The sequence below is a fragment of the Indicator indicator genome, chromosome 14 (genome assembly GCF_027791375.1).
Source record: "Indicator indicator isolate 239-I01 chromosome 14, UM_Iind_1.1, whole genome shotgun sequence".
Lineage (NCBI taxonomy): Eukaryota > Metazoa > Chordata > Aves > Piciformes > Indicatoridae > Indicator > Indicator indicator.
Window position 1 is genome coordinate 6,126,175 of NC_072023.1, and position 126,040 is coordinate 6,252,214.

The following is a 126,040-nucleotide window of genomic DNA, read 5'->3' on the forward strand; positions in this document are numbered from 1 at the left end:
TTGGAAACACCTTTGCAGCAAATTGCATGGCAGCATTCAGCAAGAGACAAAGATCAAACAAACAGCTTGGGAGTGGGCTAGTAACATCATACTTCATGATTCCTAAAAAGGGCTCTAATAATGAGGATAATGTAAGGGACTGCCATGACAGCAATCAGACAACTTCACGTTGCTATGCAACTTGAGTTGTGAACAGACTTTTCCAGTTGCTTCTTATTTGTCCATTGAATGCTCAGTGACAGTGTCTTGCAACCTTCCCCCCTCATCACTTTACCTAAAGCAGCAAGAATTCATGCACAAGTTTGGTGCCAAGTTGCCTTCTTCCAGCCAAAAGTCTGAGCAAACTGCGATGCAGACACCTACAACACTTTTTCCAATCTGAATGAGATTCCTGTTGTGACACACACACACATAAACACTTACGTGCATTCACACACATTTTTCCTTCCCACTGATTTGTTGCACATCTTCTCCTTTTACCTCCTTTCCTACCCTAAGGTCACCACGTTGTCAAAGAAGAGCAGTCTCTTTGGAAGCTTTTCCTCAGCGCTTGTCATGCCAGTTCACACTCTTTTCTAACTTTGTACATGAGTTTTGTTCAGACCTTGCTATCTTTCTCCCAAATGTTTTCTCAGACTTATACAAAGTGGGGATACATAGGGCTATTTGCTCCATCTTCTTTTATTCACCTGTCCTGATACTGTCTTGTCTTGTCTTGAAATTTTGCCCAGTTTTAAAACCCTCAAGCCTGCAGCCCTTTCCTTGGGACTCAATAGTCTGACAAAACTCAGTAGTGAAGGAAGCTGACTTCTCCCTGGCTGAAACTTGACTACTCCTAGCGCCACCCTCAAAAGCTCTGACTTGCATGCTGGTATCACCTGGGACATGGTTTAATGCCTATGTGGTGCTGAGTTGACTGTTGGATCTTAAAAGTCTTCTCCAACCAAAACAATTCTATGATTCTAACACCAAGGTGATGGCTATTCTGCGTCACCATTAACCATCCCCTGTCTTTGTTATCACTTTCCAGACAACCCTTGCAGTCCTCAACCAATTTGTTGCTTTTCTCAGAATTCCTTTGCTTTCCACAAGCTGTTTTGTGGTGTTGCTTGCGTGATGTTTAATAGCCGCAGCTCAGAGTTGGCTGCATTTCAGTGGTAGGAGGGGGAACACAGTGAACTGTGAACTGAAACTCCATATAATGTAGCTAGAGATGAGAACAAGTAGAGGAGAGCTTGCTATGTGTGCTATCTCCAGAAAAACATCTTTGCAAATGTGTCTCTGCACAGGCATTGAGGAGATAGGGATTACGTTATGCAGAGGGAAAGAGGAGCTGACTGACAGCAGAGATTTGCAGCCCATATTGATGTTGCCCAATTGTGCATCTATCTGCAGAACAGCCACACAGCTCTTGAAGTCACTGCACTGAAAATAAAAAAAAAATTTAAAAAAAGAAAAAGGAAGAAGAAGATAAGGAAAGCTAGATCAATAATTCCATTCACTCTTTTACCACAGCTCAGAGGGTGGAGAAGCAGAGTGTCATAACAGCTCACACTAGTGAGAAAATTTTAATAGAAAGCATCTTCAACCTAAAAATGCTGTTTTGATAAATTCAACTTTTTTTCACAAGATTGTAAATATAAACGAAAAAACCCTATGGAAAGGGAGGCTCAAGCAAAATTTTCAGTATTGGCAAGTTTGCCTAAGGGAAAAAAATACTAGATTTTCTTTCAGATTAGAATACTAATTTTGAAAGGAGCCTTGTATTTTCTTACTATATTCTACTGCTTGCATTGGGTTTACATTTCTCAGTTAATAATGAGAGACACAAATGTGTATAATATCCCACCATTAGCCTAGAATCAGGTTTCTAGAATATTAAAAGCAGTTGGTCCCTAACTAGCACCCAGCACATTTCTACCTCAGAGTGTAAAAATCTACATTGTTTCATTCAGCACAGACCAATACAGCTGACACCACTTTTGATAAAAAACTAATTATTTGGTAGAAAAATCACTTTTATTGAAAATAAAATATCACCTGAACTAAATTACATAACAGAATATTTAACTATGATATTCATGGTATGTTATGTTACCAGCAGGACTGCACCACATACCCTCATATGAGACTTGGTTTCACATAACCTAACTGCATTGCAGCCAACATGTGAAACAATCACAGAATTTAAGTCATTTTCAACACAAAATGTCAATTATTGATCTAAAAGTACCTAACGGAAATGTTTCTAATTTTCAGTTCCTAGGAACACACCAAAACCAGTGTTTTTACCACTAAGAGCAAGAAAAAGTTTTGAAATCATAAAGTTAGAGATTTCTTACAAAATGAAGAGGTTTCATCCTGCTCTCCCTCAATCTGCGATTCATGCTTTGCGCTAACTCCAAATCTCCCTGTTTGGAACAGTTTAAAGATTGGAGACCTTGTCAAAAGCGATCATCATGCATAAAGCATTCAATTCACCTGAGCTGGTTCAACCAGCATTTGTTGCTAGATAAATCAGCTCATTAGTACTCATTTTCATCTCAATTTTAATTTATATTCATTCATGGGGATCTCAGAATTACTCCCCTAAGTATATATAAATGAGGATAAAAGAAATCAGGATAAATTAAATCAATTTTGCAACCCAACCAAGTCCTCCTCACAAAATCCTGTTGCAGGGACCGGGAATGGAACAGACACTTCTCCATTCCTCTGCTCATCTCATTCCTCGCCTGGAGAGCTTGGACTTTTCTTTCTAGCATGTGAGAGCAGTAAGAAAACATTTTTTTTTAATCTCCTTTCTGAAAGCACAAATCTGCTCTTTCTGCATTCAGTAACTGCAGTGAAACCACAGCACAAAGCCTCCACCTAGTGTCTGCTGGCAAGCTCAGCACACCACCCCAGCTAAAAATGTGGGATGCCAGCGAGTGCCCTGAAGCTCGCAGATGAAGAGCAAAGGCTTCATTTATTTTCGAGATGGGAATATTTTACTTACAATACAAAAATTAGTCTCAGCTCATTGTGAACCACCCAATCCTTGTATGCTGCCACCTAGAATTCAAACACTAGATCCCGGTTTACGTGTGGAGAACAAGATTATCTCTCTTTTTTCCCCCATTATACAGACCATGCTAAAATCCAAGGCTTTAGGAGAATGCCACACAAAAGAGGAGAAGAGAAGCTTGTTGGATTAGGCAGACTGCACTCCCACACCCAAAGATATCTTCTTAACCTTTCTCCGTGGTGCTGCCTTCACTCCATGGTCAGCCCACAAGAAAACTGAAAGACTTTCTAACACTTCAATCTCTTTAAGTAAGAGACACTTAAAAATTAGTCCTGTCTTCTACAACAGATACATGATACACAAGTGCTTTCTCCCCATTTGTGTTTGATTCCCTCCTCCACCCTCATTTCACAGATGTGGTGGGACTTTAGGCAGAAAAAAGAATCAAGGACTCTACCATCAATTGTTTCTGCCTACCCTTTCCTCCATCCAAAGAAAAGATGGGGGGTTGCTGTTGGATTTCTATCTCTTCAAGGGCAGCTAAAGCAGTACAATCTCGGTACTTGGTCAAAGCAGCACCCTTTCTCTTCATCATTACACTTATATACTGGCCTGATATGAAACTGTTCTCTATCTTCTCTGGTAAGTCCAGGCTTTAAAAACCTTTACTGCAGGTGTTTCCATGAGCTTTCACAAAAGGCTGTTACCTTCCAGTTTTAAAAATGCCTCTCCTGATCTCTTTGTTTCAGCTACCTTGGAGCAAGACTCCTTGCATTCCCCTGTGCTTTGGTTTATGGAGATTGGAGGCCATGTCCTCTCTCCCAAACCTGTTATGTGTCATTAGGGCAAGTGGGTGCATATGTGCAGATCCATACACATAGCCATTCACAAGCAAACTGTTAAGAGAAGCTCAGAGCTTACAATGTGGCCCCAGAGCTTTTCAGAATATGGTGTCACACTTGGAAACTGGACATTAAAACTCTCCATGTCATGAAACTTGATCCAACTACACCAGCTACCAACTATCCCATTTCTCTTGCCTACAAAAGCCCATCTACCTTGATCTACCTTACCAGCTGCCTAATCTTCTGATATGTTCATAAAACTCAGGAAATGATCTATGGGGCTTAAAGCCCATTCTAGCTGAATCAGTCTGCGTGCAGCGTAAAGGTGAAAGGGAAAGAAGGAAGCACTGATGAAAGAAATGCTTGGAGCAGATGCACACCCCGTGGGAATGATGAAGGCATTGTGCAATACAGACATTTCAGCACCCTGCTTGCACAAGACCACCAGACTCCTCTGCGGGAGCTCCACCACGGTACTGGTAGCAGCTATAGGGTAAAGACAGAGAGTGTATTTTATTGCTGTCACTAGCCAGCATTACTTCCAATAGGGCTAAGCAGAACTGCAAGAAGAACTGCCTCCAAGCTATTCTATTTATATTCTCACCAGAACTACCATTGGTACAATCACCCTGCTGCTGAAATCCTGACCCTGTCAGCGACAGTGTTGCCACAGACCTGAGAAGATCGCTAGGATCGTTTCAGAATTTGGCATGTCTTCATACCAGCAAAAGCAGCATTGGCAGGGGGTGGAGTGTGCTATTTGCACAGGACCTGCGTCAGGATTGGCATTCAGTGAATAGCAAGACATATGAAAGCATTTTATCCCAATATAGAGAATAACGCATCTTCCTCTGCGTTGCTGGTGGTAACTTTGGCAGCCCAAGGAACAATGGTAATTGCTTGTTACTGTGGAAACAAGACCTCCAGAAATAACACTAATGAGCCAGCAGGGTCGTGGGAGAAACACAAGCATACAGTCTCCTGCAAACACACTCGATTTGGCTGCACACAAGAGATGGGGCTCTGGGGAGAAGATCAATTTATTTTAATGCAACAGGCACCCTGCACAACATCCGCTCATTCCTCATGCCAGTCTGAGAATGAAAACAATTTAAGTGACTTGAATAAAAGTTTAGATAACTTTGGAAATCACCTGCCTTAAATCTGGGGGGAGATGCTCCCTTTGGAAGGAGTCATTTTGTGGTTTTGTAATACATCTGATGGGAAGGTGTCTCCAAAAATCTTGGGGGGGGGTGGAAAACATTCTTACAAATTTCCCTACCCAGTTCTGCAGAGGCAAAGCATATGGGCAGGCTGGGAGATGTAGCTATAAGCACCTGAATGAGAAAGTCCTTTCCCTAATATCAGCCTATTGGTGATCCAGCACTCCACTCAAATCAAGAAAAAAGGAGGGAAGTGTAGAGCAGAAGAGCGGAAATGTGGTAGGAGACACCAGAAAGTTTACTGCAGCCTCAGCACACCATGTGTTTTTCCCATTTCATTCTGTGTTGCCCTTTACAGAGAGGAGAAGATGGTGTAAAGGAAGCAAGATGGTGGACGGCAACCTGTGAATGCAGCTATTTCATGCTCCACAGTCTTCTACCTTGTAATGTCCCCAAAACGCTGTTTTCTGCCCCCAGGTCCTACTGGCACAGCAGTGTGATGGGTGGCTTGCATATTTATAGTCAGCTCAGCCTCATGTGCTAGATGCCAAGAGGTGGACCTAGTGTTCTAACTGCTCTGAAGGAGACATCTCCTTGCTTGCCAGTGCCTCTGGGACCATTAAACGTTCTGACACACGCTGTAAGAGAAATGCTTTCCCCTTGAGAAGAGCAGGTACAAGCTGGCAGCAGAAAACAGTATATGTGCCATGTAATGTTATAGCCTTAATGCCACATCTGAGGTAGCTTTGCAGGAGCTCCACTGCTCACTGAATACTCCTTGCCTGCTCAGAAGGAGCCAAATTATGTTCATCAACTGCTCTCTTCAACAACAACAATCTATGTCAGCCAGGTGATGGGGCAAAGCACAAACTAAGAACTGTTGAGAGGGAATTAGTGGTGTCTGCAGGTCCCTCACTCAGGACTTTACCCCTATTAGGAAGCCAAATTCAGAGGTACTGCCAGTGTACTCAAATATATGCACTAACCAAGAGCTGATGGGGCCTTAGTGGAATATATAAACCAGATGCTTGATTGTTTTCTAAAAAAATCTACTTATGAGATTGTAGCACAGGTCAGCTCTCTGAGTAACTACTGATGCACAAGCTCTTTCTTCAGGATGAATCCAAGGTGGTTTTGCTCTTCTTCTTAAGGGTGAAGTACTTTAGATTGGCAGACAGCTACTAAGGAGCAAAGACAGGCACAGAAGCCAGAGCTGCACTTTAAAATCACACCCTTGACACGAAAGAATGGTTTTGATAGCCCTCCACCCTACAAGGGAAAAGAAAAGAAGGTGCAAATGTCAGTCATAGCGAGATGAAAGAAGTGGGTACACTCAGGTGACAGGAGTTTATTTACTGATCAGTTCTGTGGTGGGATAGGAGCTTCTCAAAAAGCAAACAAACAGGTAAGGTAGCCACTTCAGTTATTACTGCACTCCCTCCAATTGTTTTTATTTACTATTTATTTATTAGCTACACCAAGAAGCTTCAGAAAAAAAACAAGGCACTACTGCAAAGATTAAGAACATCTCTGACACCAATGCTTGCCACACTGTCTGCTGAATCAAAAATCTAAAGGACAAGAAGAAAGGCATGTAATGGTAACTAATAAATTAGTGGCAGAGTCAGTAGTTTGCTAACAGCAACTTCAGTCTACACAGCCTTTGTCCAGAGCTTTAATCATAAACTCCTGCTTTTTAGAATCATAGAATTGTTTTGGTTGAAAAAGACCTCCAAGATCATCAAGTCCAACTGTGAACCTAACACCACCCTGGCCATAAAGTCCCAAAGTGCCATGTCCACACATTCCTTGAACACCTCCAGGGACAGTGACTCCACCAACTCCCTGGGCAGCCTGTTCCAATGCCTGACCATTCCTTCAGAATGTTTTCCTAATATCCAAACCAATGCTCCCCTGACAGAGTTTCAGGCAATTTACCCTTGTTCTATCACTTGATACTAGGGAGAAGAGACCAACCCCCACCTCACTGCAACATCCTTTTAGGTGGTTGTAGAGAGCAATCAGGTCTCCCCTCAGCCTCCTCTTCTCCTGCAACCCAAAAGCCAGAAAGATAACATGGGCAAGCAGGGGGAAACAGTCTGACACGTAAAATGGGAAACAAAAGTCAGAAGTTAAACGATCAAGATGGTGACATGTCCTTCCAATAATAATGCATTGACACTATTGTGGGGCAGAAGGGTCTCCAAGGCTTTAATAAGTTTCTTTTCAGAAGTCCTAACGCACATTTGTGTCAGGATTTTTCCTTTCAAAAATACCAAAAAGACCCCAAACCAAACAAAGCAAAACCCCATCTTGTTTAAGGCCACGAGTCACTCTCAGACATACATCAAACAAAACAAATAGAACTCTGTGCATATTGAAGCCAGTAAATGAACAGCATCCTCTCCTATGCCGAGCTGTTGGGAACCTAGTTTAGGATTCTATGTTTCCACAGCAACAGTGGGTGATGCCACAGGCACCAGAGCAAAGCACAGTCCAGCAGCTCCCAGAGAGCCAAGCTGGCTTGGAGCTGCAGCCAAAGAAGGATGGACCCAGTTGAATAAGGGAGGAAATTGCCCCAGACACACCTCCTTTCAAAGAAAGAAAACAAGAGTTTAAATCTGTATGGTCTCCATCTGATCTGGTTGCCTGAGCAGCTGTCCAGCATGTAAGAACCTCACAGATGTTAAAGAGAGGAGAAATTAAACCCAATTTGGATAACAATTTCTAAGGTTGCAGCCACATAGTCGCTTAGAGCACCCTGCCCCTCCAAATCCAGAAGGTTACCATGGTGACAAATTTCAGCTGTAGGTAAGAAGAAAATGTTTCTGTATGAGAACCATTTTGAGGGAACATTAAACCCAAAGATTAAGCCCTGTCGCATCATTTATAATCGTTGTTGCCACATATTCACAACTAGATGAGCTTTCTTGTCTCAGGAATGGTTATTCACAAGGCAAATAAGCTACTTTTGTTTTAATTCACATGTTCTGCTAATGGAGTTCATCTCTGCACAGTAAAATAACGCTCTCAAAATTTACCAAAAAATAGAGGTATTCATATGCTTCCAAACTGCATCTAAGGGAGTCATCAATACTCTTGATTCTCAGAAGACAGATCTATTCCACTGCCTGAGTGTGAATTAGAAGAAAATTACCTTAAGTCATGTTTGGATCCAACTCATAGCACCTTAAGCACAGAGTCCCCAGTGCTGTACACATCAAGAAGTCACACAAGGGAGCCAAGCATGTTCAGATTGTAGACTCTCTCAGTAACTCAGGGGAAGGTTACAGCCCAGTGCTCACGCATCCACCAGGCCCAAATCATATATCAGCTTATGAAAGCCACCACACTAAACTCCCTCTGCTCCCATCCTGGAATCCCAGGTAACTGGCGTGTATCGAGCTGTCCCAGGCTGAGTAGCTCTGCTCCTGCTGGTTTAATTTCTCTCAGACTCAGCACAGCAGCAAGCTCTGTAAGATTACTGACCTTAACATCACTGAGGATATGGCTTCATGGCATTCAACACAATGCCTTTCTCTGCAAACATTTCCTTGCCTGCAGAGTCTCCCATAGGCACCAACATGCCTGTGGCTGTAAAACTGTTCCTCACAGCCAAAAGCACAACTAAGTCACACTCTGGCTTTAGCAGGGTCAAATTAGCAGCAAAACGACACTCATGCAGTGAAATAAAACCACACTTTAAGGAACATATCCCTTTTATGGGAATTCAAAAACAGAATAGATGCTGTGGGGTTGTCACTCCCCACTACTGAGCACAGGTCTGTGATGTGGCTGGCAACACATTCCCACCTCCTTCACCTCCAGCACAGGAATGAAGGCTTCTGCTCGTGAGCCCACACAGTGGTGTACTGCTTGACCATCCCCTGTCAGCACACACAGCTACATCATAAGCACTGCAGAGCACTGCAGGTATTCTCCTTTTGCCTCAAATCCTTTCAAGAGACCTACAATCTGAAATCTAAACAACCTGCTTTACTTAGTCTTCAAACTGCCTTTCAGTAGTCACTGAAATGTAGCAATTACAATCTTTTTATTGTGTAAGGATTTACAGTGAACTATGCCACAGTGAATTGTGCCAGGTTAATTGTGCACTGAGCTCCACAAATACACAACCAAAGTTCAGCCTTTGCCCTGATAAAAGAGGTGCTCTATGGATAATTTGTTATGTCCTCTAGCCATGGGAGCAGAAGAGGGAGCAATCACTAGCCAGTAAAGCCAGCAGCAGTTTTGAGTCTTTATCACATAGCAGCAAATGTATCCTTGTGGTTTGTGAAGAGGTGAAGATCCTTGCTGCTCATCTTTCCTCCTCAGACTGTCACAGGACTGTGAGTAATGTTTGTACTGGAGAGTCCAACTTAAGCAAAGGTCTGGTCAATTCAGATGGGAGCAGGACTGTGTAAGCAGTCATTTCATCCACTTCAGTAGGACCATGCCTAAAACTTGCTTCCAGGCATCTCCACTCCCTGCATCTTCAGCCAGGACCAGCACCAGCTGTGTTCAGCTCAGCCACCAGCTCTCCCATTGTCTGACCAGGTTCAAGCCCAGAAGTCTCTGCCCTGCAGAAATCTCTGCCCCAGTTCTAGATCTGATGGGTATTATCCTTGCAGTCCAAGGTGGCAATTCTCCGTGGGAAAATCATGTGGGAGGAGGAGGGACTTACTCTTGGGAATCTGACTTTTCCTGGTTCTGGCAGTTGTCTTCTTTCTGGACGAAAGAAAAAGCCAAAGTTCTTCCTGCTAATAGTTATTAAGTAACTTCTCTTTTTTTCCCCTAGTACCATTTCAGTATTTTGATCAGATTCCAGCTTGGTTTAATTACATACTTTCTATCTGAATTCCTGCCCAAGCTTCATTTAGAAAAATTATTCATTTCCCATCTTCAACATTATTATTACTGTGCTTATTTGCACGATGTGCTTAGCACTCATTGTACACATCTTCAGTGCTCTGATGGGCTCATCAGAGGGGTGTCAGGGGGGGTGGAACAGAAGAGCACTCCTCATCCACCACTCTGTAAAATCAGCCCTCCTCCCCACCACATACGGGCAATTTTGCAGTGCTGCAGAGAAGGCAACGCTCACAGTCACATCTGAGCCATCACAAAAATATTACCAATTCCTCCTGAATGCTGAGCAGTAATATTATTTAAAAGCAAAATCTTTATCTGAATGCAAATAATTAAGTCAATGAGGAAAATGATCAATTCAGACTATTACATTTTCTAGGACACATCTCTCCAACACTGAGGAATACAGGAAAAAGTTGGGTGTTAGTGGCAAAACACATGCCCTGGGAACACTTGCCATGTTTCCCTGCACGGATAAAAGATTTGAGTGCTCTTCATCTCACGTGATCATCTTGTGTGAACCTCATGCAGTGTGTGGTTTTCTGTCACACAGCAATGAAAGCATACTGAGAATTTCAATCTATGAAACTTAGTCATGTCCCAGTGATTTATTTTCTATCTAGCTGTTTTCACCAGTTTTTAGACTTCTCTTTGTCAATATCTATTCTCTAGACCTCTTGAGTTTCACCATGCAGGATCAGAGAACATTTCTGCCTTCTTCCCCCCTGAGCCAGGGACTTAGTTTGAAAACCCCTGGAAACTGGCAGAGAGACCAACACAGAGTCATAGAATTGTTTGAGTTGGAAAACACCTCCAAGATCATCAAGTCCAACTGTTGACCTAACACAACCATGGCCATTAAACTTTGTCCCAAAGTGCCATGTCTACAAGTTTTTTGAACACCACCAGGGGTGGTGACTCCACCAACTCCCATTGCAACCTATTCCAATGCCTGACCACTCTTTCAGTAAAGAAATTTTTCCTAATATCCAATCTAAGCTTCCTCTGGCACAATTTCAGGCCATTTCCTCTTGTCCTATCACTTGACAGTAGGGAGAAGAGATCAATCCCCACCTCACTACAACCTTCTTTCAGGCAGTTGTAGAGAGCAATGAGGTCTTCCCTCAGCCTCCTCTTTTCCAAACTAAACAATCCCAGTCCCCTCAGCCCTACCTCACAAGACTTGTTCTCAAGCCCATCTTGACAGCCATTTTGTGGGTTCACTGACAGAAAGGCAGTTGCAGGACAGCCACAACAGAAAAGTGCATAACCCCACACATACAGACACAGAACTGTGATCACTCCCAGCACATGAGGTCAAGGAAGCATTATTTTAAATTATAATGAGTATTAAATGGATGATCTAACACCAGCTGCATTATATACTTTGCTGGATAATAATGTTCCTAGGACAAGAAAGAGAGCCTTGCATAAATGTCAGGAATGGAGCAAACACCCAGACAGCGTATCTTAATACATGAACTGCACTCCAGCTCTTGGGGTCTGTCTGTGTTTTGATGTTGGTTAGGATTCAATTCCAAACACAAGGTATCTGAATCAAAGAAGCAGCTTCCAGACAGGGAGCCTTGTATGAGAGTTCCATCTGTATCTTATCAAGGATAGACAGTGATGGAGCAGAAGATGATAAATCACTATCCAGCTGGAAATCAAACTCCTTCCCAATGGTGAGATAAACCCCAAAATATTTTCAGTGGCTCAGCCTAAATCTGAAAGGCAAACAAAATTCAGAGAGGTGACACCTGATCCTCTGCTTCTCACACATTCTCCTTCCTGTGCCACAGGTTACTGAAATCTCTCTTGAGAAAGCAGAAAGCCCTTCAGAGGCAGGAACTTTCAGTGTCTATAATATCAAGCCACTTTACCAGTATCTTTTCAGCCTTGCCTTGGGTTAGATACACATTCATTCCAAAGAGAACTGGAAGTGATATAAGGCATTAGCATTCCTCACATGCATGCCACCCTCAATTTCCTCACTCCTATCAGTAGTATCCTCACTGCCAGAAGGACAGAAGGTGCAAGCGTTCCTCATCCACTGTCTTTCAGAGCCCATTATCTGAACTTAAACTGCTGGGGAAGGTGATCTGACATTTTACTGTAGCACTGCAAACAGGACATAACATGTCTATGTCAGCAGGACTTCACAGCTCAGACACAACGCTCTTATGTAGAAATTCCAGTTTGGGCTGGGAATGTTTCGACTATATGTCTTTTTTCTTACATTTGTTTTATTTAATTCAAGACCTTATTCAATCCTATTAATGTTGCATTTATCAAGTATTCCTTTTTTACTATTATTATTTTAGTCCCAAAGCTACATTTGTTTCTTATGCAAAAGGCATTTGTGCCCTAAAGCTGTGGTGACATGTGGCCAAAACCAAGGAGACTCCAAGTTGAGATGCAAAAAGGAATACTAGTAAGTTAGCACAGTCATCATCAAAATTTTCATCAAAACAAAGAAACCATATGGCTGAAACTATGTTCTTTGGATGGGACCAGGTATTTTTCTAAGGGGGAAAAGGATGAGGCACCCAGAAAAAAGTATAGCAGTAGAAACAGATGTTTCAAAAGTAAAAATGTGATTTGTGTGATTGCTAAAAACCTCAGTGCAGGGGGTACAAAATGCCTATGGAGGGGAAGGAAGCACAGGGACTAGAAGGGTCATTCAATCAAATCACGCAGAGGGAGGGGCAAGGTTTGGTGGTTAGCAAAGGAGGTGAGCAGGCACTTCTAGAAAAGGAAAGACAATTTCAAGACACAGAGCTGAAACGCAGTTGCTTTTTACAAAGAGAGTATCTAAGGGGTAATCGGAGCTGGATAAAATGTTGCTGCAGAAAGGTCACTATCAGCCCACACAGCTTGTTGCAAACACTCAAACAGTGCATGCCCTTCCTCAATATAAAAGCAGAAGAGAGACTGAAAGTCAACAATCCAGGTGAGAAAGGAAAAACTAGTTTGTTCGGTAAATTCTGGAGATACCATGCAAAGATCAGCTCAGGAACTCGATGGGAGCTTCAGGGAAGAGCCATCAGAAAACAAAAGCAAATCACAGAATCATAGAACACACTGCTTGGAAGGGACCTCTACAGGCCACATAATCCAATCCTCCTGAAGTAAGCAGGATCAGGTTGCTCAGAGTCCCATCAAGCCTGACCTTGAATGTCTCCAGGGATGGGGCCTCCACCACCACCCTGAGCAACGTGTTCCTGTGCTCCACTACCCCCACAGTAAAGAACTTTCTGAGTAAGAGCATGCAGGAGCTGCTTTTTGAAAGCAGTAGCAAGCAGAAAAGAAATAAAAAGCTATCAAGATTCCCTCTAGAGCTCCCCAGAAAGTTCATCCATTTTATTAAACCACAAGACCTCATCAGACTAAAGCAGCCTTGGCTCTACTTGATGTTTCACAACTGCACTGCACCACAGCCCTTTCTTCTTTTTTCTACTCTCCTTGCTCTCTTCCAAACAAACCATCCAAAGAAAAAGTGTTTCATTGCTAAAGAGCCCTTAATCAATACCATCACTATCCTCCCAAAGCCTGGTGATGGAGAAGCCATGAAGCCACTGGGCTCTGATGAGTAAGAAGTGTTAAAATACACAAGGGGCAGCAGCGTACAAGCACCCATCGGCGTAGGATCACAGAAAGACACAGGATGCTACTCTGCAGCAGTTCCCAGGACAACAGGACACAAAAGCCCACAACGTGTGTATTCAGCAAGGCAAGGTGGTAGAGATCTGTTGACCGGCTACTTTAATCTGTACAAATGCAAATGTTAGCCATAGCCTCAGACTAATTACCCTAATGCCCATACCAGTCTTTTAAAACTCTACCTTTTCTCCAAATGCAAGTGACTCAGCTGCCATTTCTCCAGCAAGCTTTAGCCTCTCAAAAGCTTTAAGAGGTCTTTATAAGCACACACCATCTCTCCTCCATTCCTGCTCCTCCCATTCCAAAACAGATGTGTGTAGCAGTGGGATTTCATCTGGGTTAAAAAGCAGAAAAGCAATTTCAAACAAAATGTGTCTTTAACACTTCTTAGATCTGATTGCCAAGCCTCTGGCAACCATTACAACTGTCTAGGGTTCTAATATTAGGCAATAAATTATTTAGCCAAGAGCACCCCAAGCAGAGAACCAAACAAAAATAGTAATAAAAAAACAAATGTGAAAATAAAAACAGTTGTTTTTACCCACCACCACAACGCCAGAGTAGCAAGCTAGAGACTGACATTACAGTGGAATTTTCTAAGGGGCCAGATGTGAAATTGTATTACAGATCCAAATATTTCTGAGTCATCAGTTCTGTTTCAGTTCAAATTACTATCCTATAACACATAACTTCTGAGCAATATTGGAAATCTCAAACTGGTTCTCATGAAAATGGTATCCTCATTGAAAATCTACCACCTCATACTATAAGGATGACAAGAAAACCAGCAAAAGCCCTAATCAGAGAAATACAGAATCGTAGAATCACAGAATGGTAGGGGTTGGAAGAGACCTCTTAAGGTCATTGAGCCCAAACCCCTTGCCAAAGCAGGATCGCCCAGAGCAGGCCACACAGGAATGGATACAGGCAGGTTTCAAAAGTCTCTGTAGGAGACTCCACAACCTCTCTCTGGGCAGCCTGTTTCAGTGTCTCACCGTACTCACTGGACATGCAGCTATGTGTTTAAGGAATTTATTTACATAAAAGCTGAGAGGCTTGGGGGACGGGGGCAGAAGGGGTGGGGGGAAAGCCATTTGTTAGCTCCAGGATTTGGATGAATGTTCTTGGGTTTGCTTTTAAGAAGCCGATGAATTTTTACGGGGGACAATACCAAAAAATAGCAGGAGATGGCAGCATTGGTAAAGCATCTCACCGCTTAGCCTCACTGCACTGTTCGTGGTTTCATTGGTGCTAAAGCCCCAGCCTCTGAAAATGTTCTGATTAAGCATTCCCTGAACTGCTGCCGGTTCGCAGATCTTGTTTATGTGCGATACAGACGTGGACTGGCAAAAAAGAAGTTTTAGAAAGAGGGAGTGATTACTCTTCTTACTGGAACACTGGCCAGCTCTCAAACCCTGAACTGCTAGGCATGTTACTGTTGCATCTATAATAAAGATTAGTAATTGTTTCCTTTTACAATAGGTCCCCAATGTTTCAATCACCATTATATCTACTTGTAGTGTTACTGCAAAGCATATATAAAAAGACAATCCCTGCCAAAGAAATATACAATATAGATTAGGAAACACAGAATGAAAACCACTAAATCACTGAAAATTAGAGCAGAAGGAATGCAGAGATAATAGAGAAAAATCATTCTATATATGAAAGTCCATCTCCATACATATGACTTGTAGCAGCAAGAAGAGAGACAATTTAAAAATAATAATAATAGTATTTTCTTTAAAACCCCACTCTAGCTATCTCTTCAGTGTGTCCAGCATTTAAAACCTACCCATTTAAATCCTGTTCACATCCTGGGAAATGATTACATAGTGCAAGGTAACATTTTTTATTTCAGGAGGACTTCAGCCCACTGTTAAACAGTTGGTTGGGCTGCACCTTGGAAGGTACAGTCTCAAAGATACACAATAATAGTCAAGCACTTCAAACACAAAAGAACTAGACTAGGAGAAAATCAAGCACATTATCACAATTTTCACCCCACTACATAAACATGTGTGTGTTTTTCAGGTGACTGAGGTCACCATGAGATCCACTGTCAAACATTCAAACCCATTTTGTCGTACATAATGTATTCATGAGCAGTGTTAGAAATTTAGTTCAAGAAATAGCTTCTGCTGCTGCTTCTGCTTTTGCTATGCTTTTCTGTGAAACAGGCTGGGTAATTGTACGTTGTATGACTTGCATTAAACTCCTTACCTCAGCCCAGGGCTTTTTGTGTTACTTTCTCTCCCAAACTTTGTGGAGAGAGCTTGCTTAGTAGAGCAGACTATGTTAAAACTAGACAGTCTATTTTGGCATCCCAATGTGCAGCTTGAAAGAACTGAGATAATGACAAGCAAGATAACAAGAGGATTTAATTAAGGCTTGCTAAAAGCATTTTGTATGCTGGGTTTTTTTCTGTAGTATGTTTGCCATTTTGATGCATTTGCTTTCTGGGGGTAGATGGAGCCAATGTGCTGGGGCCCAGCCCTGGTTACATTACATAAAACCTTATGAACTTAGTGTGCTCTTTCTGGTGGTGCTCTTTACCTCAGGGAAATAGCTTAAAGCTATGTGTTATTTAAAGCTATATGCTGGTTACTGGCATGTCATGATATGGTTACTCCATTAGCCAATTGGTTCAGATGCAATCTCACTCATTGATGGGCCAGGTCTTGTACAATGATGCAGGTCTTTCCCAAGAATACCACCTGGAGATCTGCCTCAAGGCTGGATAATTATAAGTGGCAGGGTATGTGGGAAAGTATGGGCAATACCTAGGTCAGTGGTCACCTCCCACATTTTGGAATTTTACCCCTGACCAAGTGTAAAATTCTGACAAGCTAGTAAAATATTTGGAAAAAAAAATCTGTTGTTACCTCAGAAGTTCCCCAGAGACACAAATCACTGTGACGTGTTGGGGATGGGCCCATGCCTATTAAACCCTTCTCATCACTTTTCAGAGTGCTCAGGGGAAAGAAAAGCTCTGTAGACCTACAGGCAGACCAGCAGGCACCATGGCTACTCAGATCCCAACAGCAGGCATGGCAGCTGCACCAGAGAATCAGCCTGTGCCAGAATCAGTCACCCCTGAACAGAAAAGGAAACATACAAGGAATGCAGGTCATCTGGCAAAGGATGAGGATGAATCAGGGTCATCATGGGAATAAGAGGAAGAGCCAGAGGTGGTCACTCAATCTTCATCCTTGGTCTGTTTTTTTTTAATCCATTAAATTCTCCTTATCTCAACCCACAGGGCTCTTGTTTTTTCTTTTGCTCCCAATACTCCTTCTTGTTTCACTGGGAGGTTTGTGCATGTGCTAGTTTTGTGTGAGCAACTGTGTATGAACTCAGCTGCCAGCTGAGTCAAAACCATAACAGTCTATTTTGGCGCCCAACGCGGGGCACAAAGGGTCAAGATAACAAGAAAATTCAACTAAAGCTTGGTAAGATAGTTTTGTATATGTTTTTTTTTTCCCTCTTAGCATGTTCACCACATTAGTGCATTTGCTTTCCTGGTTATGTTGCATAAATCCTTACGTACTCTACGTGGTCTGTGTGATGGTGTTTATCACCTCAGGGAAATGGATTAGAACAATCATGTTTCTGCACTGGATACTGCCAAATTATGATGTGATTATTCTACTAGTCCCTCGGTTAGCATGGCCTTTGTATGCAGTGTTCTCATCTGTTAGTAATCTCACCCAATCAATGGGCAGAATAGGCAAGAACACTTTTTCACCTTTCGAAAATTTTGAATATCCTTGGGACACCCAAACCAGCCTGCTTCTGTTGTTGTCTACTAAATGCGTCACAGGTGCTGTCCAGAGTAATACAAATCTTACCCAAGAATACCACCTGGAGATCTGCCTCAAGGCTGGATAATTATGAGTGGCAGGGTGTGTGGGAAAGTATGGGCAATACCAAGGTCAGTGGTCACCTCCCACATTTTGGAATTTTACCCCTGACCAAGTGCAAAATCCTGACAAACTAGTAAAATGTTTGGAAAAAAGTCTGTTGCCACCTCAGAAGTTCCCCAGAGACACAAATCACTACAATGTGCTGGGGATGGGCCCATGCCTATTAAACCCTTCTCATCACTGTTCAGAGTGCTCAGGGGAAAGAAAAGCTCTGAAGACCTACAGGCAGACCAGCAGGCACCATGGCTACTCAGATCCCAACAGCAGGCATGGCAGCTGCACCAGAGAATCAGCCTGTGCCAGAATCAGTCACCCCTGTACAGAAAAGGAAACATACAAGGAGTGCAGGTCATCTGGCAAAGGATGAGGATGAATCAGGGTCATCATGGGAACAAGAGGAAGAGCCAGAGGTGGTCACTCAATCTTGTGTTCACTGAAAAGGCAATGTCATCCCACAGTGACTCAGGTCATTGCTCCTTGTTTTGACCATGCAGTCAGTGTGTCATCTTTATTGGTCATAAGTAAGAAAGAAAATGATCAACATTTCCTGGTTTGGTAGTCAATCACACAACTGCAAAGAATCGGATTGGAAGGGACATCTGGAGATCACCTAGCCCAACTCCTCTGCCAAAGCAGGCTTATTTAGAGCAGGTTGCACTGCATTGCATCCAGGTGGGTTTCATCCAACATAAAAGAGATGAACACCAAAACTATGAAGTAGAAGACAATTGACTACTACTGCATTCAGCAAACATAAATCATTATGATGGTCAGATTATTTATGGCCTTGCACATAACATCAATAAAGTGCCCTTAAAGTGTTCCCTTGACTCTCACAGATGAAGATGCCAGGTGACCTTGTAAGCCTGGATGCAGACACTGTTGTACATCTTCACAACTTCCCCTGCTCACCAAGATGTTTGGAAAACTCAGCCTGTACTCTTGTGGCTACCAAAGCAATAAATCTGAGCAAGGGTCAGTAAGACAGTAATTGAGACAGATGACACTCCATCATGTAGCAGATAAGCCTTGCTGGATACTGGGGTACCACTACACAAAACTAAGCAATGACACTTAGTTCTGCTAACAAGAGCTCAATAATCCTACCTATCAAATATCCCATCAGCCTTGGGAACCTAGGGATGGCATATTGCACAGATCCATGCAAATACAACTCCTTAATACTCAGTGTTCACAGGTCCTTTCTTCTTGTCACTTTTTTCCTCCAACTATTTTGAAGTCTTCTAATGCTTTCCTTACTTCAGCACTTGTTTTTCTTGCCTCTTTCCTAAATCCTTACAAAGACATTTTCCTCAGCTTCTTTCTCTTTCCATTCTATGTACAAGCTTTGAAAACACACAACAGCAGCTGTTCTTTCTAGTTTATTTTTCGGGTCCAGTTCTGGGTTACTTAAGCCAGCTATTGCAGATGCCAATTACACTGGCTAAACCAGAACTGCATATGTAATGATTCTGTGTCTTGATTAACCCAGTATTAGACTCTAAGGTACTGCTGTCTCCCTAGGTGTCATTGCAGAACACCTATCTTATTTCTGTAACCAATTAACATGAAAGAATTGTCATGGTGCACAAAAAGTCAACACATAGCATGGATTTGTCTGACCTGCACAAAGCCCTTAATCTACTTCCTAAAAAAACATAAACTCTGATTTCACAGGAGCTTTACTGTGAATATAAAACAACATGCAGGCAAAACTATTATAATATTTAGCTCAAGCAAATGAAGTGATACCCAATATGTCAAGTTTAGGACAGGAAAGCAGAATAACTTTCCAAGATCTTACTTTTTCAAAAGAAAGATTCCCATTCTCTCTGGATTTAGAAATTGTTGCACTCTTTTCTGAAAGCAGAGTCAATCTGTACCATAGAAATGTACAGGACCAACATTACTACTCCTGTGTAAGTGTCTGTATGGGAGCATGCCAGGAAACATTCTTGTACTGCCAGCAACTAGCAAGTGTATTCAGCTCTCAGCAGGCATCCTTTGACAGAGATCTGCAGGCTTCATCACTTGCCAAGAGAAAATTTTTCATTCTCTTTATCCAGTTCCTTACCTCCTGCTCATTCACCTTCTCATCCCTCCTGCATCTCAAGTCCTTATACCCTCTCAAGTCTTAGCTCCCTTGAGGATTATTTTGCACTTTCTGATCAATTAATTCTGCTTCCAAGTTCCCCACACTTCTCTGTCCTCAAGCCCCCTGGATATATATAACTGAACACTTTCTTGAGAAAGCTTATCAGAAGAAAGTCAGTAAAATAGACTTCTATTTTTCAATACCCATTTCCACATTTTTTTACCCAGATTTTATGACAAAGTCAGATTTCTGAATAAAATTTTACATTTATTTCACCTGAAACATAAATGCTTTGCAGCGCTGTACCTGCATCTGTGTACATTTTCAGGTGAAATTACACTGACCACATTGAGGATTTTAAAGTATTTCAAGATGTTTGAGGATGACAGTATTGCTCTTAAGAATCTTAAAAGGGATGAGGGGCAATGGCTTCAAACTAGAGAAGAGTAGATTTAGATTGGATGTTAGGAACAAGTTCTTTACCAGGAGGGTAGTGAACACTGGAACACGCTGCCCAGGGAGGTGGTTGGGACCCCATCTCTGGAGATATTCAAGGTGAGGCTCGAGAGGGCTCTGGGCAACTTGATCTAGTTGAGGATGTCCCTGCTTACTGCAGAGGGGGTTGGACTAGATGACCTTTGGAGGTCCCCTCCAACCCAGACTATTCTAGGATTCTATGATGCCAAAAGATCCCATGCCAGTTTCTGGCTATCCTGTACACCTATGTTTCCAGAAGCATCATCAGGCTTTCTTGTAAGGATTCAAACAGCTGTTCTACTTCAAATCCTGTGCCAATTTCTGGAATCATGGCAGATGACAGCAAGTTCTCAAACCTAGGTGAAATAAATCAAAGGCAAATTCACATATCTGTATGAAACCAAATTTTGCTATGAATTCACACGTGAATTCTGAACTAGCAATCTAAGTACTGATTTCATGTCTATGCTTTTTTAGTGTACTAATGTCTTTCACAGTTTCTTCTTCATCTAATTATGCATTTTTTACACACATATTAATTAAGCCTTTGGCAAATACATGGAACAACTTGAGGCCAAAGTCGCAAAGGTACAGCCGACCACAAGAATCTCCTGTAGATTCTGCTGAAACAACTTTGATTTAATAACTGCAACCAGCTCCCTCAGTCAGCAGCCAAAGCTTCAGATATCATGGATCCCTAATAGATCCAGACACTTTTGAAGCTTACAGGCACAGTCTGTCTGGATTCACTCAGATCCTCTGAGGTCTGCCAAGAATTTTTACCCAACATCTGTAGTAATTATGGTATTTAACCAAACTGCAATAGTGTGGTTCTCAGGCAATTGGTCCTTTGCTGCTGTGCAGGTGCAAAAAGCAGGCTAATTAATTCTGTTGAAAATAATTTTTCTATCAAGTTATCAATACTTTGTCCAAACAGTAGCAGTACTTCCAATGCTAGCACATAATAACTTCTGTAATTCCTCTTTAGTTTAAACTGACTAGTGTAGAATAGTCCTGTTCACCTCCCTGCTTGGTTGCAGATACTTCTCCTGTTACTGCCGTTGTGCTGGCAATAATGTTTGTACTCCTTGCAGTGAGGAAAAATAGGCTAGAAAATAAAAATTAGCTCTGAACCAGAGTAGTTCCCTGAACCAACTCATCACACAGTCAGATGCATACAAGTGGCACCAGGGAAGTAGTGGGAAGAAGTGGCAGGAAACAGCAGGAAAAGGAAAATCAACCTGCTCCTTTCAACAGCAGCCCATACTTCTACCAGATTGCAATAGCAATGTAATGACAGCCTAAACCACGTCGAAAAAAGGAGAGAGGTCACTTTAACAAACTTGTGGTTTTCTTGTAAAAATCTGTAGTAGAACATTTGTTTGCTAAAGTGAAAGCATTCAATTATGACTAATTACGGAAAAACAAACAAACAACACATATTAAAAATTCTCCCAGTTATGTCAGAGTAGGAGAGCTAAGCGAGTTTAGCCAGACAAAAAGTTTAAAGGGTTATCACAAGAGAATCCAGGGCAATAAAATAATTATTTGACAAACAACTTTTCTAAAGATCTCTATCTAATTTAACAACACACTTGAGTCTTCTGAGAATTTCTATTCTGCACTCAAAGTAAAAGCTGGCATAATCTTCATAAAAAATACAGTTACTGAATGCTTATCTTGCTTGTTAAACTGAAACACAGGAATAAAATTGTTTGAATTTTTATTATGTTTCTTCTATGCCTCATATTCTGCAATTTTTTTTCAAAGCTTTTTTATGTTGACTCTATTTTGCTTTGCCTTCTAAATAATAATACAGATGATTACTTTCTTAGAACTCAGACTCTGGAGCTCCTTACTCACCTCTACAGTTCTGCCCTCTTCTGTCTTGAATGCATCGATACTAACAGCTGAAACGTTAAAATAAACAGAATTTCTTTTAAAATCAGGGCATATTTGAAGCTGAAGAACAAATTTATCTTTAAGACTAGAAGACTATTCTGAAACAAGCCTGTGTTTAGTTTCCATCTTTTCAAATTAAGAAAAAGTCCAGAGAGAGGTCTGTGGAATTCTGGACTTAAACTGTAGTTTCCATGGATAGTGTCTGAATTGGATTTCAAATCCAGAAAGGGAAGGGAATCAGACAGCAGCTAAAGCTTCTGACAGGAAGCTATAAGGATGCAGAAGAAACAGGCTATGTATTAGGTGGTAGATCAGGAGCACAACTGAAATTGAGTTACCAAAACTGGGATTGTTGGGTACCCCATGAATGGATACTGTTATCAGGCAATAATGGATACGGTTATCAGGGAATAATGGATACTGTCAGAACCAGAACATGAAGACCATGTATTATCTGAGTACCTCTCAGTCTGTTTCCAGGCTTTTCATTATACACAGTGATAAATTCTCTTTCCTTTTTTGTTTTATTTTGTTTTAACATCTAGTTTACTTATATGACTCATTAAAGAAAAAGGTAAAACTGACACCTAGTGCGTGTTATGCCAGTTCTAAGCCTTTGAAAGACAGAATTCAATTTACTGTCCCCAAACTGTCAAATTTCCTTAAACTGACTGACTCCAGCTCTTCTCCCTGTCACCACCTTTTCAGAATGCAGCCACCTCTTGGCTCCACTATTCCTGGCATCTTTCCAGCATGCCAAACTAGACTGAAAGTGAGCACTCCTGTTAGCAGATTTCCCCTGGCTCATTTTCAGAGACATGGCAAGACTTATGTTTTCATTTCAACCCTCACCTTCCTGATGAGGTGAATTTTTAAAGAGGTAAATATTGATTTAACCCTACAATACATTGAAACAAATATGTACACATACAACCTATTTTGCTCCACCACATACTCACTTTGAGTTCTTTGTGTATGGACAAAAGCCAAACAAAGACTTCCCTACCCAAAACCCCACAAAATCTGGAAAAAAATAATCACCATTGGCCAGGAGAGGGAGACAAACGAGAACAGCCAAAACTGAGACTCCTGGTGCTCATCCTCCATGAGGCATAATATACTCTAAGGAATTTTTTCAAATCCTGTTTCAAAGACAGTGGGTGGGACATGCCCATTACAAAGCAATCTGTATTCAGTTGCAATGTAAAATGGGGTTCTGACTGCCTAAATTCCTGGAGGGTTCTAATATTTTTTTTTCTGTCATTCCTGTAGTTAGAGACAAAACTCCAAATTCTCTCCCTGAAGTATTGTAGAGCCAGTTTGACCTGCCTTTTCCAAGGAAATCAGAGAAAGAGACCAAAGGAGCAAGGCAGGCAAGCAAAGGCAGAGAATTTCCCTTAACAGTGCAGCTTCCTATAGCCAGAGTTAGGTCTGTCAACATCTGAAAGTTAGATAGTGTGAAAATGAGAGGACACTTTTGATTCCAATGACAAATGTGAGAATGCAAGTACTTTCTCTTGGTGTGAGGACTGGAAGCAGTGGATGGGTGGGGGAAAGGGAAGCTGTGCTTTATATAAAGAGGCGAGTCCCTTTTAACAGAGACAGTTGTTTGCAGACAACTTTCTGTGAGATGAGCCTTTTTTTCTCCCTCATTCTGTTTGTTTCAAACACAAGTGCGACCTACATGTTCTGAAAAGCAGCATTCTTCTACTTCTGGAGCAGGAATCCTTGAAACATATATCTAAAATGCAGCATAACTGCAAACTGCCACAGCATAACAATTTCCACTAAATAAACTTTGTTCAGACTTTACTTGGCAATAGGTGCATGTGCATGCCTGTGCACGTTTGCACATGTACATCAATTTCCTTGAAGGTCATTGCTGATACTAGTTCAGGGGAAAGCAGAGAGTAGATGTCCTTCCTTCAGTAGACAGTGAAGACAGCATGGGAACAGCCTTTCTTAAAACACTCTGCAGCTGGTGAAGGGAGTGCACACACTGTAGACAGAGAACTGGAGGGGGAGAGGTCAACATGCTCGATGTTTTCCAGCAAACTGGGAAAAAAAGATCAACAGAAATCTCAGAAATTTCAACAAAACCAAATGTGAAATCCTGTAGCTGGAGTACATCTCCACATATCTGTACAGCTTAAGGGAACAACTAGAAAGCAGCTTTCTAAAAACTGGACCTGCACCTCCTGGTTGGCAAGTGAAACATGGCTCAGCAGTGTACTTTTGTAGAGCTCAAGGCCAGCTACTGAGCTGCATTAATCAGGAGCACAGCCAGCACGTTCAATAAGATTGCTATTTCCCTCTATTCAGCAAGTGCAAAACTGCACAACTACAAAGTACCATCTCCTCATTTGGGCTTTCCAGTACTAGTAAGATATTTGCAAACTAGAGCAAGTCCAGGGGAGGGCCACCAAGGTGAGTTTGAGCCTGAATAAGGTAGGATAAAAGATAGAAAATATGAGAAATTACAATACAATATTGTAGCAACCCTGGAACACCCTATATAATGAGAAAGTTCTTTAATTATGAAGAAAAAATGGTCTCATTCTCCTTGTCCCAGTGGTCTTGTCAGGCTTTATTACAATTACACTTAAGTGATGCCAGCTACCAAGGCCTCCTCAGCTTTCCTGTGTTGATAGCTTTGTGTCACAATGTTCTGGTAGATGTGTTTTTTTTGTTTTAGAGTATGGTTGCTGAAGGGGTTTTGGTAGCTTTTTTTACTTCTTTGCTACACCTCACTTGTGACCTGCTCTAGAACTCACTGCAGTATTTGTTGGCCAATTTGTGAGTCAGCTCCACTCACTTATTTAGCAGAACATTTCTCTTGAAGGACTGGAGTAGCATCTACCCTTTCAGTGAACTACATTCACTCAGCAAGATGTCTGACAAATGGCAGAGCCAGCACAGGTGAAAGGGGGAAATTCCTCCAAGCAACAGCTAGCTGGCAGGTCTACTCAGCTGAATCGTCAAACCAAAATCAGGGAATACAGTGGCAAAAGTATAACTTCACCATTGAGGTTGTGAAAAACCTCACTACCTCAATGCCTGCAGAAGCATGGAGGTCTGAAAATAAAGCTTTCACCAAAAGTGCAGCAAAATTGGCTAAAGCCCAGGCACACATACTGCTCCAGTCTGGCACAAACTCATGCCTGACAAAGCCACTCAGCCACCGAAAAGTCATGCCAGCCACTGGCTCAAAATGGCAGAGAGGCACCTCGTAGCACCCACAGGAGAAGGCATGCTGCCTGCCTTCTGCTCCAGATACTGCTGGAGGAAATTGTTCCACAGAGGGGAGTGAAACCTCCAGGCAATATGCTCTCCAAAATCGAGTCAGGTTGGTTTCCTTTAATCTGTAAGAACAGAAAATGAGTGGAAAAGGACAAAAAAAGAAGGAAAGGAAGAGGGGGAAAAAAAAAAAAAAACAAACCAAAAAACACCTTTTGTGGTCACAGAGTGACAAAGCTTGGGTGTGCTTACCTTCCTGGTGACTGTATGGGGCAGGAGAGGGTAACATCCAGGTTTGTCTCCTGTACTGACAGGTCAGGGGACTAGTCTGACTGTGACTTGGGGGAGGTAAGTGGATGCAGGGGAGGGGAACCCTTCTCTATCACGACAGTAGCAGGCGATGAAGCTGCACTACTCTACAGGGCTGTGACAAAAGAAGACAAAGCAGCTATAGTCTCATGTCTTCAGAGGAGCAGATGTGCACCAGGGGAGGAAGAAGCAAAGTCTGAGCATGGGGCAGGCAAAGGAGAGAGGCACTTCTGAGCTGTACACAGCTGTAGGGGGACAGGGGGCTGTGGGTGGCCCATGCACAGCCAGGTCCACTGCAGAGAGGTGGCTTTGACCAAAAAAAGCCGAACTCGTATTGTGCCCATTTCTACCCTGAGTGAAGGGGGGAAACCTTTTTTAAAAATTAAAAAATTGTTTTAAGTCTACAAAACACAATTTCCTTTATTGTGGAGAAGGAAGCGTAGATGGGCAGCCAGGGCAGGAAGACAACGTGCCGAATGAGACTCCAAGGCAGCAGCACTGCGGGGACGGTGTGGGCTCTGCAGAGCTCCTCTGCCCGCAGGGGCAGCGGGGGAGGGCACACACTCACAGCGTCACTAGCTCAAACCCCGGGACTTGGGAGAGGAAAAGCAAAGGAGGGGGAGGAAGAAGAGGAAGAGAGAGGAGGAGGGGCGAGAGTGGGAGGAGGTGCTGCTTTGCGGCCAGCAGATCCGGCGTGGGCCAGATTGAGCCGGTTTGGGCTGGTTGGGGCGCTGGAAGGAGAGAGCAGTCGCTGAGGACACAGCTTGCATCCGGGCAAGCGGTATTCTCCGGGCTGGATCAGGCAAAGCTCTCGGAGCGGAGTGCTGCGCTACGTCACCCCCTGCGGCCGCCGCCAGCTGGCCTGGCCTGGCCACGCGGCAGCTGGAGGCGCCTCAGGCGGAACTCCATTCCTGTCTTTAGATCCAGCCCCGCGCGGCCCCACACTGCCGGAGGGGCAGGTGGCCTCCGGTGTCGGGTTTCAACCGGAGCAGCTGGTTCGGCGGTTGGGGGAGGAGGGGAGAGCTGCCTGCTGCGGAGAGGGCCTCTGGCGGGCTCAGCTGGAGAGCGCTGCCTCGGCAACCCTCGCCGTTGTTGCCCAAAGGGCCAAACAGCTTCCGAGCTGTTTTCCCAAACCACCGGTGTGAGAAGGAGTTGTGCACAGCTTGCTCCTGAGAAGAAAACCAGCTGGGTCACCCGGGGGGGTTCAGCAAGCTGTTGTGAGAGTAGGGGTGGGGGGCAGCCAGGGGTGGGAGACCTTTAGCTTACTGGTCATGCATGGAGAGAGGAGCTTGGTTTTTGCCCAGTAACTCTTTAAGCACAGTTTTTAAAACCTATTTAGAATCTCCTTTAAAATGCCTGTCAAACCATACCTGTTTTCTGTGTCCTTTTTGCGCTGCATTTGCAAATACTGAAATACGGTGTGATGACCCATGGTAGCATGTGAAGTACAAAAAGGCGTCTGAACTCCTTTGTAGGTGAAGTGGCACTCTTCCCTTTAATACATTTGCTGCTTTTTCCTCCTGTAGCTGATACAATCTCGTTATTAAAAGTGTCCATCACTGGAGCAAAGAGCCAAAGGCTCTCCTGGCTTTCTTTGGGAAATTATTTCACACTTTAATACCTTACTTAGTAAAAAGTATTTTTTATCCTTCCTCAGCCTGAACTACCATTTAATTACATTCTAGATCAATTTTCAATGACCAGCTACAGCAGAGCAAGTTAATCAACCTTTAATAAATTATACTTTTCAGCTGCAGCCATTACTTGAGTGGATAACTGCAGTTGCAACAGATGAAATTTCTGATCTTCATGTTCTTCTTTTTTCCTGTCACACTGGGTTGGTAACAGCAGTGTAAACTCACCCATGGTGTTTCAGCCTAAGGGCTAACTCAGATCAACTCATCACATTAAACTCATGGTGCATCATACTGAAGAGCAAAGGAGCAGCCTTGTTCCCTCTCTTTATATTAGATCAGATCTCTCCATGTGTCTCTAATCTTCTCATAAGCGTATGGTCTGCTTCTACTTTCCGTCTTTCATCTCTGCCTTTTTCCAGATAACCCTGATAAATGGGAGATGCTACCAATACATTATCAAGACTTTTTTTACCTTTTTTTTTTTTTTTTGTCTCCCAGGAAGTAACCATTTGTCACTTTTACACCATTGGCACAGCTTTGGGAGAGGTAGGAATGGGGGTGCAGACAAGGTGCTCCCTTGCTTAGTTGTTTGATTCATTTAGAATCTGTAGATCCATACAGACAGGCTACTGATGAAAATGCTTGTGGCCACAGAGATTTTGTGTACAGCACTATTCATGCAGGTCTTATCAGAAGTGGAAATGCTCTGATAACTCCAAAGCATTCACAGGGAGTGACCTAGCCCAGGCAGAGCCTAAAGATGTAGGAAGAGACAGGAGTTTTATTCTTCAAAAGCCCAAAGGAGTAAGCATATGTCAGCAAAGACAAACCTTATGAGTACTAAAATCAGATGGAATCGCTGGGCCAGAGGTGTTTTAGCTCAGTATGCTTAGCAAAACTTACTATTTATATTTGTAACTGCAGTGCAGTCAGCTGTGGTGGTTTTGAGTGTGCCAGTTATGTTTCATTCTGCTGATGCTCTGTATTAAAGGATGGGGATGGGTCCCATCCTGTACTGTGGGATTCATAGTACAGTTTATTTTGCCAGCACTAGCTTCTCTTTTTTTTTTTTTTTTTAAGTTACCACAATAAAATACAGATCTGTGTCCCATCACAAGATGAAAAAGACCCCCAAAAATCCAACATTTCTGTGTCTTCACTTACTTGGATATTATGTCTTGAAGTCTTTCTACACCTCAGAAAATCAGACTTGTTTATGACACCAATGCAGAAACTGTAAGTTCTTGTTGCAGACAGGTTGTTGGGTTTTTTTTTTACAGTATGTGTTGCTTCAGTCAGAGTTGCTATGTTAGTTTTGTCATGTTTGAAGTGTATTACATTTTGTAAGAAAAAAAAAAGTATGTTTCTGAATTATAAACCAGCATTTGCCTCTCCTCTTACATTCCAAATGCTTCCTCCAGTGTGTCTATTTGTTATAACATTCTGGTCTAACCCTAAGAGTGCTTGTGTGGAATTACAAGTGAGTCAAACATTAAGTAGATTGTTTTAGTCATTTTCATATTTCAGATGTGTTGGTTAGCACATAGAACAGTAAGTTTATGCTCTTGTATTTTCAAGAAACTACAGTGTATCACCTACAGCTTGAATGAGTGGATGCTTGGCTCGGTAAAAACCTGGATGGTCAGTCCCAAAGGGTGATAGTGAATGGAGTTAAATCCCACTGGTGGCCAGGCACAAGTGGTGGGCTCAGTATTTGGGCCACTTCTCTTTATTACCGTTATCAATGATCTGGACAAGGGGGTTGAGCGCACCCTCATTATGTTTGCAGGTGACACCAAACTGGGAGGGAGCATTGATCTGCTGGAAGGTAGGAAGGCTCTACGGAAGGATCTCGACAGGCTGGATCAATGGGCCAGGGCCAGTTGTATGAGATTCTACAAGGCCACGTGCCAGGTCATGCACTTCCATTACAACAATCCCATGCAATGCTACAGGCTTGAGGAAGAGTGGCTGGAAAGCTGCCCAGGAGAGAAACGATTGACAGCTGACAATTGACAGCCAGCTGAATATAAGCCAGCAGTGTGCCTGGGTTGTCAAAAAGGCTACCAGCATCCTGGCCTGTATCAGAGTATCACAGTACATTAGAGGTTGGAAGTGACCTCAAGAGATTACTGAGGGTAGTCCAAACAGGAATGTATCCAAGTATAGTGTGACAAGTAGGACAAGGGAAGTGGCCTCTGGCAAAAGGCACCAGGGTAGGCTCAAGGTCGACCACTTGGGTTTTTCAGTCAAGGATACAGAGGCTCAGAATCCACACTCTCACTGAACAAGAGGTACTGGCAGTGTATGAAGGAGTTCAAGCTACTTTGGAAGTAATTTGGAAGTACTGAAGGAAGTACTGTTTAAAGGGAAGATTCCTTCCACACATCATGCAGCTGATGCTATGTGGAGTAAGTGGCTCACGTTGATTGGTCTGAGGGCTAAAACAGAGAACCTCAATTGCCTAAGAATTTTGTAAGGAATCATGGACTAGCCAGAAGGCAAAGATTTTGGAATGTCACCAGGGGAGAAGGTAATGCATGCTTCAGAGGCTCCACCATACAATAAATTAGCAGAAAATAAGAAGCAATATGCCTTGTTTACCAATCATAGAATCACAGAATGGTAGGGGTTGGAAGGGACCTCTGGAGATCATCTAGTCCAACCCCCCTGCTAAAGCAGGTTCACCTGGGTCAGGGTGTACAGGAATGCATACAGGTGGGATTTGAAAGTGTCTAGAGAAGGAAACTCCACAACCTATCTGGGCAGCCTGTTCCAAATGCTTCGTCACCATCAATGTAAAGAATTTTCTCCTTAAGTTCAAATGAAACCTCCTGTGTTCCTGTTTGTACCCATTGCCCCTTGTCCTATCACTGGCTACCACCGAAAAGAGCCCATCCCCATCCTCATGACCTCCACCCTTTAGATATTTATATGTTTGTAAGATCCCCTCTCAGTCTTCCTTTTTCCTAGCTAAAGAGCCCTAGGTCTCTCAGCCTATCATAAGAGAAATGCTCTAGTCCCCTACTCATCTTTGTGGCCTTCCTGGACTGTAGGAAAGCAGCATACATGGAAGGCTGATGTGTGGAGTCATACATGAGTCACAGAAGTGGCGGAGGCTGAAGGCAAATCAAGTCACTTGCAGGGGTAAAACCATCCATCTGGCTTTAGATATTGCTGAGCAAGAGAAATGTCCAGCACTTTATCTGTACACTGACTCATGGATGGTGGCAAACACCCTATAGGTGTGGTTAAAACAATGGAAGGAAGACAATTAGCAGCACAGAGGCAAACCCATCTGGGCTGCCCCTTTGTGGCAAGATACTGCTGCCCAATTAGACAAGCTAGTGGTAAAGGTATGTCATGTTGCTGCCCACATACACAAGAGTTAGGCCACTGAAGAACAGCAAAACAATCAGCAGTTTCTTCGGTTTTGTTATGCATACAAAATAAACCAAATCAATTGCTGCTGTAGGATTTAGGAAATGCTTTGTGTAAGTGTTGAGGATTTAAACAGGTAAGAGGATATATTTCTAGGATGAGTAATTGCTTGTCTGTGTTACTCTGTTTTCTTCATTTTCTATTGCAATATGTAGATAAAAAACTTAAAACTTTACTTGTTACAACTTCGCATTTGTTTGATTCTAGTTTAGCTTTCTCTAACAGCTGTGGTAGAAACATTTTTGCTTATTCACTTGCTTTAGGGAATTCTAATTACTTCTCATTGGAAAAGGCTGTGTAATATCCTTCAGGATAAAGGAGACCAGACATAGTCTGGCTTCAGGACAAGTTTACTGTTCCTCTAAAATTCTCCAAGTCTTTGAAGAGCAATCTCTATTGCTCTCCACTTTGGGTTCTCGACCACAGCAATAAAAACCTTGGCAAATAATAAAGAATAAAATACTTTCTTCTTCCCTCCTGGTAAGAGGGAAAAAACAAACCAAATCAAACAGATTAATTAATTTTGCTTAAAGCATTTCAAAATACTTTCCATCTAAGATTAAATGTAGGAAATTCTCAAGAGTAGAAAGCTTAAACATACAAATACTTCAAAAAGTCTTGTGTATAATGAACTATTATATAATAAACAGGTCTGAATTCACAGCTGTGATGCATTAGGAAGTGTCTACTCTAATGCAAGTAGTAATAACTAATGAATAATGGAGAATCTCAAGAAATTAGTTTAAATGAGGTAGCCCAGCACCCTGTCAAGTTGAGTCTTAAAACTGTCCAGTGCAGGGGAATCCACTACTTCCCTTGGGAGATTCTTTCAATGTCTAGCTCTTCTCACTGTGAAAGTTTTTCTTCTGGATTCCAACTGGAATCTCCCCAGGAGTAACTTGTAGCCATTCCTACTTGTCTTTCCCATGTGACTCCTTGGTATCCACCTGTAATGGTTTAGTGTAAGAGCTAAACTCCCTGCTCCTCCAACACAAAAGTGAGGGGAAAGGTAACACACAAAGCTCATGGTTGAGATAAAGAGGTAAGAGTTTAATATAACATGAGATATTATAATGACAATGCATAATTATCTAATTAATAACACAACAGATGATTACCTTAGCTTAGCCTATTTGCAGAAGAAACACAGTGAAATACAGGGGGGAGAAAGCCAGCATAAAATAGAAAACCAAAACCAGTGCTACCCAACTCCCACCCATTCTGCCACCATGCCTGCAGAAAAGAGTCAGCACCCAAGAACTCGGAACCCAGAAGCAGCAACCGGAACAGGAAGCCTCCTATGTTGCAATCTGAATTTCAAGCCCCATAATACTTTGCTGCAGTTAGCACTTTCATTTTTTGAAGCTGGCATGAGTGCAGCATGGTGTGAATAACAGCAGCAGGTTCTACTCAATCCATGACACCACCCTTTATGTGCTGGTATGTGGTAATAAGGTCTCCCCTAAGCCTTTGCTTCTCAAAGCTGAACAAACACGGTTCTCTCAGGCTTTCCTCATATGGCAGGGCTTCCAGTCCTCTGATTATTCTTGTAGCCCTTCTCTGGACACTTTCCAGCCTGTCCATATCTTTTTTCTACAGCAGGGTCCAAAACTGTGTGCAGCGCTCCAGCTGTGGTCTGACAAGTGCCAGGTGGGACAATGACTTCTTTATCTCTGCTTGTAATGCCCTTGCTGATGCAGCCCAGCATCCTGTTGGCTTTCTGTGCCACTGCAGCACACATTGATGCTGAGCTTCTTATCCATGAATACCCCCAGGTCCCTTTCCACAGGGCTGCTCTGCAGCCAGCTGGATCCCTGTCTGAGCTGCATTCCTGGGTTATGTATTCCCAGGTGAAAGACCCCACATTTCTCCCTGTTGAACTTCATAAGGTTCTTGCTAGCCCATTCTATCTTCTAAATGATATAAAGTTTTGCTTGGTATAGGGTAGCTTAGAGTTCAGATGCAGCACAAAATATTATATACCTTGGTACAGCAGTGCAAACTATGGTTTATAAACATCCATGTTTACAGCTCTTTGAACTATGAAATGACCAATTAATTGTGATTCACCTAGTTTCAGAAGTTATTGAGCTTTACCAAGAACCAGGATAAGCTTATTAATGTGATATTCCTGAAGGGATTTTTTAAAATTAAATTTATTGATTGTACAATAACATTCATCTGAGTTACCTCTTCTATAAATGCAGTTTTCTGACTTCTGTAGCTTACCCATGGGTGGTGGTGGGTGTTTTAATGAATGTGATCTGTAACACTCCTTTTCCTGAACTGGACTAAGAAACTTCAAACATTCATTTTCTATTAGCGTGGGAGAGTATCTCACTTCAATTAAGCAACTACTTCATCTCAACTGCCTGTTCCAGTGCTCTCCCACCCTCGACAGAAATGCCTCTAGCCACTCCGTGTGGCTTAAGCTCTTGCCATCTACTGTTTGAAATGAAACCACATTACTATCACAGCTACCAATGGTGGAATGGATTGAATGCATAGAACTTTATTTCCTGGTACCAGCAGACAGTTCAGCTGAATGTGTACCTTGTGCTTACAAGCTCCTGAAAAACGCTCCACCCTCATCAAACCAGTCTTGCCTAGATGCCTTCTGAAAGCAGCTGCTGCCCTCCCCCACAAGAGGTGACTGGCGCTAGGAGTGTGAACCTTTTTACCCTATCTTTTCCAGCCGGGATGACTAATCTTGACTGCATGACAATGCCATGGAAACGATTGTTAGGAAACCAGCAGAGCTGCTGGTGATGAGACCCGTATGTAGGGATCTTTAGGACACAACTTCTCCAGTGCTTTTACAAACAGCCAGCCCTTCAGCAAGTGATCAAAGCAGTCCTTACAAATACTGATTTCTCAGCATCAGGTCCTGACCCTCGAGATGTTTGTTCTTCCTGCTGCTTCACCCTTGCTAATGCAATTTATTCCTCATCAGTGGATCAGTACAAGGGTGTGTGAAGCTGCACTGTTAATTAGGTCACTGCAGAGGTGGTGAAAAAACTTATTTCCCTCCCCTATAAAGTTACATTTCAAAGAATTTCTGTGATGTGGTGTAAAGTATTTCTCCATAAAGAGTTAATCGGCACAGTGAAGAGGTGGCAGGCAGTGGGGGTTAGGAGCAAGCAGCTGACCTTTTCAGGCCTGCTAAGCTGACATCAGCCCCAAAGCCAACGTGTGGTGTGTTGGTGCAGCTGGTATCCTCCTGCCCCTGCAGTTAAGAGTTAATAATATCAGAACAGGGTACTTTTTCCTGCAGGTGTTTTTGAAAGATAACCTTCTGCACTGAATAGATGACTGACTGTGACAGTCTTTGTCCTCAGAAGAAGTGAGGTGTAGGTAGCAGCATATGAACTTTTATATCCACACCTTTGTTTCCCTGGTCATTCCTCTCTGAGCTCACAAGACCACTACTAATAGAAAAAGCAGTTTAGTTTCAGTGCCCTTGCTGTAGTAGGCCTTCTAGCAAAGACTGCCAACACAAGTGCTGAATAGTGCCCTGTGAAGTAGAGGGGTATGAGCACCATTTCCCCAGAAAATAAGCCATCAGCTCATTTTGTACAGGCTGCTGAGAGACACCAAGCAAATTAATTTTCAGTTTTTCAGAGTTTCAGACACTCCTAGCCTGAGAACAGTTGGGAAAATCTAAGCAACAGATTCTGTTGATTGATCCTTTTATTGATCCATTTTCTTTATTTTTTTAACACTTATGAAGTGCTTATCATGCATTTTTTTTCAGCAAGAGTACAAAAACTCCCTTCACTGATCCTCTTGCTGTTCATCTTTCATGTTCTATTTTTCCTTGCCAGCTAAGTCCCATTTCCTCCCTGTGCTGTTCTTTACTTTCTTTCCTCCCTTCCCCCACATCTTAATTACCATGTATTTCCTGCTGTTGTTTTTTCTTTCTGTTCCTGTCAAAAACTATAGTATAGAAAAACCCACCCCCACCCCTCAAAAAAACAAACAACAACAGCAAAAATCTATGAAATTTTGGCAAATTTGAGGAAAAATATATAATTTCATTTGCCAAGCCATAGTCCTTGGAAAGAAAATTATCTGAGGCACTTAGTGCCATGGTCTAGTTGATTGCTTAGGCCTGGGTGATTGGTTGGACTGGATGATCTTGGAGGTCTCTTCCAACCTGGTTGATTCTATGATTCTATGATCTGGCCTCTAAGACAAAAAAGCCCACTGTGACAGAAACAAAACTGAAAGCACAAGGAAAAGCTGGGCTCTAGCAAGATATTTATCTGGGCATTCTATAGCAAGGAAGGCATCACTCTGGTAGATTAGAGTGGTTTGATCTAGTATGCTGTCTCCTAAAATAATCACTGTTAATTCAGGGGAAAATACAAGATGCAGACTAACTCATGCAGAAAAGGTCTCTTTTAGCACTTCTCATCCTCCCAACAGAGCTTGCCTTCACTTGATTTCACCTTAACTAATGGTCATTTAACTTGAGGCACCCAATATTTGTAAAGGTTAATGTTAGCTAGCTTCACACAGCTGATCCCAGTTCTAAATGTGTATTCTTCAATGAAAGATTCTGTCTTCATTGATAAAAAGGGGTCGTACATGTTTGTATTCCTAAAAATTCTTACTGTGAAACTCTAGTGGAGACAAACACATGGACCATATCTACTTCACTACAGCTAGACAAGATCAACATGATTATGCTTGAATACGGTTTTTCTACTCAGGCTAGTTGTAGCATAATAAAAACTACAAGAATCTGACTTTTCTGGCATTTCCTAGCAAGATGGTTACTAAAAAAAGGAAAAAAAACCCTCTAATTCTCCCTTTAAAGACCAGAGGCTACTACTTGCTTTTCCCTGGAATCTGTTCAGGGCTTTTTCTCCTCTTTAAACATCATTCTTGAATGATGACTCATGGCAGGAAACAGAGCAGCCTTGTGCAAGAGCATATGTAGGTCAACAGGGCCTGTACAGAATGTCCTGCAAATTTGAATGCAATGAACTCCACACTGGGAGGCATTCGGCAGTGCTAAAAGTACTGGTGAAACACTGTGTCCTGGGAAGAAAAAAAGATTAAAAAAAAAAAAAGGGGGGGTGGTGCAAGGGGGTGTGTGGAAACTCCAGTAGCAAAGACTGGCATCTGCTAGGAAAGATTTGGATCCATCATCTTTAAGAAATTTTGTTTCTGTTTGCTAAGATGTCTAGAGGTGCAGAAACTGGACCGTGAAGTTTAGCTGATGTGCAAATTCTGATTCTGATTAAAAATAAATAAACATTAAAACTGAGTGGAGACCCAAATAACTTTTTCCATTGTCCAGCACTTCCTGTTGCCTTGTACACTGTCACCTTATGACAGATAATTATTTCTGAGTCACAGAGTTACAATCTGCATGTGTTGAGAGTTTCTGTCCAGACACTATTCAGAAGCATCTTCCAACAGTGTGAGCCATATGGAAAAGAACATGGAGCCTAATCATGAGGATAAAAAACAACTTAAAGATATCTTCAAATCCATAGAGCCCAAATAATATGATCTAGTTTGCCATTTTACTTCCAAAAAAGTTCCAACATGCAGTTCATGCCACTGTTACCTTGATGCTGCACTCCAGAGTGCAAGGCCTTGATGTTTTGAACTGAATCAATGTATAACTATGTAGTTTCTTTATTACATAAAGCCTTGAGAATGTTTTAACATTTATCAAGGGACTTAGTTAGAAAACTTTCCCAAGTAACTAAGCAGCTCAAAGACCTTCTGTGTGCTTCAAATATGTAAACCAATGTCAGATACGAAAAAATTAGGGTTGGTTGAGGAACATCCATATCTTTATCTAGAAAGATGGCTGAGTTGGATAAACATTTTAAGTGTCCTGAGGTGACTCAATGTCATGAAATGATAATGTGGGGAGGGGGATGCCTCCCCAAATGACCACCAGACGACTTGAAGAAGTGCAGAAGTGGTTTGCTAAGGCAGCAAAAAGAAACCCTGCATGCATCAAAATACACTTGCACAACCTTATCAATATGTAAGAGATATGAGGAGTAACTGCATCAGATTGGTGTTACTTTATGAAGCTCATGGATAAATAGCCATGGGAAGGAGGTCTTTGATGGTGTGTGCTGGGTGGAGCAAGCCCCCATGCACCTGGTGCCACAATAAAGAAATGCCTGCTTCTTAATATGACATTGATGCTAAGAGGTTTATTTGATAACGCTACAAGCCACACATGAGGAACTTAAGTAGAATTCTGAGGATTTTACAGATAATTGACATTGGTTTGATGTAAAGCCAGTCACTGCTTTGAAACAACACAGAAAAACTGACATCTATGCAACCAGTCTCAAAGATCTTTTCTCCAAGTACTACTCCTGTATATGATTCTACTATGTCAGTTATTGCAGCATTTTACAATCAAATTTTACTGTTTGCCAAATTGTCTTTCCATCAGTACAAGAGTAAGTAAACACAAATTAGGGAAGCTGTGTTTCTGACTGTGCATAAAATTGTAAGTTCACAAGTTCAAAATGTATAAATTACCCTGCTGGCAATCTCAAATAAACACAGAGCTGAGGATATACATAATGCCACTTAATTATAGTCATCTACACTTACCCTCCCAGCTCCTTAAGCACTCCTGGGGCCATTTAGGGAAAAAAAAAAAAAAAGACAAAGGTACCCTTTCTACTATGTATCCACCCTGCAATGCCAGAAAATCCATCTACCCTGGAACTGTGAATACTGGTTGTCAAAAATAATTTCTGATTAGAAGGAAATATGTTTTTAAGCAATCCTTACACTGCAAGGAACCAGAATCTTAGCTGCCCTTCCTTTTGCCAACAAAATATTGCTGGATAAATATTGGACCTTGAGTTTTTCCACAGTGAGAGAAGATGGAAGGCCATCCTCTAACTATGGAGGGCCCACCTTGCCAAGACAGGGAGTGTATGTTTGCATGGGTGAGTATGCACAGGTAGCACATGAGAAGTAGGAGACTGAACAGATAACAGAGAGATGGAGCTTCTTGGTTTCCCCAGAAAAATCAACAAGTTTGGTAGCTGTTGTGCTTCAGTATACCAGAGTAAAGGAGTTAAAGCTGGAAACACTGGGAAGAGATGAAATCTAACTTAACATCACTCTTCTGTCTCACAGAATCACAGAATATTAGGGGCTGGAAGGGACCTCAAAAGATCGTCTAGTTCAACCCCAGTCACAGGGAGACAAAGGTCCAGATGAAAATAATGATGCAGATTCTCATTTGACATGTCCAGTATATTCTCCTCACAGGAGTATTGAAAATGTGTCTTTGTTAGAAAATGCCAGTTACCAAATGCACACAATGTCCATGGGAAACATAAGTCATATCCAAAAGGTCATGAGACCATCTATTTAAACTACAGATTTTTACCTCTCTCATCTGAGGATATAGAACTGTTGGCTTTGGACCCGAGAGAAATCACACAGAGAGGGGTTTGAAGAGGGTCAAATGAACAATGCAGAGGCTGAAATGAACTCTCTACTGCACAGAAAAAGTTTCAGCTGGAGTCCTTGAAGAAAAGTATCCATCTCAGCTCTTCCAGCTTCACCCAGTTAGGCTTCTTGTTCATCAGCCCCATCAAGGACAGGCGTCATGTCAATGAATTCCTTTCAACTGTGTCTTTTTCTTACCCCAGCCTCATCCTCTGCAGGGTGCTTGTGCTCGACAGGGAACAGATTTTATTGCATTATGTGATGGAAAAGGGCTTAGTCTGTTGTTTATAGGCTAAATTATGAATTCTATGTAATTATTTCTTTGTAGAATCTATATAGCTTTGCAATAGATTTTAGCTGCTAAGCACTGTCTTCCCATGCTGTTGTTTAGCCACTGAATTTACATTAACAAAGTACTTCAGCTTAGGACATTTTGAAATCGTGGTGCAATGTTTACTTGTCATGCTCTGGTGTTGTGTGATCACAAGCTGTTTGGATGTAGCGTTGCCAGCTGAAGACCTGAGCATTCTAGGAAATTGTGTAGGCTTTGGTTTTGACAATTTCTTCCTCATCCTGATAGATAATCTCCATTGTTTAGTCTCTTGACTGTCTTCAGATACTGTTAACAGTTCACAGGAACAAATATGTTCCCCAGCATTCAGCTGCAGTGACACAAATTTCCGCCGTTCAGGTCTCTGCTGACAGCACAGAAAAAACGATTTTGGGAAAACAGAAGGCAGGAAGTTTGACCCCTGGATGTTCAAAAACTGATACAATTTTCTCCAGATTTCTGTGTATTTAGGAGAGGCTCATAGTAGCACCATTTCCATCAGAAAAATGAATAAAACAAATTTTATAATCTGTAAATCTGGTAGCCAGTGTTCCAGATCCTGGGGAGCAAACTGAAGAAATTATTTTTCTCCTTCTCCGGAGACCTTCAAAAGCCATATGGATGCATTCCTGTGCAACTTGATGTAGGTGTACCTGCATTAGCAGAGGCATTGGACTAGGTGATCTCCAGAGGTCCCTTCTAACCCCTGCCATTCTGTCATTCTATGACTCTATACATTGATGTACTTGGGAAAAACTGTACATCAGTGAACTCCCAATAAAATCTCTAAGAAGAATTTTACATAATAAAAATATTATTTATTCAATATAGCAATGATCATTTCAAGTGAATAGGGAACAATGACAAAATTTCCTTTAACCTGACAACAAGTTAAAAGCTTGTTAAATATTTTTATAGCTAGGAACAGGCTATAAAAGAGAATGCCCAGATATGGGCACTGGACTCCAAGCAAATATACATCAGCTAGAGGAAATCCAAAGATGAGCAGCAAAAATGTATAGGCAATCTAGAAAATTTAACTGAAGATTGGAATAACTGGACATGTTTAGTCTAGTGAAGAATGAGAGAAAAATGCAGTTACCATTCAAATATTGAAAAAGTTCTTGCAAAAAGGAACAGAAGAATTATTTCATGTCCACTGGAACAGGATGAGAAGTAACAGAGTGGAAAGAGAAGAAGGTAGTTTAATATTAAAAACGTTGTAACAGTTTTAGGGGAAAAAAAATGTTACTACATTAGGATAGATATGTACTGAATGAATTTCAGTTGAAAGACTGTGAAATACCTGTCTTCACTTGTCAGCTTTCTGGCCGTTTTGCTGAGACACAGATAGGAGCTCAGAAAATTTGTCCTTCATACCTCTCTTTCCTTGGAGCTTTATCAGGTACTCAGCAGATGACAGCCTCTGTCTATTAAGAATGCAGTATGCATGTGGAAATAAAGAAGAAAAAATGCACAAATCTTTATTGTCCAAATACTAGGCCAAGCACCAGCAAGGATGAAACTTGCTTTTCTTTATCACTTTTTGATGATTTTTATGCCCAGTTTGAAGTGCACTTGAAAAGGACTTTTTTTTTTTCCCCAGTGGCAGCTCAGTTCTACTGGACTTTCAAGCCTGTATAGAGTCTGGTATTCACTTGGACATCACCTGAGGAATCTGGAGCCATTATTACATGCTCAGACCTGCAGGCTGTCTGGGTAGAAGGTGTTATTTGAGATGTTTCAGATGGCCAAATAGCTTCATTCAAAAGCCACTTGTCTTTCTGTAAATATGCATTATGCTGTTTGCAAGGTCAAAATCTAGGGCTGAAATAGTAACAATACACTGTGGGCAACCTAATAAAGGTACCATTGGTCTTGTGAAGCATTCCCCAAAATATAATACACACACAGCACAAAGACATAAATATAGCTAAATAAAATAAAAATATTTGCAGTGAGCTCCTTATAATACATGTGAGGAGATCTGCTTTTGTCAGTTTGCATTCCAAAATGTGAAAGGTAACCAAAAAAAATTACTATAAGCAAATTTATGTTTTCCTGTTGGATGTTTTTTTCCTGTTTTTACACAGTCAAAGACAGCAAGATATATCTCTAGGAAATAAACCTCTTGAACATATAATTCTTCGGGGTCTTGGGTTTTTTTTTAGGTTTAGGGTTTTTTGTGGTGGTGGGGTGTTTGTCGTTGGTTTTTTTTTGGCTTTTTTGGGGGTTTGGGGTTTTTTTTGGGGGGTGGGTTTTGGTTTTGTTCTCTGGATTGGTTTTGTTTTGTTTTCATGGGAAAAAATAATTCTTGGAAAGCACCTCTTTGGAAGGAACAGACAAATTACATCTGTAATATGAAGAGGAGGGAGGAGGCTGCTGACTTCCCCCTCCTCTCCCCCTCCCCCCCTTTCCCAAATATGTCTAGAAAAAGTAACGTGGATTCAGGTACACATAGATAGTGTCGCTATATTTCTAGGTTATTAAAACTGGTCTTGCCCCCTAAGCGCTTACGCTTTTTGTTCTCTACAGTCCAGCAATCTCAAAATTAAAAAAACCTTGTCATCTGTTTGTCTTAAAGCTCAGAAGGTAAATGTAGGAGGCCACTAAGTAAAACTCTTTTGCATCTGTAAAAAGACTAGATTTCCCTGCCCCCCCCCCTCCTTTTTTTTAAAAACACTTTCTTTAAAGAGGACCTTAAAGTACTTAAAAAGAGGGGATTAATGTGACAATTCCACCTCAGGCATGGTTCTAGTTCAGAGTTAGAGTTTTCATGCATTAGATGGCATGCACTGTAATCACTGACCTGTGGAGGAAATGATTTGTGACATTTGTTTTAGCATTCTGCAGCTGTCTACACCTTTCCTACCAATAGCATTACATATCTATGTATGCCTTCATTGAACAGACCCACCCATGCAATAATCATTACCACATGAATGTGAAACATTTTCTGAAGGTCCACTTAGGAACATACAAGTCAGTTTATGGATTAATACATATCTGGTGGTATAATGGCCATAAATATTGCTAAGCTTTGCTTGGTTCATGTACTTCAAAGAATAATGTTTTCATAGGTATATTAGCCTGACTTTATAGCATGCTGGTATGGTGACCACAATAGTACACAGGCTTACAAGTTACTTGACTGACTAAGCTTGGGTAGTTACAAAGTGAGTCTTCTTGGGAAGTGACTGATGAGAGACTCCTTCCAAGTATTTAATACTGCCTTGCCATAGTGCTGTGCAGACATGCAGTGACTGATGAGAGACTCCTTCCAAGTATTTAATACTGCCTTGCCATAGTGCTGTGCAGACATGCAGTTGCAGAAGGGATTTGTAGCTCTCCACTTACAGATGCAATAATATAGGAGAGTATGCAGTGCGTGAGGTTGCATTAGTTTTCTTGCTTCTAAAGAGAGGAAGTTACAGGAATGTACTGTTAAAACGGAACTATTATAACCAGTGGGATTTCACAGCAGAGATAAGCTTGCAATGTCATGAATGTTAAATGCTTATCTTGACTTACTTAGCCACATATTTCTACTTTAATTACCAAATATGTAGAACTAGAATTGGCAGGGACATTAGCAAATAAGTCCTTTGCATCTTTATTCTGTTTTGAACTATAGTTTAGCCTTGCCATAGGACAAAAATAATTTTACACCTCATCATTCAGTGATGTAGTTTCCATACAGTCATCTTCCTCCCCACCATCACTCAGCTAAGGAGGAGAGTAAATATTTTTCCATAGGACTCTGCCAGAGTTTGGTGTTGGCAGACATAGCCACAGAAGTAATTTCAGTGAGCTCACCGATAATGGCACTGCACAGTACTCTTTGTTCTAATACTCTCCTGCCCCTGTCCGCAGACTGCTTCTGTATGGTGCTCACTTCCTTCTTTCATCAACAATGCACTTCCTGCCTGCAGTAGTTCTACAAGGTCTGTCATTGTGCAACTAACCCCTTCCCTTTTTCTGCCACATAAGGCAGAGAGACAATGCTACTGAAAGAAGAAAAATACTGCCCCAGGTTTCAGAAAGCAACTCTGCTGCATGAGAGTGATACACTCAATGAGTTCTTTCTGATCTCCGTCTCCACCAAGAACACCAGAACTGGGGAAGGGACACTCCATAATGGTCTTTCATGCACTCTTCGGCCGACTCTGTTACTTGCCCATAGGAACAACAAAGGGAGCATACAATGGATATGCAGGACCAGCAGCATAGGGGGAACCTTCCCCAGAGATGGCTGTAACCAGGCCCTGTGGCACCAGGCCAATGCCATCCCAGCACACCCAGCACCTTCCTGCAGATACTCTTTGTGTCTCTCCCGCCCCAGCCCGGCCTTCGACCCCGTTTGGCCAGTTTCGGGCCTGTTTTCACGGCAGGTTCCTGCTCCCTCCCCCATGACAGCTCCCTTCCCCTCCCGCCCTAACGGCGCCCTCCGAACTCTCTAGAGGTTCCTCGTGCCCGGCGCCTCGGTTGCCGGGCAACGCCGCTTACCTCACGGCGTTGCCACGGTGACCGCTCCCCACCCCCACCGGCGCCCGCCGGCCCCCATGGCGGCGCCTCCGCGGGAGGGAAGCCCCGGGGCCCCGCGCGGGTGCTTGGACGGCCCAGCACCTCCGGGGCTGGCTGTCAGCCGCTGAGGACCCACGCCTTCCTCCCCTCGGGCTGTTGGCTGGAGGCTTGGCCAAGCCCAGGTGACGGATCCCTGCTCAGCCTTAGACACTTTGAGGAAAACTTGCTGCTCCCCAGCTCTGGGGGAAAAGAAAAAAAAAAAAAAAGAAGAAAAAAGAAAAATAAAGAAAATTTTAAAAAATCTTGTTTGCTAAAGCAGAGACTGGGAATTCAGGCACACTGTGCAGTGACTCTTCATGAGCTTCACCATGGGCAGGGTTTGGCTAACCAGCAGGCACGGTTTGGTTTCCTTCCGCACACACCATGTGGTGGTGGAAGCAGTTTTTTCCAAAGGCGCCTGTGGGAGTTAAGAGAGTTTCTCTGCATGCATGCATATGTATGTGCATGGCCAGAGAGGAGCCATCGGGAAGATCCCTTCCGTGGGATCTTGAGTGGAGAACTGTCAAGGATTAGGACTGGGCCAGGCACTAAACAAATGACAGATGCTCTCTATTCATCCCTCTCCCTTCCAAATGGGAAAAGAAAATGAATAAAGGAGAGAGACTTATGCATTAGAAATCTCAAATTACTTTAATAAAAAAAATAATAAAATGAAACTTATACAAATAAATAGAAAGCCATTATCAAACCCATCCTCCCTGATAGCAATTATATCACCATCACCACTAATGCTGAGAAATCCCAAACTGGATAAAGGCAGATGGGAATTAGATTCAGGAGCTGGATTCTGGAACTGGATTTAGGAACAAATGGATCAGGATTGAAGACGGAATGGACAGAATCCTCCTTGAATGCCTGCCATTGAAGAAGAGGGCTTGATCCTCATCATCCCTCAGTTTTATATTCAATAAGACACATATAGAATACTTGTTGGACAGTTTAGGATCACCAGATCTGTCCCGTGTGTTCCTCCCCACAGATGCAGCCTTTTACTTTCTGCAGCACCAGAATGGCACACAAGAAAGACATTGAGGTGCTGGAGAGTGTCCAGAGAAGGGCAACAAAGCTCATGAAGGGCCTGGAGAAAAAGTTTTGGGATTGTTCAGACTGGAGAAGAGGAGGCTGAGGGGAGACCTCATTGCTTTCTACAACCTGAAAGGAGGTTGTATTGAGGTGGAGGTCAGTCCCTTCTCCCTAGTGTCAGGTGATAGAACAAAAGGAAATGGCCTGAAATTGTGCCGGGGAGATTTAGATTGGATATTGGGAAAAAATTTTTCACTGAAAGAGTGGTCAGACATGGGAACAGGCTGCCCACAGAGGTGGTGGAGTCACCGTCCCTGGAGGTGTTCAAAAGACACGCAGACATGGCACTTCGGGACATGGTTTAAAGGCCATTCTGGGGTTAGGTCAAGGTTGGACTTGATCTTAGAGTTTTTTCCAAGCCAAACAATTCTGATTCTATGATTTAGCGGTGATCTTGGTGTGCACAGGAGCAATTATAAGCAAGAGCCTTTCTGCATAGCAAGCCTTGGTGGTAACTATCAACATCAAGCATTATCACTTCTAGGAGCAGACACTGTCTGCAAAAATTTGCTGTTATCTTGGAAAGTGCAGTCACTTAGAAGAGACTGAGCCAAAAAATAAAATAACTGAAAAGAATTAGTTCTGTTCTACCACAAATCAGATCACAAAGAAAATCCTAAAAGCATTTGGTTTTCTGTTCTAGGGAACCACTCCTACCATTCCACTACTGAACTAGCAAGTAACTCAGTAAGTAAAATCATTGTGCTAATCCTCAGCAAGTAGCAGAATGGTATAGTGTCAAACCCAAACCTGTCCAGCAAATGGGACATTACTTTTGAGCAGTTGGGAAAAGGGCCTTTAAAATTAAAAAGAGCAAGGCCTTAGAGAAAAAAAACGGCAAATTAGAAGAAAATTGCTCATCCAAGCAAAGCTTGAAACATGACAAACCTTTCACCCCTTTGCAACAGTTAGGTGGTAGTTTACAGTTACAACAGTTAGCTGTAGCTTACAGGTTTGTCAGTTTGTAGCTATGTAGTTCCTCATTGGTTTTGCTGTTGACCTGGTGATCGAACATCTGAGTGAACTTCCTCTTTTCACAAGCAGTTAGGGAAGCCCTGAACAGTTTTACATCTCAGGGAGAAGTGAAAGTCAAGGACAGGCTGAGAAAGGATAAAGCAAAACAGATACTGGAGTCTGAAACAGCTGGAGCAGGTGAGACAGAAGCAGCACGTGCCCTGTGGGTACATCTCAGAAGTGAATGGGCTGGACATTAGCCCAAGTCCAGCACAAAAGGCAGAACTCCAGGAGAGACTGCAGAGAAATACACCTAAAAACCTCAGTAATTTGAAATCTGAGGGTTTCATGTCATTTATTCAGAGCTTTGTCCCTTGACAGTGAGAGCCTGACCAGTTTCCAATGCAATTCCAAAACACATTTTTGTGGGTCAGGTTTTGAGGGCAAGAATGGAAGAGCAATTGTAGAAAGGAGGCTATAAAGAAAGGAAATCTATGGATTTTCTGCATGATCTGTTTCTCTTCCTCCTGCTCCAATAGGGATATTTTTGCCACTGAAAGAACTTCCTTAAAAACTTGCCCCTCCCCATCCTAATGAAGAAACTGGGTATGATGAGATAATGTTTTGTTCTGATTTTTTTTTGTTTGCTTCCTTTTGAAGCAAATGAGGTAGGTTTGAAAAGGTAGGATTGTTAAAAATTAATACTTTGACTTACATGGTGAGCTACATCAAGAAAACACTAAAATGTCAACTTGTAAAGCTACAGTGGAATAACACAAAACAAGAACCAGTGGCAGCTTGTGTTAAAAGGAACTAATGTTTCAGCATTTTTGTCAAAACCCAAAGAATAAAGGAAAATACACAATAGGAGCTTTGGACTCTTTTTGGTTTGAGATAGGGAAGAGGAGAAGGTCTTATTTCAATTTTTGTTTATATTTCTCACTACCCAGATCTATTTTAATTGGCAATAAATTCAATTAATATTCCCCACAATGAGTCAGTTTGGCCCATTGCAGTAACTGTTAAGTGATTTCACTGTCTTATCTCAATTATCCTAAGCTTGTCCATCCTGTTTTTTCCACCTGTGCAGTCACATCTTGGAGTCCAGGACTAAGATTCTTAAGTACTTTCATAAACACTCACTAGTAATAATTCCAGTTTTATTGATGGAGAATTGAATGGAAGGAGAGTTGCTTGAAGCTGTGGCAGAGAATAAGGACATTAAGCGATAGTGTAAGTGGAATGGATGGAGAAGATAAATGCTTGGGAGCTCTACTTTCAATCTTACTATTTGTTGTAAACAACTGATCCCCTTCCTTTTAATTTTCACTTTTCTCATGTCATAGGCAAACATCCATCTGCTCTTCACAGTCTTCACAGCCACAGGGAATGACTGGTATAGAACAGATGCATCTCACACAAAACTGGGAATGGAGAAAGGATTTCAGGTCCCTGTATCACAGGGAGTGTCTCTGAGAGGGCCCTGCTACACTAGTAGAGGGATAAGGTTGTTTATATAAGTTAGCCTGTTAGCCACACTCTAAGAAGCTCTTCTTATCAGTGTACCATTCAGTCAAATCTTGAGGACCATGCCTCCTAGGCGAAAGGGGAAGAGGCGAGCTAAGCTTTTCCTTCCTGCGTTCCTCCCCCTCTCCCTGCCCCCCTTCACTCCCTCTCTCCCACCACTCCTTCCCTTCTTCCACTCCTTCCTCGCCCTTCCAAATTCCTTCTTCCTTCCTAATTTCTTCCTTCCTAATTTCTTCCTTCCTTCTGAATTCCTTCCAAATTCTTTCCTTCCTTACAAATTCCTTCCTTCCTAATTTCTTCCTTCCTTCTGAATTCCTTCCAAATTCTTTCCTTCCTTACAAATTCCTTCCTTACAAATCCCTTGCTTCCTCTCTCTCTCAATCCTTCCCTGTCTTCCCATCTTCCCTGCCTGCCTTGCTGCCTGACTTCTGTTCTGCCTTCACAGAATCTCCATGGTTGGAAAAGCCCTTTAAGATCATCAAGACCAACCATTATCTAACTCTACCAGGGCCACTACTACACCATATCCTTGAGCATCATATCTAGATAGCTTTTAAATGCATCCAGGGATGATTTCCTAGGCAGCCTGTTACAGTCTTGGATAACCTGTTTGGTATAGAGGTTTTTCTTCTAATGTCTAACTTAAACCTCCCCTGGTGTAACTTGAAGCCATTTTCTCTTGTCCTATCAGTTGTGACTTGTGAGAAGAGACTAACACCCATGTCTCTACAACCTCCTTTCAGGTAGTTACAGAGAGTGATAAGGTCTCCCCTCTGCCTTCTTTTCTTGAGACTAAACGAACCCAGCTCCCTCAGCTGCTCCTTTTAAGACTTATTCTCAAGACCCTTCACCATCTTTATTCCCCTTCTCTAGACCTGCTCCAGTACCCTGATGCTTCTCTTATAATGCAACACCAAAAACTGAACACAGCACTCAAGGCACAGCCTTACCATTGCTGACTACTGTGGGACAATCACCTCTCTAGTCCTGCTGGCACCACTATTCCTGATGCAGGCCAGGATGCCATTGGCCTTCTTGGCCACCTGGGCACACAGCTGGCTCACGTTCAGCCGCTGTAGTTCAACACCCACAAGCCCCTTTCTGCAGAGTAGCTTTCCAGCCACTCAGCCTCTAGGCTGTAGTGTTGCATGGTGGTGTTGTGGCCTAAGTGAAGGACTCAGCCCTTCCATCTTGCCTTTCTGCCTTCTTTCAAGAGTGTATGTGCGTGTATTATGATCTGCAGGGCTTCCACCCAAAAAAATATGAGTGCTCCTTTCTCACTTCCCCAAGTACACCAACATACAGAGAAATAGTCTAACATTCTTCTGCTAAGTCATAGAAATTAAATACATTATTAAGTCAGATGGTGGTAACTGGCAAGATAGGTGCAGACTTCACCATTTGCTGGTGACTTTAGTGAGGATCAGGGAATATCATGTGTGTTGGTTAATTACCTGCCCCACTACTGGAAGAACTCTTGGATATTTTCTAAGCTATCTATACATAAGGTATTGATCATGTTCTACCACATAATAAAAAGAACCTGTAGGAGGATTTAATGAGAAAGTAGTCAGAATGTGACAAAAAATACCAGATAATAACTTCAATTAGGAAAAGGCTTTAATTCAAAACAAATAGCAAAAATAACGGGTAACTTAATAACCGATACAGTGAGGTTTAAGTTGCCCTTCATTTTTGCTTTAAGTCACTGCAGAGAAAATTCAGCCAGAGCAGGAAATACAAGACCAACAATGATAAACAAATAAGCCCAAAGAAGCACATTCTTACATTCCATCCCTTTTCTTACAGCCAAATTTTTATGTACAAAGACGCCATCAAGTTAATACGAGGCAAATCATCCAGAGTTTAAGACCAAAAACACCCAAAAAACCCAACCAACCAAACCCAAAGACATTTGAAAATACAACTGAGGAGATCATAAGATATCCATAAGTTCCAATTACCATGTAATTAACATCTTCTTGAAAAAGTTCACTGTGGCTAAGCCCAAGTCTTTTACCTTTCTAAGTTGTTAGTAAACCACTCAGCATCTGATTCTTCACTGGCCACTTCCTGCAGATAAACATCAGCTACTGAGAAATTTCTGACCACTATTACCACTTAGATTCATTAATCCATGCAGCTTCCACTTTCTAGAAAGACCTGCAGCAGGTATCACATTGAAAAGAGCTCAAGGTTGGAGCTGAGAAAAAGAAACTGAGAAAAGAAATTGAGTCACTCTTAAGATAAGCCTCTTTTAATAGTATGTTATTTTTTTTGTTAAGGTATTTCCATTTCTAAACATTCCAAAAGGTCAAAGCTAAGTGGGTAATATGACTACACAAAAATCAGCCCACACATTTCAGATGCTCTGCATTGTTCATTTACTGAAGACATGACACATTCATTACATTCCAGAGTGACGTTCAGGTAATTTCTTCCAACAGGTCAAAACATACTCCCAAGGAGAAAACATATGAAACATTCTTTACATTTCTTCATCAGTTTCTCAAATTTCATCAGTTCTCAAAATACTTGAATAAGTATTGCAGAAAACTTAATGAGACGTGTTCATAAAACTTTGTGTAATGTGGAGGTCAAGAACATTGCATCTAGTAAACATTGTGTGAGTTAAAAGCAAACACTAAGGTCTGAAACTCTACTGTGACAACAATGTTACCACAGTATTACTTTGCATTTTTAGGGCAGAAGAAGAATCTTCAAAACCAAGCTTCTCTGGAGTAAAGGAAAGACAAGGAAGGAAGTTACTTCAGGAAAGAAGTTACATAGTCAACAGTCTTGATGAAAATCAGCTTCTTTCATGGCTGTCACATGAATACTTACAGTGATTGAAAGTAAACTGGGAGAAAAATTGCTAAAACCAAAAGAGCTCTTAGAACTTTCATCTTCTCCAGTATATCAGATGCTATTTTTACAACTGGGTTTCACAACTATCTCATATCAAAGAATAAATGGGACAGTGGAGGACAAGTTCTTCTTTTTGGCTGATTCCTGATTGGTACTTAGAATTTACTTAAATTTTAGACCTGTTGTCAATTAGGTTACACTGTGTTAAAAATGTCTGAAAGACTCTTTAGCTGGATGTTAAGCTAAGGATTCACAGTGCAGATGTTTGTATCTGAAAATACTGATAGTTTAGTGTAGTGGAAACGAGGTTTCATCACTGCTTCACTGAGCTCTGCACTATTGAACTATATCAGTCTTTATGGTACAAAATAAAATTTCCTTCTAAAACTAGAAATTAAGTTACATCTAGTTTGTTCTGGCAGAGGTGGAAGGCAACAAAGAGAGAGGACAGCTCAGAGGGGAAAATGACTGGTAACCTAAACATGTCTGCTCAGTAAATGAATGAGTTAGTTATCATAGGATCATAGAACCATCTAATCATAGAATAGCTTAGGTTGGAAGGGACCTTAGGGATAATCTACTTCAATCTCTCTGCTATGGGCAGGGACACCTCTTAACTAGACTCAACCACTCAAGGCCTCTTCCAACCAGGCCTTGGAAGACCGTCGAGGAGGAGGCATCCACAACCTCCCTGAGCAGCCTATTCCAGAGTCTCACCACCCTTGTATTGAAAAAATTCTTCCCTAAATGCAGTCTAAAGCTACTTCCCCTCAGTTTAAAACCATTCCTCCTTGTCCTATTGCTAGACACCCTTATGGAAAGTCCCTCTCCAGCCTTCCTGAAAGTCATCACAGAGTAAGTTTGATCACAGAACACCTAAATAGCAGAATATTTACTTCATGACTAGTTTCAAAACCCATTAAAATCAGAAAGGAATAAAGTAGATTTAGGAATTTTCCCCAAATCCTCTTCTTTCCCTTAAAGTTAATATTAGCATATTTTATGGCTGTCACATCACAGGAAGGTATTTAATCTACAATGAAAAGTAACGTAAGTGAAAATTACTTAAGTAGCTTTAATTCATTGTAGTAAAATTTCCTCAGGTATTATGGCTACATTTACCATGTTTGTGCTCTTTCTACATTGTAAAGTTTATCTTTTTTCAAATGTTTAGAAAATGTCTTAACATATTTTCATAGATTTCTTTCATCTGGTTGTGCTTTAAGTTGTTCTGTATAAGAAAAGAAAGAAAGAAAGAAAGAAAGAAAGAAAGAAAGAAAGAAAGAAAGAAAGAAAGAAAGAAAGAAAGAAAGAAAGAAAGAAAGAAAGAAAGAAAGAAAGAAAGAAAGAAAGAAAGAAAGAAAGAAAGAAAGAAAGAAAGAAAGAAAGAAAGAAAGAAAGAAAGAAAGAAAGAAGAAAGAAAGAAAGAAAGAAAGAAAGAAGAAAGAAATGAAAGAAAGAAAGAAAGAAAGAAAGAAGAAAGAAAGAAAGAAAGGAAAGAAAGAAAGAAGAAAGAAAGAAAGAAGAAAGAAAGGAAAGAAAGAAAGAAAGAAGAAGAAAGAAAGAAAGAAAGAAAGAAAGAAAGAAAGAAAGAAAGAAAGAAAGAAAGAAAGAAAGAAAGAAAGAAGTGCCTCTATATGAAAAAGGAATTTTAAAAATCTCAATTTTTGTTCACCAGAAGGTATCATGCAATTCCTTTTTGAATTACATTTTTAAGCCTTCTTGGTGAAATTCTTGCAGTCTCAAATGAGTCATTAAATCTCAGATTATGTTGTCAGGGATATTTTGGGTTTTTTTCTTGCCACAAATATTTCTGTCAGTGAAGTTAGTTTTTGGCATTATAGTGTTTCTTTTGCTCTATGTAGGAACTTGTTTATAATCAGAAAAGTTGTAATCATCCCATCCTGTTAGACTATTACTATGAAACAAACAGTGATCATTTTAATAAATTACAAAGAAAAATTAATATAAATCTTACTGGCTCAGAAGTGTCATCCATTTACCAAGGAAACCTCTCAAAAATACATGTTTTCCAACAAAGTTTTAAAAATGAAAAATGTTCCAAGGAAATGACTTTCCCCCACCTATTGCTAACCATTTCCTATGATCATATTTTGTTTTCATTAAAAGTCAGTAGCTGTCTGTATATAAAAAGTACATTTTCATACTCAGAACTATGCCTCTTTTGTGCATCCTTTTTTTTTTCTTCTTCTTTTATAATTCCCATTTGTGAACCTGCAATGTCTCCATCAGCAAATATTAAATCACATGGAGAGAGTTAGTATTTGGGAAACATTCAAGCTGTTAAGTCTCATTTTTCTAACAATTTGATAACATACAGAAAGAAGGATCATCATGAGCTTATTAGTGATATGTCATAGGGTAGGAACTTTACTATGACAGTACCTGGGAATAAGAAAATTAAGTGTTACATGCATACTTCAAGCCTCAAGTTCAATGGAGAATTGTGCAGCCCTTTGCTTTTTGCACCCCCAACATGGCACAAAAGATTTAGCAGTGACCTTGGTCTGCACAAGAGCAAGTATAAGCAAGAGCCTTTCTGCATAGCAATCCTTGGTAGTAACTGTAAACATTGAGAGTTATCACTTCTAGAAGCAGACACGGTCTAAAAATATGCCATTAACTTCAAAGGGTGCAGTTACTTAAAAGAGACATAGCTGAAAAGTGAAATCACTGAACAGAATGAGTTCTGTTCTAACTCAAACCAGGACACCGGATGACTTTTGATAATTAAATAAATCAAGGTAATAGCAGCAAATTCATACCTAAATGCAGAGTTGATGAACTCTGCATTTTTCAGGCTCATCCTCACCTTTGGCTACGGTACAAAAGGTGCCAAGTTCTGGCTCAGATTGAAGCAGGTCCTGTGATTGTCTCCCCCTCCCACTTGCATCTCTGAGGCGGAAATGGACAGTGTGTGGGAAATGGCCACTTGCAGATTTAACCTGCAGCTCACCCAGGATCAGCTGTGTGCCTTACATCCGCTTCAAGCACATCACAGAATCACAGGATTGTAGGGGTTGGAAGGGACCTCTGAAGATCATCTAGTCCAACCCCCCAGTAGTGCAGTCTGATTTCATAGGAATCTTGAAACCCAAAGCTGCTTATTAAAAAGACCCCAAACCTGTTTTGGCCAGGTGCAGCCTGTCATAGGAAAAAAACTTGAAAGTACTCTGCATATAACCCAGAATCTGAGCAAGAGAAGCAGTATGGGAGCCACAGTGAGTGATGCAGGACCCTGATAGCATAAATTATTTTTGGAGATGCCTAGCGGACCTTGGAAGGTTTTTGAAGATGTCAGGTTTCAGACACACAGCTCACAGCTACTGTGGCAGGAAGCTGATGGAGGGAGAGGACAAAGAACATGGGAAGGAAGGAAGGGCGGGAAGGGATGGAAAGCAGGAAGAGAGGGAAAGGAGGGAAGGGCAAGGAGGGAAGGCGAGAAAGCAGGAAGGCGGGAAGGGAGGTGAGGGCAGAAAGAGCCGGGTGCCCCTGGCTGCCCCCAGCCCTGACCCCGCCACAGTGCCCCCTGGTGGTAATGACAGCAGACCGGCCCCGGCGCGTCTGCGCGAATTACCTTCCGGCACCGCCACCGAAGGGGCGGAGCTCTTGGCTAATTTAAATAACCTGGCGGCTCATTTGCATGCCGCCAAGATGGCCGGCCCTGGGATTGGTCGGCTCCGAAGCAGTCCCCCACTGCCGGCCCCCGTGCCCACGGAGAGGGCGGAGTCAGCCGAGAGAGGGGAGGGGATATGGAGCTTATTTGCATAACGGCCCGGCGCGTGCTACCGGGGGGGAGGTGGCGTTAGCTCCTGAAGCTATTTTCAATCTACAGCGGCAGCAGCGGAAAGGAGGTAACGGCGCCATCCGCCGCTGAGCGAGGAACTCCCACGGGACACAAGGGCACAGGTACGGACACGTCCGTTTCGGGGCGCGAGCGGCTGGGCAGCGGCAGGAGTCTCGGCTGCCCCGCGCGGCGGCGGCGGCAGTGCGCATGCTCCGGGATGCAGCTTTGCAGGCGCGGCGCTGCGCGCACCCATATTCGCTCGCAGAACGCAACGCAGCGCAGCGCGGCGTCTGCTGCATGGGAGCACGTGACCGAGCTCCAGTGCAGGCGGCGGCGCCGCGCATGCGCGTTGCTGTTTTCGCGCAGAGGTGGCAGCAGGTGGGGAGCAGGGTGCGGGGAGGTGATTTCCCCTGTACCCCACGTGTGAAGACGTCCCTGCAGCAGCAGAAGCGGGTCACAGGTAGGTCTGTCATGTGGCAGGGCACAGCTGGGGCATTCTGCTAGGTCCTGAAGGCGCAGATTGCTCGGCAATACCAGGCAGCTGTCTGACTGCGTTCTGTCTTACGCGTGGGTGAGTTGGAGGCGCCTCCCACACGACACTGGGCGGGTGTTTGGGTGGGACAGTTTCACGTCTGGTTGACCGGTGCCTCAAAAGCAGTTCCTTACTTTTGTCCAAATTGGGGATGGCGTGAGCTGGGTGGTGCCACATGCAACCTGTGGATATCCATCCTCACTAGCGCAGCGGGTGCAGATGTTGAGTGTTGTGGCGGATGGGGTGTTGAAACGAGAAAACGTCTTGTTACTGTGCTCAGTGGCGCACTGATGAGCTTCAGATTAAAGTTTCTGAAGCACAGGAGCGCGGTAATTGACTAGAAATGAGGGAATTTCAGTGGACACCCCCACACCCCCAAACAACAAAGGCCTAGTTGTGCCTTATTTGTGTGATGTCATCAGTAAACAAGGCCAGAGTGGCTAGCCCAGTTTGTAGTGGGGGCCCACATCCAACGAAGTGGCACAAGTTAACAGTGTAAGTAGTATATTCATCTACAGGTGCGTATTTGAACGAATAATTTTCTTTGAAGTTAACCATTTAAAATATTGGAACTCTATTCATGGTTAAATGTTTCACCTTTTGAATCTGATGTGACGTTAATAGGGCCTGTTAGAGGTGTAGCATTGTCCTCAAGCAGTTTTTCCTTATATATCCTCCCTAGATTCCTTAATCTGTGACAGACATCCAGTGGAAATGCTTGCATTAGAATATTTGGTTGCTTAATTGTGTTGCCCAGGGAGGTTGTGGACACCTCCTCCCTGCAGATGTTCAAGGCCAGGCTGGATGAGGACTTCAGCAACCTGGTCTAGAGGAAGGTGCATGGCCAAGGAGCTGGAACGAGATAATCTTTAAGATCCCTTTCAACCTAAACTATTCTATAAATTTGTGAATTAATTACAGCAATCTTGAAATAAATCCGTGTATTGTAATGTCAGTGTGACCCTTAATACAGATAGACACGCTGGATGGGATTGTTGATTAAAAATATTCTGTTATGAGGGTGAACAGCCAAGTGTTCTAGGCAACAGTCAACGCACTCAAAACTGCAGCTTTCATGCAACCATAGAAAAATAACACTTGAGCATCTAGATGGCTTATTTAACACGCTTATTGGTGGAAGTAAAAGTATGTTAATAAGTACATTTGGTCAGTATCCCAGATAATACTAGCAAATACAGTAATGGATACAATTACTGGAATTTGCATTTGTAAGATCAGAATAGTCAAAAATCAAGCTCTGTGGCTCTCTTTTGCAAGTTAAAATATGTTTTGGGTCATTGTAAGTTAGACCAGTTTGATCTAGTTACAGTTATTACGGTTACTTTATATTTAGATTTTTAAAAATAAAAATGTGGAAAAAATGTTCTGCTTAAATCTGAAATTAAATTAAACATGAACTTTGTAAACAACCAGGAGATAATCAATATAAGAAATAATTGTATTTTTTTGATTACTTACTGGTTTGTGCAGTCACATGCCTTTATACCTTCCTGTAGATTACCTCAAATGCTAGAAATTCTTTAGAGGGAAAAAAAATAAACACAACACCACTGCTATTTGATACATGCACTTGGGTAGGTAAATTTTTCAGATCTGTGAAATGGGGCTAATGGTAGTTGTCAGGCTCATCATAAAATGAATTCAGTAGTGATTGCCTGGGGACTTGTGCAATTCATAAATCATGGCAACTATACTTACTATTTATTTGACAAGTTGGGCAGTTATTACTTTGTATGCTCCAGAGGTATCAAGTCAAATTCCTATGCAGATATAATCCCCAAAGGAATTGTTGGGATAATTTTGGATAGCAATACATTTGTTTGATAAATACCAAATAATTAAAATCCAGAAAAACTGGTTTTGTCACCATTTAGAAATAACTGCTTATTGTGTGTTCTTTTTCAAAGAATCTCAAGAGATCTTTGTGTTCTTATCATGATGCTCTTGGTTCAATAGACTTAGTACATTGCTTGGAGTAAAAAGATTTTTGTCAGCTGCAACCTCCGTTACTAAGTGTAGCGGTGCTGAATTGATGTTTCCTGTGATAATGTGGAACACTGCTGTATTTTGCTGCATGAATTAACAAGACTACTGAATGATGTGTAGGCTTGAAGCTGATCATAACAGAATTGATTCATAGAAGGATGCTATAATAGTAGGTGTCAATTAAAAGTAATTTTTGTGCTCTTCTTGAGGGACCTCTTAATTCTCATTAGTTGTCCATTACGAAGTTTGTTTTCAAGATGTTAATCCCAGTAGATGTATGGGCACGCCATACCTGGCTGCATTTGTGGATACCTCCTGCTTTAGCTTGTATTATTATGCTCATTTCATATATTCAGATCAGTATTAACTACAGTGTGTTACAAGTTTTCCTGTAAAGCCTTCTCCAGTAATGCTTCAATGTGGGCCAAAATGACAGGAAATGTGGTATAATACAGACACATGCTTCCCTCCCAGCATGGAAGGTGATCTTGCTAGTCAAGAGACTGAATCACCTATTAATGAAAATAATTTTATTTTAAGTACTGATTTTACTGATTCTGTGGAAATAGAAACAGTCTGTGTGTTAAACAATTTTCTAAATCTTATTTTTTAAATGCCTGGTTCCTAAGTATTAACTAAATCTTAATTTCAATTGGTTTTGACTGTGATTTTTGGGAAAAGGCATTTTTTCAGTTACAGACATTATTTCCACAGTGAAAAGTAATTAACTAAGCCAGATCCTCTTTTTTGTTGTTGTTTTGAAAGGAAAATACATTTCTTCTATCTAGATGTTTTTTAATGGCATAATCAATTGCACTTACCTGGGCTTATTAGAAATTAAACCAAGAATCTCAAGGTTATTCATAAAATGTAGATAGTAAGGCTAAAAGATATTTACTTGTATATTGCTCTTACTTAAGTAGTTTGCAAATTGCATAGATTTTTTTCCCATTTGCTTTCTGCCTGATGTTTTTATATATTGTGCTCTAGTTATGTATTGGTATTTTGCATTTATTGTGGAAATTACTGCAGTGCCACAGATGCACATCACAGTTTTCATAAAGGACATTAGAAAATAAGTTTCAAGTTTATAACGTTATTATGATAGGTGAATATGGAGGGTTGGTTGGTTTGATATTTTTTTTTCTCCCCAATACATTTAAATGTAATATTTCTATAAATGTAGTGAAATCTCAGATTGTTAATATTTTTCAGTTAAACCTGTCACCAGACTCTTTACTTCTCTTTAGTATGTGACATTACTTTGGGTGATTTACCTACACACACAAAACAATTAGGAATTCATAAACTGGCCATCACAAATGATGCTCTCATGATGTGTACTTTTAATTCTGGCATTTTGGTTATATTCATTGCACTGTATGCTATACACTAGGAAAAAATGTTCTCCTGTAACCATGTTATCACTATACTGTAAAAAACTGTTCATCAAGGAGAAATGCCTTATCCAAATACAGGGTGGAGAGTCAGGTAGGGATGTTACATGGAGCAACAAACTCAGGGATTTTTTGGTTTGTTCAGTTGGTTGGGCTTTTTTTTTTTTTTTTTTTTTGGACAGCTTATTGAGAAGCAGAGAGAAATTAGATTGTTTTCTACAGTGATTTCTATGCAGTTGCTCTTTTTAAGATGGATTCTTTTTAAGTTACAGAATGTCTTAATCTCTGAAGAAGGTTTAGATGTGAATTGAGTAATGTTTTGTATTTAAAATTTGTATAGGATATTAAAGACTGCTGGCTGATCCCAAAGAAGCTAACTGTATCTGGCTTTCAGATTTTCAGTCAGGAGGATCTGGAGCATAGTTTTTGTCAGCCTTTGTGTTCCAGTTATCTTTATAAAAGCAAAAATTTGCATTATATTGGGGGATCTTAATTTTCATTTGCCTGAAGAGATTTTGTATGTGACTCATAGCAGCTTTGGCTGTCTTGCCTTTTTTGTTTGTATGTGGGGATTTTTTGTTGTTGTCGGGGGGGGGGGGGTAATTGGTTTTTTTGTTGTTTTGCTGTGTTATTTTGGTTTGGGGGGGGGAAGGGGTTGAGTTTTGGGGGGTTGGGGGTTTTTTGGTTGCTTTTTTCCCCTCTCTGGAAGTACATCTGATCATCTAAGTTCTTTGTTACTCTACAGATCAGGCTATAAAAGTGACTGATCAAATTTAGGGACCTTGAAAGATATCTAGTCTGACCCCCCTGCCAGAGCAGGATCACCTATGCCAGTCATAAGTGAGAATTAAGATGTTGAAGTCAGCCTGTTGGTGGTTTATTGAGACTTCTGTTCAGATTACATAAAGTAATAGTCTCCCTTACTTTCATGAATTTCATCAGTATAAGAACTGTTTTGTCCTCTTAATGTTAACTGACATACAAAAAAAGTGAGAAAATTGGGTGAGACGAGGTTTGTACACAAAGAAACATGGATAATAGGTGGCAGACTAATTTCTAAGCGTGTAATTTGAGCAAGAGAAATTATTTATGCTTTAGCTGCTTTTTTAGCGCCCTTGTAATGTGAAGTGACATTAAAATCCTGTCTGAAAGTCCAGAATTTTCTGCCTCTCCCTGATTGTTCAGGGTAGGAGCCCTAGTATAAAGCCTAATAGGATACTGATACTTGATGGGTGTTGGGGATGATAATACTTACGGCAACACTTAGCGAAATAGCAAGTCACCATTCTCTTGAGCTTCTGGTTTGATGTTCATGAGAACATTGGGCAATGGAAGCTCTGTTTTAAAATTTGCCATGACTAGAATAATAGAACTTGATGAGATGATACTGCATTGTGTTGGCATGTCATCAAAAGAAGGCAGAGTTAAGATTGTTTGAAGTTTTTAATATGTATTTAAAAATCTAAACATAACAGATTAAATGTAAATTCCATTCAGAAGTATTTTTTAGATGCTTGATTTTCTTATTTTTGATTTCTAGAGAACCTGAATAGATGCCACCCTAAGTAGCCATAAGTTTCATGCTAACATAGAATTTCTGCATTATGTAGGTTCTCTTTAATATTTCCTAGGCTAAAGCATTCTCAGATTAATTATTCCACTCCAAATTTAAATATCAGGTTTTATTTAAATTGAGGTGGTTAATATTTTTAATATATTAATGCACCTGTGTATGTTAGCCAAATTATACTGAAGTGAACTCTTGAGTAAATGCATAGCTGCTTAAAATTCAGCTGGACTTGCAACTAGGTGTCTGTAGTAACATACCAGTATCACTGCATGTTCATGAAGTTTTCTGATGAGGTAGAAGGATTGATTGCAGCAACTGGAGTATGACATGCATTGTTTTCTCTGGCTCAGTGAAAACATTCTCTGATCTTTTTTTGCCAAGTAATTACGCCTATTCAGACCTGTTTAAGCCATTGAGTTTCCATATACTGAGCTCCAAGACTGAATGTTAGAGAATGGAGCGTTGTGCAAGTGCAGCTCTTGGGTTCTAGATTAGAAACTCCTTGGGTTTTTGTTGAACTTCTAGAACTGGATGTCAAAGTTATCCTTTTGATGCCAACATTTTGTGTGTGCTACACAGACTTTTAGTTAAAACATTGTTCCTATGGTCTTAGTTAAGAAAAGCTTCAGTGCGATGGATAATTTAAAATAAATTGTAATGAAGTTGTTTTCCCATCTTCACAAATTTGTTTTTGAGAGACCTGTCTTTTGAGCATTTGAACTTCAAGCATATTTTCCATTAGTACTCTGAATCTGTTATAGTATTATCAAAGATCATAATCAGTGTAGCTCTTTATGTGTAGGTGGTGTGTGCTTTCTCTCATGTGGCAAGTCATGTTATTCCTTTTGTCCTTATACTAGCCAGATGGTGTATTTCAGCATTTTAAAACTTTGAAATACTAACTGTGGTGCTGATGAGTGCATCAGACAGCTACTGCTGGCATGATTAATCAGTCCTGAAATAACCAGCTACAGCTGGCAACAGACATGCACAGTTATGTAACTTCAGATATTTTCATTAAGAAGTAGATGGAGGTTGTGTTCTGTGTTTTGGGGGAGCTTACAGTGTTGGCCTGAATTTCGATTACAAAAACTTTTTGAGAGAAAGTCTAGGACTAATTCAATGTTGATTTCCTTTAGGATAGCCTCATGTACTCTTGCAGTTACTTTGTTTTAAAATAGCCATATTTAGATTTTATAAAAGAGGTGCACATGATGAAGTAAGGCAGCTATAGAGGAGCTCCTTCTAGAACTGATCCTCTGTTGCCTGCTCAAGAGCACGTGAGTGGCGTTAATGAACAGACAGTAGAGAGGAACCTTTATTAGATTTAGTTTTGCTTGCGTTAAAATCGTCTATTTGTTTCACAACGCCTCTGTCCTATCAATAGGTTCCTAAACCAGTTCTTTAAGAACAAACTACTCTTTTCTTTGAAAAACTTAATATACTGCGTCGTTCATAAAGAATTAGATACTTGAGTTTGCGGGCATTGAAGTTCTTGAGTGTTCTTAGGGCTTTTTGTGAACTTTGTTATTTGTAAAGTGAATTTCCTTTTCCCCTCCTCAAGTAAAACTGTTTAACTCTTTTACTGAGCAACTAATATTACAAAATATTTCAAAGTAGGTGGTGGTGTAAAAGGTATAGATCGGTTTCTTAAAAGTTGTTTTTTTTTTTTGGTTTTTTTTAAAGACCAAAATGAGGCTGCTCTCAAAAAGTATTCCTTAATGTCTGTCAGTTCTATGCATAATCTGGCTCTGTATCCGTGGCTGCTAATATGTGACATGGATTGTGAACTGCCTTGGAGTCAGGAGGGATCTGAAGTGTTTGATACAAATCCTGGATCACAGACCTACAAGGGCTGCCTCTCAGTCGGTTTTGGTTTAATTTAGTCTTCTCTTTACCATTGATGCTCTGAATATTTGCAACGTTGCAGCTGTGCATTAACCATTTCCTGCCTGTAAAAGAAACCTTTCTCCTGCCTCCCCCTCCCCCGGCCTGTGCTGTTTGTTGTAGTGTGGCAGAGAGGGAGGTGCTTTGCTGTATAAATGTTTTATCCGCTGCTGAGTTGTCACTGAGTAGCTGTTCTTGAGTGCACACTGCAGCCATCTTAACCACGTTTCCAGTGCAGCTGAGGCAGTGCAGTTTCAAAATGGCTGCCGAAGTGCCCTTCATTGCAGCAGTTTAGCTTGACTGTATGCAAATGAGCAGAGCTGTTGGCACCACATGTTCCAGATCTGAGAGGTAAGCACCAGCTCTGCTTTGCTGAGAAACAATTTCAGATTTTGTTTATATACAAAATGAAGTAATTGTAAGTTGTATAAAATACCTTAAAACATTTTCCTTCTTTTTCTGAAAAGGAGTTGGTGTGTTGCTTGGGGTTTGTTTCTTTTAATGGGTGTGGGTTTGATTTGGTGTCTTTTTTTTTGTGGTTTTTTTTGTTGTGTTTTTGGGGTTTTTTTGGTGGGTTTTTTGTTGTGGTTTTTTTTTTTTTCTTTTTTTTTTTTTTTCCCTTCCCCTCACTGAATTAATTAATAAAACTCAGAGAGTAGATGAGGTGGGGCAGGAGAGGTCAAAGGTCATACCCATATGTCCTCCTAATCAAATTATTTCATTTTGGTTTACTTCCTTACTGTGCTGGAGGAGCTCTCACTATATGCTGCTCTTTCTCAAAAGCTTGCCTTATACTTTAACTAATTTACAAACTTCTACATTTTTGTAACCAAGTGGTTAGATTTTGCATTTTATTATTGTATTTCCAGCATGAACCGTTTTCCATTGGTAGATAAGAACTACAAATCTTGTGTAAATAACATTAAAATAATTAGGTAAGCATCTGAGGTAGCAGTTTGCTACTCAAGAGTAAGACTGCTATAAATTCTGAAGAACTACTGCAAATTGTAACATGAAAGTTCCATGGTAAATTAGTCATTTATTTTGTGTAAGTGGATTTACACAGCCTAGTCTTTTTCTGTGTGTTTTACTTGGTGGTCGCCTAGCTATCTGTCATGCTCAACACTTGTTGAAAGGTAGTTGGTAGGTGTTAATGTCTAAGGGTGTGAAGGTGTGAGAAAAGCAGTGCTCAGCTTTTTTCCATTGGGGGAAGGACAGAAAAGGAGGAGAAAAAGTATTTTTTTTCCTCACAACTCACTCGTTTTTTTGGTTTGTGTCTGTCTTGAAGCTAAGGTCTTCATGGGATCTTAAGCTGGATATGAGTTAATTTGAGAGTAGTTAAATAGGAAGTTAAAGTTCTCCAGAAACATATCAGGAGCAGTAGGAGAGCTGGATAACTCAACAGGATGTAGTTCATAGTATTTTCCTGTCAGAAGTTGAATTTCATGCCAAGGATGTGAAAGTCGGCATTAACCACCTAAAAGTTCCTCAGTCCTTTTCCATATTAATTTGGTGCTTTTAACATACTATGTAACACAGCACTTGATTAAATTATTTTTTTAACTAGATTTCCATAAATTATCTTCTACAGTTAATGAAAATACTCCATTTATGAAGGAACTAAGTATTCTTGTCAGTGTACATCAAGTTCTCAGGAGACATGGTTTCTCCACGCATACCTAAGTGTGCAATTTGAATGAATGAAAAAAAACCCAACCAACCAACCAAAAAAAAATGCCAGTAGATCACAGGATTTTCAGCTCTGGTTGACTGCTGCATTCAGCTAACTGTAAATTTGTAAGTAAGTGGACATAGGACTTTTCTATTTAGGATAAAAGATTAGTGACAGGAATAACGCAAGTATGTGGTTGCAGGTGATGATGAAATGTTAGCAGCTAGGTAGTTGTATCATTTTGTTTAGTGAATTTAATGTGGATTTTATTTCATAGTGGGTTTTCTTGATTGCGTAAGGTATTTAAGAGCCTGAGAACATTTGGGCACTTCAAAATGTCTGAAAACTCAGACAACAAATTCTACTTAAATGCATTTATCTTGATAAAATGCGAAGCTTTGTCCTATGATCACCTCATCTAATGAATGCAGATTATGAATGTTGTAAGATTTCATACTTCGCATCCTCCAAACAATCTTTCTGATTTTCTGCAAGACCCCGGGTTTATAAATGATGACTGAGGTTTGGAGGGGAGGGTGCAGTTAGTCAGTTAGGGTTGTTAATTCCAGATGTTAATAACTCACATTGTTCAAAGCCAGCAGAAACAATTCACTCTTTACAATGAGGTCGCTGTACTCGCCAACTCTGTAATCATTGAAGAGAATAAGTTTTGTGTAAAACATACTTTACCCTACATATCCTGTGGTGGTTTTGTTGTTGTCTTTTTGGCTTGGGTTGTTTGGGTTTTTTTAAAGAGCATATGAAAATGTCATAAACCAGCAAACATACAAAGTACTATTGATTCTGTGGGTTTGGGTTTTTTTGCTAACCCCCTTCTTTAATGGGATCATGAAAAGAAAAATTAGGGTACTTTTTGACATTCACCATTAAGGAGTGGTTCTTCACATGTACTGTGTTAAAATATTGTATCAGTTCATCATTCATACAGTCCTTTTTGTGCCCTTTATTGCTTATGTTTTTTCCTGAGAGCAAAGCAAGATTATTCCCATTTTACAGAAGAGGCCCAGAGCGATTGCCAGAGTTCAGAGGAGAGCTTGTGTCTCAGTGTTTTTTTTTGTTTTGGTTTACTTTGCTCTTTATAAGGTTGTTTCGAAAACAGTATCATTCATGGAAGTGCTGTACAAAATGACTGGTCCAGCAGGCAGCTGTAGCATTTCATTGTATGAGCTGGGTGGGTGGTGTGCTTTAAGGTTTGGTTGGTTTTTTGGTTGGTTGGTTTTCTTTTTTCTTTCTTGAAGTGGATGTTGGAATACATAAAGTACAGTAGATTTTAAAACCCATGTGGCATATGGAAAAAATACCTGTTTCCAGAAGTCCAAGTACACTCTAATGCATGCTGTACAAGTAGTACTAGCAGCTGACAGGATGATCTCTTCTCTGTTCCTTCCTATCATGTAATTATTTGTTCTTTAGTAGGAAAAAAGAAAATTAAACACAAGATTGATCTTCATGGGAACAAGGCACTTCACTGGATGTCTCAAAAAAACCCAAACTATTATTAAATACATAAATCAGATGTCCCTGATTTGAATTAGAAATAGTTGTGTATAATGAATTAACAACTTCAACTGAATTGATTGTTATACATTTTTAATGTGACATGCATTGTCAGACTCTGTTCAATGTTCTTGTGTCTGCATTTTCTCCGCTTCTGAAACCTGCTGCATTCTAGAACAATTAGCTTTGTACTGCTGTTAGGTAAATTGGAATGATAGGCTTTCAGAAATAAACTGCTAACAGGATGGCAGTCTCAAATACATGACTTTCACAGAGAAATACCCAACAATAGCTTATTCTGAAGAAGTAAATAGATTCACTTTTTAATGGTTTTTGTTTGGGGCTTTTGAGAGGGGGGGTTGGGTTTTTTGGTTTTTTTTTTTTTTTGGGGTGGTGGTGGGGTTTTGCTTTTTGGATTTTTTGCTTGTTTTGGGTTTGGGGTTTTTTTGCAAATGGTGTTATTTGATTATAAGAAAATTATTCTACTTCATTTGTGCTCCAACTATTTGGGTAGCTTTTCATTACTAAATCATACTTGCTTGGAACCATTCTAACATGGCTTAATTATTTTTTGCAATCCTCTTAAAATTCAGAATGGTCTGAATTTGCACAGCTGCATCTATTTTGGGTAGATATTAGGGGAGCAAACAATTTCAGGCAGGATTCAAATCAAAATGGAATGGATTGCTGAATTAATGCAACATTGTTCAATGCATGCAAATTACTTTCAAACAGCTGACTTGCTTGATTCTTTAGGTACTAGAAATAAATGGTTACAAATGGTTGCCAAGCACTTCAGAACTGTTTTGAATTTTTAAAATACTTAATCATATTACAAATATTATTAAACAGTTAAATTGGACCTTTATTTTTGGCCGTAAACTTTGTTATGTTTTTCTCAAGAATGTAATGCTTTGAAAAGAATTATGAGTAAGGTAAATACTAATTTGTTTTTTTCTGCATCATCTTGATTTGCAGGTTAAGATATGTCAGCTTTGCAGCATTTGTTTAGTAAATGACAAAATTCTTCATGTAAATTTAAGTCAGCAAAATGTGCTTTTAATAAAGTTGCTAGGGAGCCAAACTAAGTCTTTTCTCTTTCTAAAATAAAGGGAGTGCAATATTAGATTCTGTACTGCCTGGAAGCTACCCATTTAAGATACTTTTGTCACTACTTTTTCTTCAGTAGAAGAGCAGATACAACTAGTGTTGCCCCTCCCCCCACCCCCTTTCTCTTTCCTGCCCTCCCTGCTCCTGCTGTTGGTACAAGCTGCTGCTGTAAAATACCTTGATAAAAACCACACTGACTAAGATAATGGATTGATGGACAGTTTTGTTTCATAAATGAACGTGATTTTTCTGTGCCTTTCAAAGACCAGTGTGAGAAAAAACTGGGAACTACCAAACTTCTGATTTACTCTTACATGAATAATTTGGTCTATTTGATGCTTTGAAGAAGAGAAGTCTGAGGGGAAGTGGTTTTCTGGATTCTGTGTATGTTGACAGCCTTTCATTTTCTTTTGCTCTGTGATGGCTGGTTGGTTGTTTTTAGATTAAGCTACTAGTGACAGATTTCATCATAGTATGTTGTTGGGGTTATCTTTTTTTCAGATAAAGTTTGTCAATTAAATGCTTTCTGTACCTTTCTGTTCTGAGTAATCAACTGACATAAATTTGGGGATGTTGTTTTTACTATGTATGAACTGAAACCATATAGATAACAGTAATTATTTGGAATGCAGCTGACCTTGTTACTTTTGATTGCTCTTTAATGTTGCTTCTGATGAGAGTCTAGAAAACGGTGTGCATGTTGAAGAGTCCTGTTAACTGGTTTTGAGATGACAAAGGTGTAAAAGCTCTCAAATGTTTCCACTGGCTGCATGCTAAACATGGGAAAGGCAGGCAGATATTTTGGGGTTTTCAGTAGTTGCAGTCACCGGAGAATATGATTGAGTATGCTATTGTTTATTTTCCGAAGTTAGACTGTGGCATTTAAAAAAGGGCAAACCAACCAACTAAAAAACCTCACAAAACCGACACCCACACCCCTGCCCCCCTACGAACAAAAAAGCCTACACCAACCCCACCCTCTACACGCCTCCTCAGTCCCCCTCGCCTCTCCCCCTCAAAAAAAACCCGCAAAACAACAAAAAAGTTAACCCAACCAAACAAAAAACCCCCACAAACCCAAACAAACATAAGCAACACCCGAATATCCCCTTTTGGAAGCAGCATAAGTGTTCCCCGTGACAGTTCTCAAGGGGGGTTGGCCAGCTCTGTACCTGCCAGGCAGGCGGTGCTGCTGGTCGGGGGCTCACCAAGCCCACCAGCTCAGCTCGCCACCAGCTCAGAGGCAGCCCTCCTGGTGCCTGTGTAACTGCGCTGGGGCGTTTCTAACTGCTGAACCTATTATCCTCCTCACCGTACAAACGTTTGGCGTTTGAAAACAAACGTTATGACAGCTAGCGGTGCGAGACGCAAAAAGCTGCAGAGAGGAGGGTTTAGCCGAGGGAGCGGGGGTGACTGTGCCGGAACGTTCTAGAAGCGGGGTGGTGCCGCCCCCAGACGGCAGATGGAGAGCTCGCCCTACGGGCTGCCGGGAAGCTCTGGCTAGGACTACCCTGAGCGGGCTGGAGCCCGGAATGGGAAATGCTCCAAGTAAAGACTCTTATTTTGCAGTATCTGTTTTACTGTGGTGTTTTTACTGTTTTACTATTATTCTGGTATTTGTGCAAAGGCTGTAAACCAGGGACTGGGGAGGGCGTGGGGGGAAGAGGTGGGGGAGGACAACTGGAGGACTGGGCTGTATGTGGGGGGGAAAAAAAAGGTGGGTTTTTTTTCATGTTGTTTTGTTGGGGGTTTTGTTGTTTTGGTTTGCTTGGTTTTAATTTGCTTTTCTTAAAGCAGCATTGGTGCCCTTTATTTTTAAGATCAAAGGCTGTTCATCTGATAAGATTAATTCTGCATATGACAGCAGCATCACTGAAAGTTGTATTCTGCTTAGTGCTTAAATATGCTAACATATACAGATCTGTCTGAAAGTAAGATAAAAAAATACATGACAGAAGAACAACATCAGATCATTTGTATTGCTGATGGATGTCAATCATCGTGACGGTCATTCTGCAAAAATAATTATTTTTCCCTTACACATCACTGGATACAATAGCTGAGCATGAATTGTTACAACCAATTAAGTATTATGCATTAGTAAATACTTTCAAACGCAAAATAGATGTCTTTTTAATACTACAGATAAGCAATTTGTGTTGTGCTCAGACAACCTAGAACTGACCATACATTTACAGTGGAAAAGGACACAGAGTAATTTGACTATCTATAACCTTGACACTGGTAGCATTCTAAAGAGGAACAATGCAAGGAACTAGAAGAGGTCCATGGTGATAAGCAGGCTCTTCACATCTTGGGAGGCTCTGCCTTTCTCCCCTGTTGGAATGACAAGCTTCACTGTCTTTATCACGTTCCTTTTCAACTAAATGGTGCCAGTTTGCAATTACAGCAGAGTGTGCCTAAATGTGTAGCTACCTAGACGTTGATGTGGGCTTTATTTGATGTTATTTACGGTTTCACAAATTCATGTTTGTGTTAGCGTAATAGTGTATTCATTTGCATCGAGTTAAAAGAGTTTCTTAGAAGGCAGAAAAGGAGTGGAAAATGGGTATTGGCGAATGATTCATCATTTACATGCAAACTGTTAACAATCTGCAAAGCCTAGCCTCCTCCCCCCCCTCCTGTTACAGTGACTTAGAATAAACGTTTGCAAAATCTAATTATTAATGTAACTGGACTCTGACTGGAAAGAAAATTTAGCAAATAAACTATTTGAAGTCAGAGCAAGGCCAAAACTTCTGCCTCTGCTTGTCACTGTACCTTATAGGTATTTGAAAAGGTAAAAAACACAGCTCTGGATGGGGGATTTTTATTCTTCCTCTGCCTAATTAAGAAATACTAAATGTGAAGTGGAAACAGGAAGTTTAATGGTGAGGCATGTTACCTGTCCACATTAGGTTAAAAATGGATTTGCCCTCCTTGGAGCTGATACTTATTGGTAAGCTGTGAAATACTGGAAATACAAGTTTAAAAGCTAGTTGCTAAACTGTCCGTTTTAAGAAAAGGTGGTTGCTGAGCAAGGAATGTAACACTGAAAAATGTGTATTTGAATTACTACAGAGCGCCCACCAGAATTACTGTGAGCAGTGCAGGGTGTAGCATCCTACACAGAACAGGCTTCAAGGTGGAATTTCTTTCACAGAGACTATTGCCAGTTTTCATTTGTGCAAACAGCAAAAGCAGTACTTCTGCTGTGGCTCTGGATTATTAGTAAGCAAATAACTATAGACTCTATTCTAGAACCCGTAGTCTCGTGGGGGCAAGGGGAGGCTGTGCTCAGCAATATCTTGCTGCAATTTAGTCTTGAAATGAGGCCCCTTTATGTAAATTTTACTGGCGCCAGCTAGCTGTAACTGCAGTCTGGCTCTGTGTCAGCAGCAGCTAACATGTGTCATGGACTTCTCCTGTGCATGGATTGCAGGAGCACTCTGATTTCTGAACAGAAAAAGCTGCACTGATTAATGTCAAAAGATATACAAAGGAACATAGGTGTAATTAGGTGGCTAGCAAGTGAAAATACTGAGGAAATTTCAGCTTTCTTCTTTTTTTTTTTTAGTGTGCTCCCTTACGCTGTGCTGTAATAAATTTGTGCTTGTTGGTACTACTGTGTGGTATGTGGGAGGTACTTAACTGCACATAGTTGCTGCAGTGCTAGTAGTTGGCAGCTCAGAAGGCAGTACAGAGTCTGACTGGAGGCACTTGTAGTTGCAACGTTGCCTTGGAGGCTGTGGCATGCTCAGTGAGCTGCAGTAGCACTCCTGACACGTTCAGCCACTTGTGTGGAGAAGTGGGAGTTCCAGCAGGCTTTAACAAGCAGATATAGGGTACTAGCCGAGAGGTACAACAGCATAGCTCAAGCTGGCTAGAAAATAGTATTCATGGTGCTATGTAAACAAAGCAAGATCTTAGTATCAAGATGGCTGACCTGGAAGTCTACTTGTAGCTCCTGATATTTATGCAAATAAGCTACATGTCAGTGGCTTACTCAGAGGAGGAAGCTCATTTTGCACGTGCCAGGTAAGAGAAGCAACTCATTTTCTGCGTTAATGTTTAAGAGGCCTTTGAAGTTGCCCATCCCCCCTGCTTTGGCATAATGCCAGGAGTGATATTTAAATATGAGGCATTTTCTGGGAAGCCCAGAAGTCATTTGTTCTTGGTGTAATTATTTTTGGGTTGCTGTTGTTACAGGGAAGTTTAATTAACAGTAATTACAAAATATTTACGTAAGTAAAACTGGAGACTTCAAAAATATTAGAAATTTGAGTATGTAGTTTTTGCTGCTAGTGTTACTGGTTTTGTTTGGTTCAAACCTCTGCTGTTTTGCTACTGTGTTATTTTTTTTTCTCTACAGTGACACGAATTGATGTGCATGGAGGCTAAACAATACTGTGAGCTTACCCCTGAAAAGGGTGCAGAATTAAGAAAGTTGTTTTGTTTTGTTTTATTATTTCATAGCATTATGAAGAAACTTTATAATCCTGGCTGTAGTTTGAATTATCTTCTTTTTGAGATGACAAAGTATTGGACACTGAACTGTTGTTCATGTACCTTTTAGTATAAATGCACATTCTCAAGTGCATTTTTGTAAATTTGAAAAAGGTTTATTTCTAGATAAGTAAACAGATAAGAATATGAATTTATTTGATCAACCCCCTCAGAAGACAATAAACTTGCCTTAAAGCAGCAAACGTTAACAAAATAATAGTATTGCTAATTACATAATGTATTGTGGTTATGCATGTAGTGCATGAAATGATTCATGGGGCAGATGCGCTAGTTCTGCACAAGTGGGTTTGTTTTGCTTCTGTTTCACAAGGAAAAAATGTTGTGGGATACTGGAAAAGGGAGATAACAAAAGAAAGTTACTCATTCTGGCAAGTCTCTGAGCTAGAGAAAAGAGATTATTGTAGATGCGTGAACAGGCCAAGGAAAACATGGTCACTTAAAGGCAGACAGCCACTCAAGATGGGGATGTGGTACTGGCAGTAGATGGGCCTGGTCAATGTGAAAGAAGAATGAGATTAATCAAAGAGAATAAAACTTAAAAAGTAGAAGGGCAGAAGAGGCAAGTAGATTATTTGAGCTTAATGGTAGTGACAGGGACTAATAGTATTGGTGCCATTCTCAAATGGGCTGTGAATTAAGGCCAGCTGAGACGATGTAAACTAGAACTGGTTGATATTGAGGAAGAGGAAATTCAATAGTGATAGAGACAGGTATACCTAGGTATTGACATGGCGAAGTAAAACGCTGCCTAATAACAGCCTGGGCCAAATGAGTCCTTTTTTTGTACGTATGTCATGATAACATTTTATATAGGACACAGTTTTGTTTGTCATTTAGCAGTCTGGTTATAATCATGTCCAGAGTAAAAACAAGTACAAAAATGGTGTGTGTATGGCGGTGTGCATGTGAGAAAGTATATAAGTAGGTACGTGGTGGATTACCACAAATAAATTATCATAGAAATCACAGTTAACAAATACAAAGGTTGTCCATAAAGGGAAAAATTAAATGGAAATTAGTCTTGCTTTCACTGTAATGTGAAGGAAGCAATTCAGGACCCCTCTCCTTTTTTTCTAAAGTATAAGTGCAACGACAGCAGAGGAGAAATGGCATTGAGTGGGGCATTGAAAATGTAGAAAACTGATAAAAAGAAACAAAGTGTTTCTCAGAGAAAACTTTGAGTAGTAAAGCACTGGATAACAGGTGAGATTGTTAAAAATTGAGAAATAATTCTAACAAATGTAGATGACAAGGATAACATGATTCATAGAGAAAAGATAGAAGATTACAGTAAATATTTGGGGTGGTTTTTTAGATAGAAGTAAGATTACATTATAATATCTGGCAGGTAAATTAAGTATTTAACATCTAGAAGTTGCAAGGAAAGTACCAAAGAGTCCATAATAGGCATTTCTTAACAAAGGCTATAATAGCAGGTATTTGTAATCTGTGCTCAGGAGTTCTTAAGTAATTGGCTGACAATATTTTTTTTAAGAGGTGTCCCTCCCAACATCTTAAAATAGAAGAGAAATTCCTGAAGATCTTAAAAACTCATTTGTAAAGGTCAAGCAATTATTTAACCTTGCATCAGTCCTGGTGACAAATAGTGGAGGAGGGACAACTGAGTGATACAGTAAACCTGAAAAATATTATTAGAATTAATGCTAAGGTGATTTCATAGAAATAAACGTCTATTTAAAAAAAGACATAAATCTTAATATCATTTGCTTTAGAACAACGTTCCTTGGTGTAAATGCCTGATGCATATAATGCAATTACGCCTCGATACAATCTTTGGATTAAAAACCAAACAACTCCCCCTCACCCCTCCTCCAATCTTGTAAAAACAAAAAAAATTGATTTTAAAGCTTTTAAAAACTTTCGAAGGAGAGAGGGGTAGGAAGCATAGGCCAAGTAAAGTTACTTTACGATGGGCATTGCAAAGCAGTTACTTTTGTTAACTTAGGCTAGAAAGATGGAGTCTTACAATGTCATCTGGATCATTTGCTTAGTGAAACCAAATCAGTCTACTACTGCACAGCAAAATCTGAAGTTGTACTTCAAGAAACCATCCATTGTAGAACATACCTGCTTAACACGAAGCCCTACTCTGGAATTAAATAAGGACTGTAGAATGAAAAAAGCGAGCTGAAGTCCCAAGTCAAAAGTTAATGTACAGGGGCTTAAATTCTGTTGAATACAAAGAAAGACTAAGGAACTTGTAGATTTGTCTCTATTAATCTACCTTGGTCATATGATGATATGAACTCTGCATCAGTACAGGTTACAGTCCTGTTGTCCATAGGAGTTTGGGTTTTTTACAGTGTTGAAGAACTAAAAAATGTCCTGGGGAAAAGCACAAAAACAACACTACAAAATTGTAAAATCATTTAGAAGTTTGCTTGTATGCAAAATCTGATCAGTTTTTAACCTCTAAACACAATTTGGTTTGGGTTGTTTTAATTTGGTTGGTGGGGTTTTGGGTTGGTTGGGGTTTGTTTGTTTGTTTTAAGATTAAGTAGCTAGTTGGAAGAACAGTAGTCTAGATGAGTAGTTGTTTATCATCCAATGGCCCCTCCCCAGCCAAGAAGGGGAATGGGAAAAATGAAGGTTGAAATGAAAACAGATTTAACAAAACTAACACCAATGCTGGTTGGATTCCACCCAGTCAAGATACTACAGTCACATGCAATTGGAAAGCAGTCCTCGTGAAGAGCCCAAGCAAGAGGCTGCCCTCTTCTCAGCAAACTTCCCTCATTCTACTGAACCTGACGTTTATAGTATGGGATACACCTGTGAGCCAGCTCAGGCCAGCTGCCCTGACTGACTTGAAACTCCTACTGGCTTATGATTCTGTCCCAGCAAAACCAAGACACCTGCTGACTAGCTTTTTTTCCATGCATATTGTCCTGCCAGCAAACAAGCATACCTTGTCCTGAATCTCCAGTTGTTGCACAAAGAAGCTGTTGCTACATCATTCTCTACATCATCTAGATGTCTGGTTTTGTTCTCTCCTTTTTTGGTTTCAGTACTTCTCTGCTTTTGCAGACTGATGCATGCCTGCTAGTGAAGTTCTGCTCTTGGCATATGAAAACTCTGCAATCTCCATGCCTTTGGCCTTCATTATACCTGGATCTAGTGTAAATCTTTACATAGCCCCTTGCTGACAGATGCTGAGAATGTATTTGGGGTATATGTGCTGTCTGCTTCGTCTTAACCTTCACTGCTTGGATAACCTGAAAGATTATGAAGTTTGCAGTATGATGGATCTTTGTGAGAAATTAAAGCCCTTCCTATGGAACCTTGGAGAGGTGTTGCCTGAGCAGGATGGTTATGCAAGAATCTGAGCACTTTGACTTAATATTTGGTGAGACTCCTTTTATGCCTAGCCTGGTTATTGACTACCTTTCTGAGAACTGAAACATTTAGAAGGAAAAGAAAGACCAATGAAGAAAACAGTTGCTTCCAGAAGACCTTTTGGTGCCAAATGTTCTGTTATTTTGATGATTCAGTTCTTAGTAGGAGAAGGGTGCTTCTGTGTAGCATTCTGACCATTCCACTACCTGTATGACTTCAAGACAATGAAATGAATCACACCTGTATAGTCTCTTGATGCCCATCTTAAGACATGTTTCAGATGTTCTGCAGGTATATATTCAAGAATATCTCCTAGGGTGGTCAGACTGTGGACATGTATCGCTCTCAAGCAAGCAGTGTGGAGAGGATTATGAGATGCTGCTTCAGACACAAAGAAACTGCTCTTCTTTTCCCCAGCCTGCCTTGTCCCGTTTCATAAATGTCAGTGGCACCTTCCTCAACCAGAACTGGAGAGACAAGGTTACCAAGACACATAAGTATCTATTTCAAGCCTTAAAACAGATTCCTTATCTTAAGGTAGTCCTGATACATATATGGAGTTCTTCTCTGTTATTGTGTGGGTGCACACATTTTCTGGACAATGCAAGAGGCCTGCTTCTGCTATTCCCAGACAAGGCAGGAGAGCAGATATTTTTATGGTAAACACATTGTTTAAGTTCCTTGCTTTATCACAGGGTAGCACAAGCACCATGCTTCTTTTTCAAAGATAGATCAGTTTGCTGTATTCTTGTACTTGCAGTACTTCTGCCATGTTCTCTTAGCTTAGATGCTGGGAAACTTTAGGCAATAGAATGGACAGAAAAATAACAAGGACATTCCAAGGTGAAATTTTGGCATGCTGCTGTGATAGATCTCATCCCATATAATTTCTCTTGTTTTTCTCAAATGACTTTGTAAGCCAAAGAAAGCTGAGCTAGTCACCTTGTTTAAAACATGTAACTCTTGTGTTACTTGTCTACTATGGAAGAGCAGTTCTCTACATGGTGTTGAATTGCTTTTGTGTATTTAACCAATCTACTTCCTCTGCTATAGTTGTGGTGGCTTAGTGAGATGCAAACATAGTCTCTGCTCCAAAAGCTTAGCAGCTTGAGTCCAAATCTTCAAATAAAACGGGGGTGGGGGATGTTGTGTTTGTGTAGCTGCTAGTTTGAGAAGAGAGGGAGGGAAAGTTACAACAGGCATTTATGGTAGTTCATATTGGGTTTTCACGAAGTGAGATCTCTAAGGGATTATTCTAAGGTTTGGGTTGTGGTTTTTTAGTTCCTGATCTTATTTGGAAGGTTTTTTTAATTTTTTCAAGCATTAGGATCATGTATATTAGGATCTGTAGATACATTTGGTATGAAAAGAGTCTGACCAAAACTTTATGGCGAAGTTTTCTCAGCTCTTGGTTTTCATTATGAGAAAAACACAAACATTGCAATATCCAAGAACCATTTAATTGAATATTGGATTGTGCCAGGGCTTGCAGAGGTCAGTTAAGAACAGTCAGAACTCTGTTCATTGAAAGCTAAATCCATTCTCTGGAGTATGTTTGTCATGTCAAGGATCAATTGTTTTGAGTGCCATTTTCACTTAAGCTGTACAAGATTTTAAAGAAGCTCGTTAACAGCTTTCAAAGAAATGGTTGAGAAAGATTCTCAAGTATCTATCCAGTTTAATAGCTTCTGCTACCCTTTCCTCAGAGTCCTGTTACTTAGAGAAATTCCTCCCCAGGAAGGTCCAATAGTGACGAATGGGTTAATATTCACCTTTTGGGTACATAAATAAGGTAAGTTTTATAATCGAGATACAAGCTTAGAGTTGATCACACATACAGAATCATCGGGAGAGTCTGGGGTTAGTCTGCAAAATGGTCAGCCAGTACATACAAGAAGCAAGCAGACAACATTGTGGCTTTCTGGTTCACCAGGCAAAAGTCTGCTTGAGGAGGAGCTACATTTAGAGTTTTTTTTTTTTTTTTTTTTAATATTAAAGGAGAAATACTTTTGGAAGTGTAAGATGATCTCATTTGAGGCCTGTAGCTTCTTATTCCAAAAGGTAGAGGTCTTCATTTGTCAGGTGGAACATCTCTGCAGTCTTCCTTTTTATTTTGCATTTGTGTCATCTAAGAAAACTTGCAGCCTACTGTGTTCAAGAGGATATTTCACCTCTAGCTTTTTCTACTTTCTTCAAGGATCTTTGTCTGAGAAATTGAGAAAACACAAAGGTAGATTCCTTCTTGGTTATGAGAAGAGATGCCTTCAGACTACAGATTTTAATTTCATTTGCTTATGCTTAGAAGTCCACCTTCCTTTGTAATATTAACAAAAAAGCTGTAATTCACAGAAGATATTTCAGATTAGTAGTACAAGAGTTTTGCTAAAGGTATGGCTGTTGACATTTGGCCATCTTGCAAGACAAAAGGTAAAGGCAAGGTACTCAGCAGCTAGAGCACAATGTCCATAGAGGCTGGTGATTGAAATCCAGTCTTGAAAGGCAGCTGACCAAATATGAATTTGCAAGAGAAAATATGAATGGAAGGGAAGCTTTTTAGTAAAAAGATAGTGCTAAAAGTATACTTAAGATTTGCTGTACTTAATCCTGCAGCTGGTTGAGGTAGTATGCCAGACTTGAGAAGTCCTCTGCAAAGGTACCTCCATGGAAAAAAAAAAAAAAAAAGAGAGTATATTGTATTTAGAGCAGAGACAGTGCTAGAATGTCAGCTGCAAGCATCCCTGGAAACTTTGTCTTGTCAAATAGATAAAAAAACAATGCATGCAACATATCCATCCTTCACCCTTATTAAGGCATTTGGGACAGACACTTCCAGCTGGACGTGGGCAGTCAATATCATATTTTAAAACAATGAAATTTCTTTTTTCCTGAAGATGCTTAGGAATGTTCTGGCAAATAAGGGCATCTAATTCGTCTGCCAGACAATTCCACTTGCCCACAGGAGTTCAGGTACTGACAGGGTAACAGCAGTGGGTTTTATGATCCATATAAATGGAAGAACCAACTCCTTGTTCTTTCAGAGAACATTATCCCTGGATTTTGAAACAAAGTAGGATTCTCAGACTGGTACTTTCAGGAGATTGTTCAGAAATGTCTCTAAAACATCTTTTTCCTTGAAAGCTACAGTTCATGTGTGTGTCTTGATGCAGAAGATTGGGAAACAAAAGAAAAAGGTCATAATAGACTTAAAATTGGTCATGTACTTTCTGTGCACAGAAACTTAGCAGTTCATTCTCAGTGTCTGCCTTGTTGATAGGGTCTGGCAGCATATCCTCCAGAAGGTTCTATTCCGAGTCCTGAAATGAAAACAGAAACTCTCTGCAGTGTTTCCTTTGTCAATCTGATACTGATCTGAAATTATCTATGACTTTCACTTTTGATAGAGTGATAGAAAACTCTCTATAGACTCCCTATCTGACACCTTTTTGTTAAGATCTGTCTTACAGTGTGGGAAAGTGCAATAGCTGGATTACTTCTGGCTATTTCTTTTCTGACTCTGCATTCATGAGGCACTGGTGTAACATTAGTTGGGTTTATCATTTCCTAGTTCAGTTAACTAAGCATCTGCTTTTTTTCCTTGCTCAGTTTAAGGCTGTGATTTGAAGAGCAGTTGCCTGAAGTGCATGCATGATTCCAGTTAACTTAGTTCTCGTCCCAAGAGCATATATAGAATGACATCCTCTTTCTTCCACAATCCTTACTCAGCCCAAAGGGAAATGTGACAGCATATAGTTCATGTAACAGAACCCTTACTACAAAACAGTCAGGAATATTTCTTAATTCTTAAATATTACCTAGTAGGGTCAGGAGAGAGTTTGTGAGAATGGAATTCTACATATGAACACTGACTAAACTGATTTCAGTTGGTGCTGCATATCAGTGGTTTTCCTTATTGTGATAAGAGTTCTGGAAAACTCATTGTCCTTTAATACTATTACTGTATTTGAAGTGTGCAGGGTAACCATGTGGGCCACAAGATGCTGTCCTGTAAGGTACTGTTCGGTAGGAAACCTGTGGGTTAGATCACAGTCTGTGTGGGCAGTCTCTCAAGGAGCAGTTAACTCATGAAAATGTGCTGATTGTTTCTATAGCACTATGATGACTGTTTCTTGCTACATGCAACTCTTTGAAGACATTTTATCTGCAGAAGATATACACAGATGTTTAGAAAAGTATTTGAGAAAAGCTTTTCTTATTTTACTGCCTCTGATTTTTGGTGGTTTCATGTGCAGATTTGAGGGAAAGAGTCTTTATGGAAGGGGATCACCAAAACAGAATTGTCATTGTCAGATTCCTGTTTACAGAGAAAAAGCACTCACTGGTTCCCCAAAAAATCTATTTGGTTTAATTTTATAAAACAGTTTTCAAAAGCTCACTTTTTAATTTGGTATCTGCTGTTACATAATTGGTGCATTATAGATATTTGGAAAATGAGAGGAATGAGATGGGGTTATTAAAAGAGCATTAGGTTTCAATGACTATTCCCAAATGGCAATGTCAAAACTGAGATGAAATTTAAGAGATGTTGCTTAGCAACTGTGGTAGTCTCTGGTGGCCACAGATGAATGCAGTGAATCTTTGCAGCAACAATGTTGCTGTGAAGTAAGTCTGTCTGAGAAAAGATGTCTCAAGAAATTGGTTTTCCTCATGAAATTTAAGAATGATTTCTTCCTCATTCTGGTAAACTTTCAAACTACCTTTGTGAGGGATGGGAAGCAACAACCCATCAATTAAACTGAGTGTGCAAATTAATGTTTTCTTAGTGACAAACAACATTTTTCTATCAAATATTTTGGCATTATGTTTTGTATTATAGTAGCAATAAGCTGTAGACTTAATTCCTTGAATTGTCTTCTGCATTTGAGGCAAGATTATGCTGAATAAGTTGTGCGTAGGCTATAGTAGCAGAACTGGGAGAAAAAAAATTCATTATATCTGAGGATAGAGTGCTTTCAATATATATTTTCTTTTGTTTGTTTGGGGTTTTGTTGTTGTTGTTGCAGTGTATGACCCTTGAAATGTTCCATGCTGTCCATTTCTTCAACTGTATTCTGCATTCTTGCAGAAATTCTGCAAACCCTACTTGGCACAGGTTCATTCCTTCCATTCTTTGTTTAAAAATGCCTTAGTGCAAACATGTTGAAATCTAACTTCTTTCTTACACAACTTGTAAACCATTGGAACATTCTTCTTAGGGAGTTTCATTTCTGTGTTCAGCCTGCTCGCCTTCAGTGCAAGAGCACAAATTGCACAGGCATGTCTTTGGTGAGGTGTGACTTGCTAAAGCATAACTTTGGGAGCCAAACAGAAGCCTGTAACTTGAAGTATAAAGTCCACTTTTAATGATAATTTGATAACATCTGTTGCAGATGTTGTGGATAACTCAATTTTCATGTCACCAAACTGACATGGGGCATTAAACAGAGTAAGAAGGATGGTTTTTGTTCCTGCATGCGTAGAAACGAAGACAAAAAAGATGTGCAGCTTACATGCTTATCTTCTAATGTGAAAAGATAATTACTTTTTTCTTCTATTTCAAAAATACCCACCAAAACATACAACCCCCTGAGCAAGCTAAGTGTGCCATTGCACCTCTAACACCTTAGCTTTTGGTACAAAACTTGACGCTTTGCGTGCCCCTCGGTTCCTCGTGTTTGCAGAGCAGCAGTTTCCCTGCGCCTCGTCGGCAGCGTGGCGGGTGCGCATTCGGGGCGGCAGCGGCCCCGCACGGCACGTTCTGACCCCCGTGGCGCGTTCTCCTGCCTGCGCGACGCCACCTTCCGTCGCCGGCGGGGCTGCGCTGCGCTGCGTTCTGTCGGGCCCTGTTTTGGTGACGCTCAAGGGCTCCCGTTCTATTTTTAGCCGGTTGCCGGGCAGATTTGCCCGCGGCTCCGCCTCGCGGTTGCGGATAGGTTCATGCAGAGGAACTCTCCCGCAGCCAGTTTCAAGTTTGGAATATCAGAAGTTGGATAAGTTTTTGATTATAGACGTGTTCTGGCAGTTAGTGTCCCCCTATAGAATTTATGTAATATGAGCTTCCTGCTTATATTTAAGAACAACGACAACTCTTAATCCTCTGCTAAAGATGGAACTTCGCATAACATCTAAACTGTGTATAAGTATTCAACAAATGTCTTAAAATGCATAAATTCAGCTTTATAAATAATGCTTCTGTTTTTTACAGGAAGAAACATACTTAATGCTTTAGTTTGGGCTAAAAAATCAGTAAGAAAGCTGAATTTTGCTGTTGCAGAAACAGGAGTTCTTGAATTGAAAGCTTGTGTTTTGAGTTGTTGATAAAAGCTGAAATCTTTGATACTTGTGGGAAATAAGAAAATACAGTATCTACCATGTTGCTCTGGCTGAGTTCCACTGGAGTGGTTTTGCTGGTTTAATGACCTCTAAATTACTCTTAAAATCTAGTTTACAGGAAAAGTAAAAACTCTTCTTGGAGAATGAGCATAAGCTTCATGTGCTAAAGAGCGGGTGTTTTTAAGGCACTTGAGTTGGTCATATAAGGCTGTCCAGGATATGTATTTTAATTAAAAGTGGTCTAGGAAAGATTCTCACGTGTTTTCTGTTATTCTGTCTTCAAAAGTGTGTATTTTATGTGTAGTAGTTATCAAGGCATAAACTGATGAACCATGTAAGGACTATTCTACAAGACTACCAGCCAAATGAAAGATCTTAGTTATGTATATGGACTGGAAGTCCATTTTTGTCACGAGGAATCCTTTTGTCCTACAAGGTGTGGCAGCCTCATGGGCAAAAAAAAAAACAAAACAAAACAAACCTCCTGAAATTACTAATGCAGTATGAGAAACAGGTTCATGAGCTAATGTCAAAGGTGCTATTACCCTCTGGAGGTAGAGGAAGACACAGGAAAACTGCTTAGTTCACTGTGACACCAAAGTGACAGCATAGTTCAAGTCTGTATGTGAAGTTGTTGATCAAGTACACTACACAAGACATTACAACTTGCTTGAAACTGTACTGACAATTTACTCTGGTTTACCAAGCTTGTAACTACACAATTGGGCGTTTTTCTCAAGTATAGATACACCTGTGGACTGAATTTTTAATGAACTGGTTCTTCAAAAGGCAGTTTGCAAAGGTGAGAGAGAAAGGCCTCTGCTCTCAAGGCAGAAGTCATATTGCACTTGTGAAAAAAACACCAAGTTTGACGCTTCTGTTGGGACGCTAGAAAAGTGCGTGCTCGTGCTTCACAGTATTTGAAGGAAGGAAACCACCTGCTGTATGTGAACCCAGGTTGGATCCTCAGCAGTTTTTCAGATCAAACATCTAACATCACAGAAATTCAGTAGTCTTAAAATAGCCTAAAAATGTGCCTGCACGTTAAACGTTGAATCTTTCTGGCGGCTGTACACCCTCTGTGCACTGTGCTCCAGGTTCAGCACTCCTGTGCTTCTCCAGGTCTCAAACTGAAAACTCTTAACTCTTTCTTGTGTCATTTACGAGCTCTTTGGAAAACCTGGTTAGCTGAATGCAAAGCCTGCTCGCCTGCACCGTGGGCCCCCGTGTTCGTGTGTATGCCCTGGCCAACTTCTCTCGATGGCCTCGTGGGGTTTTGTTGCTGGGCAGAGTTTAAGGAGCTGCCGTCTGATTGGCTGCCGTGCAGCTGCTTCTTGCTGCCAATCGGTGCGGGCCTCGAGCCCGTTCCCCCCGGTGCCAGAGCACATCCCGCGGGGAGGGGCCATAGAGGGGGCCGGGGCCGCGGCGGGCTCCCCCTCGGGCCCGTATGAGAAACTACAAGGTTGTGCTGCGGGGGAACATGCTGCTGTTTCTCGCACTGCAAACCTGAATTCTGGATATTATACACGGGGAGGGGGACACACACAATAAGCTAAAGATTTATTTTAATTCTTTTTAATTGTAGTGGAGCATGTTTTGCTGTATGTGCACTAGGTGCAGTAGAGCAGGATGGTGACATACCTTTTTCTTAGAAAATGGCACCTTCTTTTCACTTTTTTCAGCCAACACTAACATAGCTTTAGCCTAAAAAGGAGAAAAACTCAAATCATTCGTGGTTTGCTAGAAGAAATTTTATTTGTGCTTTTCATATGCCCTCCGTTTTGTTTATTATACTTTAAAATAAAGGCATAGGTTTATGTGGATATCTTGGGTGTGTATCCTGCATACAGTCACACCAGTAGACATATTAGTGGCAGAAAAACAGATCACTGTCACATGATTGCAGCACATGTTCTCTAAAAAGAGATCACAGAGGGTTATTTTTTTTCTCTTTTGAAAATAGTTTTAAATTTCTGACAATTCACATCAACACTGCTATAGAGGATTTCAACTGAAAACTACTTTTTATGAACCACTACTTAAAAGGTAGGTTCTATTCACCACTTTCCTTCTTTGGTACTTTCCATTTAGAACAAAATACTCCTCACCATTTGCTGCTTCGCTTTCCATGATTTGGCTGTGCTACATTTTAAGTGGTGTTGAATATTTGAGCATTGATTTTCATGATCAAATGCTTTACTTCCTCTATGTAGTTCTTGTGCTTTTGGCAAATGTTTAGCGGTTATGGTGTTTTTTAGCTAGCACTGTGTGCACATCAGGAACCTTGTGCCAGTGCTGTTCTAGACAGGTGATATTATGCAAACCCCATTGTGCGCTATTGTTTAGACTCCAGCTTCCTCCCCCCTCCATGTTTCCATGACCTTCTTTGTCTGCTGCCTGTTACCAGGCAGGATTCAGGCAGCTGCTTGCTGATTGGCTGCCGTTTTGAGCAGCTCTTGGGCTGCTCATAGGGGTACATGCTTATAGGCTAATCTGTCGGAGCTAAGTGTTAATGCCTTCCCTTTGTTGCTTTAGAGCTGCAGTCTCTCTGCAGAATAATAATAATGAAAGTAAAGAAAGAGAGGGGAGAAAAAATGAACTGGCTGAGAGAGGGGTCCTTCACAAGTTCCTAGATACAGTGGTATGTTTTGGTTTTGCCATGCAGCACACATTTGATCATGAGAAAGAAATCTCCAAAGACTGGGGGGAGGTGCCTAATGGTGTGGTTGTTTCTCATGCTGAAGTATATAATTCAAGCTTAAAATAGAGGATGGAATTTTCATAACTTATATCTAGACAAATATGTGCCAAATGTGTGTGTTAGTGTTTCAAAATTGATTATTGTGTTTAAAAAATTCCAAAGCAACCCAAAATGTAGCACCTTATTTACAGCATCTGACCCTTACGCGCTTCGCTCTACATGCAGGAGTTGGTTTGTGCATTCTGTACGAATGCCTTTCTTTCAAATAAAAGATGCCCTTCCATTGCTTAGTACTTCGACCACTTGCTTCCTTCTTGTTCCATAGTCGCATGAACATAAACTGAAAGACACAAGCATCAGGTGAGGGAAGTGCATAGCAAATGTAGCCAGACTTTCTGTTGTTAAATGTAAAGCTAGACTACCAACATACATTCATTTTGAACACTACTAGTTTTAAATGGTTTATTTGTGCATATACATGAATTCATGTGACCCGCTCTGAGTTCCTCTCTGAAGGGCGGCCTCCTTACCCGTATGAAAGACTGGAAGGCGATATTTATCAGATGTCTGCTGGTTGGCTTTCACTGGTATGACCAAATCTGTCTGGACTGGTTACTGATACATTTTTTTCTTTTACTCAGCTCTCACATGAGATCTGGTAATTAGCTGCAGTGTGCTCCCTTGTGGGTATGACTGGAAACACTTTAAGGCTTGTCTGCAGTGGTACATGATACTTAGATGTTAGTGAGCATTTCGTGATCATAGCCTCATCTACCATTATAATTTTGTCACTTACGATAGCTTTTGTTGGTAATTATTTGATTTCTAAAGATTGTGGAATTGAGCTGAAAATATGCTTGAGTTATTCAAATAATCATCTAATAATGGAATTTTATGGGAAGCATTTTTATTGTTGTTTATAGGTTCACTGTAGAACAGTATTAGATGGTAAGATTTTGGATATAATATCCTAAAATATAAAGCAAACAATTTGGAAATATATTAGAAGTTCAAGATATGGAGTCCTTCTTCTGTGTATTTTATGACTTGGTTGCACAATATCATCAAAGATCTGAGCTAGTGTTGGCAAGCATCCTGCTTTTTTCAACACATATATATATATGTATGTATATATATATACACACACACACACACCCTCATACCTCATCTGAAAAGACAAAATACAGTTTATTAATTAATTTCTCAGCCCTATGAATTAAAGTGGGTTTGGGAAAGGAGCAAAATAAAGGGTGCTAAAGGCATCCTTTGTGTAATAATTCTGCTGTATGTAAATAACGTTTACATATCTGCTACTTGGAAAAAATTAATCTAGAAATAATGGCCTGGTTTTTTTTTCCACTTTATGTAATATCTTTTAACTGCTGTCATCCAAGTAAATATTTGCATGTTGTGAGTAACTTAAAAGCAGTAGTAACTTAAGATGATGTAGTAGCTTCAGTAGAGCTAAACTGGTTAGCATCAGCTGATTCCAGATCACAGTTGCTTAGTTTCATTCAGGATATAGCAAGTGCCTTGTTTGCTTTCTGCTGTTGAACAACATTATCGTATCTAATCCTGGGCCCTAACTGGGTCCTAAAACAAGACCACATGGAGGGAAAATATATTTTAAAAATCCCTATGTTTTGTTTAATAAAAATGAATAAGATTTTGTTGTAGTTAAAAAATACAATGCCCGATTAACTCCATTTATCTATTTTATTAAAGTAGATCTTAAAACATTTTGCTTAATATTTGCATGGGTGGATAGAATGGGTAAAGTAATATGGAGGGCAAAGCCATTACTTTTCCTTGAATAGGAAATTTTTCTGAAAGCAAAAATGTTCTTAGTAAAGTGTTATTGTAAATCGAATGAAAATGCTCTAAAACCCCAAGTTCAGTTAACTGTCATATAAATACAGAGGATGAGGGTCTATTTTACCTATACAGAATGAAAGTATCTTAATGACACATTCAGAAATTCTTTCAGTATATTTGTTTTCTTAAAAGTTACTTGATACAAAAAAATCTTGTCATTTATTCCCATTAATTCTATGTGAAACTCATGAAATTACATAGTTTCAGAAAGACAAATGTAGACTGATGGACAAAGAAGTTATTACTTTCTTACAAGAGGAGAGGTTGCTACCTTTTACATTAGTACAGTATCTGTTTCTAAGTAGAAAATTATGTGGCTTTGCTACAATAATACTATGAGATTACTGGTCTAAAACGTGTAATCAGAATATCACTGCACAGTGTTGTGATGGGATCTCAGTGGTCTTCACGTACAAGTGTTTGTGCAGCAGACAGAAACTTGTCTACGCTTCTGAGTAAAAAGATTTAAATGTGTTGTCAGGTGTTTAGTTTTGTAGATCCAGTTAAATCAGTTTGCTTTAAAACGTCTTAAATGCTAACAGTCTTTTCATAGGAATTGTGTAATTTGATAAGAAGTTTTTGCCTTCACAATTCTTTCTCAACTTTTTTTTCCAAGGGTAAAGATGGATAGCACAGATGAACCTCAGAAAAAAGTCTTCAAAGCACGAAAAACAATGCGAGCAAGTGATCGGCAACAGCTTGAAGTTGTCTATAAGGTTAAAGAGGAACTGTTAAAGACAACTGAAGTTAAACTATTAAATGGGAAGCATGAGAATGGAGATTCTGATTTAAATTCCCCTTTAAGCAGTACAGACTGTACTGAGGACAAGAAGGAAGTTAATGGCCTAGTGGACTCGTGTGTTAACTCTGAAGAAGAAAAAACAGTTTCTGATGAAATTAGTGAAGCCAAAAGCCCTGAAAATAGGGCAGAGAACACAGTCAGTGACATAGAATCCAAACCCCTAATGCTGTCTCCAGAGAATGTTACTCCCGAGCAAGATAAAGACACTGACACTGATAAAGTTGCTTTAGCTTGTGAGATTGAAAATGAAGTGCTTGATAGCAATAAAGATAACTTCCATGAAGAAAATAATACAAAAGATCATTTGGACCAAAGAGAGAGTGATGTCCCATCAGAAGGTGAAAGTAAACCAATCTCTAATACAAGCGACCCTTCAGAAGAGAAGGAAGAAACAAATGACCTAGCTATTAATTCCAGTCCTTCTGAGGAAAAGAGAACTGAAGGAGTAACTGCTGAAGATGATGTTGGAGAAGAGGCTATCTCTAGCAGTATGGAAGCTGATGAGGAACCAAAGGACGACACACAAGACAACACTGCAGATCTTTCAGATAGCACTGTTCAGAAGACAATAGAAGAGCCAATAGAAGAGCCAAATGAAAGTATCTTGGACACTACTGACTCTATGGAAACAGACGAAATTATTCCAATTTTGGAAAAACTAGCACCTGCTGAAGATGAACTGAGCTGTTTTTCAAAAGGTCCTCTACTTCCAGTGGATGACACAGTCCCTGATTTAGAAGAGAAAATGGACAGCTGTTTGAGTTCACCATCCAAGCAGGAAAGCAACGAAAATCTGCCTAAAGAGGCTTTCTTAGTACTGTCTGATGAAGAGGAACCCTGTGATGAAAAGGAGGAAGGTGCTGAAGTGATGCTACCAAACAAGCCATGTCTTCCAGGTAAGAATTTTCTAAATTGATAGGTTTTATTCAGCTCTGGGATTTTGTTAATTTCTTAGAATGGCACAATTGTGGCATGTTTCTAAATCAAAAAGGCAGCCTTACCCACCAATTCCATGTAAACAGTCTTAACAATTTTCAAGAATGGGATTTGAGGCCCAGAAAAAAGTGGAAGCAACTCAATATACCATTATGTTCAAAAACTGGTTTGTTTTGGGTGTTTTTCCTTATACATATTGCAAACTGGAGTGGTGGATGAAGTAAAAGGAAAGACGAGTAATTGCCTGACATGAACAGAAAGATCTACTGGAAAAGAAATGTGTTAATTTACTATTCTTGAGGGGAAGGAAGGATTTGAACTTTCTTTAATGTGCAAATAAATAGTAACAATGAAAACATGCTGCTAATCAGGCATGTCACAAGTCCTGTTTGCTTGAAATTTCTTTTTTTCTTCAGCAAGAGACAATATTGAAAAAGTATCATGGAAAACACAAGTCCTGTATGGTTTTCATCCCATGTAGCTTTTATTTAAGTCGTAGTGGGTTTTGTCTAACTTTTATGTGATGACTATGCCAACTGGTTAACATTTGAAAGCATCAAGTGGTGAAGCTGGTGGTTTAATCTCTTCATATGGTTAGCAGATTTTTTTTTTTATGTTAAACTGAATGGATGTCTTCTATAGTCTGTCATTGTCATACAGTCATTTAAGTGTAGTTATTTATTTGACATAGGGCACTCGTTGCCATACTGTTACACTGCTGAAAATAAAACAGATGATTAATTAATGTATAAGTGGACACTGCTTTTTTGTCTGTAATTAAGAAAGCTATTGTTTCAGATTATCTTGGGGAGGGATTTTCCTTCTTTTTTCTTTCTTTTTACCCCCACTATTGTATAGCTTTTTGTTAAATTGTGACTGTGCTAACTTGAAGTGTTTAAATATATCTTAACTAGATAGGAATTCCATAAATTAAATAAGATTCAAGTCTTTCAGCCTCTAGGAAGTTGGTAACCGTATGGTACCACTACTGATGAAACAGTTTTTCACTAGCGTGTGGTGGCATTCTGAGTCTTCAGTCTCCAGAGAAAGGGAAATAAGAATATATCTCTTAAGCCATATTTCAGGCTCTTCCTCCTTTTCTTATATTTAACTTCACCTTTGTGCCAGTTAAACAGACAAAAGGTAGACTGTGTAGTTTCTTCTGTAAGGATCTTATTTAGATGTTAGGTGTTGCACTGTTTGTTGTGCAGTTAAATTTTTCCAGAAACTATTTGGAGGTGGTAGGTGACAGGAGAAAGAACATTCAGTGAACTTGTGTCAAGAATGTATTGTGTTAGAGTGCCCTTTATGAAATGTACATTGCAAAGACACAACTGCTGCATTTTTGATCCACTGAATCTGCAAACCAGAAATCAGGCACGCTTCTGTCCAGCAGACTTTGGAGGACTGGTTAATGGATGTTGAATTCATCAGTGGGAATCTTTAAATCCTTTATGGGTTGTATTTTTTTCAGCTGAAAATGTGTTAATGAAGCACAATATTCTCTTTGCTAGATATTTTGCATTTGAATCACTTGATTTAAAAAAACAAAAATCATTTTAAAAATATATTTTATGATAGGCAAGAAGAGTGGTGGCCAAGTAATAAGAGTAAGTTGGGTTGGGAGTGACCTCGAAAGGTCTCTAGTCCAGTCTCTCCTGCTCAAATTAGGATCAACTGTGAGAATAGACAGGGTAGCTCAGACCTAATCCAGTAAAGTCTTGAAAATGTCTACTGATGAAGACATGGTATTTTATAGACATTCTAAGTATGAACGATGGTACCTTTCCATGGAACTTTTCTATGTTTCAGCTGAATATTAAAATGTGTAAGTCACAGAAAAAGTACTGTTGAACTTAATGACTCTTCTCTAGATTCTTTGAGTCCTATTTTATTGATAACAATTAAATAGATGAAGCTTATCTAGAAGTCTTAAAAAACAGGTGGCATAAGCACTGTGCCATTCCATTACCTTAAAAATAAATCAGATTGGTTTTGACAAATTTATGTGGTATGAATATTATTTCTTGCATAAATTAACAAAATGAAAAATATCATTTCAGGTTTTGGGGTTCGGATTCCTTCATTTTTCTGATTTATTAGGCAACTTATTTTAAATCATTCAAATGTTCATTGTAATAGAAGTTAAATTTAGTGTTAAGAGAGAATCAAGCATATCTTTTGCAGTCAATTTCTGTAAAATATTTTGTAATAACAAAATGAAAAGTTGGAGAAGTGTAGAGATCAAGGTGTACATAACAGTGCTGGCTTGTTCTGGTATATTCTGGATAGGTTTTAATGTAATCTTACAAGTAATAGTTACATGTTGAATCTAGTAAGCAGTGGTAAGAAATGTAGCCAATACAAAGCACAAAATGGAAGTTCATAGAATATATAATAGAAGTTTTCAGAAGTGTTAGCATTTTTCATTTTAACCAGTGTGTTTTGGGGCTGTTATTTAAAATTTATTTAAAGATTTCCTAAACCGTATGGTTTTGACTGGTTTTATATTATGATGCTTTGTACTGTAAAGAAACTTCAAATGAAAATTCATATTTCCTAAGAAAAGAACATTTTTTGCATAAAATGTATAGTTGAATTTATCATTTATAGATAAAGAAGCATATTAGTATTTGTTACTGATTTTTTCGTGATGAAAAATAAACTACTATAATTCAATAACTTTACATTAAAAATACATTGTTTCATTTCAGAGTTAACTTTGAGACATTATGTTGGTTTAAAAGTCAAGCAAATCCAGGAGTGAATCTTACTGTGTTGTGTGGTAGCTCAAACTTTTGCTCTGAAGATGTCCTCTAGTCTATTTTCATCTCTGCACTCCCTCTCTGTCATACTTATTTCTTGCCAATTGTTTTTTCATAAGTATTTTAAGTTCATGAGGACACTTGTAAGATTTTTGTAGCTCAGCATAAGTAACATACGGGGGTTTTCTCTTCTGTTTGTAGAAGAGTTGAAGGAGGAGAAAAAGGGGAGTGAGCAGGTTAGAGAAGATGAGCCCCAGGAAGAAGAGGAGAAACTCACAGAGAGAAGTACGTAATGTTAAAACTGATGTGTTTCAGTGGTGGCACATGTTAGAAATACAGAATCTTTGAGGTTGGACGGGACCTTTGGAGATGATCCAGTCCAAACCCCCTGCTCAAAACCAGGCCAACTAGAGCAGTTTGCTCAGAAACCATCTCCAGACAGGCAACTTGTTTTACTTGTGGATCTTTAAAGGATATAGTGGCAGGAGCTGGAGGAGTGAACAAAGTCTCTGTTTCCTTTTTGATTCATCACAGTGGTAAAACGTTACTTTTATAATACAGTTCTGGTGTGAACCTGTTCTTTTGTTAGATTTTTGCTTGCTTTCTTATTCAAGAAGTGACAAAAAATGTTTGAATGATTTTCGGTTAGGGATTGGAAGTACAGGGTAAAACTTCATGGCAGGTAGAAAAAATTCATTGCTGACGTAGGCAGAATGAAATATAATTTTGTTTGTCTGAAATCTTGAGTATTCCTTTCTCAGAAGATGATTTTGTTTTGTTTCTAAGAAGCCATCAGGATGGTGCTGATAGGAGCAGGAAGAACTGAAGACAAGTTCTGGAGAATGGGATGGTGATACTAGAGCCATTTTTCATGTGGGGCAGTGCTTTGGTGAATCACAAAGCAGAACTCACCCAAAGGGCAGTGACCTACAAAGACCCAAGGGACTCTTTTTCTGCTTTGATGTCATCAAATATCTTGTTTTTCCAAAGGTGTTCTTTCTGGTTTAGGATAAAAAAGCTTAAACTGGGTACAAATGAAGCTTCACAATAATCGTGCCATTCTATAGGTACCTGTTTTCAGAAAGGTTCTTCACGAGCAGTTGTATCTAATTGTTCCAGGTGAAGTATCAAGGAGAAAACGTTCCAAATCTGAGGACATGGACAATGTTCATTCTAAACGTCGTCGGTACATCGAAGAAGATTATGAAGCAGAACTCCAAGTGAAAATTACAGCCAGAAAAGATGTTGACCAAAAAATAGAAAAGGTAGAACGGAGGCACAAAGTGAAGAGGGCAAACACACACTTGTCACTTGTACCATCTTTAAATCAACTGTCCTGTCCTCCATGCTCACTTGCTCTCTCTCGCAAACACTTCCTGGTTTTTGTGGTTGAAAATTGGACATAATTAAAATAACAAAGGTGGCTTAATTTGTACGAAGTCCCATATAGCCCTGTTCTTAAGAAGAGACCAAATATCAGTTGAAAACTACGCTGCAGCAGTTCTGTTTGAAATGTGTTAAACATTTAAATTAAGTGTCATGTGACTATAGATGGAGAATCTTAGCAAAGGAGGTACTACAGTGTGGTAAGGGTTTAAAATTGTGTACCTAGATTTAAAGAAAGTCCGTCTCCAAATAGAAGTGCAATCAACACAGTGGTTTGTAGGTCTCTTTAGAGCTGTTAATTGCCTGATTGCACCATTGGCATGGAAAGAAATCTGTGGTCTCAGAGAAAAAAAATTGTGCCCTTCTGCCATTTATAAGCTACTGCATGTTGTAGCCTTGTTAATGTAGGATGCAGAAGACTGAACCACATTTGTTGCTTTTTATTTTTGCTTTCTAAGGAGGGAGGAAAATTAGAAATAATAAGTGCGTCAAGTAAACTTCATGGAGATCATGGAAATCAATCTCTCCATTTTTAGCTGCTGTAACAAAAGCAATGCAGAGCATTTCTGCTAGGGGAAAATGCATCTCAGAAATCAAGTTGTGTTGAATGTCTTTAGTTTATCTTCTCTGAATGTCAGTGTCCCTGTCAAGATTGGAAAAGTCAGAGAAAAGATTAATTTGTATAACCAGAATTTTATTAAATAAAATACATTCTCTTGTTAAAGTCATTTTTATATGTAATAAGATTTTATACACTTACCATACTGCAATGAAATTAATTTCTGAAGTTAATGGCAAAGAGGGGCCATTTGTATTTACCAAAAATAGATGTAAAAACTTTTCTTATCTATGTAGCCACCTGCTTATTGGTGACTAGATTTATTTGATTGGTGGGGCACAGCTATTGGCAGTGTTCTGTTTGTTGCAGAAAACTTGTTCAGAGTTGAGAATATTTGTATAGATTTAGCTCCTAATTTATGAGATTGCATTGTTATTTTTCTTTTTTTTCTTAATAAATTTGCAGATTATCCAGAGACTGTTAGAAGAAAAACTTAGTGCTTTGCAGTGTGCTGTATTTGACAAGACTCTGGCAGACTTGAAAACACGAATAGAGAAAGTAGAATGTAACAAGAGGCATAAAACTGTGCTTACTGAACTAAAGGTGAGTGTTTGTCAAACTGCATACTAGAGTCAAATTTCAAAAAATAAGTTCCTCCACTTAATAGGAAGTTGAGAAGTCATTTCAACTCCACAAAGGAAGGGGAGGAGAAGCAGCTCTTGCGAGACCCCAGTTCTGGTCCCCATCATGAGAAGGACAAAGAGGTGTTGGAAAGAATACAGAGGAGGACCACAAAGATGATCTAAGAGCTGGAACACTTCTGCTTTGAGGATAGGCTATGGGGAGCTGGGGTTGTTCAGCCTAGAGAAAAGAAAGCTCCAGGAAGACCTTTGAGCTGCCTTCCAATACCTGAAGGGATCCTACAGAAGGCTGGAGACTTTTCGTAAGGGTGTCTAGCAGTAGGACAAAGAGGAATGCTTTTAAGCTAACGGAGAGTAGGTTTATACTGTATCTTTGGAAGAAGTTCTTCAGAACAAGGGTGGTGGGACCCTGGAATAGGTTGCCCGGGGAGGTTGCAGATGACCCCTCTCTGGAGGTGTTCAAGTCTAAGCTGGATAAGGCCTTGAGCAGCTGAGTCTAGTTGAAAAGCATTCCTGCCCATGGCAGGAAGGTTGCAGTAGATAACTTTATAAAATGTTCAGATAAAGAAACATCACATAATACTTGTCTGTGTTATTTCCCCAGAAATGAAATCATGTTCTAGGAAGAAAACAAATAACTAGCACTGACCACAGTGTGCTTTCTTATTTGTAGAAGTGATATACATAGTAATGGCACAAAGAACATCAGAAACAGAATTTGGAAGTGACAAGAACTTAGGTCATAACAAATTCAAACAATAAGGCCACTTAATTTTAACATAAGTAGAAGTATGGAGTTTGCCAGACCAGTTTGTATTACATAGCCGTTCCCCTTACCAGCCCAGACAATTTATGTTGACTTTTGAGCAGATCATATGAAAGGCAAAAAGAGGTGCGGTTTCAACACAGTTGGTACACGAAATATTCAAATAATCAAATACTTTCAATTGCTTTCATTCTTGCAGATGGATTCTGTTTGTACTGTTATGAATAGGCAAGAAAATAAATTGACTGTAAGATACTTTGATTGTGATACACCTGTGTGTCTTCTGCTCTGAAGTAATTTAGTTGTATTTCAAGGAAGAATAATCTCTTCTAATACGAAAATAGCCTGTGAATTGATTTTTTTTTTTTTTTTTTTTTTAATTATATCTCATTTAGTTCATCTAATTTATTTGGTGGTTCTTGGGGAGTTTATTTATGGTTTGTTTCTTTTCATCTTCTTCCCACTTAGGCTAAAATTGCTAGATTGACAAAGCGGTTTGGAGCAGCCAGGGAAGACTTGAAGAAAAGACAGGAAGTAAGAACTGGATTTGTTATCTGTTTTTCTGAATTGGCCTAACTCTTGTGTCAAAAAAAAAAGCTGTTTTAAACACAGAGAGATTGGACCTGGTAGTTCACTGGTGTTCACAAAGTAGATTTGTCTTGTTTGGTTAAAGGTAGTGACATGAAATAATATTCTTTTAACATCTCTTAGGTAATTCTGATTTTTACAGAGGGTTCTTTAGGTGTTATTGATGTGAGAGCACCTTAAAATATATGTAACTAAATCTAACTTACTTCAGTGTGAAAATCAGAGTAAATAAGAGTGAATCCCAAGTACCTTGATTTTGGGGTGGAGAGGTGAGAGGATATGAATGTATACATACAATAGTATTTCTCTGTGTCTACAATGGATATTTTGAATTAATTACTGTGAAGAAGTGGGAGCTAAAAGTCTATTAGCATTCAAGAAGAAATTTTGATTCTCATCGTAGAAAACCAAGTCAAGAGGCTTACAAAAAAGGGAGTATGAGGAAAGGGAGGCAAGGAGGGCCAAGAAGGTTTTGGGGGGATTTTGAAACATGTGATGTTCTCCTATAGCTTTTGCTCCAGAAATATTTTGTCTCACAGAGAAAGGAATAAATTTGAAATATAATGAAAGCATAAGTTTTCAAGCTGATTCATGCCTGTTCTGTTATGGCTTTCGTTGTTTTGTTTTGTAGAATGCACCAAGTGCACCTCTGTCTCCAGGGAAAGCAGCAAGTGATACTGTAAACACAACCAACACAACCTATCGGTAAGCAAACCATATCACTGTGACTGCTAACATTTACAATAGGACACTTGGGATACCTCCTGTAAGAAAGAATCTCGGTATATTCTTTTTCTAATTAAAGTATTCTTCCTTCTCCTTCATTGACATTTGTAGTAAATTTCAGTTTTCTTTCACAGAAGTCATAAATGTACAATATTGAATCCATTCTTAGGTAAACTGAGATGAATGTTGGTTCAGTGGTTAAAAGATAATGGATAAAAATGGAAGTTTAATTTCAAGGAAGGCAAGATTCTCATAGTGAAAGTCAAACTTGGCACAAGCACTTGAAAATTTACAAATAATTCTGGTGGGGTTTTTTTCAGGGGGGTTAGTATCCCAAGCTAATTTGCAGAAGCAGCAGAAAATAGATGGGTTTGGAAGATCTCGATGAAAACTGTAGCTCTAAATTAGCAAATTTTTTTGTCATTGTACTGTTCATAATTACACCTGATGTGGCTCATTGAGAAGTGCTAACTGAAATTTATTCCATAGAAATGCTGGCACAGTGAGGCAGATACTGGAGTCAAAGAGGAATGTAGGAGAGAGCACGCCAGCAACTTTTCAAGCCCCTGTGAATGCAGGTAAGAAACCGCCTATGGATTGTAAACACACTTAACAGTAATATTGCTTTCCGTTAGTAAGTAATTAATGGAAAAGAGAGGCTTTTATGACTCTTTTTTTTTTTTTTTCCCTGACATCAGAAATCATTATTTTTAGCTCCCTGCCGTTTTTCCAGTTTGTATTACTTGTGCTTACCAGGTAAATAGATGCTTCAGCAGACTGCTTACTGGATATGGCAGCAAAACTTGGCAGGTTCTCGGCTGTACATGGCTCACTGGTCGTTTTTTTTATACTTGTGTTTTCCAAGGGACCAGTTGTTGTAACATCTCTGGAAGGAGTGTTTAAAATGCTCTGGTTTATGTGTTTTCAACAGTTAAATTTGGGAGCTTTCTTCAAACCCATTCTTTATGTATCTTAATTTTTTGCTGTTTATATATATTTCAAACAAAAATATCGTATTGACTCTAGCTTTACCTAGGCCAATGAATATCAGCATGCAACAGAAAAAGAGTATCTGTAGCCTTTCTTTGCAAAGTTAATCATATACCACGTTTTCCGTAGAATCGTAGAATGGTTTGGGTTGGAATGGACCCTTAAAGACCATCTGGGCTGGGATATCTTCTGCAAGATTAGGTTGATTAAAGCTCCACCCAGCCTTACTTTGAACACTTTAACAATAATAGGACATTCACAACTTCTCTGGACAACCCGTTCCAGTGACTTGCCACCCTCATGATAAATCATTTCCGTTTACTGTGTTGGAGTGAAACATTCACACTTGGTTTAAGTAATTAATTTTTTTTTTAACTTTTTTTTTTAATATTGTGCCAGCTCCCAGTCTTGCCGCTTCTTCAGCAGTTGTCAGTGCACAGCCTAAGCCTCAAACTCCGATGACCTCCACCAGCTCTTTGACAACAGCAGTCCTTCCCACAGCTAACACAGCTGCAGTTGTAGGCGCTAGCCAAGTGCCTAGTGGCAGCACTCAGTCAGTGTCTGTCTCGTTGCAGTCTTTGCCTGTAATCTTGCATGTACCTGTTGCAGTATCATCCCAGCCTCAGCTTCTTCAAGGCCATACAGGCACATTGGTCCCTAACCAGCAGTCAGGCAGCGTGGAATTTATATCCGTACAAAGTTCACCTACAATTGGTAGCGTTAGCAAAACTACAGTGTCTTTGGCATCAACTAACCCAACTAAACCAAATAACAGCACATGTGTGCCCAGTCCTGGTATTCAGAGGAATTCTCCAGCTGCATCAATAGGCACAACGTTGGCAGTGCAGGCTGTTTCTACTGCACATCCTGTTGTCCAGACCACAAGGACTAATTTACCTACAGTGGGTACTTCAGGACTTTATAATGCTACCAGCAATCGAGCACCCCTGCAGATGAAGATTCCCCTCTCTGCATTTAGTAACACAGCTCCTGTGGAACCATCCATCAATACAGCGCTTAGAATAGGTAAGTTATGCTTGAACGTTGACACTAGCAAAGGAGAAGAGCTGTCAGAGGGAAACATAAAACTGCACTGCTGTGGAAATTTGTTATGTATTTTACTGAGATGTTTCTTCTGGGTTGCCTGTCTGTTGAAATTGTCAAGGTGAAAATCATCTTTGTCATGGATGTGTTCAAGCCTTTGTTGAAAATAATCGCTCCTTAGGAGTCAGCAGCATAGCTGTGGAAGCTTTTTATTTTATTTAGAACTTCACTGATATCACTCCTATCATGAGGTCAAAACCTCCTACCATTAACAACTTAGTATTTATTTCTAATACAGTATCTCAAAATAATCTGGCTGCCTTTCTAAGCAAAGACATTCTGGAAGGAAAGTACAATCATTATCTTAATTTTCACAGCACTTAAAAGTAATGGACTTTTGAGGGGGGGACTGCAGCTGAATACTAGCCTAATTCAAAAGAAGTACGTTTACTGTATTGAAAATAGTCTCTGAGCACAATGAACGTTTAAGTAACACTATCTATATTAATTGTTTTTAAATGCTTTCCATCTATGGCCATGCTGCGATGGTTCTTTGCACTGTTGATTTTCCATGCCTTGAAATATGCTTTTTGAAGAGGTCCTCAAGATTTCCAATTGAGTTGGAATTATACCAAAATTCTCATTTGTACAATATAATATTAAAATGACCTCGTGCAGACCTTACCATCAGACCTAATTTTATGTCATTTTCCTGTCTCTAAGTCAGCTATGTTAAAATGTCTTTCATAGAGCTTAAGACTCACATGCTTTTGATTGATTTTTAGCTCTAAATCTAACGTAACAATTTAATGCAACCTATAAAGGATTGTGATAGACCAGGCACAGTTACCAAAGGAAGGACCTATGTATCCAAAACACAGAAAGTGCTTTGCTGTATGTTCTCTTCCCTCTGAAAAAATGATAGTAGTCGAACTGAATAGTTAAAACTGAAAATCAGAGCTGAAAGATGTTAAATGTGCCACATAACGAACCTTGAATGTTGCCTCCAAATTTGTATAGTGGCTAGCACTTAGTACTGGTCAGATAAAAATGAACAATTTCTTGACCCCTCAGAAAACCAGACAAGCAAGCCACCGACAGATACTTCATCAGCTTCAGCAAACAAGCGAACAGCTGAGGGAACGACACAGGTAGGTTGCTGATTGCTTCTATATACAATTCTGAAGTTACAATCCACAGGAGAAAAGTTCTTTGCCTTTATTGATCATAATGAAACATTTTAGCTTTTTGGGTGCTTGTTTTTTGTTGGGTTTTTTTGCTTTGTTTTGTTTTTTTTTTTACTATTCTTTCTAGTTTCTGTCTGTTTGTATTTTTCTTCTTCTGATCCAGAGTATTACTTGGAGCATGAGCTTCTGATAATCTTTTCTGAAGTTTTCTGATGGAGTTTGAGTATGTAGATAAGTTAGTCATTCAGGAGCACACTAAAAGCTTGTCTGATTAACAGAGCTAAGATACAGAAGAAAACTGCCCAGTTTTTGTCTGAAGGGCTTGAACTTAAAGCCACAAATACGTAGTAAATTATTGCAGCTCTCTCATTTCCACGTTGATCCAGAAGTTAATGAGAATTGGAGTTCTACTATTTCATCGCCATATAGAAAAAAACAAATGCAAAAGAGGAAAAAAAAAACTTCTTGAGGAGTAACTACTTCATGATAAGAGAGAAAGGAGAACTTGCAGCACTTGGATTCCTCATCTAAAATAAAAATTTTATTGCTTTGAAATGTAAAGGTTTAAATTAAGCTCTTAAAAATTTATCATAATTAATTTTCCTTCTGCATATATTTCACAAAGTACCTCATACTTTTATTGCTGTTAGCTGGAAATCATTTTATTAAGGGGAATGAAATTATTTTCTTCTAGCCAAAATTTTCACATTTAATGTTTCAGGGTACAGTTAAATCTGAATTGTACTTCAAATTAAGAAAATACACTAGACAAGATTCTGGTTTTGACCTGTCACAGAAATAGTCTGGCAAAGGTAGCCATTATTATAGGGTATAGACTGGCCTCACTCTACCTTTTTCTTAAGGCATTTCATAAAGAATGGTTGTTTGGAACTTCGTTTTTCAAAGATACCTGTGGATTATAGCTATTAAAACATGTGCCAGTGCTTGATACATAGGAAATTCAGTAACAGAATGGTTGACAGATATATGGTTTTAAGATTTAATTTTTCATACAAGATGCATATTTGGGAATTTTTCTCCTTTGGTAGAGCCTGAAACCCGGAAAAGATTTTGGAAAAGCAGATTATGTGTGATAGTGGTATTTAATAACGGAAGTTGAGCAAGGAGGAGGGAAGTGAAACACTTGCGATGCTTTCCGGCTTTCAGTCTTCTGTTAGGGTATATGCTTCTAAGTTTGCTTTCAGTCAACTCAGTTAAAGCATGTGCAATGCCATGGTTACTAAGGAAGGACTTGATTCATTTGTAATTGGCCAGTGAGGTATGGGTTTGATATATCATACTATTTAAAAAACCCAGTTAATGCCACCTGCTTTTTGTTATGTAAATCCAAAATACTGTGTATTACTCCACACTTCACAGCACTCAGATCAAAAAGTAGTGTGCTTTGTGCCGTATACCTGTGGCATATTTGATAGTACAACTTTGATCAATTGTTTCAAAAAGCAGTTGAAACAGGAAGAGGCTTCATCAGAAAATAAAGCAGCGGTAGAAGCAGCAGACACGAATTTTAACTTCCCCGAGGATGTCCTCTTTGGCTTGGAGGAAGAGGAAGAGGATGCTAAGAGCATCAAAAACACCCACAAGCAAACTGGCTGGGCAGCTAACCTATTAAAACAATGGCTGGCCAAAAATGGCAAGGATCCTAGCTTTGAATTGGTGCCAGTAAGTGAACTCAATGATATCTTAAGAGAGTTTTATTACACGATAAGGAATCATGATGGAAATACCTACAGTGTGGCGAGCTACAAGTCAATGCGTGCAGGCTTAAACCGGCATCTCAAAATGCCGCCTTATAACCGTCAGGTTTGCTTAATGAAGGACAAAGAGTTTGCTAGTGCAAACATGGTGTTTGTGAGCGTGCTGAAGATGCTGCGCATGCAGGGAAAGGATGAGACTCACCACCACCCTCCCATAGCTGCTGAGGACTTGCGTAAGATTAAACAATCCGGTGTGCTGGGATTGCACAGTCCGCTGGCGCTCGTCAACAAGGTGTGGTTTGATTTGCAGTTGCATTTTGCCAAACGAGGGAGGGAAATTTTGAGAGATCTGGCTCCAGATGCTTTTGTTGTTGAGAAGGACAAGAATGGGCGTCGCTATGCTATGTTTAGGTATCCTGGCAAAGGAAAAAATGGAGACGATCCTCATAAAATGGGTAAAATGTATGATGTGCCAGGGGACCCAAACTGTCCCATTTTTTCTTTGGAGCTTTATTTGTCTAAGTTGCCTCCAGAACCCCCTGCCTTCTACCTGCATCCTTTAAAGCTAACATCAGAGCAAATGCAAGAACAACCTGTCTGGTATAAAAGGGAACCGATGGGTGTCAACTACTTAGGTACCATGATGCCCAGGATAAGTGTGGCAGCCAGGCTCTCTCAGCGCTACACCAATCATTCTCTACGAACTACCACGATCCAGCTACTGTGTGAAGCAGGACTGGGGCCTAGAGAAATAATGGCAGTGACAGGCCATCGCTCCGAGTCTGCTATTAGGCACTACTGGGGAGCTGCAGAAGTTCGCTACAGGGCTTGGTCAGACGTAATGGAGAATGATGCCCCCAGTTACCTATATAGCAAGATCCCAGATGAAGTGATAAAAGAATCATTGCCTGGTGCCTCCACCTCATCTATAAACCATATTGTTTTAGAACAAAGCAAAATTTTATTCCGTAAGAAATCCATGGTGCCACCTGGCACTAATTCTGTGACTTTAGTCCCTGGGGGACACTTGGCTCTGCATTCCAAAAGCCCTGTCCTGTTGAACCACAGTTCTTCCAAGGTGTTTGTTTCCAAGAATATGGCCAGTGGAAATATAACTACTGGTTCATTTCAAAGCTGTTGTAATGAACCTGTCTTCATAAAGTGTTTGACAAAACAAGAACCAATGACTTGATGCTTCTGTAATGGAGCTGATTTGAAATTAATTACTACAATGGGAATTTTTTTTTTTCACCTGGTCTATTAATGAAATTTCTTAGTCTAGTTCAGCAGGAAGTATCCTATTGGCAGTCCTGAAGTCAACTATTGAACAGAAACTTACAGAGAGCAGGGCTTGGAGTTTGTATGACTTTCTGTGGCAGCTGGGACTCTAAGTGGCTGAGCAGAGCTATTATTGAAAAAATAAAAGGGAGATACTGATTTCCACTTAGCTGAAGAGCTCTGCTTGCTTCACTAAGGGCATGGCTTTTATATTTTTTGAGGAGTGTGTTTACGATACCATTCTGTGCCTGCTGGCACCAATGTAGCATCTTACAAATGAAATACTTGATTATTGAAGAGCACAGAGAAAATGGAAGCTAAATATATATACATATGCATGAAAACACCCAAAATTGCTTGACCACTGTCAGCCTCTCTGTTCAGATTGTTTTCAGACTACCAGAGGACTGTGCTTTTTTTTTTTTTTTTCCCCCTAGCATTATCCAAAATTCATTTTCTCTGTAAGCTATGAATTTATATTGCAGGTCTTTCTTTTTTCCTGTGTGATATTTCTGGCTATGATTTCAGTCATTCTGTTCTCCAAAGGCAATAGCTGATACAAGCTATATTAAAACTGGGATCTCTTCAGTTGTGCATGAAATGGAGAAAATGTTCTCCAAAGAGTTGAGGTTTGTGGCTTAAATGGCAACTTCAGATGGCCTTGACATGCTGTCTCTGCATGTGCTTATCTTGTGAGAGGTTTTTTTTTTTGTGTTTCCTCTCACCTGCTCCTTTCACTACATTTCACATTGTCTTTGCAGTATTGTCTTTGCCCACTATAGTATAATTCACAAGAAGCGCATTCTATTCTCACCCACCAAAACCTATCCAAGTATTATTTTGTTTTTAACTTCTTTAGATTAGTTCATTATAGTAAACTGATCCTATCATTTCATTTTCCATAGATCTTTGCAGGTTAGAAATTCATAGAACAGTGGATATGAATTTTGTTAGAGAAATGCAATTGTAATTTAGAAGGTTCTTTAATGAAGAAAAAAAAGGCAAATTAAGAGGGATAGTCACAGTTCATTTTTAGTGAATCACACCTGAGAATCTAGCCAACAGTTCGTCTCTGCTGTTCTGTGCCATTGTTCTTGGAAGATCTAAGGATATTGTAAACAAAAATGGAAAACTGGTCATCAAATCACAAATTATGGTAGTTCTGCTTTAGAAAAAGAAACAGTGTAGCATTTAAAATTGTTTTCCGTTATATTAACTAAAACAAGAATGGCTTCATCCTTGCACCCCACAGACACCTATTTTATCACAGTAAGGACTTTACTAGACATGTTCATGTTGCTCACCAGTGGGCAAAACAGAGAACAATCCCAGCTGAAATAACAAATTGACCATGATGAACTCTTAATTCTGTGGAGAACTTCCTTGCTAGGAAAGGCTTTCAAACACTGAATGAGATTTGTCACTTCGTTGTAGTCAGAATAGAGGACTTGATGCCTGAACTTCAGTTTTTGTCTTGGCTGGTACTGTTTTCCTTTGTGCCCTTGGATAGATCATTCACACTTACTGCATCAATTTTCCAAAGTACAAGACTAGCACAGAGGGTTCCATTTTCTGATGGATCATGTTAAAGATGAAAAGGCTTCAAAAGTGCCATATTTTTCTTAGGTATTGTATTTACAATCACATTTACTTGCTGCTGTTATAAGGACTGAGCTAGTTGATCAGATAAAATGATTAATATAAAATTACTTCTGCACAATCCTACACTTCTTTAGTTGCAGCATTAATTTACAGCATCATTGACTAGAGGAAGGAAATCATGGATCCAGGATTATTTTGTCAGGCCTAGAGTAAATCAAATGGGAATGGTAAAGTATTCCTTTCTAATGGCTAGAAGAAAAAATGAACAAAGAAAGTGCAAAGAGTTCTCATATTCTAGAGTAACATAGAGTTCGAAATTCTAGGGTTTCATAGAATTCCTAATTCAGCCAATGTGGCAAATTTCATTTCTTGTTTGAAGATATTTACTCTAAGCTTTCACCAAGATATGTATGTACTGTGTCAGGTAGTTGCTTGTTCCAGCATGCTGGTCTTGAATATTTATCCTGCAGAAACAAGAATTTGGGGTTGCCAGGAGATAATTCTTTTTGCTGTTGCTGCATATTGTGGTCATACTGACCACATGCCCTGCTCTGGTCCTAACTACCTCTAGGTAACTCACTGTAACAGCATATTGCTCACTGCTTCATTCCTTAACACAAATCTGTTTGCTGATTCAAACTGGAAAAGGGACCCTTTTGGCCCAGCTGAGCATGTCTCTGAATGTTTTTTAATTATCATTTGGCTTTTAACTTGACTTCCATTCTGTTTATAATTGGTTCTTTTTTGGCTTCTCATTTGCCAAATTCTAATTCTATTGGCACAAATTATGCAATGTCCTCTTACTACCTTCAGTTTGTTCCTGATACTTCAATGTTACTGACTGCAGCATTGCTGGTTTTCTTCCTTTTTATGGGACAAATTCTGTTCTAAAATGAGGAAAAGAATTCCTTGTTTGAGCTGGAAGTATTACTGCTTCCCAGAAGCTGAAGTCAATATTCATTAATCTTTCTGCTAATACTGTAATTAATAGAAAATATTTCTAACCTTCCAGAACCTCCTGTACCCCCTCCCACCCAGAGTGTTAAATAATTCTTTCCTACATGTATTTCCTTTCTAGAAAAGCTGGTGTAGGCAAACAGAATGCGTATTTTGTTGGAACCTTATATAATACATTCATGTATTTAGGTTTGTGTCTCGTTTTCATAATGAAGCTTTGGTACTGGTGCTGTGAATTTAGAACTTGACTTTTATGTGTTTTTTCCTGATAAATTTGGGAATCTCTGCTGTTACTTCAAGGAGTAATTGCTTTTTATTTTTATGAATTTTTAATTATTTCATTGATAATGAGGTAATTCACCCACACTATAAGGTACTGTGATCTACAGTGTGGGAGATCTAGAAGGAAAATGTTCTTGACTGTATGTGCCCCCTGAAGGGCTCCATTGTGCACAATGTCAAATACCTGAAGGCACTGGAAGGATGCTTTGAAATTGAATGTGTTCTTGGCTCTTGTGGTTTTGGTCTGGTACATCTCTTTGGTTGCCCTGAACTACACAGCTTCTCTGTAGCTGCATACTCGTAAGGCCAGGATACTCAACGTTTTCCGTAAGCAGCTTGGACGTATGATTTTGCTGTATGACTGTTTCTCCTTTGTCAGCTTTCCTCTACTTCTTGCTCCAAAAGGAATGGCCACAGGGATGTGGGAGGGGGGTATCTTACTGTGTTTTTCCTAGTCTCTCAGCTTCAACTTTTTCCTGTGTACACAGAAATTTGTGTTGTCGTTCAGCCCCAGTCACTTTACCAATGGCCATTCCGGTGCCTCAGGTCCTAGAATTGCATTTCTGAAGACGTGACAAGAACTTTTAATGTATTAGGGCAAATATTACTGTTACAGAGAAAGGCGTCTTGATTATATAACAAATCTTTAGAATGGTTTAAAAGTATTTTATTATGAATCCCAGTTATTGATACAGGGTTTTTATATATTATATCTAATATATAAATATAGTTATGGTATATTAAGAGAATTTATGAAAGCTTTCATTATTTTGTGACATAACAAATTTGAATGGGGTCAGATATGTTAAAAATGACTGGCACAAAGTCAGTCTGTTCAAGAATTATAGTTACTACAAACACTAGATCAGGCAAATAGTCTTTTCTTTCCTCTTCCCCACTCTAGGTGCACCTTATTCTCCTATGGAGTAAATCTTTTTCAGTATAAATTTCATCTGTGCATGTCACCTTTTCAGATAATATTTTTTAAAAAAATTTCATCAGTGTCCTATCTTTTTCCCATCGTGTCTGACATACCTTAATTTGTTTGGTTGAACTACAGTTTAGTGTAAGCTGTTTTGATGACTCCTGGGAATTCATCTGGTAAAATATTAATAAAATACATGTATAACTCCTATCACTTTACTTTGCAGTGTGTAACAAACTTTGTGAATGTCTATTGGGAAACAGTATGAACAAAGTGGTTATGTTAGCTTACAATTTAAAGCAGCTATTTATTCTATATTGTTGAAGCATTATTGGTGAATATGTTTCCTTTTATTTCACTTGCATTTTGTCACTGAAAATAAACATGCATAATTATATATGTAAAGTGGGCTACTTGATTTTTGTGTCTGACTCCAGGGTTATGTTTGTGCTGTTTTAAAATGGAACCAGATGTCATCTATGAGGTGGAACCTTTACCTGAAACTAGCCATCTAAATTATAAAGATGCTAGAAGGAGGACAGTTTGAAATAAAAAAAAAATTAAAATTTGAAATAAAAATATAGTCTGAAAAATTCCCAACAGAACATCCTGTAACTGAACTGAATGGCTGTTCTAAGGGACAAAAATCAAGTGAATCTGTTCTTGTATGACTTTTGAAGTGACTAGTCCTTCCCTGAAACAATATTTGCATTACCAAAACCACCACCAGTTTCTGAGAGCAGCTTTCAATAGGTAAATATACTTGACTTTTGTAGGCTTCAATTTGTCTTTTCACAGCCAAATAATTGAGAGGAACAATAAAGTAATTTAACTGATAATGTTACTACACCAGAGATGAATAATAGCCTTAAAAATCTGCATTAAACTAATCTGAAAAGTACGCTAATTGTAAGTATATTTTAATTAATATGATCAACTTCCATCATCCAAGATGGCCATCCCACATAATGCAGTTGGGAATCTGTCAGTGATGTTTGGTCAAGCAAGGCAGATGTTTCACGTCAGAAGAATCAGTAAAGTTACAAGTGTATACACCTGTGTGCGTGTATGTGTTTACCACATACTCTTTTAATTGTTTGATTAAGGAAAAACAAAATCACAGCAGTAGAAAAATGTCTTAAGCATTGTGTCAAGTGTTCCCTTAGTTGGAATTAGGATTTCTGGTGCTTAAAACCAGCATTTCTTGGAACCAGTCTCTGGGATAGCTTTCTTAATTTATGGTTCTCACAAAAATAGGGGTAGCAGGGACTATGTCTACTCTTTGCACTAAAGAAATGAGAGGGTATATGAAACATAGAGGTTACTAAGACTGGTTGTTCATTTTTTCCATGCTTGTATTGTTCTGTAAGAAGTGTTGCATGGTACCAATTAATGGTAAAGGGGAACAGAGCAATCTTATAAAAGCAATACCTAAAATGTCTGTTGCTATAATTTGAGTATTACACAAGTATGCAACCACACACTAGCAAAATATGTATTTGCAGCCCTGTGAAATTTTGTTTGTGCAAACTATGATCTCAGTAAACTGCTAATTTTATTGCAGTACCATTTGCATTTTTATCTTGGTAGGAGCTGACAAATAAATTTGGTTCTTGATAAAATAAATTTTCATGACAGCTGTGCAAGATCTGTAAGGTTAAATAATTACTTCAATTTTGTGGGAGTTACTGCATTGGAAAAAACAACACTTTAAGGAGTGAGGAGTCTGACATTGAAGCAGTTAGTGACTGAAATATATTCTGAAATGGATTAAAAAATAATTTCCACAGCTGCTTAAACTGTGCTTGAACTGTGTAGCTTTGTATATGGATGACTAAAAACATAATACAGGCCTTAAAATGATGCATACAAACACAGCACCCCCCTCAATTCCCAGAAGAGATTTTCACCATTGCTCTCCATAATTTGATATTGATTTTGCTATTATATAACGCCCTGGTGTGTTGTGTATGATTGCAGTGGAGTGATGCTTCAGGAATTGTCTGCTTTACAACCCCCAGAGTTTTTTCGGGTTTCTTGCTGTAGAAACTGTCAATAATAAAATTCTCCACACTGTGTGACTATGTCACACATCATCTGCAGGATTTTAATCTTTACTTCCCTGGAATGAATTTTTATTTTGTGCTGTATTTTTTATGTTGCCACCTTTGGTTTTGTTTTTGTTTTCTTTTTTTCTTTCCCCTTCAGTTTTCACTTTTACATACCAAAAGTGTTCCATTCTGAAAAGCAGGTGGCATTAAGCATTGTTATCTCTCTGTGATGAACTGAACCATGGCGTTATATAATACCAAACCCTTCCTTTTAATCTTATCTATCAGTGTGAATAGAGAAGCTCATATTCAGCACTTTCTTCAAAATACTAATATTTACCTCTTTTTGTGTGGTACAATCATGTTTATGTTGGCATGTGTATGTCAAAATCATGTAACAGGTAACATTGTTTGGTTTGAGGTTTAGACGTTTCTTACAGTTTTCTTCAGTAGTTTGACAGACGCATGCTATGATGTTGTAACTACTTTCCACCTTCAATTTTGCAATTGTAGTTGTGGGAGATACCTCCTTTTCTCAACATCATACCTACCCATATGTGCTTTGGCCTTTAAATTCAGTCACCTTCCTTGTATTTGTTTTCTTTATGGAACTGGAATGGCATTTTTCTCTCTCCACATCCCTTTTTTCAATGTTCTTAATTGGGAAGGTGAAGAATAAAGATGTGGCTAGACTAAAATTAGGGAGACAGGAAAAGATGAAGTCTTGTATTTTTCTTGCTTTCTTCCTAAAATTTTTTCGCATTTATCTTTAAAACTGTGACATTTCAGAGTAGGATTGTATTAGGTTCAATTTTTAATTCCATTTTCCATTTATTTTTTTTCATTGCCTTGTTTTGTGTTAGGATTGTTGGCTGCTGTGTGAAAGCAGAGAAAGATTAAACTAAGGCAGCTCAGACCCAGTTGTGGTTAACTGGATGATTCAGCCCTGATGTTGCTCCTTCCAGATCATATAAAGTTACCTTGTCAGACATGGAGAAAACAGGTCCAAAAGGGCAAAGGGAATGACAGCATTCTGGGGGATTTCTACTTGGAGTTTAAAGACATATACATGAAGATATGTGAGCTGTTAAAAAGGATGGAAAAGGGAGTTTGGCAGTTGATGTGTCTGCTGTTTCTCAGTGGAAACTTCTCTCTGATTACTAGGAGCTACCCAGATGCTGATGTAAATGATTTTGTGCCACTTCTGTTCTGTTTGGAGACTGGTTCTCTGGTCTGGTCTGCTTTCAACTTTTTGGTAACTAGATCTTTAAATAGAGATCATTTCATATTGCTGTGCTTACTTGGTTTCCATTGCAGCTTACATGATACTCTAAGGCAATTATATCTTCCATTATTCAGACTTGCTAGGCAATATGTGAACTAAAGCACCAGGCATATGTTTTGATTCTCATTAAATGGTTTTAATTCTTTCACTAGTGTGACTGTTCTGATGCATCCATCATTTTGCTCTTCTGCAGAGATCAGCTCAAGCAGGTTCAGGTTCTTGGCTTCCTGTGTTTGGAGAAAGCTAAAAACTGATAGCAGACCACAATGTCTTGACTTTGCTTTTTTGCATTGCCAGTTTCTGTCCCAGTGCTTGCTGAAACCTAATATTAGGAACTGAAAGACTTGTTCTCTTATTTCAGTTTTTGAGATAAATGTAAATGTTTATACATGACTGAAAGTTCAATGTGAGATTTCCCTTTGCCTTTGTCAGAGCTGCAAGCCTTCTTAAGGTGGTTTCTAATTTTGCTCAGAGCAGCACATGTGAATCTCCTCTTCTGATGTGTGACATAGCAGTCTGCCTCAGAATCCCATTCCTGTCTTTTTACAAAAGCAGTAGCAGCTGTTTCTCTAGCCTTTCCTCAAACATAGTTCTGTTATAAACTGCAGTCTTCACAAGTCTTTATAGCAACAAAAAGTTCTCTGAGAGAATTTCTGAGCAAAATAGCCATGATCCCTCCAAAGGAGTGTTTTTATTTTCCTGATCATCTGGGCATAATTTTTCTGAAAATCATTTATTACTTGCTTTCGACAGGGATGATTCCAAATAGTTCCATTTGTAGGTCTTAACCATTTAGGTGGTAAGGGACAACACTCCATAACACCTGGGATAGGGTGATAAAGGTGCTCTCTCAGATCTGTTTAATTTTATCCTGTGAAAGTAATGTGGTCCAGTTTTCTAATACCTGATTCCCAGTTCTTCCTGAACCTTCTTTTTCCTAGATTTGAGATACCCACAACTATCTAACACTGTGTGCCAACACTGCAGGATACAGAAAAGGATACCCCTTCTCCTTTTGAGTGTAGGTGGGTGCTCTGAATAGTCAAAATCCTGACCTTTATGTGAGGCACCATTACCAGTCCTTTCTGTGTAGGGATACCCTGTTTATAACATACCCCCCTGGCTAGAAAACACAGTGTGTAGCATTTTCAGTGTTTGATGTTTCCTTAACGTTTTGCTGTACCCCTAAATCGTCATTCAAGTGAGATGCATGGTCAATGAACTAGGGTAATCAATCTAGTTGGGAAGGTTGGGGAGTCAGGACTTAAGGATGTGCTTTGGGTGAAGTACAGCATCTTCTTGGAGTAGCTGGCGTGTGTGCCCTGCAGTAAGGACTGGAGGATGTACCACAGAGCACCACTCAGTGCTGTCCTGCAGATCTGCAGGTTCTCTTGTGGGTCATGGAAGAGCCTAAGTACTTATGAGTAGTTCCTGTTGAGATCACCGCCAGGTTGCTTAGTAGAAAACCTTGAATTGTGTGGCAAACTACAAAAAGGTCTTTCCTCCTGAGAAATGCATGTATGAGACCTTGACTGCTGATTGGATTTATTATTTAATAGCTGCCTGTTTAAGTCAAGATATTGGCCTTCCAAACACAGCCAAAAAAAAAACCACCAAAAAAGCATGCAGGGACACTTGTTGACTTGGAAGTTCAAAGAACTTTCTCAACTGGCAGAGTTAAGTAGGGCTTTAAAATAGCTCTCATACAGAGTGGTTTTCTAAGGATTCAGATTTCCTTGCAGAGAAAGAATTGAAAGGAAATTGCTTCAGACTAATGCATTTTATAGTGGGGAGGAATTAATAGCTTAGTGCTAGTTTCTATTTTCTCCAGTTCTTTATAAATCTTCCCCTTCATTTTTCAATCTACTTTGTCCTGGCAGGGAGAGTCATAGTTCAAAATACACAGCCTTGGCTGGGAAGATTATCAAGTTGGAATGAAATTCTTCTCGACTCTATGCTAATCAAGTAATCATTGATTATTTCAATGTGCCTTTTATCTTAAGCTTCAAGTGGGCAAATGAGCTCATCATATTAAGACAACTGGAAAGTCTTTGAAATAGAAATCACTTCACAGAAGAATTCCCTGGTTAATAAATATGAAAGATGTTTCCCTATGTATAGCAATGATAGAATCCCTAAAGAGATCTCTTCTATTAGCTGTGAACATAAGTAGTTAGATATTTCTTACTCAGTTGTGTATCATGTAGAATATTAGCAGAATTTCATCAGTGCCAGTATTGGAATTTAAGAAGAATTCAGGTTGTAATAATGTGTAATGAAGAGATTGGTCATGTCTGGCATTCCAAATTCAGGGACCAATAATTCAGACAGAGCTTCTGTTTGCCCTTAGTAATCATATATATCTCTTTTTCCTCTTCTCAAGGCCTTGCCTCTGTGAGAGTTGTCTTCAGGACCTCCTTAAAGACTTAGTTTTACCCAAAGGAAAGGTCATAGAGCAGATAATCAAAATGCTTAGGCTTTGTGCATCTGTCGCCATCTAACCACACAGAAAAATCTCTGATCTTCCTAGGATTGGTCATGTTGGTGTCTGTACAGGCCATGTGGGACACTTACGCTTTTTTCCACTTCAATTGTTCAGAGATTTGGATAATTATGTTGTTTTCATAACCTTTTGTCTCTCCTAAGGAACCTATTTTACTCCAATCCATAAATTAGTAGCAGCTCAATCCAACAATAAATGATCATATCTTGTATCAAGCAAACAATCGAATACTAATTTTTGCAGCAGGTTTAAGGAACCAGAAATCAGACATAATTCAATATTTTATTCTAGAAAGTATATTTAAAACCCCAAAAGCATACAGGACTTCCCCCAACATTTTTTCCATCATGTGAAGTAACCTGTTGATGTCCCTCTGTTGTGAACAGCCAAGGGATAGCAATTGATCCAGGAGCTGAATCTTGTTTGATGATCCTCTAGAGTTTTTTTTTTTTAATAGGATTTAGCCTTCACAGCACATTAGAAATCCCTGTATCCTCTATAAAGAGATGGTTACAAATGGCTTCCTATGTAGCATAATAGAATGCTACAATTTGTGGTAGTAGATAGAAATACAGTAATGAAATTATGTTAAAAAGGTGGATACAATTGAAGTTTCGTGATGGCTTTTGATGATATATTTTAGAGGCATACAGGTTCCACTGTAGCAAATTTCTTTATAGTCACATAGACCAAGCTGTCTCAAGATAAGTAATAGATTGTCCTGGTGACTGTTTTGTCAAAAGGTTATACTACTATAGGGAAAAACACAGTTTCCCCTTGGGTTAAAATGTTAAGAGGTACAGTTGAAAGAGAGTCTGAAACACCAAGTTGCTAGTTGTCCATAAAATAACAGCATGCTACTGGTCAGCAGGGCTTTTTACTCTGACTTTAATATTTGATACCACAATACAGTTATTTGATGATTGTCTGTTTTTCAAGTCCTGGGAAATTTGTCTGAAATTTCCTCTTCCTGCTCATATGACTTCTGTTCCTGTCTAATAAGTGTATCAATTCTGAGACCTCTCTTTCTGAATGTTCAATTCATATCCCTTTTCCACCTCTGTTCCCTGGATTGGCTTTTGCAAAATGAAGGAGTTTTGTCTTTCAGAGCGGGAAGGTCACAGGAACTGATTCAGGAGGTGTCATTGATCTTACACTGGATGAAGAGGATGATAACTCCTTGCAAGGTAGGTAAAAAAGGTTTTCGTAGCTGCAGGGGTAATTGAGCTATGTGTATTATTTCACCCCATGAATGACAGAAAGGAATAAACTTCTGTTTCTGCTTGGTGTGTTACTCCCTGGTGTTTCAGTGAAATAGGACTGTTAAAGATTCTGTGACTAAGAATGCACACACATCACTTCAGTTACCCAATGACAGCTGAAACCTGCATCAGTCTGGAAATAAACAAGTGTGTGTGTCTCTCTAGGAATCTCTTCAGAGTCAAAGAATTTGGTGAACACTGGGAAATTTCTACTCATGGAAAACAAAAGAAGCTTTGATCAGAAGACCTGTTAGTTCATGAAAGAGCAGGAAACAGAATCATAGAATGGTCTGGGTTGGAAAGGACCTCCAAAGGTCATCTAGTCCAACAATACCCTCTGCAGTAAGCAGGGGCATCCTCAGATTATGTTGCCGAGAGCACTGTCGAGCCTTTTGTTTTCAAAATGATCATCCCTTTGCTGCTCCTGTTACAGACTTTGGGGGGGAAAAAGATTTAAAAATTAGATTTTCATCAAATGGCTTCAGTGAAGTAGGCTTGACTGTTCAGTCTACAGAAAGGCAGCTTGGCCTGCAATTTGGTGTATTCTGGGAGTCCTGAATTGCATTTAATTTGTCATATAGCAGCTTGTTAAAGGGAACTGCTACTACATGGTATTAAAGGCAGCCTGGTGGGACCATCAGAATGGTCTCTAATTGTTAAAACCCCATTTTGAGCTGCTCTGCCATTAATTAACCCTGTTCTTAGTGCTTTGAAATCTAGTCTTGGTAGTTTCTAAAGGTATTCTTCAAAACATTGTTATAGATTTTCTCAAGAGTAAAGTACATATTAACATATCTTTTATTATTCTGTTATGTGCTCTTTCTACTAAATCAGTGGCTGCTGCATGTACAATTTTATTAGAGTTAACCTTTTTTGAATAAGTGCCCTTTGAAACCTACTTTTTTATGTGGTGCTTTTTAATTTCTGATGGCACCTTCTCTACCCACCACTATTGTAATATAGCTGAAATATCCAGGCTAAAGCTTCTCTGTTCATCTTTACTCAGCTCATGCGCAGTCTTGGTTATGCACAGACTTGCACTCAATAATATGTCTTGTCACAAATAAGCAGGAAAAATACTGCTGTAGTAAACTACAGGCACTGTTTGTCACTTCTCATTAGTCAGTCATGGTGTCATGTGAGAAAGGTGATGCCAGTGTGAGCGAACAACCTAAATTCTCCTTTTTAAAGTTTTCTTTAAATAATAAAGCAATTCTCTCTTTTGTTTTTAAGAAAATAGCATGGAAATCCAATAAAGCAACAAACAGGACTGACTGGCAAAGGAAAGAGTCAGCAAATAACAAAAGGATGGAAGCATCAAAGATGTATTTAAGAAGCTCTATCACTTTTTTTAAGCAATAAATTGAGTACAGCAGTGATTAGTCCTTCTTAAGGATTTAGCCTATTCTTTATTTAATAGAAACTTTTTAAGACTTAATTTAATGGAACACTATGCCAAGTTTCCAAATTATGCTGAAATATGCAGACTTCGTGATGATGGAATAAAATGTTGTGGGGTATGGGGGGGGAAAGATGGAGATGATGAAAGTGAGGGGAAACTGTTTTGTTTGCAGAATGAAAAGATCAAAGAAATGTCATGCTAGGAAATACTCTCTGCTGATCTGTGACTGAGGGGGGGGGGAAAGGGTTCTAAAACTCTGATGTTCTCATTTCTGTTTGGTATTGTCTATAACTTTATTTTGTTTTACAGCAGATACCAAGAAGCAGAACCAGACACCTGTTACAGGGCTGAGCATATCTACCCAGCCCTTGGCTCGACCCGCACAGCCTTCGCAGCCAGCCCCTGTGCAGCAGACAGGTGTGCCAACAAGTGGACCTTCCCCAACCACCTTACATGTGTTACCTGCAGGTAACTTCATTTTCCATCATGATGTCAATGCAGTGACTGTTGGTTTTGTTTTTTTTTTTTCCTTAAACCAAAGTCTTGTGTGTTCTACGTTTTGCTACTCTTTTCAGGTGAATATTCAGAATGTTTGAGTCACTTTTTAATCTTTCATTCCATTCAGTCTCCCATGACTGTTTTTTCAAAACTGATTAAGTGAAAGGGAAAGCTAGTTTTATAGTTCTGAAAAAAATTAAGAATCAAATTAATTTCATGAAGGGGAATAATTCTTGTTAAGGATGGTCATGGAAATTATGAAGGAAAAGAAACCTTGTAGCAGTTGCTTTATTTAAGTAATGGGAAAAAATCCAAATATTAGCAACATCACTTCTAGCTGCATCCACCTCCATATGGTAACTAATCCTTCCAGATGAGTGAATGGGAAGGCTGACACTGAAGTTCCATCCCTAGTTTACTGTTATTGTCTGCAGTGTGATTTGTTTCTATGTTTGTTTTCCTTTTTTTTTTTTTTTTCTAACATGAAGCATAGGTTCTCCTTTTTTCCTATGTTTTACTCTCTTCTTCTGTAGATGATTGTTGAAGATTAGTTGCCATTGGAATTGTCTTGTGAGTGATGTTCCTCTGACTGCTTGGTGATGGGTTTTATATTGCTCAAATCTGTGACCTTCTATTTTCCTTTTATTTGCTGGACTGTTAGGTGTATCTTCTCTGTTTGGAATTTGTATGTGTATATTGGCATTACTACTTCAGGTGAAAACTACTGTTTGTTTAGGCTGGATTTTCTTGCACGATTATTGCAGATAGAATTTCACAGAGGCAGTTTTTGTTTTGCATGGCTCAGCCGAGTGAGTTTTCCAAAGGTGTGCACTCTGCAATAGCCATATCAGCTTCCTGTCATGGAATTCCATTCTAGGTGTGGTCTGTCTGTCTTTTTCCAGCTTCAACAACAGTGAATGTAACTCATCGGCCAGTGACTCAAACTGCTGCAAAACTTCCTATACCAAGAGTCCCTACTAACCATCAGGTGGTCTATACCACCCTTCCTGCACCACCAGCTCAGAACCCTGTAAGAGGAGCTCTCATGCCAAGCCCAGGTTTAAGGCCAGTCAACCCGCAGACTGGAGGTAGGGAATGCTTCCTTCCCTGCACGTTTTAGCATGACACAGCTTGATGTATTCTACCTGGTGGATGTGGGGTTTGGTTTTTGTTTTGAGTTTGTTGCTTGTTGTTTTTATGATACGAGTCCAAATTATAGAGGTTAGGGGTTTATGCCAACTTACAGACTTGAGAAAATCACAGGCTATGAAGAAATGATTCCCCCTCCAGGAAAAACAAGATTTAAGTCATCTCAGGTACTGGCTCTGTCAATTAAGTGTCTCTGGATGACATGTACAATACTTTTACAGGGCAGTGGAGGGTAATACTAATTATAACTGTTTAATATTAAAAATATTTGAGCATGTAGTAAATTATGTCTAAATTCCTGTCTGAAAGTTACATTTCTATCAATCATCCCAGTGTAATTCCTTAACAATCTCTGATGTCCTGTGCCCAACAAACTCTTATTTTCTCAAGGCCTAGAAAAATGAAATTTCTCACCAAATCTATCAGAAATTGATGCATGCTCCAGTTTCCTTGACTAGAGATGTCAGCAAATTCATCTTGACTTCGCAAACGTGTAACTGATAATCTTCCCAGAATAGTAAATTCATTTTTTTAAATGAGCTGTCAAAAATGAAGACCTTACAGTTAAATCATAGTTTATATTGTATTACAAAGTGGTAGGTCTTAACTACCTTTTTTTAGCTCCTAACAATTTCTACACTTAAAGTTATTTTTGTGTTAAACGTAAATTTCTCTGTTCTGGTGCACTGTGAACCTACTGTTTTGGTCAGGTAGTGATTTTTTGACTGTATCTGTAGAAGCCAAACTCAGAACACTGCGTGCTTGAGCTTTGTAAGACTGTACTTATGTAGGTTTGTGCAGAAAGGGTTGATTCATTGTTTTCAAGTGGTAATTTTTGGAAAGGACGAAGCCATTTATGTTTGTAGCAATTTAATTCTAAGTACCTCTTACAACTGGATTCAGCTGCATTGCCATAGGCTGTAAAAAAAAAAATCACCTGTGCTACCTAAACACAAGTTGATCAGGTGGCTCTTGAGCTAGCTCTATGAAATACCAGGATATGAGGAAATTGCTGTTCTGTTCAGAGTATTTGCCCCTGTTTCCTAAATTTCTTACACTCTTGTGCCATCTGAATTTGAGTTCAGGCTCTCCTGAACAGCAGTATATTTTGAGGGGCATGTTTGCATCTTGCATTCTTGCTTGCAAAAGGCAAGGTAACCCCAGCCCACACCTAGTTTTCATCATCATAACCCTTAGCTGCAAGTTAGACATGTGTGATCTACCTGTTGTTTTGGAAGGAGCTTTGAGGACTTAAGCATCCATTGACTTATGTCAATTATTTTTAATATTTTCCCTTTTTTGGTACCAAAATACATGTCTTTGTCAAAATCTACCACTTTTTAGAGCAATTATGACTAAATACACATCACTAGTATTAATAACTACAGCATACCTTTTAGTGTTATAGGTGCAAGATAATTAATGTGTGGTTGAAGAACACAATACACTATTTTAAGGCTTTCTCTAGGAGAGCTCAATGAGGTAGGGAATTCATGGGTTTTTGGACAAGATCATCCAACAACAGATCTGTGTAATGTGCTGCTACCTGATGGTCCACTGATATAATGAATGTTTATCCTTCAGTTGTCTGCTTGCAAATTCATAGAAATCAAGGCAGGTTTTTACCAAAATAACTAAGATTCAGCTTGACCAGACCCTAAATAACCTAATCTCAGAGCATTTTTTTCAACAGAAGATTGGGTTAGATCATCTCCAGAGGCCCCTTTAACACTGGACTTTTTGTAATTCTGTTACAGGTAGTTCTATTACTCTGGCTTGCAACATATGTCTGTACTCTGCAGTGCTATCGTCTGTCAGGCCACATAAGATGTAAGAAAATGATGTGCATTTCCTGTACCTCAGGACAGTGAAGCCAGATGGCCAACCTGAGTAGAAAAAAGACCAATTTAGTTAGAACACAGATTAATTTCAAGGCTTCATATTTGTGTACCAGGCAAAGAGGCTTCACATATTGTTTACAAAAAAACCTCAGTCATGTTTCTTGATCCCTTTTAGCTGTCAGGAGTTTCCATCCTTTAGGCCATTTTTGGTTTTTTGCCACCTTGTTACACAGCTTTCAGAAATGCTGCTGCTGGTGTGTATTGTGTTAGATTGCCATTGAAACAGTCTTCAGTGTCAGTAGCAGATGCTTCAGGAGTAAGATCTTTGCACTTTGAGAGATGAAGAACTCATCTGAAGTGTTTTGCAAATTGTAGCTTTGTAACTTCTGCCTCAACTAAGTCATTTGCATACTTGAAAATAATGCTAGATTTGTCCCTTACATCTCACTAAGGCTTTTCTGTCCATCCTTCTTCAGATTATTGTCATTTCCTGAGATGGAATCACAGGCATGCTAAAACAGCATATCTGGTTGAATTCTCATAGATGAGGAATGGCCAGTTCAGGTGACTGCTTTTCCTACAGGAGTTTGCACAGCTTCCTTAGCTCCTTAGATAGATGTGCCTGCAGGAAAAAGCTGATGTGAAGCAGCTACCAAGAGTTCAGCACGTTAGAATAAAAGCAGTAAGATTCAGCACTGTGACTTCCCTGCGTCAGACTCATAAATGACATTAGAATTCTGACCATCATCACCTGTGATCATAGCTTGATAACTGTTTGTGTGAAGGGCAATTACAGTAGCTGTGGTTTCCTGACATGTCACTCTGCAGGCTGCTCTTCTGAAGTATTAGAATTATAGAATTGTTTAGATTAGAAAAGTCCTTTAGGATCATCAAATCCAACTGTTAACCTAGCATTGCCAAGTCCCCCACTAAACCATGTCCCTAAGCATGTCCATGAGTCTTTTAAATACCTCCAGGGACACCAACTCAACCACTTCCCTGGGCAGCCTGTTCCAGTGCTTGACAAGCCTTTCAGTGAAGACATTTTTCCTAATGTCCAGTCTGAACCTCCCCTAGTGCACAACTTGAGCCATTTCCTCTTGTCCTATTGCTTGTTACTTGGGAGAACAGATCAACACCCACCTCACTACAACCTCTTTTCAGGTAGTTGTAGGGAGTGATTAGGTCTCAGCCTCCTTTTCTTCAGAATAAACAAAGCCAATTCCTTCAGCTGCCCCCTTTTCTCTAGACTCTTTGCCAGCTTTGCTCTTCTTTAGACATACTCCAGCACCAAAATGTCCTTTCTTATGGTGAGGAGCCCAAAACTGAGCCCAGTATGTGAGGGGCAGCCTCACCAGTGCCAAGTACAGGGGGACAGGCACTTCCCTGGTCCTGCCAGCCACATTGTGTACCTTGGTATTGAAATCTTATTGTGAGATCAGGTTTCTAATGCCATCCCATGTGAATTCTGAGGTGAATGGTAGCCCACCTGAGAAAGTTTCGACTTGATGTTATGTTCCACTTTCATTGTGCTACCTTAGGCAGCTCAGTGAGGTTATTATCAGATAGAGCCTTCTCATTACTTTGTTCATGCTTCCATCTTAGACAAGTGTGGAACTAGGGGATGGTGGAGATTGCTCCAAACCTTGCATATCTAGACAGGAGCGGACATCTTTGGTAACCTGTAACAACAGTCAAAAGCTTGCTGCTTACAGAACATACATGTTCCAACAATAAACATGCCAAATGTTACTTGAGAGTGAGATGCAGTGTAAAATGAATAAAAGCCTGGTAGCTTGCAAGAGTTCTGGATATCATGTACAAGGCTAGAAAATTACTGAGTTTATTCCTGACAGGTCAGTCTGCTGTGGGAATGAATGGGATGCTAACACCTGTAACATTGTGGTGTCCATTCTTGTGAGAGAGGACAAGCTTCACCTCTTTTGTTTTCAGTGTCATCCACAGTACAGCCTTCTGGCAATTGAATACTGGTTGGCTATCATTCTGCTGCAGCAGCATTTATCTTTTCCTTTCTGAATTCCAAGCTTTTGTTATTTTTCTATTCATACGTAGGCTGTCTGTATCTCCCACACTTCCTTTCCCCCCCTATTTCTTTCATGCTACAAGTTATTATCAAACCAACATTCTGCAGACATAAACACTTGCTCTTTTTCATAGATTCATAGATGGTTTGGGTTGGAAGGGACCTTAAAGATCAACTAGTTCCGACCCTGCCAGCCAAGGGCCAGGACACTTTCCACTAGGACTAGGTTGCTCAAGGCCTCATTCAGCCTGGCCTTGAATACCTCCAGGGAGGGAGCATCCATGACATCCCTGAGCAACATGTTCCAGTGTCTCACCACCCTCACTGTAAAGAATTTCTTCCTGATGTCTGGCCTAAATCTACCCTCCTTGAGCTTCAATCAATTCTCTCTTGTCCTACCACTAGAAGCCCTTGTAAGAAGTCCCTCCCCAGCTTTCTCTTAGGTCCCTTTCAGGTACTGGAAGGCCACTATAAGGTGTCCCTGGAGAATTCTCTTTTCCAGGCTGAACAGCCACAACTCTTGCAGCCTGTCCCCATAGGGGAGGTTTTCCAGCTCTCTGATCGATCTCCGTGGCCCTCCTCTGGATCTGTTCCAGCAGTTCAGTGTCACCAATACTGGACACAGTGCTCCAGGTGGGGTCTCACAAGAGCAGAGTAGAGGGGAAGGTCACCTCCCTCATCCTCCTGGTCACACTTCTTTTGATGTAGCCCAGGATCATTTTCCAGCTTCAGCTGGTTTTGTGGTTGAGCAGCACTTCCTCAGTGTGCTAGGAGTTTGGGTGTGCCATTTTGAAGCTTCTTGTCATCCCGCTGACCGAGGAGCTGGTCTTCCAGTGCTCTCTGTGGAGTTGATTTGAAGTATGGAGTACTCCAAGTGCTGCCTGTGCTTGTTGCAGGTATGACAGTGCGGATGCCTCAGACAGCTGCGTACGTCGTGAACAACGGACTGACCCTCGGGTCTGGAGCCCCTCAGCTCACGGTGCACCATCGGCCGCCTCAAGTGCATGCTGTGAGTTGTCTCTTGAAATCACTTCATGCCAAGTACAAGCTTGCCTCTGCATTGGTGGCTTTCAGATTGCTTCTTAGTGTGAACTGCAGAATAGTGACATGTCTTGTAGACACGCTGCAGCCAGTTCACTTGCATAGCACCACTTCCCCACCTACAGCACCTTCTGCCAAGAGTGGTAAAAGCTGTGCTCTTACTAGCTTAGCCCACAGCTCTCCAGATCACTATGAGTACATTGGAAAACAGTGCATGAATTGTCTTCTGGTGGCTTGTGGAGTCAAAGATACAGAAGAACTGTCACTGGAAAGTTTAGTCATGATCTGGCTAGGAGTTGGATGAGTAGTTTTAGTGCAGCTGTTTGCAAAACTGAGCTAGGAGAAGGTGGTACAGACAAGAACCTTAAGGTTGCCAACTCCCAAATTTCAGAGGGGTTTTTATCACTGTTTGGGAGCAGTTCCTTCTGCATCACTTCAAACCCCTTTTTGTAAATACAGAAGAATTGACTCTGACTCATTTCATATGGGTTTGTTGTTGAGACTGAACCAAATACATTGCCTGCATATTCACCACTGGGCAGTCACATCACTTGTGATACCCTGAAATGGTAAATATGTTGCCAACAAGGTGGCTAACCATTCTTTCAATCTAGACACCATTCAACTTTGTGCATTCTCCAGTGATAAATAATGAGAATAAATCAAGCCAATATCACACAGAACATTTAACATGACAAAAACTACCCCAGATTCCAACCAGAAAGGCCCCTGGCTCGAGGAATAACATTTCATACCTCTCAAGATGCAAATGAGAGACCTAGGACTTTTATGTGCTACAAAGAAAAAAAAAAAAAAGAAAGCTCCTTATTTCAAAATGTTTTGGAAACTGAGAGTGAGCTTTTGTGGTAGCTTAAGGTGATAAAATCCATGTGGCACCATCACCCATTCTTCCTTTAGTAACTGAAAATTTGCCTGTATAAAAGATGAGTCGGCTGCCTGGGGTGTTTCAGGTAATGTGGCAACAGCAGCTCAGATGTGTGAACCTGCCTGCTCAGATTGGTTAAGGGCACAGCAGTCAGTCCATCACCTCTTGGGTGGAAAGCAAAGAGGATGTAGGGAAGTGATTGTGGCAGTGATTGTACAGCTAGAGATTTAGATGTGAAAAACAACACTTATGGCATCCTTGGTCCCACCCCTTCTCAACACTTGCTGCTGCTTTATTCCCTTTGCGCACAGGACTTAGAGCTGTGGTGATAGGGTGATTAAAGGCTAATTTGCTTTCATTTGCCTGGGGAATGATGAATTAAAGCTTCCTTCCACTGCTGCAGACTGAACTTTCCGTTGTGGCTCTTACTTGCTTAGGAGCCACCACGCCCTGTCCATCCTGCCCCGCTCCCAGAGGCGCCGCAGCCGTCGCGTCTGCCCCCAGAAGCTGCCAACACTTCTCTGCCTCAGAAGCCACAGCTGAAGCTGGCACGGGTACAGAGCCAGAACGGGATTGTGCTGTCATGGAGTGTCATGGAGGTAGACCGGAGCTGTGCCACGGTGGACAGTTACCATCTTTATGCCTACCACGAGGACCCGAGTGCCACTACACCCTCGCAGTGGAAGAAGATCGGGGAAGTGAAGGCCCTGCCGCTCCCTATGGCATGCACTCTTACACAGTTTGTGTCTGGCAGCAAATACTACTTTGCAGTCCGGGCTAAGGACATCTATGGGCGTTTTGGACCCTTCTGTGACCCCCAGTCCACAGATGTGATCTCTTCCCAGAGCAGTTAAACTCAAGATCTTTGGAGCCTTTAAACCTGTCCTACTACCAAGAATTACCCCAGTTTTGGAGGGTTGATCCTGTGCATGAAATTCACTTTTAAATCCGCTTTCTGCAGGATTATTTTAGACAGCTGTGTCATACACTACATGCATTCAGAACCAAAAAAAAAAAAAAAAAAAAAGAAAAAAAAAAAAAGTCTCACCTGCAGCAAGAGAGCCTCTTTGTTCTGGATAGGTCAAGTCATGGGCTGTTTGAAAATGTCATGTTCCCTTCCATGACAGCTGTTCCACCTACCTAATGTTTATCCAAGGGCACCTTGGATGCCTGGGATTCCGCTTCAGAGCGGGAACAAAACAGTAAATGGAGGTTTACCTGAAGCCAAGCGTACACATCTGTAACATCTGTTGAAGCACTTAATGTGAGGGCAAGAACACAAGAACAGGTTTGTCTCTTGCCACCCCCTGCTCTGTGAGCAGGTGTGGTGTGAAGGGTGGTCCAAGGCCTCACTTCTCTACTGGAGGATTGAGTGCAAACCATAAATGAGCTCTCTGAAGGAAGGGAAGGGAACTTGAGTCTGGCCAGGGAACCTATGTGTGTACATCTGGAGGTGGTGGAAAAACGCCCACAACAATACAACAAACCACCCCACTACCTCCTACCTCTCCTAAATGGGAACACTCTTCTACTTCCACCATCCTCCCTGACTCACACTGGGAATATTCCCAGGTCAGATCTGAAAATGAATTGTAGAGATTGCATTTGCACCTGTCTGGCACAGATAATTCCTCTGCCCCTCCCCTCATACATCCAGTCCTATTTTTTAGATTTATTTTGTGCCTTAAAGAATAATTTCAGAAATAAATGTAGCCAGATACCTTGTGGTGGTCTTTTATTTGCTTGGAGTTATTTTTCCCTTTACCTTCCTAGCCTGTCATTAATGTTTCTCCTTTTTTCTGGCCTGAAGTAATTATTATTTCTGAAAAGACCAAGAAGTGTAACATCTGCTGATGGTGGATTCATTTTTATCTGCAGTATCATTCAACCCTTTCCTCACTGTAATTCTTGAGTAGCTGGGTTTGTCCTGTCAAGAACATTATACAGACAGTATTTCCCACTAGAGCCTTTCCCTGTTGTTTTGGGAAAGCTGAATGCTGCAGTTCAGCCAAAGAAGAAACCTCTACAGTGTGGCACCATGAAAGCTTCTAGTTGTTTGCACTTGGTTTGGGTGTTCAGTTGATACAAAAAGATAGAGAGTTGGCCTCCCAGTTCCTCTTCTCTATCCCAGGCATCTGCCTGCCTCTGCAGAAAGCTAAGGCACCCAACACCACTTTGAAGCAATTTAAGTTACTGGCCTAAAGTTTGTGAGCAACTGCATATATTTGTAGATGCTTTCATGATGCTTCTGAGCCGAGAAAAGAAATGGGTACCTCTGGCCCAGTTTCATTCCCATGTTGCATTTGCTTTTTGCAGAAGCACATTGCAACTCACCTGGACAAGGAAGTATCTGTCAGGTTTTATTTTGGCACTTTGCAGAACAAGGACAGCAGTCGTGTTCCTGCCCAGCAGAACCAAACAGTGGATTTATAGAAGAGAGAGAGTCCACTTCACCATGGGGGTTCTGTAAAGCTGTGGAAGATAACATAGTGATTTGGTTGGTTGGTTGGTTTTTAATTTCACTGCTCTCTCAACATTTTAAAAAGGGCAGGAAGAATGAAATGGCTGTTGAAATGTGCTGTGAGCTAGTTCTTTAGTTGTGTTCCCTTGGAGAACTTTGATCAGTTAAAGCAACAGCAGCATTGCAGGGTCTCCTCTATGCTGTTTTACTGCACTCCATGTCATTGAGATTGTCACTTCTGTCAGGTCAGTAACAAATATTTTCTGTATGGAAACTTGCATTGGAGGTACAACAGTTTCATTGATTTGGGTGGGCAAAACTTTAAATCCAGGGAAGAGAAGGTTCACACAGAACCTAGCACTTGTCCCTCTATTACTGGTGCCAGTCATCAACAATGCCTTGAATTTTTCTATGTTTAACTGATGTTTTGTCTGCCTAGTTCAAGGAATAATTACTTAATAATGCATTTGGTCTACTTATGGAAAGTTGAGTCCTTATCAAACCAGTTCTGTAGTAAAGGTTAGAGCAGTTCATTCCAGTTGACGGCTGTCAAATCCTCCTTGGGCAAATTTTTTTTTTTCTAATGTATCTTTGAGGTGGTACCAAAGGGCCATTGGCCACATCAGTACAATGAGGTTTTATAGTTTGAAAGTCAAAATAAACATTCAAATACAACCTAGAACTTACATTGCTTATTTAATTGTGCATTCTGCCCAGACTACACAATCTGCTTGTGTTCAGGTCACGATTTGTTCTTAGCTTTGCCTTCCTTGGGATAGGTGGGGAGTGAAAGTCCTGCATTAGAATTTTGTTCTTTCCCCCAATGGAGGCATTATTAGGGCTGGTATGGTGGTGTGTTTGGAGGGTTTGTGGGCTGTAGAGAAAGACTTTTGTTTTCTGGGCTGCAGCGATCATGCACTAGTGCAGTTCACTGTCCTAAGGGGTATGAAGTCCTTGAGAAGCATAGTTAGGACCCTAAACTGTAGGAAAGCAAAATCCCAGCTCTTTAAGGAGTTGATGAATAGGACCCCATGGGAAACACCCCTCAGGGACAAGGGAGCAGAACGGAGCTGGCAGATACTTAAGGATGCTCTCTAGAGAGCACAAGAGATCTCAATCCCCAGGTATAATAAGAAATGAGGCAAGGAAGGCAAGAGACCACCACATTTGAGTCCTGACCTGCTGGTCAAACTAAAGGGCAAACTGGGGCTACACAGAGAGTGGAAGGAGGGACAGGCATCCTGGGAAGAGTACAGGGACATTGCCAGTTGTGTAGGAACGAGGTCAGGAAGGCCAAGGCACAGTGGAACTGAATTTGGCAAGGGATGTAAAGAAAAACAAGATAGGCTTTATAGGCATGTAAACCAGAAAAGGAAGGTAAAATAAAGCATAAGCTCCCATGAGGAGCAACACTGGGGAACTAGGAACAACAGACAAGGAGAAGGCTTGAGATGCTCAACAGCTTTTTTGCCTCGGTCTTCACTGGCAACCCCTCTCCTCAAGGCTCTCATTTTGATGGTGCGCAAGTTGGAGACCAGGGAGACCGTAAGTGAAGACAAGGTGCATGATCATGAGGAACCTGAAGATCTACAAGAACATGGTACCTGATGAAATGCATCCCAGAGTCCTGAGGGAATTAGCTGATGTAGTTGCCAAGCCACTCTCCATGATATTTGAAAAGTCCTGGCAGTCAGGTGAAGATCCTGGAGATACTCAAGGTGAGGCTTGACAGGGCTCTGGGCAACCTGATCTAGTTGAGGATGCTCCTGCTTACTGCAGAGGGGGTTGGACTAGATGACCTTTGGAGGTTCTCAATTGAACTATTATAAAAACTGGCTCCTGGCTTAATAGCTCCATTTCTGCTATTTGTGGCAGAGTGCAGCTGATTTCTTGTGAGCAGATTAAATTAGAGAGCTACCATCTGTTGACTGAAGCCATCACAGCTGTGAGGTGAAGGTCCAATTTCAGGATCTTAACAAGTAGTGGTGGCAAAGTGATGAAAGCATAGCTTGACTTTTCAAATGCCTAGCTCTGTTTGGAGACCTTGAAGGTAGCTGGTCCTTATATCACTGACACAAAGAGAGAAACCATTTCTGGAAGTCATTTTTGTGGTGGAGCAGATCCCTGCAGGGAGTGTTCACTGCTTATGCTACCAAACAGAAATACTGCTGAGTTGCTTAACTAAAGGCACTTTTCCCCATGTTGTGAGGTGGGTGGGTGGTGATTTTATTATTCTTTACCTCCTAGAAACAATATAATGAGAAACTAAATTCCTACTAACAACAACTCAGAAATTATTTATTTATAAGACTTTATTTGAAATTATTACCAATGTATCTGTGAACATTCAGGTGTGTTAACACTGTGCTTCTAAACTGGGCTCTTCATAAAAAGAGCTGGAGGCTTCCAATAATCCACTCTTAAATAGGCTAAAAAAACCTCTGCACAGCAGCAGAAAGGTTGGGTTTTTTTCTCTACCCCTAATGCAAGTTTTTCCATCTTAATTTTCAGTAGCCTCGTATGAAGCTGCTCCTGGTGGTGGTTTGCTGTTGCTGCTGGGTATGTGACATTTCAGCAGTACCACCTTGGGTCTGGCTCCCTGTGTTTCAGCAAACACAGCACTGATTCCACAGCTGTGTTCTCGCCCTCATTTACTTTCTAGTGTTTTAGGTTTTTCTCTTTGTGATAAAAGGGCATCTGGATGTGCAAACTGAGTTAGCTCAGTTTTTCTGGTTGGGGAGGAGCCCTGCTGTGGAGTGCTTGATGGCAAAATTGCCATTGGTCTTGGACTCTACTTCTTGGAATTTTTGTGCTACTCTTGGCCGTGTTGGATCACTGAGCATGAGCACTGAGAGACACATCTCAAGGGCTTCAGCACAAGGCTGGAAATGCCCGTGGTGTCCTCCTTGTAAAAACAAGAGGGTCTCACTCTGCTTCCTTTGAAAACAGCAAAACCCATTGTGCCTTCAGTGGGAGTGCAACTGGGCCCACTAGTAGGATCTGAGCATCATTTTGTACTGTAACAGTCACTTCTGTAATACAACCACTCACTTCAGCCCTCTCTTTGTGCTGTGTGTCTTAAAAGTCCAATAAATGGGAATCTGTCTTGTGTGTAGGACAGGTCACATCTGTTCCTGCTCCCCAAACAGCTGTTCTCCAGGTACCGGAGTATTGCTCACACTGCACAAAAATCAAGCTGTGATTCTGCTTGCTTATCAATTCTTCAGTGTTTTCATTTTAAATAATCTATACAGATTTTTGTACAGAGAAGCTGGATATATTAGATACCTATTTTTATAATTTGTTGGGTTGGGTAGGGATGGGGCTTTGTGGGAGAACACTGGAGGGAGAGGAGTGCAAATGACAATGAGCCAGCTCTGCCACCAAAATCGGTATTCCCTTCCAAACACTTTCTGGGAGGCAACACGGGGGAAAAAAATTATTAGCTAAGAGAAAGCAAATTAATGAATTTTCCTCTTTATCTTTTCCAAAGATCTGTAAAATGCATCTTTGTCATTGCCATGACACAGGCTGAGCAATCTTTCCTTCTCTTTTAGAGATACACACACACACATATATATATATATTTAAAGTGCTGTCTTAATTTAGTAGGATATAGCTGTAAAAGAAGGTAACTGGGTAGTAGCTGTCTGGGGAGTCTTGTTCAGCTTCAGTAATTTATTGGCTATTGGGTGCAAAAATCTTTTGTTTGGAAACTTTGAATCCTATTTCTTGTTTTGTTTTGCAGCTGGACTTGTAAATCAAAAAGATGCAGGACTGATTGAATGTCCAATTTCAAGTGAGCAGCTGCAAGCTCTCACTTTTTGGATGTGCTGTAGGTTAGTGTGTGGGGATCTGTGCTAACTGTGGTGGGGTTTTACCTGACAAGTCCTAAATTTATACTTTGAAATAAACCGCTGGGTTTGTAACATTTTCAGTTATCTGTGCTTAGTTCCAGTCAGCGAGGTGGAGCACTGGGGCTTCTGCTGTTTAACAAAGAGAAACCCAACAACCACGAATGGCCCAAGCTGCAATCTGACCCAGCAGCACCACACCAGGACACTGACCAAGAAAGGAAGTTGGGTTTTCCATTGAGTGTTGTGTAGTGTTTGCCTAGACAGGCACTGGTTAGGTCGTCATGGGAGGCTCCAGCTAGAAGGGCTGAGGGTGCTGGGGACAGATCATCTTTGTGAGAGCTGAGGTCCTGCAGGGTATGAACTGGGAGGGATGAGTTTGTTACTGGATTTCAGACAAGGGGATGGTAAGGGAAGCAAAAGCTTGCATAAGATGGGGTAATGCTGGTGGGCCTGCTGGGAGGATTCATTTCCTCTGCAGGCTTTCCATACTGACTGAGCAGAGGGTATTGTTATTGCAAGAGAGACTGAGCACAAGCACCTGCCTCTTCCTCCCCCCCACCAACTCAGTTCCTCGCCAGCCAAGCCTGAAAACCTGAAGTTTAAAACCACAGGACTTGGAAAAACCTTCACAAGGTAAGTGATAGAGTAGGTAGAGCTTCCCTGCACTTCAAGCTGCCAGGGCCCACCACAGCCAGGCTTGTGAAATGCTGCTGGTCATGCTAGGTTCAGCACATCTGGAACAGGGCAAGGAAGGGTGCCTGGAATTGCACAACACTACATGGAAGTGTTGTGCACAGAGCTTGGGACAACAAGAAGCTACACAGGGGCTGTAGGTGAGCAAGACAAGTTCACTGACAGAGAACCTCAGGGGTAGGAGTAAAGGGAGCATCACACTGGTCCCCCTCTAGCACAAGCCCTGGTCCACATACAGTGACACAGGCTGG

The 126,040-nt window shown here is 40.2% G+C and overlaps 1 protein-coding gene across 2 annotated transcripts; it reads left to right on the plus strand.

The window, feature by feature from the left end:
- Positions 1-53,285: 53,285 nt before the first annotated feature.
- On the plus strand, positions 53,286-119,759 carry ATF7IP (activating transcription factor 7 interacting protein). Of its 2 annotated transcripts, none has more exons than XM_054387149.1 (15): positions 53,286-53,303; positions 84,281-85,362; positions 88,369-88,452; positions 89,287-89,432; positions 90,578-90,715; positions 91,988-92,053; positions 92,739-92,812; positions 93,323-93,411; positions 94,223-94,849; positions 95,942-96,018; positions 109,764-109,842; positions 111,629-111,787; positions 112,720-112,905; positions 117,748-117,860; positions 119,216-119,759. In XM_054387149.1, the coding sequence occupies exons 2-15, from the start codon at positions 84,288-84,290 to the stop codon at positions 119,630-119,632; spliced, it is 3,330 nt and encodes a 1,109-aa protein (XP_054243124.1). In that variant the 5' UTR covers positions 53,286-53,303; positions 84,281-84,287; the 3' UTR covers positions 119,633-119,759. The 2 variants fall into 2 exon arrangements, with proteins under 2 accessions (XP_054243124.1, XP_054243125.1); XM_054387150.1 differs by having other exon boundaries at positions 111,632-111,787.
- Positions 119,760-126,040: the final 6,281 nt, after the last annotated feature.

Excerpts from the sequence above, each read along its gene's own strand:
- ATF7IP (XM_054387149.1), top strand. The coding sequence starts at position 84,288 with ATGGATAGCACAGATGAACCTCAGAAAAAAGTCTTCAAAGCACGAAAA. Across the intron at positions 96,019-109,763 it reads CAGCTGAGGGAACGACACAG|AGCGGGAAGGTCACAGGAAC; the intron begins GTAGGTTGCTGA and ends TTTGTCTTTCAG. Across the intron at positions 112,906-117,747 it reads AGTCAACCCGCAGACTGGAG|GTATGACAGTGCGGATGCCT; the intron begins GTAGGGAATGCT and ends TGCTTGTTGCAG.